Source organism: Gastrolobium bilobum, unplaced genomic scaffold (assembly GCF_033153095.1).
Source record: "Gastrolobium bilobum isolate Gb01-03AN ecotype WA unplaced genomic scaffold, APGP_CSIRO_Gbil_v1 utg2195, whole genome shotgun sequence".
In the NCBI taxonomy this organism is placed as follows: domain Eukaryota; kingdom Viridiplantae; phylum Streptophyta; class Magnoliopsida; order Fabales; family Fabaceae; genus Gastrolobium; species Gastrolobium bilobum.
Window position 1 is genome coordinate 1,491,798 of NW_026895782.1, and position 133,861 is coordinate 1,625,658.

At 33.4% G+C, this 133,861-nt stretch overlaps 10 protein-coding genes across 22 annotated transcripts; 6 read left to right on the top strand and 4 right to left on the bottom strand.

Annotated features, from left to right (window-relative positions):
• Positions 1 to 1,885: 1,885 nt before the first annotated feature.
• On the bottom strand, positions 1,886 to 8,562 carry LOC133295896 (probable 1-acylglycerol-3-phosphate O-acyltransferase). Of its 2 annotated transcripts, none has more exons than XM_061494798.1 (9): positions 8,066 to 8,562; positions 7,627 to 7,863; positions 7,166 to 7,212; positions 6,910 to 7,028; positions 6,648 to 6,808; positions 3,674 to 3,783; positions 3,497 to 3,596; positions 2,294 to 2,417; positions 1,886 to 2,226 (listed from the first exon to the last, which is right to left on the bottom strand). In XM_061494798.1, the coding sequence occupies exons 1-9, from the start codon at positions 8,233 to 8,235 to the stop codon at positions 2,191 to 2,193; spliced, it is 1,104 nt and encodes a 367-aa protein (XP_061350782.1). In that variant the 5' UTR covers positions 8,236 to 8,562; the 3' UTR covers positions 1,886 to 2,190. The 2 variants fall into 2 exon arrangements, with proteins under 2 accessions (XP_061350782.1, XP_061350781.1); XM_061494797.1 differs by having other exon boundaries at positions 1,886 to 2,213; positions 8,066 to 8,560.
• Positions 8,563 to 11,141: 2,579 nt separating this feature from the next.
• LOC133295895 (lysine-specific histone demethylase 1 homolog 3-like) lies at positions 11,142 to 24,725 on the bottom strand. 6 transcript variants are annotated; one of them, XM_061494794.1, is made up of 11 exons: positions 22,566 to 24,725; positions 21,234 to 21,375; positions 17,670 to 19,901; positions 17,421 to 17,514; positions 16,624 to 17,108; positions 13,047 to 13,760; positions 12,805 to 12,885; positions 12,464 to 12,642; positions 11,685 to 12,098; positions 11,490 to 11,575; positions 11,142 to 11,326 (listed from the first exon to the last, which is right to left on the bottom strand). In XM_061494794.1, the coding sequence occupies exons 1-8, from the start codon at positions 24,350 to 24,352 to the stop codon at positions 12,577 to 12,579; spliced, it is 5,601 nt and encodes a 1,866-aa protein (XP_061350778.1). In that variant the 5' UTR covers positions 24,353 to 24,725; the 3' UTR covers positions 11,142 to 11,326; positions 11,490 to 11,575; positions 11,685 to 12,098; positions 12,464 to 12,576. The 6 variants fall into 6 exon arrangements, with proteins under 6 accessions (XP_061350778.1, XP_061350779.1, XP_061350777.1 ...); XM_061494795.1 differs by having other exon boundaries at positions 11,750 to 11,789; positions 12,330 to 12,642; XM_061494793.1 differs by having other exon boundaries at positions 11,685 to 11,789; positions 12,330 to 12,642.
• A 1,409-nt stretch (positions 24,726 to 26,134) lies between these two features.
• LOC133295897 (protein DECREASED SIZE EXCLUSION LIMIT 1) lies at positions 26,135 to 33,173 on the top strand. Of its 5 annotated transcripts, none has more exons than XM_061494799.1 (14): positions 26,135 to 26,234; positions 26,387 to 26,551; positions 26,806 to 26,868; positions 27,010 to 27,081; positions 27,188 to 27,244; positions 27,432 to 27,634; positions 28,756 to 28,814; positions 28,912 to 29,005; positions 29,361 to 29,427; positions 30,591 to 30,673; positions 30,748 to 30,839; positions 32,224 to 32,330; positions 32,694 to 32,757; positions 32,895 to 33,172. In XM_061494799.1, the coding sequence occupies exons 2-14, from the start codon at positions 26,448 to 26,450 to the stop codon at positions 32,991 to 32,993; spliced, it is 1,164 nt and encodes a 387-aa protein (XP_061350783.1). In that variant the 5' UTR covers positions 26,135 to 26,234; positions 26,387 to 26,447; the 3' UTR covers positions 32,994 to 33,172. The 5 variants fall into 5 exon arrangements, 2 of the variants coding, with proteins under 2 accessions (XP_061350783.1, XP_061350784.1); XM_061494800.1 differs by having other exon boundaries at positions 26,206 to 26,296; positions 32,895 to 33,173; XR_009749421.1 differs by lacking the exon at positions 32,895 to 33,172 and adding an exon at positions 31,314 to 31,544 and having other exon boundaries at positions 26,174 to 26,551; positions 32,694 to 32,715.
• Positions 33,174 to 49,622: 16,449 nt separating this feature from the next.
• On the top strand, positions 49,623 to 51,211 carry LOC133295964 (aldehyde oxidase GLOX1-like). The gene has a single exon (XM_061494904.1). It carries the CDS (start codon positions 49,697 to 49,699, stop codon positions 51,209 to 51,211), a length of 1,515 nt encoding a protein of 504 aa, XP_061350888.1. The 5' UTR covers positions 49,623 to 49,696.
• A 20,069-nt stretch (positions 51,212 to 71,280) lies between these two features.
• LOC133295972 (aldehyde oxidase GLOX1-like) lies at positions 71,281 to 72,843 on the top strand. The gene has a single exon (XM_061494915.1). The coding sequence runs from the start codon at positions 71,320 to 71,322 to the stop codon at positions 72,841 to 72,843; it is 1,524 nt and encodes a 507-aa protein (XP_061350899.1). The 5' UTR covers positions 71,281 to 71,319.
• Positions 72,844 to 86,535: 13,692 nt separating this feature from the next.
• Positions 86,536 to 87,570, bottom strand: LOC133295860 (histone H3.3). Its single transcript, XM_061494724.1, has 4 exons — positions 87,322 to 87,570; positions 87,129 to 87,205; positions 86,937 to 87,027; positions 86,536 to 86,857 (listed from the first exon to the last, which is right to left on the bottom strand). The coding sequence occupies exons 1-4, from the start codon at positions 87,391 to 87,393 to the stop codon at positions 86,687 to 86,689; spliced, it is 411 nt and encodes a 136-aa protein (XP_061350708.1). The 5' UTR covers positions 87,394 to 87,570; the 3' UTR covers positions 86,536 to 86,686.
• Positions 87,571 to 89,652: 2,082 nt separating this feature from the next.
• Positions 89,653 to 93,429, top strand: LOC133295859 (protein BASIC PENTACYSTEINE6-like). 2 transcript variants are annotated; one of them, XM_061494723.1, is made up of 5 exons: positions 89,660 to 89,777; positions 90,649 to 90,836; positions 91,496 to 91,548; positions 91,704 to 91,867; positions 92,012 to 93,429. In XM_061494723.1, exons 4-5 carry the CDS (start codon positions 91,799 to 91,801, stop codon positions 92,954 to 92,956), a joined length of 1,014 nt encoding a protein of 337 aa, XP_061350707.1. In that variant the 5' UTR covers positions 89,660 to 89,777; positions 90,649 to 90,836; positions 91,496 to 91,548; positions 91,704 to 91,798; the 3' UTR covers positions 92,957 to 93,429. The 2 variants fall into 2 exon arrangements, with proteins under 2 accessions (XP_061350706.1, XP_061350707.1); XM_061494722.1 differs by lacking the exon at positions 90,649 to 90,836 and having other exon boundaries at positions 89,653 to 89,777.
• An 8,372-nt stretch (positions 93,430 to 101,801) lies between these two features.
• LOC133295898 (bZIP transcription factor 29-like) lies at positions 101,802 to 105,622 on the top strand. Of its 2 annotated transcripts, none has more exons than XM_061494802.1 (5): positions 101,802 to 102,013; positions 102,148 to 103,246; positions 103,357 to 103,489; positions 103,583 to 103,667; positions 105,106 to 105,622. In XM_061494802.1, exons 2-5 carry the CDS (start codon positions 102,180 to 102,182, stop codon positions 105,363 to 105,365), a joined length of 1,545 nt encoding a protein of 514 aa, XP_061350786.1. In that variant the 5' UTR covers positions 101,802 to 102,013; positions 102,148 to 102,179; the 3' UTR covers positions 105,366 to 105,622. The 2 variants fall into 2 exon arrangements, with proteins under 2 accessions (XP_061350786.1, XP_061350787.1); XM_061494803.1 differs by having other exon boundaries at positions 101,802 to 101,986.
• A 1,405-nt stretch (positions 105,623 to 107,027) lies between these two features.
• LOC133295891 (uncharacterized) lies at positions 107,028 to 114,598 on the top strand. The gene is made up of 16 exons (XM_061494783.1): positions 107,028 to 107,556; positions 107,661 to 107,722; positions 107,798 to 107,865; positions 108,246 to 108,367; positions 108,931 to 109,036; positions 109,164 to 109,215; positions 110,468 to 110,585; positions 110,661 to 110,691; positions 110,777 to 110,800; positions 110,949 to 111,073; positions 112,293 to 112,374; positions 112,505 to 112,627; positions 112,714 to 112,767; positions 113,061 to 113,130; positions 113,637 to 113,670; positions 113,880 to 114,598. The coding sequence occupies exons 1-16, from the start codon at positions 107,361 to 107,363 to the stop codon at positions 114,233 to 114,235; spliced, it is 1,623 nt and encodes a 540-aa protein (XP_061350767.1). The 5' UTR covers positions 107,028 to 107,360; the 3' UTR covers positions 114,236 to 114,598.
• Positions 114,599 to 125,208: 10,610 nt separating this feature from the next.
• LOC133295971 (uncharacterized) lies at positions 125,209 to 126,786 on the bottom strand. Its single transcript, XM_061494914.1, has 5 exons — positions 126,615 to 126,786; positions 126,414 to 126,463; positions 126,197 to 126,320; positions 125,936 to 126,034; positions 125,209 to 125,828 (listed from the first exon to the last, which is right to left on the bottom strand). The coding sequence occupies exons 1-5, from the start codon at positions 126,784 to 126,786 to the stop codon at positions 125,209 to 125,211; spliced, it is 1,065 nt and encodes a 354-aa protein (XP_061350898.1).
• Between the last annotated feature and the right edge of the window lie 7,075 nt (positions 126,787 to 133,861).

Here is a 133,861-nt window from a genome sequence, read left to right on the forward strand (position 1 = left end):
TTATTTTTGGTAAAAATATATGCAAAGATTTTATTTGTGGGTTTTGAATGTTTTGTAATTTATTTCTATTGAAATTAGTTAGGGTTAGAACTTAGAACAGCAGATTTCCACTTGGAATAATATTAATCGTGAATTCTTGTGGTAACCAGTACAACAATCACTTATCTATAAGTTTGTTTTTGGCGTGCCACATATTCCGCAAGTAAATTGTTCAAGTTGGGTGTTGCAAAATGGTCCACAAAAAAAGTTGTTTCGTGTTATAGTATTTTGCCAAATGATCTGTTTTTTCCTCATGGGGTTCTCAGTTTTTTGAATTTTTGAGCAAAATGCATTATGATTTTAACATCTTAGTGAGAAGTGGAGTTAGCAACTCTATCCCTCGATCTCTCAGAACATTAAACAATCAAAGGCATTGAAAATTAATATGGGTAGAGAGTGACGTCGATAGTAGCTGGCGCAGAAGAAGAATGGTTAAGGTTGGTTGCCAACAGAGGGTGAAGAAGAATGGTAGGGTGTCAAAAACTTCGGCAAGGAGTTGGCTGAAGAATAGCAAAGGGTTTAATTAACGACTTAACTGAAAAACTCAATAATAATAGTAATAGTAATAGGCCTGAAGTATAAATTAAGTAATGCACCATTTGATAAATTATTATACAGCTGATATACTTTTAAAGACCACCCTTCTTTACGGGCTGCACCTTAAAGCCAGTTTTAGCTGAGAAATGGGGTTCACTTTACCTCAAAAAATGGAGTCTATTTTAAACGTCCACATCATTGATATCTTTGGCGAAGAATAGAATAAGGACGTCCGATTTTGACAGGGGGGTAAGTATTGAGCAGAACGCGGACCCCCAACCCCCACTAATTTTGTGTAGCAATTATATATTGGCACGAAAAATGAATGTGTTCAGGGGTCCCAATAAATGACAATATAAAGGAATCCGATTCCCAGGCACTGACAGAGTTGAAATGGAAAAGACACGAAGTTTCTTGTGTGATGAATAAATAGACGATAGGTTAGAGTGTGTAGTGCATGGCCAAAACAAACAAAAGCCTGCGTTAATGTATTCTTGAATTTCTTTTGACTTTAGAGAGAGTCCCAACGTCCAGTTTAATAATGGCCACTACAAAAAAAACCCGGAATCTAATAGCTCATGACACTTTACATACTCAATTACTCAGCGTATTTAAAGTTTGTTTGACATTTTTTTTTTAACTTAAAAGTTACTTTTAAGTTAAAGTTAAAGTTAAAAGAAAAAATTAAAAATTATTAGATAATTGTATAAAATTTTTAGCTTAGAAATTACTTAAAAACTCAAAATAAAAATAAACTTTCCTAACTTCTATTTGGCATAAAATCTATTTGGCCTAACTTCTATATTTATAAGGTGAAGAGAAATTTAAAAAAAAAAAAAAAAAATCTCCCAAATATGCACTTAATCCGGTGATGAGGGGTCGTTGTCAATTTTAACTTAAAAAAAAACAACTTAAACGACAATCCACGGGAGAGATGCAGGGGAAGAATGCAGGAAAACATGTTGCATTTATTGGTTTTGTCATTTTTATATTACTCAGGCCAAGCCTGTCAGGCGAGCAGTTGTACCCAATTACCCATCGATAAGTAAAAGTGGCTGCTTAAACTTGTTTTTGCTCCTTCAAGTCATCGCGGCGAGTATTCCCTTTTGAACCCCAAATCTTTCTTTATTCGGACATATCTTCAAAGCAACAGAGTTGGGGGAAAATGGTAAAAACTTGTAACTTATTAACCAGGACAAACTCCTCAAGCTAGCAACTCATGAGAACAGCTATTGAAGAGCCTTACATAAATCAGGAAGATATTTTTTTCGTGAAAATATTTGTTCTCATATCACAATTGATCCTAAATTTGCCTTCACAGGATACATTTATCACATGCGCAACAAGCTGTAATCGTAACATGTTTCAGTCATGAAATATCTCTTACAAATCGTTTCGGTTGGAACTTCTTTACAAATATTTTCAGTAAATTCCACTTTACTGAAGCTTCATTAAATTATGAAATTTAATTAGCAAAAAAAATATACAGAATTGGCACAAAATTATATACACTACGCAGAGGTTAGCCCTTCAGGAAGAGATTCCTTGTCTGGATCAGGGGTAAGAAACCTTCGACAAGCATAAAACACAGCTGAATGGAAGCCAGCAGGGTTGTCAATGAACACAAAGTGACCCCCCTGCAACAAGTAACTAGTTTTGTTACTTCTAATAATCTTAGAAAATAGTTTCATGTTTGGGGAAATGGAGAGAGTGATACCTGAGGGACCCTGATGATCTCACTAGGAACCTTCATGTGCTTGCGAGCTTCTTGGGCCCCTTCATAATTCATCCAGTCTTGGAAACCATATATGAAAGTGGTGGGCACCTTCCACTCTGAGGCACTGTAACACCAGAGCGATTGAGGATAAAACATTACACACAAAGTCAAGAATAGTAGTACATCAAGTAAATGAGAGGAGTCCGAATTTAAAACTACAGATAGGCAAACCTTAACCAGGCTTCGGCTAAAGCCCATAGCTATATGGCAATGATATTAGAATTTAGGATATTTACCTAAAATTTGCAAACCAAAGGTGGTTTCAATTTGCCTCATGGGCTCTTTCTGGGGGAAAAATTGTAGATTAGTGGTTTTTTTTTTGGCTGAATGCTAGTTGGACATTTCCAAGTATGCCTCTTTCCTACGCAACAAGCTTCAATATTCAAAGAAATAAGCCACACTACAAATCCAAGGTCTACTCTTTCACAAAGCATATCGATGCAAGGTGCAACAGTTATCTTGATAATATCAGTAACAAAAAAAAATGGTTCAAAACTAACTCTTTCCTTTCCTTTTTCTTTCTCTGTTCCTCTCAGGATTACATATGGTTTGCTTATGATACGGGATAGGGACAGATATGTAGTTGTACAAATCATCAGATGCAGTTTTGACAACACCTCCAGCAGCTACTATATCATTCGTAAACATGAAGTCAATATAAATTCTTTTTATCTCAAGGTTTCAAATCATGCCAAGAGATTAGTATTAGACTCCACAAAATAAAAATAATTAAGTCACTCGGAGTGGGCTAGTGGTGAGGGGCAGGCAGTTTGTATGAGCTTATAGGCTCAGACCTCAGTACTATCGTTATATCCAAAAACAAAACAAAACAAAAAACCAAAAAGAATCACAAAAACAGGAGCCCCAAAACATTTTTCCAGCAGGAGTTCCACCCATCCCTGGACCACACTGGCTTCAAGAAGTATGGCTACCAAACTATTGTTCTTTAACCAAAATCATGTCCCATGAAGCAGTGTATAATGACTTTGTATCATAAATATTTATATTTTCCAAGTATGAAGCGTGATTTTTGAACTCTAGAAGACAGTATCATCTGTAATCTGAATACCTTCTTTTAAGAAAACAACTAATCAGTTGAAGACAAATCTATATTTAACAAAAGAAAGAGAATGATCACCAAACCTGAGAAGAAGGGGCATCCTAGTAAATGCTCCAAATGAAAATATATATTTTAAGCACAGCTCCCCACTAGCTTTGGCCGCTAATGTATGGTATACATAATCTTTAATAGACAGAAAAACAAAAATTAGAATGCACTCTTACATCTAAACCATATATCAACTTGTTATCATGCCGTACCTGTCAGCAAACTTGATTCCACTTCAGTCAGTATTTCGCCAGTTGAATGAGTACCAAACCTAGCACTTGTATACTTGCGGACTACATTAGGACCCCAAGGACCTAAACCTCTGCCAGAAATATATATAGAAAAATATTAAACAAAGACAACTTAATAAAATCAAATGTTTAACATATTAATTTAAACAATAATAATAACTCAATGATACGTTTGGTATGCGAATGCTGATTCCACTGCGTGCTTTATTCTATGTAATGAACATTCTCATTTTGTTGGAAAAATATAGCATAGAATGACGATTCCATTCCATTCCATTCCTCGTTCCTTAGAAGTTAGAATCAGAAATCACGAGTGATTGACCATTGTGCCCATGTATTTAAAAAAACTTACCACTTTGCCCCCCCTTTTTAAATATATATTAATTATAACCTTTTATCAAAACTATATACCAATCTGCTTCTGTTTGATCATGTTGACCGCGAGTTACTCGAGTAATTGAGCTGAGTTACTCGAGTACATGACTTACTCGAATAACTCGACCAATTACTCGAGTAACTCAGGCAAATGGGCAATTCAAATTTAGATCCATGAATATTTTTTATTGAAACCAAGTTCTAAAGTTTTTGTACATGTATAAATGGACTTGAAATGAGTGTTTGTGGATCCTTTACAATTGAGGGCAGTCTCAATTCAATTCAAGGTGTCAAAACAATTTAGGGCAATTCTTATATATTTGGACTTCATATATAGGTTCGAGAGTCCAAAATAATTGAGGAAAATCTCCATTCAAGCTCTTTATACCCTAATTTACAAAAAAAAAAAAAATTAAATTTCCTAAACTAACTTCTATGTACATATTTATGTTCATGTGGCATTGCTTTTAAAGTTTCATGCCTAATTACTATGTCTTTCCCGAAACCCATGAAGGAAGCATTTTTTTGAAAGAAAAATAAAATGAGGGGGATTTGCCATCATGCAGATCTCGAAAGTTATGCGAAAAAAAAAAAAAAAAGAACACCCGATTCGGATAACCGAGCTAAAAGTTATGCCCTTCCAAAGTTTTCATCATTTTAGGGTTTAAAGAATTGAATGGGAACTGTCATCAATCATTTTAGACCCGCAAACACTCATCCCAAGTCCATTAATACATGTACAAGACATTAGAACTTGATTTGAATCAAAAACATTTGTGGATCCATATTTGAGTTGTCTACATGCCTTAGTTACTCGAGTAAGTCATGCAATGGAGTAACTGGCCCAGTTACTCGAGTAACTCGAGGTCAACGTGGACAAACATGTGCATATTGGTGTATAGTTTTGGAAGGGGATAAAGTGGTATTTTTTTTGAAAAACAAGGGCAAAAGGGTCAACCAGCCCAAAAATCACCATCCTGTCACGGAGAGGTGGGATTAGTGATTCCATGCTTCATGGAATGAGATTTAATTTCTTTTCCTAACATAACCTCATTTATTTTCTAGAATGACAATCATTACCCTTTATTAAAATTATCTTTCACAAATTCAAATTTTATTTTTAACCTACCTTTCATGTATTAATTTTAAATATTTATGTATAACTTTAAAGAATAATAAATATGCAAAAAAAATGGAATTTTTTTAAAAAAAGTATAAAAATGTTGATCCAAAGCTTATGAAGAAAATGTCATAAAAATGTATGGAGTATTTTACACAAAACATTGTGCACATATTCAATTTTTTTCCTTACAAATAAAACATAATATTTGCTCTTTTCTAGCAACAACATTATCTTATTAAGTTAAAAAATAAAATAAAATTGATTCCCTACACCAAACTATTAAATGGCTTGAAAAGATCTTCCATTCCCAAAGGTACCAAACAGTAGATTGAGAATGATCATTTCCTTTTTAAATAATTCCATTCCAATTCCATGGAATTATCATTCCGCGTAACAAACGTAACATAAGTAAATCAAAGAAAACCAGTGAATTTATATTAACCCATATAGCTTGATTTATAAATTGAATGTCAAATGTAGCATAAAGAGAATGCAAACTTTTTACTTCAAGAAGAAGCAGGACCCCAACCCCTCTTCACCACAACCTACCATTCCACATCTGATTTGAATACTAACAACGGAAAATGTTTTGCAACCCAAGCAACAAGCTCCGTATGCCAGTAACTATTTATAAGATAAAAGTTTTCCAAGATGATTCCATCCATGACTTTAGAGTTATAATTAATATACAGAATCCATCAGTCAATAATGAAGAAACCATATGAATCTAAGCCAATATGCTCGCCCACTTCAGTGACTATAAAATTTCAATAGATATTAAAGGAAGTGAGTCAGACAATATCAATGTGCACACAGAACGAAATGAATTACATTATCATCATTCCGATGCAGTAATCAATAGATATACGACCTTTCATTTCAATGGCAATTTATTTTAAGATTTGGGTGATTTATGGATGTTGTTGCCACCACAAATATTCTAGTCCAACAATCCGATGCAGTAATCAAACAGCCTTTCATAAGCCAATCAATTTGAGATAGTAAAAGACTCTACAATATTAAGCATGCATGTAAGAACACAAAAACCACTTCCCGTTAAACCCGACTAGCAAGTGTGAGGTGAAGCAGAAGAACTGAAATAGTAATGAAAAATGCTATATTTTCTGATAAACCTTCATCAAAGCCTCAGTTTAAATAAATAAATACAAACATAGCAAAGCAGCATAAACGAGAGGGCGAGCCTGCAGCATTGGCAAAACTGCTCCTTTGTGACTAAAATGTCACGGGTTCGAATTCAGGAAACAACCTCTTTGCAAATATACAAGAGTAAGGCTACATACAAGGATTGGCCTCACCCCATCCTCGTTAGTCGGGGTTTAGTATAGAGTGGTTATAGCAAAGCAGCACAAACTGTCTAATTAAAAAAAAGTGCTAACTTACACATAAGATAATAAAAAAGGGACACAGTAGTTTTACCTGACGAGTTTTTGAGGTGTAAAATTAGATTCCCATAGATGGTTCAGAACCGCTCCTTTCCATGTTGCTCGAAACTTTGTAATCCTCTCAGACTTTGCATCTGATTCTGATGAAAAACCAGCGGATCCCACCAAAATCAAGTGCTGTACGTGCTCAGGGTGCTATATTAAAATAATTAAAAAAGACATCAGAAGATTTAATAAAGGAAAATAAAGAAATCAGTAGTATTTAGCATTTTAATGCAACATGTGAAGGGATTCACCTTGAGCGCATATTTGGCAGCAACATAGCCACCAAAAGAATGACCAAGTAGTATAAAATTGCTAAGGTTTTTGGCTTTTCTCCATTCCTCAAAAGAATCAATAAACCAGGCCTCAGTTTCTGTAGGATCGACAACAAATTATTAGTAGTTGCTACAGTAACTTTCAAGTTGAACAAGAACGTAAAAGTTTACTATTCCAAATCAACGTAGATTTGCATTTTATCCAGTGACAATGTAAACATAATTCTTAACTAACCTTCAGTACTTCTACAAGTAAAATCAGGCCTGCTTGATCCACCCCAACTGCAAAAAAAATTCAAGGCAGGGCAGGGCATAAGGAAAAAATATACATGCACGACAAAATATGGATGGAGAGGACTTTAAAGGACTAAATTAACATGGTGAAGAAAAGAAACCCATATAGAAGGTGCAACATTCCTAATAAAGGGCCTAAATCAGCTTAATAAGCACTCACATTTTTCATGTCAGTTTCCGTAAAACATGGGGTGTATCCAATCCAATCTTTAATAAAGAATGAAGTAAAGAAAAAATGTGAAAGAAACCTAATTAAGAAATTTCTCATATCCAATTTACTTATCTTTTCCCACAACAAAATGGAGCACAAGACCAGGCAAAGTATATAATAGTTCAGGAAAGTAGTTTCAGACAATACCCATCAACAGCAATGGCATAAGAATGAAGAGAAGTATAACTCACCCAAGTTGATCAACAACAATGACTCTGAAACGAGAGGCGAGAGCATCAAAATTGCGAAAAAAGAAACCCTGGGAAGCAGCATATCCATGAACCATTACAAGCGTAGGAGAATCATTTTTACTGTCAAACGTAACAGTGTTAATAAACCGCGGTTCGTCGCTTGATGAACGGAACCATCTAACTTTTGACCCAGGAGGACCACACCCAATATTAACATGCTCTTGAACATACGGAGTCCTGCCAAACAATCCATAACCATCCTAGATGATATGAATACCCATTATTTATAAAAATTTCAAACCAAACAATATTAACTATTTAATGTTATTAGAAATCAATCCACGATAACTTAGGGTTAGGGTTTAGTAGCGAAAACGTAAAAGAGGGAAATTACAATTTACAATTTACAATTCACAACTCACAATTTAGAATTACTTACTTAACAACGGAAAGAAGGCGCTTCTCGGCAGCGATTATGTGATCGGTAGAAGTGGGAATCCAACGGAGGGCAGAAGGCCAGAAGCGTCTCGTTTTGGAAGTTAATCCGACGTCGTTTTTGCTGATCTCTTCCGCCATTCTCGCCAACCAACGGAACCCAATTACGTTCATACAAATTATCAATCTCCGGCGAAAATGAATATTCTCTTCTTCAAAATTGATTGGATAATAATTTTATTACGATTATAAACCAACGGTGGATTGCGCACCACGCAATACCAAAACTTAAAAGAGTAATTTACCCGCTGTTGTTCGTAGCAATAGAAGTCGGTGGAGTCAATCAATTTGATAATAGTCGTAGTTGTCAAATTAATAAAATGATAAACGAAGAGGAACTTTGACCTTGAATTTGAATGCAAAACTACACGAGACTTTTTTAACATTTTATAAAATTTAAAGACGTGTTCTAAAGCTAAAACTACAATTGTGCAAACACACTAAAGTGACAGCTGCTTACGCGGGCAGTGACGCACATCCATGGCGGCCGGCGCCGCCGCTTGCTATAAGCAAAATATGGTTACATACTCAAAGACCGGCGTTAGAAATATTTTGCCAATTCAATTATTTTTAAAATTCAGCAAAATATAAAAAAATATAAAATATACAATTGTAAAATTCGGTGTACATAATTAATTAAAGTATCATTTAAAAATATAAATTAAAAATAATAAAGAGGATATGCGCAATTATTTCAAAAGAATTTGAATTTAAAATAAGAGAAGTTATAAATAAATTTAGAAAGAGTAAATTAAAATATTTAATTATTTTTAAGAATAGATTCTAATTTAATATACGGTTTGCTTTTTCTGCAGTTACTGCAAATAAGTTATCTGCAGTAAGCCCAATACGACGTCATTTTGGGACGGAAATTATGATGTTTTAATAATTTTAATTTATTTCAGGGTTATAATAGTCTTTATATTTATAATTTTTTAAGATTTCAATGCCAAAATGACGTCGTTTTGGGAATAAATGCAGATAACTTATCTGCAGTAACTAGTAACTGCAGAAACATTTTTCTCTTTAATATATAGGGGTGGATAACATTATGATAAATTACACTCCTAATCCTTAAGAGAGAGGTTTAAATTATAATGTCATCTTTATTCTTAAATATTACACATTTTTTCACAAAAGATTAATATGTGTTATCTTTACCAAAAATAAATAAATATGTGTTACATTTTAATTTATTTTGATATAATTTAGTCTCTTTGGAGACAAAATTATGTTCTATACAACGTTCTCTGTCATTAACTATTAATTGATAATCTTTACTGTCGACTAAAATTTTTAAAAGATTATATAAAGATTTTAAATGAAGTTCCTGATAATAGAGTGATCAAAATTTTATTTTATCTTTTGAAGTCTAAATATCGATATAAGAATATTTAAAAATTGTTATAAAAAAAAAAAGAAGAATATTTAAAAACAGCTTGCGCTGATACTGAAAAAGGAAAAATACTCCAAAAAGAGATATTTATAGTTGCCCATTACCGCTGCTAAGATGTTCATTTGCATTGAATGAAAAAAGTGTGGCATATTTTTTATTTTATTTTGGTAGACAGTGTGGCATATTTTTATTTTTATTTTTGTAAAAGTGTGGCATATTTTTACTTTTAAAGAAAGAACATAATTTTTTTTTCAAAATAAAATGGAAAGTAGTATGATTTAAACATGATGAATACTTTTTACCAAAAAAAAAAAAAAACATGATGAATACAATTTAATTATTAAATCTAAAATATTTTTTAATTAAGTGATTTAATAACAGTTAAAGAAATACACAAATCATCAATTAAAATTAAACTCCTACTATTATTATTGGATATTCAAAATAATATTTAAAAAGTTAATTAATTTCCATAAATTTACTATCAATATGAAATTTACGCCCAAAAAATTATTCAAAAAAGGATTTAGTTTTGTTTAACATATAGGATTTAATGTTAATAGTCTTTTCATATAAAAATATTTTAAAATACCACTTAATTATATATTATCGCGTTATTTAAAAAAAAAATTCTAGCTCTTACTAAAAGTTTAAAATATTATATACACATAGACACGCACCGTGTGCACACCTGACAATTAATAAAAACTACTAAATAAATTTGATAATTTTACATTTTACGAATTAGGAGAGAAAAACCAACCTTATTCTCTCTCTCTCAAATGATAACTCACTTAGGTCACTTCTTTTTTATTCTGTATCATTTATATTTATGCACTGAATGTGAGACACTTCATTTACGAGGTGGAAGGGCAAATTATAGCAGTCATGTTTTATAAATTACAAGACTAAAAATCATACAAAAAAATTATTATAGTAACAGACATTTCCTGAATTATGAAGTAAAATTTACTATTAGGCTTATTAGAGATGCTTCGAATTTCATGTGTGGCATAGAAGTCTAGAAAGAGTAGATATCAAGGCACAACTACCTGCAATTGCATCTTATTGGCCAATACAATCGCATATCAAATCATTTTGATATTAAAGTTGGCAATCACAAACTGAACTAAAAAATGACTTGGTAAAGCCGAAGATAAATCCGACACCTACGGAATATTGAGTGATGACATTCCAATCTAAATTCTCAGAAGCGCAAAGATCAATACCAACAAGATAATAACAATTAATCTAATAATAATAATAATAGGATAAAGTGTGTGTCATTTTAAAAGATGTAAAGTTGTGTCATTTTAGGAGAGAGTAAAAGATAGATAAAAGAGAAAAGAGAGTTGACAAAAAAAATAAAGATATGGGTCCCACTTCTTTTATGAGAGTGAAAAGATATAAATTGTGTCATTTAAAAGGATAAACACTTTTCTTATAATAATAATAATAATAATAATAATAATAACAAATGAATAAAAAAGACAATCCCGAAGTATCATATCAACCCCAATCTTTGCTGAATATCTCGGGGGGAAGGGGACGGCATTGAATATCAACCTCTATCAAAATGGGTAAAAACAATAAAGTAACACTGATCCGAAGTACCATAAACCCAAATCGATTATAAGAGCGATGATAGGATGAAACAACTGTATGGGAATCTTACAACCAAGTATTGAGATAAAACTGCTGTTTCAAATGGTAGGAAGAAACATAGCAAAAATGCGCCAAAAAAAATAAAATTATGAGGATAACTTTCTATCAGGATCAGGCGATCAGCAACCAACTGAAATAGCTTCCCTAAAAATTAGAGCCAATTTCCCAGTAAATACAAAATTTATTTTGGTAACCATCATAAATAAATTCTCAGCAGTAAGCAAATATCAAACTACAATTGGCGAAACCATTTAGCTGACTAAATGATTCAGAAAAAATTTGCTTTCTATGACAAGAACGTACTCACCCCATCTAGATACTAAGGGAATTTAATTTCCCTGGCAGCACTATTAGTTTCAATCCAAGATCACAATTGCTTGGCATGAAGACAGTCTGCAGCAGAAACAAAAGCAATGGTATCATAACAGGGCCATCAACCTCCCCAACACCAAGAGGGCATTAAAGTGAAGGGACAGCATAAAATTTAAAAAGCAGGAAGCACCTGAAAATTGGTTGCGAAGGTAAAAGTTGCAATAAACATCAAGTCGCAGGTAAACGAGAGAATACCTATTACCACCAATCTGTAATTGATATAACCTTTCTCAGCCTAGCAACATACAGAAAGAGGTGTAAGCAATAACCAGCACAAGAGAATGGCCAAGATAGAGTGCAGGCCTTTGGATTATACACCACACACTTATTTAAACAGTAATTATAGCTAAAATTGACGAGCATCTTTGCTAACGAGGTGATGTTCATATTTTTATTTATTTATTACTTAAGTACTCACTTGGAAGCTGACTGAACTATAAATAAACAGCATACATACACTTACACCAAGAAGAGAGGGAGCGAGACTTGGATAAAATGCACGAGTAAACCAAAGATCGTACAAAGCTAGCATAATTCTTCCCCCCTTTTGGAGAATGAAATATAAATTAGTATTTGATGTTAAACCTAATAAATATGAGCAATGTTCAGTATTCTGATAGGACATTATGAAATGGATATGTATGCTTGTCATCACTATAAAACAATCCTAATCTGTACAAAATAGAAGGAATTGATAAGGTCATGTAATGTCTTGTCCATGAAAAACCCCTTTAATAAAAATAGGGTATAAGTTTTCAACCCTCAGAGGTACAACCTCGATGAAAGATGAAGACAAAATGACGGATGAATGCAATCTGTTGTCATCTTCAAACATTCAGATGCCTTTCATCCAGAGGATCCAACTAATGTTTGCATGAGCTCGTTTATAAAATAGTAAAGCCTGATTACAGAGTACTCCGCCACCAGCATTCTGTTCAACTTCAAGATTGCCAGGAGAAATTTGCATTTCAGGAACTATACTAGAAATGCACCAAAATCCAAGCCATTCCATCCAAAGAACATTAAGATTTCACATCTGGTTTCATTGCCATGTGTCTCTCAATCAATTTGTCCACAAAGGAGCGAATCTGCATGTTTTAGGCATCCAATCCAAACTCAGTAACAGAGGAAAGAGTTAATTGTCAAAAGCAAGTAGGAAATCATGGCAACATCAGCAGCATGAATAACATATTCTGGAAGGAGGTGTTCAGAAGAAGTCATATAGGATTATTACATAGAAGGCAAAGTACCTTATTCTTTCGCTTAAAATCTAGAAACTCATGAACAGACATGGCTTTTTCTGCATCTGTGGCTTGCTCCATAACCTGAAACTTTAACCTAATAACGTAAGAAATGGAACAAGACTATAGTCTCTTGAGATGATATTCAAGATCAGTTATTCCTTATAACCTACCAAACCAAACCATAAAGTAACAATTTTTCAATTTAGCAAATAGAAAGGAGAAGCAAAAAATTGATGGGAGAAAACTACCTTGGTTGCACTTCTCTTCATTATAGACTTGTATCCATTTTTATCTAGTTTCCTTGCCTTATAAAGGGGCATAAGTAGTGACGCAACATAATCCACAACAGCCTGTTTAATATGATCTGCTCCTCGAGGATGAACTTTTAAATTCTCCTTATTTACAGTAACCTGTGAAATAGAGCTCTCATTTGCCATACCATCATGCTTCCAGCTGGGTAGTCTTGAACAGGCATTTGAATCCTCCTCAACCTTCAAATGTATGGTTGGATTAGAAAAATCAGAATCCACTGCAGCTGCTTGAGATTGCCATCTCTCAATGGCATGATAGTCTTTTATTCCCACACCATCATCACTGTCAATCCAAGCTTTAGTGTATATACTGCTGTCCACAGCAACACTTTCTCCTGAGTGCTCTCTGAAATTCAAATGGCTGGCAATCTCATTTGAATGACTCCGTTGTGAGAGGTTATCAACTGGCATTCTGGAATTATCCAGGTTAACATAAGCAGCAGAGAAATCAACAGACCAGTCCCTAACTCTGCAATTCCTAGAATCGATCTCTGAAATACAATCTTGCCTTCCCAAAACACCAGACCACTTTTTCCTGCTATCATTCTCATCATTTTGTGAATATTGCCCCCGTCTAGCAAATTTGTGGAATGAGGGTATCTTTGGAAGCTGGAGTAGTGTATTGCACCTGGCTTCAGCAGAGGCATATGCCTGCAAAGAACAAAACAAAAAAATACATATCAGATTGGTGTTTGTTATTACAGAGATGAAAACGTAAAAGAAAAGATAAACAGAGCACTCGAGGCTCTAGTCTCTCCCGAGACTTCTTTCAACAATCTACTTCTGATATCCTCTCACACCCCTTCCCTCCTCTCTTAAGGTAGCCTGAGGCTGTGTAACTAACTAACAGCCTTCTCCCTTAATTTCCCACTCAAGTCTAACAGCCTTCTCCACTAATTTCCAACTCATGGGACCTGATCCCACATAGGGTTGTGGTCCCATGTTACCCTGTTACACTTCCTACAGTACACCCTCTATATAGGCAGTTTCCTTACATAGTAAAAAAACAATATCAATGATCTTAAAACCAAAGGAGAAAACAGATCAAGGAGCAGAGGTCAGGGAGGCAGTTACAATAACAACAAAACTGGTTGCAATTTGCAAAGCAAGAGATGGTCATCCTGAAATTATCTAAGGTGAAAAATGTCTTACAACATGCCAATTTCAGGTGGCCAATGTGCAACTCAATTGATCAGGTACCAGTTAGCAATTACTATGATTCAGTGTAGGCCAAAGCATAAGCAATTCTGATGGTATTTGAAACCAATTAGCCAATGTTTCACCAAACACACAATCTTCATCCAATAAGACGATACAATTATGATACTTCGACAGTATAACACCTGTATCTACAAAATTAAGGCTGGCAAATAAACCCAACAGGGTTAACTTCTCAATTGACTCGATGAGCTGGTTTATGAATTTTGAGATGAACCTGAGTTGAACAATATGGATCATTTAATAAACAAGTTTGACTCATTAAAATTTTAACTAACAATATTAAATTTAATAGTAAAATATCTAAAAAGAAAAGATTCCTGCCTTTAAAAAAAACAAGTGTTATAATTTTTAGTTGGAATAATAATTCACGAATAATATGCAATTGATTGTGTTAAATTCAGGTCATATACTCATAATTCACATATAATTATTGAAAAAATAAATATTGAATATAAATAGAAAAATGAGGACCAAATTCCGAGCCAGCACTTAACGAGGTTAGCCAAAAGATAGCAAGACTTGTTTGAGTCAATAAACTGTTTCATATTTACTCAAAACAAGCAAATTTGAATCACACATAGGCATCGTCCCAGCATAATTATGCTACAATTACTGTACACCCAAATCACACCCATAGTAGTCAATAGCGGCGCTAGCCGCACCAGATGCGCGTTGCGCAGACCAACCGTAAGAACTTTCTCCACTCCGCTCCGGAACGCCATTGCGGCCAAAAAACAGCCATCTGCGGCTAAATAGCGGCCATTTGCGGACCCTAACCCACTCCTTCACTCCCTCTTCCTGTAGCACGACGCTGCCCCTTTTCTCTCTATCATCAATATGTGAGAAACATGTGTGGCTGAGAAAGAGTGAGAAGAGAAGATGCAGAATGTATGTATCCATTCTGGAGAAAGAGAGAGGAACGTGGTCGAGTCCTCTGCAAGCAAACCTGGTTATTGGAGAGAGAGAAACGTCTCTGGTTATTGGAGAGAGAAATGTCTTTTCCACTCTCCCACTTTCTAATAAATGTATCCACGTTTCAGATTTTCATTCTTTTCAAAAAAAAATTTCTATTGTTTAAATTGGCTGTTTTTTACTTTATGTTTTTTTTCTATTGTTTTAAATTTGCAGTTTAAAACTTTTAATATAATTAATAAAACCTGACAGTTAAAATTTCTTTTTATAATTTAAAAAGTTATTATTATTTTAATAGTTAATTAAATTGTTAAATATTATTTAAATTGTTACTTAAATTATTTAATTTTTCTTAAATAAAAAGCTATTATGTTAAAATTTTATTTTAAATTTTAAATTGTTAAATTGCTATTATGTTAAATTGTTACTTAAATTTTATTTAAATTGTTTTTAAAATTTTAAATTGTTAAATAGTTAATTCAATGATAGTTTTGATGGGAAGACTTGAAATTAATTATAGTTGAAATTGAAGGACCTGTAAATTATTTGAAACAATAAAATATTTTATTTTCTAAAAATAATGACTATATATGCATGCATATATATAAGGGTAAATGGAAAATATTTTAGTTGAACCATATAATCAAAGTGGTACACATTTAATAACATATAATTAGAGCAATTCTTTATTATTAATGATTGTTTTATTTTTTAGCATATATATGTGTGGTATATCTAGGTACTATTAATATATTCCCCTATTTCCGCAACCGCAATCCGCTATAACGCTATAGCGTTTTTCAGGGTTGGCCGCAACAGGCCGCAATCCGCTTTTAACTACTATGATCACATCATACTGAAAGAGTTCTAGCACATAAGAATATCAGGGACAGGCACATTTGCAACAAGCTGTTCCGACCTATATTAGGAAAGTTGTCGGGGCATTAATTAGTGGCCCTTGTTAGTTGTAATTGTTGGATTGGCAGTTAAACTTGTTAGTTAGGTAGTTAGATGGTTGTTGGCTTTTGACAGCTTAGATACTGTATATAAGGGAGTTGGCTCTCCTTTCATGGCAGCTTTTGAAAAATACTGTGTTAGGCTGAGAGTGCTTAGTTGAAGGGGAATCCCCTTAGCAAGAGAAATGTCTCTTGTGTGTTCATTTCATTTTCTTGTCAATAAATAAAATTTTCCTTCCATTGCCATTCTTTTTTTTCTTTTTACCTTTCTGTAATATCAACTCTTATCACTAAACAACCAGAGCCGTAACACAAGCAAAATGGCCAAGGAATTTTGCTCGTGACTATCAATGGATCTAAGAAAGTACCATATCCATACCAGCAGATTATTAGCATGAAAACTAAATGTTTCAAGAGAAACAAACCTCGGCAGCAGCGAGTGCTTTAGCACGAGCAGCTTCTGCAGCAGCTATAGCAGCCTGTTCTTCTTCAGACATAGCACAGTGGTTATCCTCCATCTCAGTGACTACTTTGCCCATTGAACCTTTGGAACTAGAAGAACTGACCTCATGCCTTAAGTCATTTGCCACTTGTTGTCTTCCTTGTTTGGTGTGAGATTTCTTCACATGTGCTATGGAAGGTGAATTGTTTCCAGGAGTTAGTATGCCTCCTTTATTCTCAAAGGTAATATGATGAGTACTAAGAGGTGGCTTTCCCGAGGCTGAATCTTTATAGGTTTTTCTCTTTGATATATCTGTAGCAGTTGATTGTCTTGACAGCTTTAATCCTCCATTAGATGCTTTTTCCTTGCGGAAGACTTCAAGCCATACGCTAACCAATTGGCTTGCTATAGCACGAATATCACGGCTAGTGTGTACACAAACTTTTTCCTTCACTGTTTTCCCAATGCCTGATTGAAAAGATAAAACAAAAATAGTGGGGAAAATGTTGATATCATATTTACACATGACTCCATCTGGACAGAATAATCTACTGAAGCATAAATATATCTTCCATTTGATAATTCATAGTTTCACTGGGCTGATCACCAGACAGGAAAAGATAATCATAAGACAAACTAAGTTTGACATCAATCTAATTTTTATTTTTTTTTAACTATTAGATACAAGACATGGCCTCGCATAGACCATATATTTGCATGCACATATTAATGAAAAGTCATATCCACCTTCCCCAAAAAACAACTAAAAAACACCAGTACCTGATAAGCGTACAGCAAGTAGATCAGTTGAAACAAGCACAAGAAGACGCACACAATGCCGCAAGAGTTGGGTACCATCCTTCCCCATTGAGTCCTGTTTGAAATATGAACTATCAAGCACATAATCTAAGAAATTCTATCACCATAAGATAAAGATGATTTACTTTTTAATGGCAAAGATCACACATACTGTCTATCAAAAGAAGATAAAATAATTTGAAAATAATGCATCCAGCTATACAACAGTACCAGTATCCATGAGTTGAGAACGGTTAGCCCCTTTTTACTCCCAGCAAAGGATTTCAAGTTTTCAACAGGAAGACTTAGCAACTGTTTGGCCACATGCAATCGCCCAGCATTGGTTTTTGCATTAAGGAATAAGTCCCTTAGTAAAGCTTCCCGGCTTAAGATTCGACCACCATCTAAAGATTTCTTGTACAATACGTTAGAAAGCTCTGCTGCATCGAGTCTCTTTATTATATCCCTAACTTCATCCCTTTCAGTATCTGACTGTCTCTGTGCAGCCTCCATTGCCTCTACCTCTGCAGTATAATCATTTCCGGTGCTCAATATGTCAATTATGCGCACAGCCTCCCGGAGTCCACTCATCATTGCACCACCAACTGTATCAGGGTGCTCTTTGCAGGTTGCTTCACCAGCAAAAAATAAGCAGTTATCAACTGGCCTCCCTAATATATCATAGTCTTCTCCTGATGCTCCAACAGAAACATAAGAGTAAGCACCATAGCTAAAAGGATCCCTACCCCAATCAGTCACGACATAAGCAACAGGATCAGGCACTGAAGCCTCCCCAAAAAGTTTCCGGAGAACCATTAATGCATGGTTGACATGATCAGAAGAGCTCAAATTCTGACCATATATGGCTGCCTTCCCAACCACTAATGCTATGAGGACTGGAGCCCCAACTGTCTTCCTGACATTCCAGAACATAAAGCAATGGCCTCTTTTGCTTGTCTCCTCAGCTGTTGCACCAAAGTAGTCCACAGCATCATCCCAAAAAACACTAGGAAATTCCAAGATCACTTTATTGAGAACTCCAAAACCAAGACGCTGAATAGAAGAATATTTCCATGGGGGCAAAGGAGGGGAGAATTTTATAGTTTCAGCCTTCAAACAGCCTAATGGAACAGTAATCAGGACAGCATCTCCAAAGAACTCATTGCCATTTGATGTAGAAACTTTCACTTTATCACCCTGGCCAGGTTCCTTGCTTCCATATGACACATTTGTTACAACATGGTTCAAGTGAATTGCAAGCCCTTCTCCCAAACACTCAGTGACAGTACTGTAACCCCCTTTAATCATACAATGAGCTCCCCCAAATCCTCCATACACATCATCTTGATTCCAATAGGGAAGAGAAACTTCCTTAAGAAGAGCAGCACATCCGTACTCCAAATTAGCGAAGTGCCAATCCATAACCCTCCTCTCCAGAGGACTCAAAACCTCCACTTCAAATTTTTTTTCCTGAGTATCGTTTCTTCTGGAATCAAATGGATCATCTGCAGAATTTTTTTGTTCAATTTCTTCACTACTTCTTCCAGAGCGTTCCAAACGGCGCCTCTTAAGGGCATATTCTAAACCATCTTCAAGGGACATTCGCATGGCTTGTTCACCCTTCTGTGCAACAAGTAATACCATGTCATCAAGAAGACTATTGTATTCAGCTTCCAGTGCTTCATCCATATCTGCAGGAACCTTTTGTCCCATCATTATGTCATAAAGTGGACAGTCACTATTTAGCACAGTCAACTCAAGGCCCAACTGAGCACAAACCAATGAGGAAGGATCCGGTCTTCTCTCAGTAGCCACATCAGCCTCAACACCAGTGATAATGCTAGCACCAAGATCCACAGGGACAGAAAGAGATGAGCAATCTGTAAATACACGGCCTCCTATCCTACTCCTTGCCTCAAGTACAGTTACAGGAAATCCTAGACGTTGCAAGTGGCGAGCAGCAGTTAGCCCAGCAGGACCAGCTCCAATGACAATTACTCTTTTTCTAGCCTCTGAATCAGACTGCAGTAGATCACCTATCTGATCACCCAGGCCAGATTTAACACAGGCTGATTCATTGCTTTGCTCAGAATTGTTAACATTCACATGTATAATTCCACTTAATACATCCTGAATCCCACCTATCTGATCATCACTCTTTCTTTCTTCATGTTGGGTCATGATTGATAAATCCATTGTCACCGCATTAAAATGTCTCCTGTCTTCTGTAGCTTCAGTTGACAGGTCTTCATGATCTATTGTAAAACCACTCTTAGTCTTAATCTCTATGGATGCATCTGACTTTTTAGTCTGACCAACAATAAAGGAAACTCCATCTTCGGAATCAGCAACAGAAGCTGCAGAACCTTCCTCAAATCCTTTATCTCTTACAAGTATATAACTATGCCTTGCACTACTTTTGATGTTCTCCTTTCGAGAGGCAATTCCAACATTTATATAACCCTGCAGAAATTTGGTTATAAAGTTCCAATGTCACCAACAAATAGACACAAAAAATGGTTTTACCAAAAGAAAAATCATTTCAAGTTAATAAAGCCAAATAAGTATACATCAGGAAAAGAACCAAAGGGGTAATTAAAACAAAAAAAAAATTACCACGATAGGGCAGTCTTGCCATGTGTTCAAGACGCCATTGCAAGTGATGCCTTACAAGATGTCATGTGGAACAGCACCAACAATTTAAAAAACTTTGCATATGTGCCATGATAGATTCTAGCCAAGTGGCACTCATGCCTCCTCTCTCCTGGTAATTATTTTTTTTCCAATCCTCTTTTACCAACTCAATTACTGCCATTGATTTTACCATCTCCCATTCACTCCTAATACCACCAAAATACTAAATGGCCCTATCACTCCTCCATGCTCTTCCTATTCCCATTGACCCAATTTAATGCTATTTATTCAATCTATACTGTGCAGAAAAAATGAACAGTCATCTCTGTTCTTCCTTCCCATTCTCTCCAAAGCAACTAGATCAACATTTCTCTCCCCCTCATCAATCGAACGACTCTATATTTTGTCCTCTTCATCATTCCTTTGAGTTGGAAAGAAATATTTCAGGACCATTTAGACCTTCAAGTTTGACAAAACATTGAGCATAAGGGTGGAAGAGGATTCAGACAGAATCCAATGGGGTACAGTCCATTTCACCCTGGTGCTCTGCCAGGAACCGGTGGAGGTGATCGGCAGCATGGGGCATCGGCAGTGAACTCGTAAAACACTTGTTTGACATCAAGTGGGGGCCTGGTTCGATGATGGGGAACTTCCTGCCAAAGCAGTTGAAGATTTCATAGTTGTTGGCGGCCATGGTTCCAGACGGTGAAGGCAAAGGTCGTTGTGAATGAATGGGTAGCACGGATGGGTTATTGGTGAATTGATGGTACATTAATGAGTTTTCCTTTTTCCATTTTGTTATGTGTGTCCGTGTTTCTTTCTGATCAATGATTAATTAATGGTGACGTTTGTGAATTAATTATTAGGAGAGAGGGGGAAAGTGTGCCATGTGACTACCGCCGAATGTCACATGAACTAGCACCTCCCGCAGCACTAGCCAATTGGCAGCACAACAATTTTTTTTTGGTGGCGCCTTGCAATGGCATCTTGCACACATGTGCAAGACTACCCATTATTGTAAATATTTTTGGAGTTTTTTGAATTTTTTTGAATTTTTTTTAAATATACCTTTGGTTTTTTTCCCTATACATCCCATACATTCCAATAAATGAGTAAAGGAAATGAGAGTTGATAGCTGCATAATTTGCAGAACAAACTTACACATTGATCGAGAAATGCATAGACCTCCCTAATAAGAGAAGAGTGAGGAGGTTCATCCACCGAAGGAGTATCACTAACCCCACAGTCAGCAAGAGGCAAAATACGCCTGACATCCCTGCTCCAGAGACTTAAGATCTGATTTCTGCAATACATAAATTCAAAGACATAGAATTTATTTTTTTTTATTTCAAAAAAAAAAAAGAAAACAAATATGTAGAATTTATTACAAAAGGCATCCAAAGTTTGAACTAAAATTCTCTGTTAAAAATAAACAGAAGCCTGAAATCCAGTATATCCCAGGTTAAGTGATAAATACGTTAGCATCTAAAGCTAAGCAGGTGCTGCAATATGCTCATTTGAATTTTTTAAGGTTGATTTTTAAAAGAATTTTGATGGAGACTCATAAGAAAAAAGCAATCAAAAACTAAATCCCATCACTAAAAGAAGAAATCAGAAGGTAAAAGCTAATCAAGCAAAAATAGAGCAATGATGATACTCTACTACAAATAATATGTTAAACATAACTGATAACAGTAGCCAACTTCCCAATAAAACAATGAACAATAATTAAGGATAGCAGCTTATCAATTTGAATAGAAGTATACATGATTGACAGTACTGCAAGCAACATATCTTTAAAATGTAAAAGTAAAAAGATGGTGATAAAGAACTATTGCAAAGAAATAAACAAAAGCGAGGGAGAGAAAGACACTATTTGCAATAAAATCACCACATGAACTCATAATCATACAATATACAATTAATCATCAATTACATATCAATCAAAAAAGAAAAAAAAAATGGAGCAAACAAACTCAGTCCAAATGGGTGGTAACCATCTTTAAAATATTCCATTTCAGAGCAAATATAGGAAGAAGGGCCTTGCCCTTGCCCACAACAATTCAACCCGAAAAAATATGAAATTCAGAAACATACAATGGTCAAATAAAGGGAGAGTAGACAATGGCCAAAAAGGAAAAAAAAAATTGAACCAACAAAAAAGAGACATCATTGCATAAGTGCTAACTTCCTATTTTATTTCCCTCTTATTTCTTTCCAAATGACGACAAACGAGCTGTCCTCTGCCCAATTATACAAGAAAATCCAAAAGAGATCAGATACAGCAAAACTTTAATATCGTGATTTTCATGTTTAAGCAACCAACACAAATAATGCATTCAATCAAGTCATAAAGGAACTAAAACAGTTACATATATTTGAAGCACAAGACACTATAAAAAACAAAATACTGAAGAAAGTACCCTTTCTGAACATTATGAAAGACCAATTGCAAGCAAATGCAAAAACCTGTTTGAAAGGTTGTCTACTGACCTGCAATTCAAATATTCCTGGAGACCACCTTTACGCTTTAAGATATCCTTAAATCTTATTTTCTCAAGTGGACCAGCTGCGTGGGCTTTCAGCCCAGCTGATACTGCTACTGCAACACTTTCAGACTCTTCAACAACATTCAAAGAGGAATCAAGCTTCACTCTCGGTCTATCACCATCAGCAACACCTTGGCTTTCAGAAAAAGCTTGGCCATTTATCAAAACCTCCCAATCAGCATCCCCTTCATAAGCCATGTCTCCATGCCGTCGTTTTTTGGCCATGCGGCGCATAACAGCTGATGTTTTATCATCTTTGTTGGCAACTTCAGACCCGGAAGCAACATAGTCTGCATAATTATCATTTTCCCCTGGAATTGCACTCTGAGGGGAGGCACCACTGGTTTCTTGCATGGCATAGAAACAATCATCGTTTGGAAGAGAACCCTCTTCAGACGTATTGTTAGAAGGTTGGGTCGGTTCTAACATCGATCTGCATTTCGGAATGGAGGCAATAGAGTCCTTTGGAATATTATGTGTTTCTGGAGGATTCTCAGGGTGATTTGACTGAACAGACAATTCAGATTCATTGGCCTCATTAGACACCTTATGAAATAAACTACCACCAGCAATGACAGCATTTTTTTCAGGAAAAAAACCTAAAACAAGATCTTGCACTTCAACCTTTGTATCTAGACTATTACGGTCACAGCAACTTCTACCAGAAACAAACTTAGTTCCATTTATTGAGGATCCCTGAAAAACTTCTCCGGAAACCAGATGATTTTTTTCATTCAATATATTATCAGATAATTTAGTCAAGGGCTCAGAGTCACAAGAAGGTAAGAACTTTTCTTTCTCCGCAGAAGTAAAATCACCATGTTCTGAAGTACTATTACACATTTGTGCTTGTTCATTAGTCAATCTGCTCCTGAGCTCAATCTCACTAAACCCACACACCCCTTCCCCCACTTTTGGGAGAGAGACAGTGTCAATTATTTCTTCAACCTCATGCAATCTGGCAGAACACTTCTTTAAACCATCATTGAGAATTCTTTCTTCCAATGCAACCTTTTGGTGGGAAAGAGAACCACTATCTTCTTTAGATTGTTGCTTTTGGAACATTGCTGACAAGGAATTTTCCATTGGTTCACCAGGAGAGTGCTCCAGGTCATCATTAAGCAATAATTTCTCATATTTTGGGGTGTTCCTGGTCCCCCGAGCAACCATATCATCATGAGACACAGCATGACCCTCAATTCCCTTCAGTGCCAAATCCATATTAGGTCCCTCTACTTTAGCTTGACAAATGCCAGTAATCTTCATCTCTGTAGCCAAATCAAATCCACTATCCACCACATCCCGCCCCTCACTGACATTGTTCTTACTCAATGAAGATTTTTCATCCAAATGTCCATCCTCGCAAGAAATATTCAAAGACCTATCAGAAGACTCCCCCACCACATTCAAAGCAGGAATTCTTCCTCTGATAGCTCCAGGTCCCTGATCTCTCTTTGGACCCTTCAACCTCTTCCTAAAACTAGCCAGGGTATCATCCATGCCCCCCAAATCCACTTGTGCCGCAGTCAAATTTTTCCCAACAGAGTCAGCATTCTTACCTCCATCACCACCAATGCCCTCTGATGCCAAGCTAACCTTCTTCTTCGCACCGCGTGGCTTCCTTAGCTTAAATACAGAGCCAATGGGCTCGTTATCATCCGAAACAAAACAGGTTTCCTCCTCTGTAGACCTCTTCTTGGTCACAGAAGTCATATCTTCGCCATCCATCATTCCTACGCAGCCCTAGGTTTCAAATAAAATATTTCAAAAACAAAATCCTCTATCCCAACTTGAGTGCCCAAATCAACATGCAAAAATATCGAATGTGAACCATGGCTTTCAACTTCTCAGTCATGAAAAAGCTAAGGCTCATGTTTCTACGGGGATCCTAATTGGAACATATCAGTAGATATAGAATGGGGAAATTTAAACCTAATCCAACCATCTAAACGCGAATCAAAGCCCAAACGCTGCAAACAAAAAGAAAAACAACCAATTCTCGATAAGCTTCTTCTTCCAATGAGTGAAGGTAAGAGCGAAGTGTATCTAGTGAATTGGCGCCTGAATGTTGAAGAGTAAAACCGAAAGGAAGACCTAGGCAAGCGATTTTGCAAAGTAGATTAGCATTGAAGAGAGAGAGACAGACAGACAGAGGGAGAGTGAGTGTGTGTGTATATCAGACCTGGGTTCCTGCCTCAGCGATGGTAGCTCTAATGACATCGACCAAGAGTGTGTGTGTGTGTGTGTGGAGTGCTACGTCAGCGTTTCATATCAGCAAAGGGGAAAGCCCGCTCTCTTATCAGCGGCAACGCGGCCAGGGACTCGGATGGGAGAAATAATAATGAATATTAATTAATAAATCTATAATGTTTTTAATTTGGGGGAATTGTTTATCATTTAAAACGATATAAAGTTGCGTCATTTTAAATGAAAGAGAGAGATAAATCATGAAAGAGAGAATGAGTAGAAAAAGTTTTAAAGACGTGGGTACCACCTCTTTATGAGAGTGAAAGAATATAAAGTGTGTCATTTAAAATGATACATCGTTTTTTCTTTTTATTTTCACCCTGACATAATTTTATGTGATATTTTCTCTTTCTTTTTTATACAAATTTTATGTGATACTGCATCGAGCGAAAGTGACACATTGATCCAGGTTGGATGTAAAGCTTCCAAACTCGTACATTGATAATTTTTTATTTAAATAACATTTTTATGGTCTATCAACCATAAATTAAAAAGTTTTAACAAGTATGTCATGTACTCAACATTCCTCTAATTTTTTTTTCATGCACTTTAGTCTCTTATTAAACCAATCAAAAATATAATTTATTTGCTTTTAATAGCTTCTGGAGAAGGATCATGCCGCTCGAGATCAATGCTTGAACTTCCCGTAGAGGTTGTAGGAAAGATTTTGCTAGACACTTTTTTAGCATTCTAAATTAAATTTTTGTTTTCTTGTTCTGATTTTCGTTTGTTTTAATGTATAGGATTTTTGTTTTAATAATTATTTGTATTATCGGACTTGGAAATGTTGTAATAATTATTTAGATAGTGAGTTTGGTAACATAAAATACATTTTATTCGAAATAATGATTTGGAAATATAAACTACATTCTATTGCATATAGTTATTACCGTTGGTTATTGCCATTGGCATGCAAATGAGAATGAATTTTCTCATGTTAAAATTGTATATAATTTGATAATGTGAAATTTTCATATTCATATATATTTTTATATTTATTAAATAAATGAGGTCTAATTATTATTAATTAAGAAAAAAATAAATATAAAAATTTCACATTCCTTTCTCCCTTGTGCAATTGTAAATGGATAGGTCCAGCCCATTTGAGAGGCGGACTTATTTGTTTTTAAAATAATTTTTAATGGGCTGACCCAACTCACATGATACCTTGGGCTTTCTCTCCGGGTTGGGCCACATGGTTAGGTTGGCCCACCACTATTTGCTCTCATCCCTTACACGTGTGTCTCCCTCCTTCACAACGCAGCTCTCAATTTCAAGCGCGAGTTGCAGCCTTTAATCAAAGAATCGAACACTTGCATTGAGTTGTGGCTTCTTCAGTTCTTCCAATCCCCAATTACCCAACCAGGTATATGCTTTAGCTGTTTCTTCTTCGAACAATCGCAGTACGGAACAGAAGTGAAAATCTAGGTCCAAATTTGCATTATTCACATGTCTCAAAGATGCCCAATCCACCACATGTTGTAGTTATTCTTTTTCCAACTTGACAATTCAATATAGGTAAGCTAGAAAAGCGACTTCATAAGTTCAGTTCCAATTAGACCATAAAGAGGACGAAAAAATGAGCAAAAGGCCACCACCTGATCCAGTGGCAGTGCTACGAGGCCATCGTGCTTCCGTCGTGGACATTTCTTTTCATCCCTTTAAGCCGTTACTATTCTCCGGGTATTCACTGCAAACACTTTTGTCTTTTTTTGGTACCATCTTGTTTTCCCTGCTATGTATCCATCAGGGATTTCATTGGCTGCTACCTGCTAGTTATTTTAAATAGAATTTTAAATGTTTATTATGAAATCAGCATTTAATAAATGATTGTAACTTACCCATCAGGGTACCATAGCAACTCCTTGGTTTAGTTGGTTGCATGTGCAATTAGTTTCGCTTAATGATGGGTCACCTCACACTCTTATTGCTTGCAGTTCTGCTGATGGTGAACTGCGGATTTGGGATACCCTTCAGCATCGAACAGTGTCATCTGCATGGTACTCAGTTCTATATTTTTCCTAGCCTTTTTTTATTTGTGAAGAATCTAGTTGTTTTCAGAAATCATGATCCATAATACAATATATATATATATATATATATATATATATATATATATATTTTGTTATTTGGTACTGCAGGTTACATAGTGCCACCCATGGGATTATTGCTGTTGCCAGTAGTGCTTCCCTCGGAACCAATAAATTTGTCAGGTTGCCTGCTTTATTCATGATCTCCCCTCTTTCTATTTTAGTATTTTTGTTATTATAATAATATACTTGCTCTATCGAAATTCATTTAGACTCTGTATGCATGTAGCCAGGGTAGGGATGGAACTGTGAAAGTTTGGGATTTTGATGATGCTGGTTTGTCCAGGTATACCCCGGTATTCATTTACTTCAACTTTACAAATGTCTGATTCCTTTTTAGTTTTGAAAAGATAGTATATGTTTTGTGATACAAATTACAGAGATGTACTTAATTATCATTTTTTCTTTTGTGAAATAATTAATTATCATTTTACTTTCTGTTGATCTGCATCCCCCCCCCCCCCCCCCTCCAGGATTCCATTACATACAATCAAGACAAACACTTACCACTTTTGCAAACTTTCCACTGTGAAGAATCCTTCTGCATGGTCCAAAGAAGGGAAAGCATCAGAAGATTGCCATAGAACAGAGCTAGGAGGAATGCCTGATATAGAAATGCGGGAGGTTGAGAGACAAGAAGCCTCTACCAATCAAAGTTTTCCCGAAAGCTTTAAAGGTTTGTGAGTACTAGTCTAAAGTGGGTTTTTAAAAATCTTTTAAAGCTTTTGGTGACAATTTTGCCATTCTGGAAAATATTAGAATTACACGGCATGATTGAGCTGTTATAATTTCAGTACTAACTTAAAAATAAGGAATTTGCTAGTGTTGAGATATATAAAACCATTAATATAGTCTCACCCAACAGCTTAAGCTTTTGGGTTGAATTGGTTCTTGACATGGTATCAGAGCCTCGGTGTATCGGGTTCGATCCTCACCGCCCCCCACTTTCTTTCAAGTGGAATTTCTTTCTTCGCACAGGTAGATGGGCCCGTGCATTGTCCACCCTTCAAGCCCAATGGGCTTTCGTGTGAGGGGGCGTGTTGAGATATATAAAACCATTAATATAGTCTCACCCAACAGCTTAAGCTTTTAGGTTGAATTGGTTCTTGACAGGTAGTATTGCACTGGCATGTTATATGTGGAATCATATAATTTTATGGTCTAATAAATTTGTGTTGTTTTCATATTTCACAACCCTAGCTATAGCCTCTCTGAATATGTGAGACGGGAATTATAGAAGAATTGGAAAGGTGAAAACAAAAAGAGAGAGAACGGTATCTGCGTTCTGAGAAATGGTGTTTGCAAGAGTGAGAATCCTCTTACAAGGGGGTATCCCCTTCCTCCACGGAGAATGTCTCAGTTCTGTTATTTATTATTTTTTTCAAAACGTTCCCCCTTCTACAATTTCCCCCTCTTTAATAACACCTCCCATCTACCAAAGTAACCCCCTCTATTATTTGTCTTTTATATATAAAAAAATATGGGTATACATCGTCCTAAAATACTCAGACCTTGTATACTTTTTCCGGTCTTGACTGCTAATGGAGATTTGAAATTTGTTTAATTTTCTTATCTAACTTTTTTGTGAACAAGGTCCTCTCTCTGAGTCTTTTAACTTATTTTAAAAGGCTGCCCACGCTATTGCACTTTGGAGATTCTGCCATGATGGACTAAATTCCTCATCTAACATTTTCTCTATTGTTTCCTTATATGTTCTTCAATTGTTTTTATTCTATATTACTCTGAGATACTTAATGTTTTAGAAGTGAGATTGACGAAACCTCATTGTGTTCACAGAAAATATGTATAGTGAAGGGCTACAATATGTGGCTTTGTCAGGAGAGAAATCTTCTGAGGTCAGTACATCTTTCTATATTATCTTTTTATCTTTGTAAATATGTTTCCTGACCAAATTATGGACCCTGATGTTTATCAATTTTATCTTTTTAAAAGGTTGAAATTTGGGATCTCAAGTCAGCTGAAAGATTTGTACAACTCCCTTCAGACAGTCCTAGTAACTCTTCAAGTGCTTGCGACAAAGACAGAGGTTTGTTGCTGGTCTTTGGGACTTCTGAGATTCAACTTTCTACCATTGATTTTTGAGATTCTCATTTCTCAGGTTAATGGTATGGTGCTATCATATATATGTGTATGATTCTTGCTCTATCTTTCAAGTTGGCTGTCCATTACACTTTGCATTGTTACTAGAGAAAGTTACAGACAAGCACAAATTTTTTTATTGATGTTCAAATTTTTTAATATCAATGTATTTTTGACATCCTTCTTCTTCCTTTTTTTCTTCTTAAGTTGTTGCTTATAATTAATAGTTAAACCTTTACTAGATTTCATATTCATTGGTCATATTTTTTCTGTTTGAAATTAAAGCAATCATTTCTTGCCAGGGATGTGCATGGCAGTTCAGTTGTTTTTACCATCTGAGTCGCAGGGATTTTTAAATGTCTTGGCTGGGTATAGTCTTGATTCTCTTTCCTCTCTCTCTCTCTCTCTCTCGTTATATATATATACAGGGAGCATATCAAGTAAAAGTGGTGTGTTATTATGAGTTAGAGGAGCAAATCTTGACCATTGGATCAAGTAACTTTTAATATTGACCGTCCACCTATGGTTGAATTGTTAAGATTGGTTCTTTTCACCTCTCATACGTGACATTCAAGCGAGAGCATTGTCTTGTTACGAGAGGGTGAGAGGAGCCAATTTTGACTATTAAATTTCACTTGGATGGCCAATATTACAAGTTATGTAGGAGTCACATGATGACTTAAAAAGTTACAAACTTTGTGTTCTAACCTTCAATGGTAATATTTGCTCCTCTCACTCATAATGAGACACCCTTCTCACTTGTTATGCTCCCTATATTTATGTATGTGTTAAAGAATATTAAGAATATCTTTGGATTATCTGTGAATATTTTTCTTTATTTGATTAACTTATGTTAAGGGGGTGAACCGGAGCAGTGGTAAAATTGTTCCTTCATGACTGAAAGGTCATGGGTTCGAATCTAGGAAACAGCCTCTTTGTAATTATGCAAGGGTAAGGCTGCGTACAAGGATTTCCTCTATCCCACATTTGCTAGTCGGGTTAAACGGGGAGTGGTTTTTTTGGTTTTTTTTTTTTTTTTTGATTAACTTATGTTAGCGGCCTCATTTTTTTAATACTACCACTTGACGTAATTAGCAGTATAAATAGCAGTATTAGGTTAAGGTATTGTACAATGTTACATCTATATTCTATCAATTATATTTTAATTTTATTACTTTTGAGCCATTTTTCTACCTTTTCCTTCTTTTCTAACCCTAAACCCATAAATCTTGGCTACATGGGATGTTGGAATTGTATGGAAAATAGTCATTAATGTGTCAAATGCTAATCTCCTACAGATTTAGATTCCTTGCTTTAGATGATTTTTTTGTTGTTGAACTGTCTTATAAATTTATATTGTATTGATCAAAGCTGTGATTTCTTACTGTTTTGATCATTAGAGTCAGGTTTGTTTTTGCTTTAGGTCTCTGGAAATTTACAGATCCCACTTTAACTTTAGAGTTTGTCAAAACTCTAAAGTTAACTCCTTTTAACATGATTGCCTCCTCATTTCCTATTTCTTAGTGTTGTAGATACGAGGACGGTTCCATGCTTTGGTGGGATGTCCGGAATCCTGGAGTTCCAGTAACTTCTGTGAAATTCCATTCTGAGCCAGGTGTGGAATTCAGCATCCTTAGATTTCTTGTTATTTTTATGTAAAATTTAGTTAATAACTGATCATTTTTGTAGTTCTGAGCATCTGTATTGACGGGTCTTGCAAGGGGGGTATCTCGGGATCTGCAGATGACAAGATTGTAATGTATAGCTTGGATCATTCTTCGGTAACTTCACTTATTTTATTCTCTTGTTCCACTGAAACATTTCCTGCTCCTATAAATTATCTTTTATTCTCTTTTTTAGGGGATGGCTTTTATTCTTTAATCATTTACAATCTTCATATTGATAAGCACAGTCCTAACAATAAGACTGTTATGCTTTTAATAATTAATTGAATCTGTAGACTTTGTCTTGGGTCAGTGTCCGTGTTTCAATAGTTTTGGTTTCTTCCTTTTTATATGATTATCTCTCTCTCTCTCTTCCCCCCTGGTTGCCTTATTTCCACGGCAAGTGATACCAAAACAACTCTGCTTTCTTCTCTTTTTCCCTTTCAACCAGTTGCTAATATTTGATTGTTAGATGGATTAAAATGGTGTACCCCTATAAAGATAGTAAAATCATTAATATAAAATGTACTTTTCCATACTTTCTTTCATGTGGGTTCATCTACCACCGACCCCAATTAATTTGGGATAAAGGTGTTGTTGATGTTGATGTTGATGTCCTTTTCCATACTTCAAGCTGAAGGATCGATGTAATTGGAGTCATACGAACAGCCAGTTACTACATACGTGAAGATAAATAGAGGTGATGTGCACTAATGCTGCGCGTAACCTTAATATCATTCCAAGAACACCTGATGTGGAAGCTAGTCAGCATACCAAAAGGAAGCCTTCACTGGGATTTTAAATCATTCATATTGATAACAGGTCATTTTCCTCGTAAAAACATGCAAAATTTGTGTGAATAAACTGGGATCAAGTTACATTCAGTAAGTAAACTACAGTTAAGGTTGTGTTTATATTTAGGGACAATACAAAAAGAACAGTACAACACAAGTTGTTGAGTCACGATAATTTTTTGTGTTGTTAGTAGTTTGATGACTAATGCATGGGACTGACTTGTGTAATGTTATTGTTTTGTGCGCAATAAAGATGGGTAATAAAGGGTTAGCAGTCATTGGTTTTTTCTTTTTGGTGCTGGGGACAATATTTTGTATCCTAATTTTGGTGGATAATAAAAATTTAGACTGTATTGTTCCTTGAATTTCTTTTGTCCTGTACTTATACTATTTTAAGTTTTTAACAATCAAACAAAAGAAAAAAATGTGTGCTGTGTTGTTTTTTATTTTTTAGCAAATCAAACAAAGTGTAAATATTAATACATCTTGAATGATATTATGGATTTGCTTTTGCATTAGAGTTGGTATGACCAATATCAGAGTAGCTTCTGGGAACAGGAAATGACAGTTTGCTTGATTGTATTTCATGATTATCTTTTATGGAAAAATTTCTTATTGTTGTTTATCAGTCTGCAGCTCAATGCTTACTACACCCTTTTTCTGCTTATTTATAATTTTTATTATTCATGTACCATTTTGACTTAAAGGGCACATGTGTGGTCAAGAAAGAAATCAGTTTGGAGCGACCTGGCATCTCAGGCACCTCAATTCGACCTGATGGTAAAATTGCTGCAACTGCTGGCTGGGACCACAGGTTTTTAAACGCATTACACTACCTCTCCTCCTCTTGGGGTTATTTTACAGTTTGACATGTCTTGATTTTATCAGAACTTCCCCTAATCAGAAAAAGAAGAGAAAATTTTAATTCCTTTATGTGAATCATGTTCGTTGCTTTGAATTGAGCCAGATTTGAATCCTAAACAGGAATTGAAACTAATTACAACTGCATTATGTCTATTTACCATCCATCTACCACACTCCCCGCAGGGTTGGGAACCTACTTTCTTTTTTTGCCTATATTATGCAGTGCATATTATTCTTCAAATACAATACCTTTATTCTGTTTGTTGGTACAAAACCTGCTTTTTAATATCTGTTGTTGTCACATGATTGGCAGAGTAAGGATATATAATTACCGCAAGGGAAATGCTTTAGCTATATTAAAGTATCACCATGCTACTGTAAGTCACTTTTCTATATCTGGTGCAGTCTGTAGTTGTAAATGAAAATGTTGTAGACTTGAATAACAACACTTTTATTGTGACAATTCTTAATTTAATTTGACATTTTTCTTTTGTGTGACATGTCTAACTTGCAGTGCAATGCTGTAACTTATTCGTCTGACTGTAAGCTTATGGCCTCGGCATCGGAAGACACAACCGTGGGGCTATGGGAATTGTATCCTCCTCGAATATAAAATGAATTTGATGAATTTATTCGCTGTCCGTTGTGTTCTAGATTATAACTTTTCGAATCAATGGTTAGGGCCCGTTGGATGAACTTCTTTTTCTTCAAAAGTTGCTTTTTTTAAAGAAAAAAAGCACTTCTCGTTTTTAATTCGTTTGGATGTCTGCTTTTAAAAAAAGCAGAAGTTACAAAAAAAGCCAAAAATTTACTTTTTTCAGAAGTTAAAATTTTTAACTTCTAAGAAAAACAAAAGTCAAAAGTCAAATATTTTTTTCAAAAACTAAATATTTTTATAAAAATATAAATAATTTTAACTTTTATAAAAAACACTTTTAAAATAAAGAAGAGATAAAAGTTACTTTTTTGATAAACCCAAACAAACGGGCTCAATCTTAGAAGAGTATTTTTGTGTGTGTCTGTTAATCAATTGCGAACAATCTTTTTCCCATTTCATTTTTTGTGTGTTTTGGTATATACCCTTAAAATTAGAGTGAAAATTCACATGGGCAATTATCTTTTCTTTTTGGTTGTTAATGGGCAATTATCTTATGATCCGTGTTATATTTTGACTCGAGCGGCAAGAAAATGTAGGCTTTAGAGTGCTCAAAGTTCTGGTTTAGCTAGCTCGTTTCTGGCTTAATATTGTTATCAGACTCAACTAGATTAAGATTTAATTATTGACTTCGTTGATCTAAGATTTGTATAAAATGTACAAATTTAAATAATACATGTAGCTAAATTACAAAAATTTTAAAGTCGAAAAATGTTTTACTATATATTTTTAACTGAATTATAACAATATAAAAGTATTATCATATTGTACTAAAAAAAGTAATATCATAATATGTATAAAGTATTAATTTATGTAAAAAATTATTATAACTTACTTTTTATAAAGATTATAAAATTTAAAATATCACGTAACTTTTGGAATATAACCTGATTGAAATGCAATGGGTCTAATTTTAGAATTTAACAATGTCTTAATTACTTCAATGTGGGTCAAGTAGGGCTGTTGAACAAGGATGTACCCAATTAAATTGCGAGTTAAATGGTCTGTGTCAAAAATATAGAGTTAAACGGGTTATTATTTTACCAATATGACCAGTTTAAGAGTAACGTATGAACCTAAACAATTTTCATTTTTATTTTTTTCTCTTTAAAAATTATACATAATAAGAAGTTAATAATATTCAAATCATATCTAATCCAAGCTTCTAATTCTTAAGAAGTCAGTAATTCTAAATTAAAGTCATAAAAAAATTCAAACTTTCAAAGCAAAGTCATATCCCTTCTAAAATTTTAATTTATTTTTATTTTTATTTTTGTAAAATTCCCTTTTAAGTTTTTAAACTCCAATGTAAAGTCACCAAATACATTAATTACCAAAAAAAAAAAAAGTCACCAAATACATGCTTTCAAAATAATTAAACGATATTTTAGTAATGATATGAAATTAACTTTAGAATTTTTTTTTGGAGAAACAATTTTTTTTATTTTTTTTTAATATTTTTAGTTTATGGTTTTAAGTTTTTACAATTGTTGTATAGTTGGGTACTAATTAGAAATTAAACCAACGAACTAAACCAGCTGAACTGATAATATACAGGTTTACATGAAGGAGCATATAATTGAGACGATAGAAAACAAGACATCATAGAAAATGGCAAAATTAAAGGATAACAAATTACTAATAATACTATTAAATAATTCCAATTCCAATATAATTGAAATTTTATTGTTACATATGAAAAAAGTCAACATGCCGGGTGAAAAAACAGTTAGGTGAGACCAAATCTCAACAGGCTGTCAAATAAACTTCCTTGAAATGAGAAATTATTATCATTATTTTGATGTGGTAGACTAGGATTAAAAATGAATAATGTATTTCAAGACTTTGGCATTTAAAAATGGAAGGTATCTTCGATTATGTCATGAATTAAGTTTCTGGTTTGCACGTCTCAAGTATCTACATTCTGTGGTCAAGCTGATAGCTGCTTACGTTGAACTTAGCCAATGTATTTGGGCTAGAATAATTCACATTATAAATAAATGATTATTGTTTTGGTCCCAAAACTTTTTTTATTTTTAAAGACATAATATGTTATACAATTATATTATCCCAATGCGGCTGATTCTATAATGATCTCAATGAAACTTCTAAACAAAGGATTGCATTTTTTTTAATGGATAAAAAAGGTATAATCCAAAAGAATGCTCTACTACTTGTTTTCTTGGTTTAACACATTTGTCAGAGGCTGGTAGTATTCATAAATTCCAAATATGAGATGCCTTGACAAAATTGGCAAGAAAAGTGGTGGGAACTCTGTCCCTGTACAGTGTAGCTTTGCAAGCTAAGGCACCGAAGGAGAGAGACCTAAGCCAGCTTTTATAATGACTATCCACTACACAAAACAAAAGTATGTGCTTGCTATGTAGCCAGAAGACATGGCAGTAATCTCTGATTTCTTGGTGGGCAAGGTTTATGGCCTCAAAAAATCGATGTGAAAGTCATCCCAAAATGTTAGAATTAGCATTTAACAAATCCCAATTGAGATTAAGACATGACAACTAATTCGAGCCCACATTTAGATGGCCCTTTTTGTCTTCTAATTCGGTAGAACCTACAAAACCGTGAAAGATAAGGAATTGATTTTTCTGGTTTTTGTGCGCACATTTCAGACCCAGATCTTCATAATGAATTGCTAATGAGGATACATATTTCCTTTTTTTGTTAATTGTGCAACTGATTTTACAATTTTTTTAATGAAAAGATAATGTGTAATTAGATTACCCGAATACATGTGTCACAAAGTCTCAATGAGAATATAAATGACTTTTTCTTAATAAAAAAAAAATTAAAGAAGGAGGGTTGCATGATTCCAATATTAAAACATATATATACATACCTCAACGATAACTTATAGATACAAAGCATAAAAAATGTTTTAGTCATCCTAATTCATGTCATCAAATTAAACCAATCCTCATTCCTTAAGTTTTCGAAATGTGAACGTGGATATAAAGTAATTGTGTTTCTTTTGTTATTTTTTATTTTGTTGTTGTTATTTTTCTTTTCTTTTAATATTACACCACTCTCTGGCCTATACAGCAGAAGGAGGAGAACATTTGTGGCAAGTAACCACTCGATGAATCAAAGCATAAAAACATGAGCGCTGAACTTAAAAAATCTCACGGTACTAATATTTTTCAATAATAGTTTTCTATATATAGCCTTCATTACGCAATCGCTTTGACTGATTTGCTTACCTATCATATTTGCACCTATTGTGCAAGAAGTGAAATTAAGTCCTTTTTATGAATGGTATTTCCATAACTTGAACCTGTCCTCCCGATATGCATAGGAATTTGGTCTTGATCGTTGATGGTAATCATCTATTTCCCTTGTATAGTCCTTCGGCTCCAATGACAAGTATGTAAAGATATAATACCGAATAAAATTATACCTAATCTCAATAAGATGAGTCAAACGATTTTCATCTTTAAGGAAATAAAGCCTATATTGAAAAGGGAAAAATGTTTGTCTGGTCATTTTAGTTATTTTTTATTTAATATTTAAATTAAAAAAAAATCACTTTCTCTTATCATAATTTCTGTTTCTCTCACTATAAAAACAGTAGTTTTGACTAATGACACAATTTTATATTCACTAAAAGAACAAACTATTTTATATCCTTAACGAAGCTAGGAAACACGATTTGGGGAAATCAGTTCCCCCTCAAAGAAATGCAGAAGAGTCGAGAGAATTTGGAGAGAAGAAGAAAGAGAGCAATTGCATTTTGCATGTGTTGAATGAATTATCAAATGTAATACAGGATATGTAGTTTATATACTATAAGAATCATGAGTGACTCAGCACTCTTATGAGAAGACATCTGTTAACAGATCATGAGTGACTCAGCACTCTTATGAGAAGACATCTGTTAACAGAAGCAGAACAGAAAGCTAACAAACTGACATCTGTAACAGAAAGCTAAACTGATACAAGCTTAGCTAAGCAAAAGCTAACTAAAGGCTACGCTAGGCAAAACTAATTGGAAGCTGCAGTGGAGCTAATACACCCCTGCAAACTCAGAGTATGTGATTGAAGGATGCTGAATCTACAACTCTGAGTTTGTCACGAAGAGAAGCAAAGCGGTGAGCTCCAAGAGGCTTGGTGAGAGTATCTGCGATCTGATCAACTGCTGGAACATGAATAACCTGTAATTCCTTGGCAATCACTTTCTCTCGAACAAAGAAGATGTCAAGTTCCATGTGCTTAGTGCGAGCATGTAAAACTGGATTGTGAGATAATGCTACGGTGCTGAGATTATCACAGCAGACAAGTGGAGTGCTAAATTGAACTTGCAGTTCTTTAAGTAAGGATTTTAGCCAAAGAATTTCAGCAGTGGCAAGAGCAAGACTTCTATATTCAACCTCCGTGCTAGACCGTGCCACAACAGTTTGCTTCTTGGACCACCAAGATACAAGGTTGGCTCCAAAGAAAACACACGCTCCGGAGGTGGATCGGCGATCATCTGGATCAGAGGCCCAGTCTGCATCACAAAATGCAGTGATGGAGAAATGATTGCTAGGATGGCTTGGTTGCAGGACAAGACCATATGCAAGTGTGCCCTTTAAATAGCGAAGAATACGTTTGACAATGGTCCAATGCTCCTCCAAAGGTTGTGACATGAACTGACACATTTTGTTAACAGTGTAGCTGATTTCAGGTCTTGTTAACGTGACATATTGCAATGCCCCAACAATGGAGCGAAAGTGAAATGGATCAGAGTAGTAGTTGGATCCAATTTTGGAAAGCTTGCATCCGGATGGCATGGGAGTTGAGATTCCCTTTGCTTCTGCCATATGAGACTTGACAAGTAAGTCTCTAATATATTTGGACTGAGAGAGAACAACAGCACCTGAATCTGTTCGTTTGACTTCAATGCCCAAAAAATAATCAAGTTCACCAAGGTCTTTAAGAGCAAACTGAGAGTGAAGTTGGGTGATCAGCTTTTGAACAAGGAGAGCATCACTTCCTGTAATAACAATATCATCCACATAGACAAGCATGAAAACACATTGGCCATTGCTACGATGAATGAACAAGGAAGGATCGCACTTGCTGCCAAAAAATCCCAGCTTCAGCAGTCCTTCTTTCAACTTGTCAAACCAAGCCCTTGGTGCTTGTTTTAGGCCATAAAGAGATTTCTTTAACCTGCAAACAAGAGACCTATCATTAGAAGTAAACCCAGGTGGTTGTTGCATATAAACCTCCTCCTCAAGAATGCCATTGAGGAAGGCATTGTTGACATCAAGTTGCCTTAGAGACCAACCATATGACACAGCTATGGTAAGAATGGTTCTAATAGTGATGGGTTTGACTACTGGTGAAAAGGTTTCATTGTAGTCAAATCCAGCTTGTTGATGGAATCCCTTAGCTACAAGTCTTGCTTTGTACTTATTCAAGCTCCCATCTGAATTTTCTTTTACACGAAAAACCCACTTGCATCCTATTGCTCTTCGGTTGGGTGGAAGAGGGACTAAAGTCCAAGTTTTGTTTGCTTGAAGAGCATCATACTCAGTTTGCATTGCTGAGAGCCAATGAGGAGTTGCCAAGGCCTGTTTAATAGAGCTTGGTTCAAGAGATGTAATCAGAATTGTGGGATCAGTGGAGCTAGAAGTCAGATTACAGTGGTAGTCTGTAAGGTAGGATGGAGGGTGAGAGGATCGAGTGGAACGTCTCTGAGACTCAATTGTAGGTAGAGGTGAAACATCAGGTATAGGGAGAGAGGGAACATCACATGGGGGTGGAGATGGAAGCTGAGGTGAAAGGGCAATTGGTGGTTCTGTATGAGAAAGTGGAGGGGATGAGATATTGGAAGTTGAGGGAGATGTGATAACAGGACAGATAGGAGTGGTGCTAGATATGACATCTGTGTAGGAATTGGGTAAGGCACATGCAGAGGACTGAGATGCAATGACTGATGGACTGGGAGTAACAATTGGTATAAGATTATTGACAAATAAGCTAGAAGCATCAGCAGAAGATGAGTTGGACTGAAACCAAGAAGTGTAGGGGAACTTATTCTCATTAAACAAGACATCCTTAGAGATGAATAACCTCCCATTAGAATTGAGACACTTGTATCCTTTGTGGTTTGGTGAATATCCAAGAAAAACACATTCACTGGATCTAAAGTCGAGTTTATGTTGATTGTAGGGTCTAAGAAAAGGGAAGCATGCACATCCAAATACTTTGAGGAATCTGTAATCGGGTGTAACTTTGAGCAGTTTGGTAAATGGCACTTCAAAGTGTAATGAAGTAGTAGGAAGGCAATTAATGAGATATACAGCTGATATGAAAGCATGATCCCAAAATTTCAATGGTAGGGAAGCATGTGCAAGAAGAGTAAGACCAGTTTCAACAATGTGACGGTGCTTTCTCTCAACCACACCATTTTGGTGATGGGTGTGAGGACATGCTAGTCTATGGGTTATGCCTAAGTGTTGAAGAAGTTGGGTGAAGGGGCGAAATTCACCTCCCCAATCTGTTTGGATGGCTTTGATTGTTACTTGAAACTGGTTAGAAATGAGGGCATGGAACTGTTTGAAGGTTGAAATAGCTTCTGATTTTTGTTTTAAAAGATAAATCCAAGTGAACCTGCTATGAGCATCAACAAAGGACATGTAGTAGGTGTATCCCATGGTAGATTTGATTGGGGCTGGACCCCCAGATCACTGTATATGAGGTCAAAAGGTTTGTTATATTTAGTTGTAGACAAAGTAGAAGGTAATCTGTGAGCCTTTCCCAAGCAACAAGCAGAACAGAAAAAGGAATTGTCTTTATTAGGAATGGAAATATTACAGGTTTGGAGAACATTTTTAAGTGCCTCATTGTGAGGATGACCTAAACGGCAATGCCACAAGTTGTACAAGTAATTTGATTCAACTGGTGTGCTATTTACAGATTCAGTGGTATTAGCACACTGAGATTGAACAACAGTGGGCATCAAATCAGAAGACAATGATGAAGTACAAACAGAATTACAGACTGAATTACAAACAGAATGACAAGAAGACAATGAGTTACTATTCTGCCTAATTTGTCTTGATGAGTGAGGGATTTGAACACCATTGAACCGATACAGTCCATCAGCTCCTAATGCACCTTCAAGCAGTACCTCATGAGAGTCCTGTGATTTAACATAACATGAGAATGGGTGAAACTCAAAAAACACATTGTTATCTTTGGCAAATTTGCTAACACTGACTAAGTTTTTGGTGATAGAAGGGACAAGAAGTAAATTGTGAAGAAATAGATTTGTGTGTGGTTTGAGTGGGGATGAAAAATGAGAAGAACCAACAGCTCTAATATCCAGACCTTGGCCATTGCCAATGAAAATCTGATCAGAACCTGAAAGCTGAGAACTCTGAAGCAAATTGTTAGGTTCAGCAGTTACATGGTGTGAAGCACCTGAATCTGGATACCAATCCAATGTTGGTGCTTGAGATGGAGTAGGCAACAGTCCTCGTTGGAGTGTAGCATTGTGCTGTGAGGATGAATGTTGTGCTGGAAGTGAGGTAAGCATAATTTGTGGAGATTGAGTGCTGACAGGAGGTCTCACATACTGAAATGTCCTCTGGTATGAGTTTGTGTTGAAATATTGAGGTGCTTCTGGTTCAGGATGTGTAGGAGTGAAATGTTCATCAAACCTATGCCAACAATTATGAACATTGTGTCCAAACTTGTAGCATAGCTGACACTGAAGATTGCTACGACCTCCACGGCCTCTACCACGATAGCTTCTGCCAAATGATCTTCCTCTACCTCTGCTAGCAGCATTCGAGCCATTGTTGAATTGTTCATCAAACGCAGGTGAGGTCAGAGGAGCAACATTGCTAGAATTTTCATTCGGATTCGAGTTTGGAACTTTTTGAGCAAGATTTACTGTCATTGATTCAGACAACAAAGTTTCATTCTGTTTAGCTAGCATCATTTCATATGCTATGAGTTCAATTCTCAAGTCATCAAGAGCATATGGATTTTCTCGTGCACGAACTGAGGAGACAAAAGCATTGAATTCAGGTGGAAGTCCATCTAAAATTATTTCTGTGTGTTCATCTGTTGAGACTGGATTCTTGATAGCCTTTAGTTCATCACATAATGTCTTTACATGTCGAAGAAATTCAACCACAGATTTGTTACCTTTCTTGACAGTTCTAATTTCAGATCTGAGTTGGCGTAACTTTGAACGCATCATTCCATGAAAAAGTTTGTGAATCTGTTCCCAGGCTTCATAAGCATGATGAACTCCTAGAATTTCATTGAGAATCTCTTCAGAAATTGTTGACAGTAACCAAGAAAGAAGCATTTGATCTTGTTTGATCCAATCAGTGTAGACTGGATTAACTATTTCTTGAGTTCGATTCAGTTCTGATTCAAACTGTAGCGGAATCTTAGGATTGACAAGAAAATGATGCAGTTGATGAGACATGATAACCGGTTCTACAATCTGGCTCCAAAGCAAAAAATTCTTCTCTGTTAGTTTAACAGAGATCTGGTGATTAAACAGCAATGTAGTAGTCTTGTGTTCAGCCATTGAATCTTGAGATGGAGTTGCGGAAGACATGATGTGAGCTTGTATCAGGCCCTCAGAAAGAGAGCTCTGATACCATCAAAGAAATGCAGAAGAGTCGAGAGAATTTGGAGAGAAGAAGAAAGAGAGCAATTGCATTTTGCATGTGTTGAATGAATTATCAAATGTAATACAGGATATGTAGTTTATATACTATAAGAATCATGAGTGACTCAGCACTCTTATGAGAAGACATCTGTTAACAGAAGCAGAACAGAAAGCTAACAAACTGACATCTGTAACAGAAAGCTAAACTGATACAAGCTTAGCTAAGCAAAAGCTAACTGAAGGCTACGCTAGGCAAAACTAATTGGAAGCTGCAGTGGAGCTAATACCCCCTTGAACCATTATTGACAAATAGAAATGAAAAACTAGTAAGAACCATATTTAACTTTTCTGAAATTTAAGAATGTCACGGGTGGGTAGTAGCACAAAATTGCAATTCTTTCGACTTCACAGTTCACACTGCGTGGTGTGCTTTCGATCATGTGATAAATTTTTAGACTTACTCAATTTGGTTAGCTTTCGCTCCTTCATGTACATTATTATTTTTCAAGAGAAATAACAATGGTATATGCTTTGATATTTTTTAATAAAATTTTACAATTATTCTATTAATAGAGAATTGACCTCATATTTAGACAAGTCAGTATAAGATTTTATCCAATAATAAAAGAAGTAGTGAAAATAAAATTTTAAAGTGTGTTATCAGCATTTCTTATTTCTTAAATTTTTTTTTGGTACAAATATTTCTTAAAATTTTTACTAATACATAAATCTACTCTTATGATTTCACTTCGATAAAAATAACATTTTGTAAATAATATATTTTAAATTTTTTATTTGTATTATAGATATGTTAAAAATATATTGTTAATATAAGATGGGGCAACTGACTTTGTAGCAATTTCTTAACCATTGAACTGAATATAAATCATAACAAAATTTTGATAAAACCTAATTGTTAAAGAAGTAGGATATTCTTATTATTAAATATTTTTATTATCAATTTAATATAATTATGTAATACCGGTAGTATATTAAAAAAAAAAATTCTCTCTTTAGAAACTTTTCAAAGATTATTTGCTGAAAAATGGTAATAAATTAGTAGTAGAAATATTTAATAGGAAGAAAACTTTCACATAACAAGTGAAAATGTTGCTCAATAGAATTTAGGGCCTGTTTGGTGTGACATATAAGACATGATAGTATAAGCTTATACTATACGTTATGATATTTTCAGTTGTTTGGTATGACCATCGTATAGTATAAGCTTATACAGCATAATCCCTTAATACATCAAAACGATGTATAACTTAATCCGGCCTAAGGGTGAGGGATAAGGCCTGATAAGAGATTGATGTATTAATATCGTTGACCAATGTAATTCTCAAAAATTAATATATTATTTTAATATTAATATATTAAAATAAAAATTAATTTTTCAATATATTAATTTTTAAAATATTGAATATTTTTATTTTTATAAAAATTAATTTATATTTTGGACACACTGATCAATAAATTTTTATAAAAATTAATATCATATGACATTTTTTTGAAGGTTATATAAATTCTTTAATAAAGGATATAAAAATGTCATATAAATTCTTTAATAAAGGATATTTTTATTAAAAATATTTATTTTTATCATATAGAGTATTATATAGTGCATTACCAAATACTAGATGATATTATCTTATACAATATATTATTTTATACAATACCGTGTCAAACGCTGGATAGTATTAAAATTCAATCAGGTCTTATACTATCAAGTCTTATACTATCAGACTTTATCCTATACTATGTACCAAACATGTCTTGTTGTCTAAATTTATGTAACATCACTAAGAAATTTAGAACCGCGGATCGAGAAAAGTAATTGCGGATTTGGCTGGCGGCATCTGAAACTGATTAAATGGACGAATTAGAGAAGAAGTAAAGACGAACTAAAGAGAAAGAGAAGAAGTAAAGACGAAATCCTACAACACCCAAAGCACGGTCTAAATATATTACCAAAAAAAAAAACAAAAAACCACGGTATAAATAATTATGAAGTTTTAATATGAGATCAATTTTCATGATTGAGAATATGAACTGAATCTAGAAAATAAATAAATAAATAAAATAAAAATCACATTGACTTGTAATGTCAAACAACGAATAAATTATTTGGTAGTGCATGCAGATCCAGAACATAAAAAAAAAAAAAAAAAAAAGCAAGTAAAAGGTTCTACCAAACCATTTATTCTTATACCTAGCAACAGCCAACAATAACCGTATATGAACAGTATTTCGCATTATAATTAGGGCTTTATTAATCATATGTCATATAAGATAATATCTTTCTCCTATTGATTGGGCTCAATTTTATTTTATTTTGTTTTTTGTTTTTAATGGGACCCACTATATGTTTGTTTCTATGGCTAGAGATATTTTCTCTCCTATGACATAAGACTAATAAATCCCTTATAATTATAATAACAAAGTATGTATTATAGCTAATACTAAAAATTATAGAGATTAACGTTTATTCTGGGAAATAAATAGTTTCCGGCACTTTTAAAATGACATTATTTGGGTTTCAAGCAGAGTATTTTAATATTAGGAAAAATTTATCAATGTCCTTATGCTTTGCTTCAGAATCATCTATGTCCTGTGATTTTTCGTTTATCACATATGTCCCTGTCGTTTGTAAAAAATAAAAAATCACGGGGCATATATAATAAAAACATACTCTTTTGCAAACCACAGAGACATATGTGATAAAAAAAATCACAGAGACATTGGTGATTTTAGAGTAAACCACAGGGGCATTGGTAAACTTTTTCCTTTAATAAGATACAATATATAAAATGAAAGTAAAATTTCTAAACTATCATTTATTTTTTATTTAAGGCTTTAATATTTTTACAGTAATTATAAATAGGGAAAAGTGTTTGTCATTTTAAATGACAGAAAGTTATGTCATTTTAAGAGAGATACAGACACAGAAAATTTGAATTTTAAATTAAAAAAAACCGCTCACTTTCTCTCTCCCATGATTTCCGTTTTTCTGTGTCTATCTCTCTCCTAAAATGACATAACTTATGTCATTTAAAATGACAAACACCAAACCCTTATAAATATGTTATCTATATTTGCTCCCAAAACAATGTTGTTTTAAGTTAAAAAAATAAAATGAAAAAAGTATTATAACCCTAAAGTAAATTATAATTATAAAAATACCTTAATTTCTGTCTCGCATTATAAATAACTTATCTACATTAATTAAAAAATAATAAATCATTTATTTAAATGACGTTTTGGGATCGGAGAAGATAATTTTAATTTATCTTGTGTTTGCAAGAAGTTAATTATATGAATAGAACTTCTAACCTCTAAATCAAAACCATAGAATCAGATGATCAGAAGAACATTAACAATTGATTAACAATTAAAGCGAGTAAAAGTTCTTATATGCATATTTTTCTTTTCAAGAGAAAACAAACAGCAGGCAATGTCACCGACGAAACAGAATATTTGAGGAGAGAAAGTGAGGAAAGAAAAGGCAACTATGATTGAAAAATGTGGATTGTCTATCTTCATGGGAGATGAGAGAGAGCGCGCTTGTCTCTTGCTCAAGGCATTTGTCCTTCCTGCACGTGTTCTTCGTTAAAATTGACGGCTTTTTTAACATTCTAGCTCTTATGTAATTAAGTCAATTATAAACTATTTCAAAAATTTAACTTCTCCAGAAAATATATCACCAATCTGTCTCTGTTTGACCGTTGACCACAAAGCTTACCCGGGTGCACTCTTCCTACCCAGGTAAATAATTCAAACATTTTCCAGATTTAAGAAATATACCGGGTATCTCCCTCTCTATCTGGGTAGGTAAAAAATTTCAAAATATACCCGGGTACGGAGGGTGATACACGGGTAGACTTTGTGATCAACGGTTAAACATGGGCAGATTGGTGTTATATTTTCTGGAGAGGTTAAATTTTTAAATAGTTTATAATCAAAGTCAATTTAATAATTAATTATTATATAAGAGTCAAAAACGTCTAAAATTGACAAAAGTATACGGTTCTGGCCCACGCGCATGATTGGGTGCGTCGGACCTCATGTTCATAGTTTTGTTCCTTCATAGGTCATTGATTCTAAGAGAATGAACCAATATTTAATACTTGAATAATTCTTAGCTAGCTACGATTTAATATTTAAATTATTTTAATCTATTCAAGTTTATAAATTTGTTATAGAACTTTTATGGTTCATTTTTATATCTTTCATCATGAAGTATCAAAAGTTTGGATTTGTTAATGGATGTCCTTATAATACAAGTTAATTAAGATGTATTTGTTATTATGTATTAATTAATTTATTTAAATAATATTTATTAACCGTTATTTTAATGATATTAGTTTAGAAGAATTCGATATTATTTTTATTTTTTTGGTAATCTAAGTGGGATAGAGCATTCGATATTATTTATTAAAACTTTCTAATTGCTTAAAGAATAAAATAATATTGATATATTAAACGTTTTACCTTTTATTTAATATCATATATATTTTTTGGAAGTTTTTAATATCATATTTTCAATTCTTTAACTCTTTTCCTAGGAGGACTTATTAACAAATTTATTAGTTAAATAATAAATTAATTTGAAAAATATTTTAGAAAATATATAACAAATCCCCTTTTAAAATTTTGAGATATTTATTTTAGAATTTAGCATTCGACCTTTTCACAATTTAATTCCAACTCTTGGCTACAAAACAAAATATTACTATGATAAAAGATCTCATCCTCTATCAACTTTCACACTAATGAAAGACATAAATTTTGCTCCTACACGATCTTGCAAAATCATTCATACCACATTTTTTAAACATTACACAACCAGTTATATATCGCGTATTTTGATTCCATTCTAAGGACCTTTGGCCATTTACATACTTTCTTTCTCGTATCCTCCAAGCTTTGAGCACTCTCAAGCTGATTACACACCATTCATTTTATTCTTTTTAATATATTTCAACCGGTTCATCACTTTGTAACTAGTCCGATTTGGAGCGGGTTCCGAGATTAAGGGTTTAAACCCCTCACAAAGACGATACTGAAGAGGATCGAATATTGAATATTTTTTCTTCATCTATTTTTGTTTTTTAATCCTTAACATTGTTGGAAATTGACACACAAATAGAAAATAAAAAAGAGAAAGGGAAGAAAGATTTGACACGGTAATTTATTCTGATTCACCCAATATAAATTATGTCTAGCTTGTCTATACTATATTCACCTCATCGTCACTCGTTGGTTTATAAGGGAATATAAATAGGATTTAGAAAATCTTGTCAGCAGCTATTCACGGGTTCAAACCGATATTATTAAGAAAAGGAAAATTACAATAAGTCAGAGGCTCACAACAGTACCAGACCTCTACGAGTCCGGGGGCGTTGCCCCCTGCACCCCAGTTGGGCTGCTATCCAATTGACTTTTTGTTGATCCTGCCAATAAGAGTCCTCATCTGAATGCAAAGTATGAGACATACTCAACAAACATATTTGATATGATATATGTTAAAAAAATCCAATATTTTTGTATTATTTGATTTAATTCCATTAGCTAAACAACCTAAATTCTCTTTTTAATTTATTTGTGTTTTATGCTAGAAAAAATGGATAGGAAACTCGTTTGGTAAAATCGATTTATTTTTTTGTTCCCGGGATGAACCGATTTAATTTTTGGGCCGGGAAACATAAAAAAGAATAAAAAAGTTTATGTTTTTTTGTTCCCGACACAAAATGAGAAACACTTGCCTCTCTCAATTAATCTCCACCACCACCATCATCTCGACACGACCACCACTACCATTGTCGCCGTTGTCATCGTACCACCAATGTCGTTGTCACCACCACCACGATTCCACCGCCACCATCACCACCACCTCCACCCATCGCCATGTCACCACCACCATATCACCACAACCACCACCATGCCACCACCACCACGTTACTACTGCTGCAGCCACTGCCGTCACCATCACCACCATGCCACCGCCGCAAACCACCACCACCACCATCGTCACAGCCACTACCGTCAGCACCACCACCATCGCCACCAACTACCACCACCGTCGTCACGGCCACCGCCACCGCCACTGCCACCTTGTCATTACCACCATCACTACAACCACTGTCGTCACCACCACTACCACCACCGCCACCACCATTATTGCTCCAGCCACTGCCGCCACCAACCACCACCATCGTCGTAGCCACTGCCGCCACCACCGCCATCAACTACCACCACAGTCATCGCAGCCACTGCCATCACCATCTCCATAGCCACTGTCATCACCACCGCCACCACCGTTGCAGCCACTGCCGTCACCTCCGCCACCAACTACCACCATCGTCGTCGTAGTCATTGTTGTCTCCAGCACCACCATGTCATTACCACCACCACCATCGCCGCATCCATTGCTGTCACCACCACCGTCGCAACCACTGCCATCACGACTACCGCCACCGCAACCAACTACCACCACCGTCGTCGCAACCTCTGTTGTCTCCACCACCACCACTATCGCTGCCACCACACCATATGAAAAAGAAAGTGTAATCTAAAAAAATATATTTATGCTTAACAAGAATTATATTTATTATATTATTTGTTATGTTATCTAACGCAATTCTCATTCTCGGAATAAAAATAGAACATGTTATCAAACACATTTTTTTTCTCAGAAACTATTTCAAGGCACAAAAATAGAATTTTTTTTTTTTCAGAAACAGTATCAGGGAACAGAATAGTTGTCATGCACATCCACCTGGTTAAATTTGAAAATAAAAGGCATCAAAAGAGTTAATACATCATTATAGACTTTTAAAAAATAATAATAATGCCTTCTCAGCTTTCGTGAAATAATAATGCTGGCGACTGGTCTATCCAAAGAAAAAAAATAATGCTGGCGACTGGCGACTGTCCAGATGAGGAGGGACAATTAGTTTTCTTAATGCCTATCATGCAATCTCCGTCTCTCTATTGGATGTATCGGTGCTAAATTGGGTATGCATTTCCAATGAAAAAAATAAAACGATATATTCCCATTATTTTTCTAAAATTCATAATTCGCTAGTTGGGACTACGTGTCACGCCGTCTTATTCGTTATTAAGTGTAGGTTCCATTTTGACAATGAGCATGTCTAAATTGTCTTCAACTGTTTAAATGTTTTTTATTGTAAAATGAATCTTTAAATCGCAAGCAAGATTCAAATAAATTCGCCGCTGTAGGATTAGACCTAGCAACGCCTATCTGTTATCCTCTCAAAGTCGAAGTATTATTATCATCAAATCACGATTTTCATAAGTTTCTCCCCCAAAAAAATCATAATTCATAGTTTAGAATTATTTATATTCTTATTTTCAGTTTTCAAACCCATATTACATGGTTTAAACTCTTAACGTATATACCAAGAGACAACTAGAACTGATATGATAACAATACATAGCTTTCTCGTGTAAAATGGAAGGGGCAAAAAAAAAAATGTAAATACTGCACATGTGCGGTAAAACAAGAGCAGCCAAATAAGCCTGTACAAGGTGCAGCTGTCTGTTCTTTCAATAATTGTACTACTTTATGGGTCCAAAAAAAGTTTTAATGTCTCTTAAAGTTTTAAGTTTTAATGTAACCTTCACAATTTTATGTGTGTATTATAATATATAAAACTATCTCCAATAAAAATATTAATACCAAAAAGAACTTTGTAGAGAGAATGATGTACAGCGCGTTCACTTGCGTGTGGGAAAGATCTTTCTCTATCATCCGCAAGCTTCCCCACTATTTAAAGCCATTGAGCCTGTTTTTCTTAGCACATCACAGTTCTCAACCTCAAAGTAAGTAATCCACACAGAAAGTTATTCCTAAACCATATCCATGGCTTGTTCACTTTCCTTCTTTCCTTTTCTCTTTCACATTCTCCTTCTCGTTGTCACCACCATCATAGTGCCATATCCGGTGGAAGCAGGCAATGGACAGTGGCAGCTCCTACAAAAAAGCATTGGCATTGTGGGCATGCACATGCAATTACTACACAACGATCGTGTCATCATTTTCGACCGCACCGACTTTGGCTTATCCAACTTAGACTTACCCAATGGCAAGTGCCGCAAAAACCCAAGAGAGTTGGTTGTCAAAGACGATTGCACTGCTCACTCCGTCGAGTACAACGTCGCTTCCAATAAATTCCGGCCACTGTTCGTAGAAACCGACGTGTGGTGTTCATCCGGTTCGGCGGCTCCCGACGGTTCCCTGGTTCAGACCGGCGGTTACAACGATGGAGACCGTGCGGTGAGGATATTCAATCCATGCCCCACATGTGATTGGCAAGAAATTGAAGGTGGACTTGCAGCTCGAAGATGGTACGCCACCAATCACATGCTGCCAGATGGAAAACAAATCGTTATTGGTGGCAGAAAACAATTCAACTACGAGTTTTATCCCAAGAAAGGAGCCACAGCTACAAACACTTACAGTTTACCTTTTCTGGTACAGACCAATGATGCTGGCGCTGAGAACAACCTTTACCCCTTTGTTTTCCTTAATGTGGATGGCAACCTCTTTATCTTCGCCAACAACCGTGCTATCTTATTCAACTACAACGACAACAAGGTTGTGAAAACATACCCTACTATACCAGGTGGAGATCCCAGGTCTTATCCTAGTTCCGGCTCAGCCGTGTTGTTACCTTTGAGGAATTTACAAGGGCCTTCTGTTGAAGCTGAGGTTTTGATTTGCGGTGGAGCCCCCAAAGGTTCTTACCAGCAGACTTTAAAGGGTCGATTTGTCGGAGCCTTGAATACATGCGCCCGGATCAAAATCACTGACCTGAATCCCCAATGGGCTATGGAGACCATGCCAGGTGGTAGAACCATGGGTGACATGGTCATGCTCCCCAACGGCAATGTTTTAATCATCAATGGAGCAGCTGGAGGGACAGCTGGGTGGGATTCGGGTAGAAACCCGGTTTTGAACCCGTTTCTATATAAAACAAATGGTAAGGTCGGGTCTCGGTTCGAGTTGCAAAAACCGTCCGGTATCCCAAGGGTGTACCACTCCACAGCCATTTTGCTTCGTGACGGTAGGGTACTGGTTTCTGGGAGTAATCCTCATATTTTTTACAATTTTACCAATGTGTTGTTTCCAACGGAACTAAGGTTGGAAGCATTTTCTCCTTCGTATCTTGAGCCTGGATTCAATAATCTGCGTCCAAAAATTGTTGTTCCCCAATCCCAAACCAAACTCAAATATGCTCAGAAGTTGAAGGTTCAATTCCAGGTGACGGGAAAATTAGCTAAGGATTCGGTTTCGGTGACAATGTTGGCACCGCCTTTCACAACGCACTCGTTCTCCATGAATCAGAGGTTGTTGGTGTTGGAGCCAAACAATTTGAGTGATGTTGGGAAATTAACGTATGAAGTTGAGGTCACAACACCTCCTTCGGCTATTCTTGCACCACCCGGTTTCTATTTACTCTTTGTGCTCCACCAAGACATTCCAAGTCAGGGTATTTGGATCCAAGTGATGTGATTTTCTTCCGGCACTGCTCGACAACAACGTACTTCATATATACATTTTTTAAATTATTTATTGTTTTGAATAGTGAACAGATTCGTGGATGAGCATTAATTTCATTTGGGAAAGTCAAATTTAAATAAAGCGATGTATGAGACTTGTAATTTCAAATTTCAATAGAGGGGTTTGTAATTATTGCTTGCTGATATTACTTGTCAGTTGTTTTTTTTTTTACCGCCGACTATTCAGTACTTATTTTAATAGCGTTGATCTCTTTGTACAGAACGGGGACTTTTTTTTTTTTTTTTAAGGTTGGGTTACAAAATCAGTTTATATTTATTCTATTGATTTAATAATTTAGATTTGTTTTATAAATTCTACATAAAAGTTATTGAACTCCCCTGCGTTTATTGGACCTTTAAATCTATTTCCCTAAAAAGAATACACAATAATATTCTCTATATTTAGTGTTAACAGGTTACACGTACAAGTAGATTCATTAACCTTATGGTGATATTAAGTAGCGCCAATCATAATTAAATTATGTAGCAGCAAGATAATCAGCTAAATTCAAGCGCATTGTACATTTTCCATTTACTAGCACTCTAATTTTAGGGAAAGGCAAATGCAAATACTGTATAGAACTTAGTGATAAAGCAACATATCATTGGAATATGTACCTTATACGATATCAAGTTTTTTGTTTTTTATGATATGTTGTACAGTTATGAACATATCTTGTTATATCTATATATATATATATATATATATATATATATATATATATGTGTTTTATAAGAGTTATGTTGTAAAAAAAGTGATTGTGTAATGTTATAGAGATTCGTTTTGCGTGTCTTAGTTTTTTTTTTCTTTTTTGCTTAAAAAAGTGCGGGCCCCAAAAAATGTTGCGTGTGTAGGAAACTTTTTTGTGTCATGTGACATGATAGATGCAAATCCCTATATATATATATATATATAGAGAGAGAGAGATAGGTTATTGTGCCTACTCTCATTTTACCTACTTTTGCCTATCCCTTTCGTTACCGTCGATTACCATCTCATCCAACGATCCATATTTGTGATATAAAATAAACCTTTTATTCCTTTTCTTTCTTCTCACTTTCTTCCATACCTTTTCTCTCTCCTCCCCTTTCTCTCTTCCTCTGCCATATACCTATTTTTTTCTCCTTTATCGTTAATCTCTGCCTAGATGACGGCACGGAAGCATTTGAAATCAATTACCACAGCATTTGAAATCATCATAAATGGATTGAAAAATCACAACAAATGTAAATCACGATCCATATTGGCGATGTTGGCATTATTTGGAACCATCACACTTCATCACATCCATGGTCAAAGAGTTCTCAGAGCTATGTGTGATTATGGTCCTTGTTTGTCGGATGATATTTGGCATTTTTTGAACAATGACCTTTTATATTATATTTCATTGGTGAACTCTTTACATTTTTTTCAATCCATTGACACTGGTAGTTTGATAGAAACTGATTTAGAAGGAGAAAATTTATATTACAATAATAAAAACAGAGATTAATGTATATTGACGATGATTTCAAATGCTGTGGTAATTGATTTCAAATGCTTCTGCGCCGTTCACCTGGGCAGAGATTAACGATAAAGGAAAAAAAAAAAAAGGTATATGGCAGAGGAAGAGAGAAAGGGGAGGAGAGAGAAAAGGCATAGAAGAAAGTGAGGAGAAAGAAAGGAAATAAAAAGTTTATTTTATATCACAAATATGGATCGTTGGATGAGATGGTAATCAAACGATAACGAAAGAGGTAGACAAAAGTAGGTAAAATAGAAGTAGGCACAATAACCTATCCCTATATATATATATATATAAAGTTTTGTTAATTTTTTTAGCCATATGAGAAGAATTTCTTTATATGTATGTACCTTTCTATTCTTAATATGAGTAGCCTTTGACGAAATCAGGAATTAGTATTTTAGCCTCCTATATATGCATGCTGAGAATAATATTTCGGTTTTGTAAAAAGGAAATAAATATATTTCCATTCATGTTGTTAAGTAGTTATTTCCTTTTCTTTTTCTTTTTGGATAAACGTTATTTCCTATTATTAACTCTCGTCATGATATGAGCATGAGTAACGTGGTGAAATTGATATCCTTTGAGAAAGTAATAAATGATGAATAACAGTATGGCAACCAAAAGAATAGTGGATAGGAGGTCAGGGGTAGATAAACTGCGCGCATCTAGGGAATTTCCTCGATCCTCGGCTGTGTCCGAAGTGAGGCCTTTTGACCTTGGTGATGTTATTTTTAAAATGTATGACCGGTATAATTTCGAGGTCAAATGTATTGCCTGCATAACGATGCGGCTGAGTGACGGACGTTTTAAGACATGACACTCTTCATGCCGAGTCCAATACAAATTGTCAGTGGTCATGGAACATGATACCATAGAAGCCGCGTCCCTTGCAAAATGATTTGCACAAGACGCGGTTGAGCATCCATCGCCTGTCAGGAAGTCACCACAATGCTCAGCTATGCACAAGACGCGGTTGATATCCAAACACGTTCCGGTGAGTCACTTCAAAAATTACACGGCCCTGGTTGAAACGCGTGCCACCAACCAATCAAGTTTCTCCATGCAACGCGGCACTGGAAGCCAAGTCTTGAAAAATGGCTCACCTCCCACCACGTCCAGTGCTATATAACCACCCCCCTTTCACGTTTCCATATCACCAATTTGCTTCTGCATTTCACTCAGTGTTCAACATTCTGCCATCTGCATTTTTCCATATTTTCATGTTCTATAGTTGAGGTGTTGTTGTATTATGGAAAAAATTAATTTGTTGAATGTTAGATTATACTGATAGTTAGACATGCTTTTCATTTGTTATTTTATGTATGCTTTGCTTTATTTAGTATTTATTTTACACTAAAAATTTATCCTTGTAATTATCCATTCTGTATGAAAATTATTTTACATATTAATTTTTTTTGTATTTGTATCTTTTGTTTAACTTTTTGCAGGGAAAATGAGTTCAAATTTAATAACAATTCGTGCACTTATATACTATAATGGTAGAAAGGTTATGGGTCGTCGTGGTGTAACATTTGAAGGTGAAAAACGACCAATGCGTATTACACGCGGTACTACATTTGAGCAGTTGAAAGCGAACATTCATCAGAAATTGGGGTTCCAAGGGAATCAACGTATTTTTGAAGTCACTGTAAGAGCTCTTGCTGGCAATTATGAATACACAGCAATATCAATTACGGATGATGATGATGATGTTGATATTATATTAGACATATTTGTGAAACAAGCTGACACGAGTGCTGATCATACCAAAGTTAATAATATAGCAGTAAAATAATGTAACCGACAAATACTAAAGCCATGTACAAACTTATACATCGGTTCTGCTCATAGTGTCAAGTGTCGATCTATAGTGCATCAAATCCTTTGGTCGTATTCGCTTGCCAAAATTGTTAAATCTGAAGGAAACAAACCCCCAAATAAGAAAAATGCCATTTGTCTCCAAGTCTTACTGTCTAACAACAAGTTTCGCAGTACAATAAGCAAATATCATCATACATTCTTCCGTAATGATCATTTGGATCGGTCACAGGTGGTATAAACGGTGCAATAGGGGGGGGGTCTGGCCCATGCCCATATCTGCAACAAGGTCAGGCAACCAGACATAATATTTTGGGATGGGTTTGTCGCCATGCATAATTCCCTGTAGAGGAGTGCTAACACTGCTGCGCCCCAGCTGTAGGTGGTCATACCCGAAAAATCCCCATCTAGAAGAGTTATGGTCACTTCGCCCTGCGACATGTGAAACGTGTGTGTTTCAGGGCGCCAACGCTCGACCAGAGCACTAATGAATGCATGATCGACCTGCAAGACATTATACAAGGATAAAAGTAAGCATTATCCTATAATAAGGACAATCACATAATTCATCTCACTTTTAAATAACTAATCGGCATATGACGCATGCGTGCGACATGATAAAAGCCTGCACGCCTAAGGTGCTCCACCATTGGCTCCAGAATGTTATCCGGATCATGCGGATCTGACTCCTTCCCTTGCGTTGCTCTACGAACTTTGATTTCCCTCTTCAATCCCGAGTTCCATACAGTTTGGGACACATGAATTTCTTGCACATCAATTCTCAACACACTGTAATCTTCGGGACCCGGTTTAATCACCTCACGTGCCATGAACCCGTGTTATGGAAGTTTAATTAAATAACAATATATAGCATATTTAACGTATTTTATAAAATATTCAATACAATAATAATACAATTTTATGCAATTGAATATAAAACAGTAATAATAATAAATAATAGCAAATTATAAAAAATAAATAGGCTAACCTAAGTTTTTTAGACAAAAAATATAGGACCTTTAAAGACCCTAAAAATTTAATTATGCATAAAAAATAAGGCCACTAACCATAACATATTCATAATAATAATATTACTGTTTTAACAAATTTAATAATATAAATATAACATTTTAAACAACTTTAATAGAATAATTAATACAATATTAATAAAATTTTATGCACATAATATAAAACAGTCATAATCATAAATAATAGCAAATTATACAAAATAAATAGGCTAACCTAAGATTTGTAGACAAAACATATAGGACCAGTGTAACACTAAAAATTTAATTATGCATTAAATATAAGGCCAATAACCATAACATATTAATAATAATAATATAATACTTTTAACAAATTTAATAATATAAATATAGCATATTTAACAACTGTAATAGAATAATTATAAAATTTTATGCAATTAAATATAAAACAGTAATAATAAAATTACTAGCAAATTATAAAAACTAAATATACTAACCTAATATTATTATCCAAAAAGAAAGAGACCTTTAAAAACATAAAAATACAATTATGCATAAAATATAACACCACTAACCTAAAATATTAATATAGCATATAACATATTTAACAAATTTTATAAAATTATTAATACAATAATAATATTTTATGCAATTAAATACAAAATAGTAATACTATAAACAATAGCAAATAATCACAATTAAATTCATTATTCTAACATTTTAAGACAAAAAGAAAAAAACTTTCAAAAATCTAATATCTTAATAATATGAATTTAACATATCATGGACCAGATTATAATACTACTTACTTGAAAATATTACAAACCTAATATCTTAATAATACGACAAACCTAATATCTAATAATACTACTTACTTGAAAATGATACAAAGAATGGCAAACCGGAAGCTCCACAAGCACCAGACGCGTTCAAATTGGAAGAGAATGGAATGTTATGCCGGGGATGGGGAGAATAAGTAGTGGTCCAGGGGGAAGGGTTGGACGCGGCATCGAATGAAACGCCTCCTGGACGCGGCTACCAGAGGACCGCGTACAGTGGAGGGCTGGTGGCTCGCGACTTAGACAGGTACCACATCAAGGGGCTTCTGACATTACAGGAACGTGGTGGTCAACATATCACATTTCAGTTAAGTTCAGTTCCGTCACTTCAGTTCAGTTCCAGCACCGATTATCACGTGATGGTCGTGTACAAGTTGCATGTTTCGCGTTTAGGGAAGAGACGCGTCTGAATACGGTACATCCTCCACCGCGTCGTTATGCATTACTCCGGTATTTCATTTCATCGTCAGATTATACCGGTCATACATTTTAAAAATCACATCACCAAGGTCAAAAGGCCCCGTATTGATTAGTGAAAGTGTTTTTTTTTTTTTTTCATATTTGGATGCTTACTTGCAATAAAATCTGATAAATTTAACTATAGTATGTTTAGTTAAAGAGGTGTTTGCTTTGTTTTGTTATGTTTTTAAATTTAATGTTGTACAGCTATAATTAATTTGAGTAAATATTACATCTTACATTTGTGAAGACTTTGTATGAAATATGAATCAACTTTAATAAATAAATTTATATATTTGTTTCTTAATTTCTAAATCATAATATACTTTCTTTTGAAATTTAGAAGCACTGTAAAATTTTGTGTTGCTTATAAGCGCGCTGAGTCGTACCAAGGTGCATTTAAATTTCTTTGTAATTTTAAAATTATTAAATTAAATTAAAATAAATTGTTTTTAAAATAGTGTAATTTATTCTTAATTTTAATATAATATCCAATCAATGAAGCCGTTCACCGTTCAATTGCAGGGATATATGGTAGACCCAATACATCAGTTCCGGTATAAAATCGAACGAAGATCTAAAAAGAAAAGAAAGAAAATAACTTAAAATAACTTAAAATAACTTAAGACGTTGCATTCTCTTCTGCTTACTCTCCACAAGATTGTTCCTTCATGCGCCACATTTGGTAAGGTTTGGCGGGTATTGATGAAATAATGAGGGGATATGGATATGATGATATATCCTTTACAGAGATAGAGAATCAGCTAGTCCCTTTTATGATCGATGGATGCAGTAGAGCAGAATGTGTCACACCACCACAGCACATATATCCTCAAAAGCTTAATTCTTATGGAGGCCATCCATGAAACAAGTTCCCCTCATTAAGTTCCATTGGGCTTAATGTTACTACCTACCCACCATATATTCTTATCATCATGATCCTCCGTAGTCTATACCAAAAAAAATTAGTGTAGCTTTTTTAGTAAAAAAACTCTTTTGGCGAGCAACGAATCAACCATATATGTTACCATTTTTAATTTTTTTCTCTTTATTTTTCTTTTATTTTATTGAAATGGATATGTCATATATCTAAGGAGAAACTTGTATAGCAATTCGTCTAATGATAGCTTGCTGATGTTACATATTAAACTCAACCCTTTCAACTAGTATTCCGATTTTTATCAATTGATTCAATCCCTGGTAATTTTTCTCTTTTCTAAATAGTTTTCTTATACAACTTTTCTTAATGCTTTTGCGTAAAAACTGTTGGGAGCAGTAATTTAATAACGTTGAAGCTAAACATTGTATTGGCTTATTGAGATAATGTCGGTTTTGATCTAACGGACTCGGCCCATTCTAATTAGAATGGACCCAAGATTTATAAATCGTATACAATCAATGGTATTTCAACAGTATTTCAATAAGCCAATACAATGCTTAGCTTCAACGTTATTAAATTACAGCGCCCAACAGTATTTCATCAAGAGTATTAAGAAAAGTTGTATAAGAAAAAGTATTTAGAAAAGAGAAACGAATCTTAATTTAAACTAATCTTAACGGCATTTAAAAGCAGGATGAAACACCATGTTTATCTTAGGGATGACAATTTTAACACGATCTGCTGATATAACACGTACACGACAAGAAAAATTTATGTTTGGGTCAACTTGTTACTAAATTTGTGTCGTGTTCTTATTCACAAAAATTGAAATGGAAAAATTTGTATTGTATTGCATGTCAATCCGTAAATCCAAAATTAACTCGCTTTAATTTTAGGGAAAAGAATTTCTTTAGTCACTGAGATAAAGTTATCTTTAGTGAACTCAAAACGACGTTGTTTCGGGTTATAAGATTAAAAAATTATAACGATAAAGACTAATATAACCCTGCAATATATTAGAATTATAAAAATACTTTGATTTTCGCTCCAAAATGACGTCATTTTGGACTCATCAAAAATAACTTATATTCATTGACTGGAAAAATCATTTACCCCTAATCTTATAGTTTATTTGTGTTGTTGCGTGTCATAAAAGTTATTTATGTCTTATTGTGTCGTATCAACTAGCATAATAAACAATACGCTTTGAGATTGATAGATTATTCATGTCATGTGTATCTTATCAGAGTAACTTCCTCACAAATCACCTAATCCCCTTAGACCCTTAACGCGACTACTGAAATATTTTCCCCTTCCAAGTATAACTTAAGTGCAACTACAAATTGCATAATAAAACATTAAATGGAAGCATAGTTTAAATATATGTTCATTAGTTATAAACATCAAAATGGGTTGTAACTCATGTATCAACCGTCAAAGCCTTATTTTAGCTCCTAATCTCCAAAGCTTAGCAAACTGGGTTATGCTTATTCACGTGCCAAAATTTTTTATGAAAATTCTTACTATTTAAAAAGCATAATATATATAATATAAATTTAAATATTTATAAATATAAAATAAATTATAAATATAACATATTAATAAAAATATTCTTCACATATATAATTTTAAATAATATATATAATAACTATATATTTTAACAATTCAATAAAATTTATTTGTTTATTTGAGTTGTTGAACTGAATTATTTTAAGTGAAAGATATTTTTTCTCTATTTATAATCAATTTTATTCATTCTTACATGATGTTTGTAATAAAATTAACTATAAAGTTAATATATATATAAATTTAATTCTTAAAAATAAACTTACATCAAAATTTAAATAATTGAAAAGAGATAAACTTATATTAAAATATGAATTTACATTGCCTAAGTCATACAAATTTGACTCTAATAGTCTGGAATGTTGAAAAAAATTAATTTGCCTAACAATTAAAAATTAATATTGCGCCCAATGATAATTCCTATGGGAATAAAATATTCAATATCTATTTTTCATAAGATGATATCATATGATGAATCTCAACCATTCAATAACATATCATTAGTCACAATTTTACTAACAAAATTTATAAAAAAGAAAAAGAAAAAATATTATAATTAATTGCTGATAGTTGATCATTCATTGCTAATTGATGATTTGCTATTGAATGAATAATCGAGATTCATATGACATGGTCATGTTAAAATTAAACATTAGAGAATCCATTTACCAAAAAATAAAAATATATTAGAGAATCCATTCCAAGGTTCTTTTAAATATTTTTATTTTTATTTTGAACAAAATAACACATAATAAGTTATCGACATTTGTCTTTAAGGCTTGATATGTAATAATTTACTTAGTAATTATTCATAATTTAATTAAATTTTAAACAACTTCATATATTTAAAAAATTTATAGAATTTTTATTTATTTAATTTGTTTATAATTTAACTAATTTTTCAATTAGATGTTTGTTGGTTATAAAATTATGACTAAGTTCGTAAAATATATAATTGCAACAAAACCTACATATACTTTTAAAAATATTAAAACTACAAAATTGTATAATAAAAATAAAAGTACAAAATTCTAATAAAAAATAGAGTAAATACCATTTTTCGTCCCTGGAAACATTTGCGAAGCACAATTTAGTCCCTCGGTTTAAAAAAGTCACATTTCAGTGTTTCATCTTTGAAAAAAAAGGGCCACGTTCGTCCTTCCGTTAGTTGGCATCTAACGGCTCAACTAACGGTGCACACGTGGACCGTTACTTTGCTGAGTCACCGTTAAGTATGCCAGCTTGGAAGTAAAACGACGCCGTTTTGAAGGTGCCTTATGTCTTGTTGGATTTTTGAACAGCTGAAGGTCTTATTTGGTCCCTGACAAATTTATCGAGGCCCTATTTGGTCCTTAACACTAAAAAATCACCATTGCAGCAAACCTTTCAAACCACCATTGCAGCAAACCTTTTCTAGCTAAACAATGAAATTAAAATTTTATTATTAACTGAATGTGTTTAGCAGTTATCCCAAAATATGCATTTACCTTTGGACCAATCTGAACTCCATCTCTCGTTGCTGATGCAACAATTAAGATCTCAAGTAAGCAAATGCTTTCTAAATATAAGAAAGATCAAACTGAAACCAAAAAATATATTTCACTTATTGTGTCTTACTTGTGAGAATAGCACAAGCATCTGAGAAAATAGTTTGGTTTTCACTTGTACAAGGGACATTGGCTGCATAATTTACGGTGTAATAGTTAAGTCCTATGAAATCAAAAGATCCTTTAACCATCAAGGACTGCTCCCTTGAAAACTTTGGCAATCTTTCACCAGCATTATCAACCATTTCAGCAGGGTATGATCCAGAATTCAGTGGCTCCATAAACCTCGGAAATATTGGACTTGAGTTGCATATATATGCAACAGAAAGATTGAATCATACCATTTGTTAGGATTTCATTGATAAGATTGTTGTAATATGTGATGCCTTCTCTGTTTACACCTCCCCTCAAGTTTCCACCTAGACCAAGTATATGACCAATATTGAATCATTTTTATGTCAATTTATGGTCCACGTTCATACAAAATATACTCATTAATATGTAAGTTATATGTTATCATAAATAGAAAGCAATTAAAATGAGGATCAGAAGAGTAAATGGTGTTGAATATTCCTCCTCACCAGGTAGAACCCTGGACCATGAGATGGAGAATCTGTATGCATCAAATCCTATTTCCTTCATTATACTCACATCTTCCTGCCAAATTGTTTCCTCAAACATTTCAGAGAAATAGTGAACATTAAACATCATTCAGAAAAAAATAAATATTTCATATACTTGTTTAAAAGAATGAGAAGTACCTTGTAGCGATGGTAAGAATCAACAGCAAGGACTCCACTACTGTGGTCCTTTATCTTATCTGATGAAAAATTCAGACATAAGTACTTTTAAATAGGACTTATGTTGGATGTCCTAGACGTTCAAAGAGGTTGGTTACTGCTTCATTGGGTAAGGTTGTATCCATATTGACACTTCATATGTACTGTAGAAAGCTCGTTATATATTGTAAAAGATTGTTGTAATCCTTTTTTTGGTTTCAGGTGGTTGTTGACAATGGGAAATCTGATCGAATAGCATAAGCTTTGGCCAATAGCATAAGCCTTGGTTTGCTGCAATGGTGGTTTGAAAGGTTTGCTGCAATGGTGATTTTTTAGTGTTACGGACCAAATAGGGCCTCGATAAATTTGTCAGGGACCAAATAGGACCTTCAGCTGTTCAAAAATCCAACAAGACATAAGGCACCTTCAAAACGGCGTCGTTTTACTTCCAAGCTGGCATACTTAACGGTGACTCAGCAAAGTAACGGTCCACGTGTGCACCGTTAGTTGGGCCGTTAGATGCCAACTAACGGAAGGACGAACGTGGCCCTTTTTTTCAAAGATGAAACACTGAAATGTGACTTTTTTAAACCGAGGGACTAAATTGTGCTTCGCAAATATTTCCAGGGACGAAAAAGGGTATTTACTCTAAAAAATATTAAATTATGAAAAATGATTTAAAATTTCAGCATTTTTTTTTGTAAACAACAAAAATTCAGCATTACTTGATTTGTTACAGCAAAAAAAATAAAATTAAGAGAGCTATATTTTAACTAAATTTTACTTCAAAAATCAAAAGATTAAAATTTTCCCCTATGCTAATTTTTTTAAATATAATAAAAATCATTATTCTACGATATAATAAAAAGTGAGGACTTTAATTTTTTTTTGTAGAACCAACTTTTCAAGTATTATTAGGAAAATAATAATAAAAATTTACATTTATTTTATTAAAAAATTAAATTATGAAAATTCAAAATTTTATATAAAATATTTTATGAAAGTGTTGATTTCACTTCAAGCATGAAGCATGTGTATTTAATAAATCAATTCTGAGGATTGCACTCTTTTTGTGTGTGTGCAACAAATGTGCATGCATTTTTTTGTGATATGTATATAGAAAAGAGAAAAAAAAATCCAACTGTCCATTTTTTAATGGAAACCAAAAATGCTCTCACGACGAACAATGGCAGCTCATATGGAAAAGCATCGGCATTGTGGCCATGCACATACAGTTACTCCATAATGACCGCGTCATCATGTATGACCACACTGACTTTGGCCATTCCAACTTAACCTTACCTAACGGCAGATGTCACCACAAATCTTTCGAAATAGTTGTGAAAACGAATTGCACTACTCACTCTATGGAGTACGATGTGGCATCCAACACTTTTTCGTGCATTGTTCGTCCAAACAGGCGTGTGGTGTTCCTCCGGCTCAACAGTGGCAAACGACAGCCTGATCTAAACCAGTAGGTTCTATGGCGGAGAACAGAGGGTGAGGACCTTCAATCCATGCCCAACCTGTGACTTGGAAGAAATTGACGGTGGACTCGTGGTTAAAAGATGGTACTCCACCAACCATATATTTCCATATGGACGACAGATTGTAATCAGAGGCAGAAATCAATTTAACTACGAGTTTTATCCAAAGACAGTTGCAGATCTTGTTAAAACGTTCTTGTTTTGTATAAAAAGAATACACGACAAGTTTATATATTTAGTGTTAACATGTAACACATACAAGTAGATTAATTAACCTTATGGTATAAGTAGCGTCAATCATAATTAAATTATGTAACAACAAGATGATCAAGGTAATATTTTTTCAAGCGCATTGTACATTTTCCATTTACTAGCACTTTTATTTTAGGGAAAGACAAATGCAAGTACTATATAAAACGTAGACAAAGTTATCTAAAATAACATCAGATACTTTATTTCCAATATTTATTTATTAAAATAATTTTAAATGCATTTAAGAAGATAAAATAAAATAATTATTTTTTAAACTATAACTTTAAGATGATATGCAAGTTGGCTCTAATCCATAAGGCTTTTAACCCGTGCATAACTTTAGTATTGTGTACCTTTTGATCTTGTGGTATTTTTAGTCCTAATATGAATGAGGTATGAGTAAATTAGATAAAATTGACCTATTTTAACTGCTTTTCAGTTACAAACAAAAGCACAAATCAAACAATTTCCTTGTATGTATAACGCAATAAAAGTTATAAATAGCCAACAACTATTCATGACCTTGAACATTCTCTCTTTTTTTTGTGCATATTGTACGTCTCTTTTTAATTCTTTTAGACTGGATTCTGGAGTGCAATGCAAAACAATGACTAATTTCATTTAATTTGATTTCACTTTAAGCATGAAGCATATGTATTTATTAAATCAATGCTGAGGATTGCACTCTCTCTTTTTGTGTGTGAGGCAAATGTGCATGCATTGTCATTCGCCACCAATGTTGTCAAAATCGAGTTTTTACGTAGAAACGAAAGAGATTAGTTGTAACATCCCGAGCACTGACGAGAGCGGGGAGTGATCGCTAGTGCAAAGAGACACGGACAAGGAGCAACTCCTGACAGGCTTCCAGCGGTGGGTTACATTTATGAATGAATCAAATCGACACCCGAAAGATAGGGATTCCAAAGACTGTGCAGGTTGGAGACTGCACAGTTTGGGATAACTTATAAGAATTAATTGGTACTACCTATACAATCAAGATGCATCTGCTTTTCGGTAGCCCGGAACAGAAGAACTCCACAGTTAAGCGTGCTTGACTTGGAGCTATTCTCGAATGAGTGACCTCCTGGGAAGTTTTCCCGGGAAGTATGCGAGTGAGGAAAAAGCACACTGAAAAGTCTAGTGTTACTATATGGGGATAGTCATTGATTCTTGAAGCGACCAGGCGTTACAAGTGGTATCAGAGCAAGGCCTCTCTCCCAGTATAGTGTGGTTCGAGGATGAACCAGGCAGAAGGTGGTGGGCATGTAACATCTCAAGCACTGACGAGGGCCGGGAGTGATCGCCGGTGCAAAGAAGCACAGACAAGGAGCAGCTCCTGACACGCTTCCAGCGGGGGGTTACATGCATGAATGAATAGAATCGACACTTGAAAGTAGGTTGAATATCCCACAATTTGGGATAGCCTATAAGAATTAATTGGTACTATCTATACTAACAAGATGCATCTAATTTTGCGGTAGCCCGAAACGGAAGAACTCCACAGTTAAGCGTGCTTGACTTAGAGTAATTCTATGATGAGATAATTATCTGATGCGACTGAGACAAAATAGTGGGGTCCACTATTTTTTATTTTTTTCTTATGTGTGTGTATATATATATATATATATATATATATATATATATATATATATATATATATATATAGGAAAATCATTGTCTCACTTTACATGAGATAACTATCTCATGTTGTTCTCATATCAAAAGTCGTGCCATCATTTTTCTTTTTTTCTTTTTTTTAATAGGTGGTGGGCCCACCACATCATGTGTCTACAGTAGGAGATAACTATCTCCTATAACATGAGAAAATAGAATCCCATATATGTATGTCAAAAAAAGGTAAAATCATTTCTCTAGCCGATTGACATCCAGCAATAACAGGTGTATGATTGTGATTCCCCATATTTATTGCTTTCACCTTTTGTATGGTTATTATTGTCCATATTTAATGTTTTCACCTATATATATGGTATCTATTTGACCTCTGGACGTTAAGGGGCTGAAGAAATGTAAACCCTCCAAAAAATCTCATAAGTCACTACTCAAAATTTAATAAATAACTTTATATTTAAAAGATATAAATCATATAACTATATATAACATAAGTTTAAAAACACAAAAATAGAAAATTAACTTTGAAAAAAAAATAGGTTTTTTAAAAATAAAATAAATTACGTTTAAGTAAAATCGGTAAAAAATGCAAAAACTTATTTCTACCATTTTTATGTTGCTACGCGGCATTTTTACCCATTTTTTCTAAAACCATTTTTACTTGTGGTTTTACATTTTTAGACTATTTTTTGACAACAATGTTCGCCGCAATTGGAATTAATTAAGAGGAATTAAGATGAGAGATAACAAATGAAAGTGTTATACATATTTACTTAGAATTTATTCCAAATTTATAACACAAATAATTGCTAGTATCAATTTATATTTCAACTGTTGGTCTTGTATTTCTAGGTATATGGTTTTGAACATTAAACAAAAAAATATCAATAGTAGCATTACAAAAAAAATCATCAAGATTCTAATAAAAAGCGTTATCTAAATAAAATAATCTCAATTCGTGCATTTAGATTCACGTGCAAAGATAAATATATGACTAAATTCTTTAATTAACTTTTAAAAATTTGATCACCTCTACAAAATCATACGAAATTTTAATATGAGATCATATGAATGTCCAGTTTTTAAGGTTTTATGACAAACTATCACAAGGACATTCGTAACATAAGCCACCAATATTTAGTAAAAAATATATGTCGAGTTTTGAGAATTAGAGTCCATGCCTTTAAAAATAGGCTTGTGACCCAATTTTTAAATAAGTCTTTCAACGAGCTTAAACTTGTACTATTTTTAAAACTGGTTAAGGCAAGACGGGTCAGGTTGTAGGCCTCTAACAAGCCGCATGATCCATTACACCCCTTACGGGACTATTGAAATTTAACAGTGGCAGCTCCTACAGAAAAGCATCGGCATTGTGGCCATGCATATGCAGTTACTCCATAACGATCGCGTCGTCATCTACGGCCTTTCAAACTTAATTTTACCTAATGGTAGATGTCGCATGAATCCTCCGAGAAAGCTGTGAAAACAGACTGTGTCGCTCACTCCGTGGAGTATGATGTGACATCCAACACTTTTCGTGCATTGTTCATCCAAACAAGCTTGTGGTGTTCCTCCGGCTCGGCAATGGCGAATGGCAGCCTAATCCAAACAGGGGGGTACTTAGGCGGAGAGCGGAGGGTCAGGATCTTCAATCCATGCCCAACATGTGACTGAGAATAAATTGATTGAGGAATTGTGGTTAAAAGATGGTACTCCACCAATCATGTGTTGCCAGATGGACGAAAGATTATAATTGGAGGCATAAAACAATTTAACTACGAGTTTTATCCAAAGACAGCTGCAGATCTTGGTAAAACATTCGTGTTACCATTTCTCGTTCAGACCTTTGATGCTATAGATATGGAACTGTTTTACCTAACACGTGTTTCTGTTTTAAGTTTTGATGATATTAATATTAATTATTTTCTGAGAGGTAAGCTGAGGCATACAAAATACTTTGAGTAGGGGTGGTCCTAAATTCTAATTTTAGCCATACTTCAAATGTAGAAAACTAGGTTGAAGTTATATTTGTCGTACCGTCACACACTCGAGTCACATTTGTGATTGCCATATGCAAGTCTTAAAAAATAAGCAGTTACTCTTATGAGTTCTGCTCAAGCCCTCACAACACCCCCACAACCAGTATTTTTTAAAGTTTTCCTCTAGTATTTTCTCAGCGCACAAGAAATGGGGAACCTTCTTCTACTTTCCCTCTTTTCTACCTTTTCCTTGCTTCTGTCGGTATGTCCGAAGCCAAAAACAGGCAGTGGCAGCTTCTACATAAAAGCATCGGCATTGTGGCTATGCACATGCAAGTGCTCCATAACGACTGCGTCATCGTTTATGACCGCACTGACTTTGGCCTTTCCAACTTAACTTTACCTAAGGGCAGATGCCGCCATGAATCCTCCGAGACAGCTGTGAATAGGGACTGCACCGCTCACTCCATTGAGTACGATGTGTCATCCAACACTTTTCGTGCATTGTTCGTCCAAACAGACGTGTGGTGTTCCTCCGGATCGGCAGTGGCTAACGGCAGCCTGATCCAAACAGGTGGGTCCTTAGGCGGAGAGCGGAGGGTGAGGATCTTCAATCCATGCCCAACATGTGACTGGGAAGAAATTTATCGTGAAATTGTGGTCAAAAGATGGTACTCCACCAACATGGCTCACAACAATATCAGACCTCTACGAGTCCGAGGACATTGTCCCCTACAACCCCGCTGGGCTGCTCTCTAGTTGACTTTTTATTGACCCTACCAATAAGAGTCCTCATCTGAATGAAAAATATGAGTGATACCCAACAAACATGTTTGAAATGATATATGTTAACAAACATGTTTTTTTATTGTAAAATGAATCTTTAAATCGCAAGCAAGATTCACATAAATATGCGGCTGTAGGATTAGACCTAGCAACGCCTATCCGTTATCCTCTCATAGTCGAAGTATTATTATCATTAAATCACGATTTTAATAAATTTCCCCCCCCCCCAAAAAATCATAATTCATAATTTAGAATTATTTATATTCTTATTTTCAATTTTCAAACCCATATTACATGGCTTAAACTGATATGATAACAATACATAGCTTTCTCATGTAAAATGGAAGGGGCAAAAAAAAAATGTAAATACTGCACATGCATGTGCGGTAAAACAAAAGCAGCCAAATAAGCCTGTATACAAGGTGCAACTATTTGTTCTTTCGATAATTGTACTTCTTTAATTTATGCGTCCAAAAAATGTTTCAGTGTCTCTTAAAGTCTTAAGTTTTATAATAGATAAAATTATCTCCAATACAAATATTAATGGAAAATATTAGAGTTATGTAACATGAAAGAAAAAAAAATTCCAGCACTCACATGGTACATAACTCTTGTATTTCCCAATATTAATACCAAAAAGAACTTCGTAGAGAGAATGATGTACCGCGCATTCACTTGCGTGTGGGAAAGATCTTTCTCTATCATCTGCAAGCTTCACCACTATTTAAAGCCATTAATTAGTGTTTGGTAGAAGATTTATTTTGGGATTGATGAAAAAGTGTAAGTGGATATTGGAAAATACCATGTTTGGTTCAGGTTTTTGAAAAAAATATTAAGCAAATAGGATAGATGGGGAAATGACTTTTGTGTTGATTTTTGGATGAAATTCATTGTTACAGAATACCACTTGAAATGTGGTATTTTGAGATAACTGAAGAAGTAAATTTTGCAAATTTAAATAAATTTTTCTGGTAATATTTCAGTTAACCAAACAACTTTTTTTACATTTTCCTATCAAACTCACTTTGCAATCATTTCCCTAGTAATTACATTTTCCTAGTATTCAAAAAATTTCTCATAAACCAAACACTCAGCACATCACAGTTCCCAACCTCAAAGTACCCATTTTTTCTAAGGGCCATTTTTACACTGCGTTTCTAACATTTTTACGTGTGTTTAGACTAGTTTACTTCCATTGATAGTTGTAAAAATAGACGTGTGGTTGTCAAAGATTCATGGATGTCATATATATATTTTTTAAATTATTTATTGTTTTGAATGTCAGTGAACAGATTCATGGATGAACATTAATTTCATTTGGGAAAGTCAAATTCAAATAAAGTGATGTATGAGACTTGTAATTTCAAATTTCAATGGAGGGGTTTGTAATTATTGCTTGCTGATATTCCTTGTCAGTTATTTTTTTACCGCCGACTTTTCATTTTTATGCTTTACTTATTCAGTACTTATTTTAAGGAAAAAATATTTGTCCTTTTAAATGACATAACTTGTGTCATTTTACTCTCTCAAGTTATAAAAAAATGTTAAAATTTGAGTTTCTACCATTTTCACCCATTTTTTCTAAGGGCCATTTTTACACTGCATTTCTAACATTTTTACGTTTTTAGACTAGTTTACTTGCATTGATAGTTGTGAAAACAGACGTGTGATTGTCAAAGACGATTGCACTGCTCACTCCTGCGAGTACAATGTTGCTTCCAATACATTTTGGCCATTGTTTGTAGAAACTGACGGGTGGTGTTCATCCGGTTCGGCAGCTCCCGACGGCTCCCTGGTTCAAACCGGCGGGTACAACGATGGAGACCGTGCCGTGAGGATTTTATTTTCATGCCCAACATGTGTTTGGCAAGAAATTGAAGATGGACTTGCAGCTCGAAGATGGTACGCCACTGATCACATCCTGCCAGATGGAAAATAAATCGTTATTGGTGGCAGAAAACAATTCATTGCAAATACATTGTCATTCGCCACTATTGAAATTAATTAAAAGAAATTAAGATGAGAGATAACAAATGGAAGTGTTATACATATTTACTTAAAATTTATTGCAAATTAACACGTAGCTTGTAGTAGGCCCAAATTCAAAAAACAAAAAACAAAGCAAGAAGTCACTGTACTTGGCAGTTGGCAGATTATAATATCGAAGGAAGAAGGAATCAAAGCAAAAATATGGGCAGTTGTATTTCAAAAGGAAAAATTCCTATATGTACAGGCATACATCTAATAATAATTATTGGAATTTACGGTTTAGTTTCATTTGAATTTGAACGTAATTTTTGAATTTCAAATTTGTAATCTATTACTATAAATATTCATATTAATGACAAAATAAAGCAGAAAAGATTATAATCCAATCTCTCATGATGAATGAATGAAAGCAAAAATATGAGCAGTTGCATTTCAAAAGGAAAGATTCATATATGTACAGCCATACATCTAGTAATAATTATTGGAATTTACGATTTACTTTCATTTGAATTTGAATGTAATTTTTGAATTTCAAATTTGTAATCTATTACTATAAATATTCATATTAATGACAAAATAAAGCAGAAAAGGTTATAATCCAATCTCTCAGGATGAAGGAATGAAAGCAAAAATATGAGCAGTTGCATTTCAAAAGGAAAAATTCATATATGTACAGCCATACATCTAATAATAATTATTGGAATTTACGATTTAGTTTCATTTGATTTTGAATGTAATTTTTGAATTTCAAATTTGTAATCTATTACTATAAATATTCATATTAATGACAAAATAAAGCAGAAAAGGTTATAATCCAATCTATTACTATAATTATTATTAGATGTATAACTGTCCATATATGAATTTTTGGATTTGACAACTGCCCATATTTTTGCTTTCGTTCCTTCATCCTTCGATATAATCTACAGTGACTTCTTGCTTTGCCTTTTTTTTTTATTATTTAATTTAGGCCCAGTACGTAGCTAATAGCTAGTACCGATTTATATTTCAACTGTTCGTTTTGTATTTCTATATATGTATACGGTTTTTAACTTTAAACGAATAAAAAAAATCAATAAGAGAAGCATTATAAAACGAATCATAAGGATTCAAACAAAAAGCATTATTTAAATAAAATAATCTCCGTATCCACGCATTTACAATCGCATGCGAAGATAAATAAATGTCTAAATTCTTTAATTAACTTTTAAAAATGAGATCATGCGCTAGTAAAAATCATATAAAAATTTAATATGAAGTTAGGTCTTCGTATTTAGGGTTTTATGACAAATGATAAGGAGGACAAATGCAACAGACGCCATCAGTATTTATTTAAAATCCATACGATACTTGAACTGCAACCTCATTACAGTCATTTTACACATTTCTATAAATCAAGCACTTCTTCAGTGTTTTTCCAGCTCGTAAAAAATGGCTAACCTTCTTCTACCTTCCCTGCTTTTCTACCTTCTTCTCGCTACTGTGACAGTTCCATCTCCAGCCCAAGCCAAAAATGGACAGTGGCAGCTCCTACAGAAAAGCATTGGCATTGTGGCCATGCACATGCAGTTACTCCACAATGACCGCGTCCTCATCTACGATCGCACTGACTTTGGCCTTTCGAACTTAACTTTACCTAATCGCAGATGCCGCCATGAATCCTCCGAGAAAGTTGTGAAAACCGACTGTACCGCTCACTCGGTGGAGTATGATGTGACATCCAACACTTTTCGTGCATTGTTTGTCCAAACAGACTTGTGGTGTTCTTCCGGCTCGGCAATAGCGAACGGCAGCCTGATCCAAACAGGTGGGTACTTAGGCGGAGAGCGAAGGGTCAGGATCTTCAATCCATGTCCAACATGTGACTGGGAAGAAATTGACGGTGGAATTGTGGTTAAAAGATGGTACTCCACGAATCATATGTTGCCAAATGGACGACAGATTATAATCGGAGGCAGGCAACAATTTAACTACGAGTTTTATCCAAAGACAGCTGCAGATCTTGGTAAAACATTTGTGTTACCATTTCTCGTTCAAACCTTTGATGCTATAGATATGGATGACAACCTTTATCCATTTGTTTTTTTAAATGTGGACGGTAACCTCTTTATATTTGCCAACCACCGCGCCATATTGTTCAACTATCAGAAATACCAAGTGGTCAGAACATACCCTACGATACCAGGTGGAGATCCTAGGTGTTATCCTAGTACTGGTTCAGCGGTGTTGCTACCTTTGAAGAATTTACAAGCACCGTCTGTGGAAGCTGAGGTCTTGATTTGTGGTGGAGCTCCCAAAGGGTCTTACGAGCAAGCAAAAGAGGGTACTTTCATCAAAGGATTGGATACGTGTGCTAGGATCAAAATCACTGACCCGAAATCCCAGTGGGTCATGGAGACCATGCCGGGTAGTAGAGTCATGAGTGACATAGTCATGCTCCCTAATGGAAATGTTTTACTCATCAATGGAGCGTTCGAAGGGACTGCCGGGTGGAACTTGGGTCAAAACCCAGTTTTGAGCCCGTTTCTGTATAAAACAAATGGTAAGGTCGGGTCTCGGTTCGAGTTGCAAAACCCGACCACCATCCCTCGGATGTACCACTCCACTGCCATTTTGCTTCGCGATGGTAGGGTTCTAGTAGGTGGGAGCAATCCTCACGTAGGTTACAATTTCACCAATGTGTTTTTTCCAACGGAACTGAGGTTGGAATCGTTTTCTCCTTCGTATTTGGAGCCTCGATTCTCTAATGAGCGTCCAAGTATCGTTGATCGTGCTCCCCAATCCCAAATCAAAATCAATTACGCTCAGAAGTTAAAGGTTCGATTCAGGGTGACAGGAATATTAGCTCAAGATTCAGTTTCAGTGACAATGTTGGCGCCGCCTTTTACAACGCACTCGTTCTCCATGAATCAAAGGTTGTTGATTTTTGAGCCAAATAATTTGAAAGCTGTTGGAAAATCAATGTATCAAGTTGAGGTCACCACACCTCCTTCGGCGATTCTTGCACCACGTGGTTTCTATTTACTCTTTGTGGTCCACCATGACATTCCAAGCCAGGGTATTTGGGTTCAAATAATGTGATTTTCTTCGGTCCCGGTCATTGCTCGACAACATAGTTTATTTGTATTTTTCTTTACATTAATCATTGTTTTCAATGTCAATGAGCTAATTCGTAGATGAGTTCAGTAATTAGTAGCGTGCTATTGTTGAAGGGTTTTGTTCCTTTAAATAATATACTAATCAATATTCGTGACAACAAAGCTGCCATAGATATTGCACACAATCCTATCCAGCATGACAGAACCAAACATGTTGAGGTTGACAGACACTTTATAAAAGAAAAGCTATGAAGGTACAATCCACTTTCCATTTATCAATTCTCAAAATCAACTTGCTGATGTGCTAACCAAGGCTGGATCCGCAAAAGTGTTTCGAGAAACAGTAGACAAGTTGGACATGATTAATATCTTTGCACCAACTTGAGAGGGAGTGTTAAAATATGTAATTTAAATTATTGTTAGATTGTTGTTAGACTGTTATGATTTTGTAAATATCAGTTCAGATTATTAGATTAGTTGTTATTTTATCCTATTTATTAGCAGGTTGATTGAAACTGCTCTGGTGTATATAAACACCTCACCTTGAGGAAGAGAATTAATGAGAATGAATGTTACTGTACTGCTGTTACTGGTGTTTAATTTTTGACATTATCCTCCGTAGTCTATACCAAAAAAAATTACCGTGACTCTTTTTCGTAAAAAAACTCTTTGGCGCGCAATGAATCAACCATATATGTTACCATTTTTAATTTTTTCTCTTTATGTTTTTATTTATTGAAATGGATATGTCATATATCTAAGGAGAAACTTATAGCAATTCGTCTAATGATGATGTTACATATTAAACTCAACCCTTTCAACTAGTGCTCCTATTCTTATCAATTGATTCAATCCCTGGTAATTTTTCTCTTTTCTAAGTAGTTTTTCTTATCCATATCCCTGGTAATAGAAAGTGAGGACTACTTTTTTTTTTTTTTAGAACTAACTTTTCAAGTATTATTAGGAAAATAATTAAAAAAAATTACATTTATTTTATTAAAAAGTTTAAATTATGAAAATTCAATATTTTATATAAAATATTTTATGAAAGTGTTGATTTCACTTCAAGCATGAAGCATATGTATTTATTAAATCAATTCTGAGGATTGCACTCTCTCTTTTTTTGTTGTGTGCAGCAAATGTGCATGATTGTCATTCGCCACTATTGAAATTAATTAGGAGAAATTAAGATGAGAGATAACAAATGAAACTGTTATACATATTTACTTAGAATTTATTGCAAATGTATAACACATGACTAATAGCTAGTATCAATTTATATTTCAACTGTTGGTCTTGTATTTCTATGTATATGGTTTCAACTTTAAACAAAAAAAAAACTGAATAAAATAATCTCGATCCGTGCATTTAGAATCACGTGCAAAGATAAATATATGACTAAATTCTTTAATTAACTTTTAAAAATTTGATCATTTTTAAAAAATCAAACGAAAATTTTAATATGAAATCATGTCAATGTCGTATATAAGGTTTTATGACAAATGATCACGAGGACAAATGTGACAGAAGCCACCAATAATTAAAACCCATAGGATATTTGAACTAGAAATCAAGCATTCTTCAGTGTTTTCCCAGTTCACTAAAAAATGCTAACATTCTTCTACCTTCCATGTTCTTGTACCTTCTAACCGCTACTGTCACAGTTCCATCTCCACTGTCACACCACTGATTTGGTGCGATGGGCCAATTAAAATGGAAATTTTTTTGTGATGCATATATTGAAAAGAGAAAAAAAATGAATCCAAGTTTCAATTTTTTAATGGAAGTCATAGGTACACCGGGTGTATCAAAAATGCTCTTATAACGGACAGTGGCAGCTCCTATAGAAAGCATCGGCATATTGGCCATGCACATACAGTTACTCCATAGCAACCGCGTCGTCATGTACAATCGCGTCCTCATGTACAACCGCATTGACTTTGGCCATTCCAACTTAACTTTACCTAATGGCAGATGCTGCCATAAATTCTCCGAGATAGTTGTGAAAACGGATTGCACCGCTCACTCTGTGGAGTATGATGTGGCATCCAACACTTTTCATGCATTGTTCGTCCAAACAGATGTGTGGTGTTCCTCCAGCTCGACAGTGGCGAACGACAGCCTGATCCAAACTGACTGTTATATGGCTGAGAACAGAGTGTGAGGACCTTCAATCCATGCCCAAGATGTGACTGAAAAGAAATTGATGGTGGACTTGTGGTTAAAAGATGGTACTCCACCAACCATATATTTCCAGACGGACGATATATTGTAATCGGAGGCATAAATCAATTTAATTACAAGTTTTTATCCAAAGACAGATGCAGATTTTGTTAAAACATTCATGTTTTGTATAAAAAGAATACACGACAAGTTTCTATATTTAGTGTTAACATGTAATGCTTTCACCTTTTGTATGGTTATGATTCTCCACATTTAATATTTTCACCTATATATATGGTAACTATTTAATTGTTGAACGTTAAGCAGCTGGAGAAATGTAAACCCCCAAAAAAATCACATAAGTAACTACTCAAAATTTAATAAATTTTATATTTAAAGATATAAATCACATAACTATATATAACATAAATTTAAAAACACAAAAAGAGAAAATTAAATTTAAAAAAATGGAAAATAGTTTTTTTAAAAAAAATTAAATTTAAGTAAAAACGATAAAAAAAAATGTAAAAATTTGCTTATCTACCAATTTTACACGATGTTTTTACCCGGAAAAATTTATACCTCTAATATTTATTAGAAGTTGCGATAATAGTTTCATTTAAATTTGAATGTAATTTCAAATTTGTAATCGGTTACTATAAATATTCGTAATAATGACAAAATAAAGCAGAAAAGGTTACATCCTTAGGCACCGATGTAGCATTATGCAGGTGTGAGGAAATAAGCAGAAATAATGACATAAAAAAAAAAAAAAAGGTTATAATCCAATCTCTCTCTATATATTTCCCTCTCTCTCTTTCGTTTTTTTTTTTTTTTCACTTATTTCCTCAAATCTGCATAATGCTACATTGGTGCTTACTGATGTAAACTTCTTTGCTTTATTTTGTCTTATTACGAATATTTTAGTAACAGAGTACAAATTTGAAATTCATAAATTACATTTAAATTCAAATGAAACTAAATCGTAATTTCTAATAACTGTTATTACAAGTATAACTGTTCATATTTGAAATTTTCCGTTTGAAATGCAATTGAGTATATTTTTGCTTTCATTTTCCTTCAGCCTTTGATATAATCTGCCAAGTACAGTAGATTTTTTCTTTGCCTTTTGTTTCTTTGTGAATTTGGCCCCCTACATAGCTAATAGCTAGTATGGATTTATATTTCAACTGTTTGTTTTGAATCTCTATGTATGTATATGATTTTTAACTTTAAACGAACTAAAAAAAAAAAGAGAAGCATTAAAAAACGAATCATAAGGATTCTAATATAAAGCATTATCACGACGACAAATATGCAGCCACCAGTATTTTTATTTTTTTTTAAGATTGAGGGAATTAAAAAACAAACCACAGAGAAAATCAAAGTCTAGGGCAAGAAACGCTCATCCTATCACTATTCAACAGATTCCTACAAATCAAGGGACCTCGCTGCAAATCCCGATTAGAGGAAGAATATCCAAAAAAAGCAATCTTATCTGCCATCATATAGGTGGTCTGTAGCTAGTATATTGTTGCAATGTTTGAATTTGAATGCGTTGAAGTTCTATGTAGTGTGGGAATGTTGAACTTTTTATTTGAGTAATGTCATACTTGTATTATTTTTAATTAATTCGGATTGCCTCGCGAGTGGTTTAAATTCTTCATTTGCAACTTTTGTATAATATAATTAATCCAACGGTACTAAAATCTGGCGTGGCGTAACGAGAAAACTTTTCTAGCCATAACCTCTTGGTAAGTATATTTGCAAGTTTAATTTCAACAATAATGGATTAGTATACTCTTAAGCGTGATATTTTTTTAATACTACAAGGTGATTTTGTTATTTAGGTGGTAAACATATTTGATTCAGCCACTTAGGAGTCCTAGTTCCTGATCAAAACTGTTGTAGGCGAATGCGTGAATTTTTTATCCATCTTTTGCATTTGATCGACACCTGTTTTTTTTTTTGGTAATTAAGTTGAACATAATTTCTCTTGCGAAATTGCATTTAAGAAAACAATGTTATTTTGTTGGGAAAATGGAACTGTTTTAACTAACGCGTGTTTCTGTTTTAAGTTTTGATGATATTAATATTAATTATTTTTTGAGAGGTATGTTGAGGTATGCAAAATACTTTTGAGTAGGGGTGGTCCTAAATTCTAATTTTAGCCATACTTCAAATGTAGAAAACTGGGTTGAAGTTATATCTATCGAACGGTCACACACTCGAGTCACATTTGTGATTGCCATGTGCAAGTCTTAAAAAATATGCAGTTACTCCTATAAATTCTGCTCAAGCCCTCACAACATATGTAGTAACACTCGAGTCACATTAATTCAAATTTGTAATCTAAAATGACATAAGATTTAGATCCTTTAAAAGGGATAGGATATTGTGACAACTAAATAATGTTACTACCACATCTTAATTGTTGATTTTCGCCAATCAACGGTTATTATTTTTCAAATCAAACTCATTAATTAATTATTAATTCGCAATAAATGATAACCGTTGATTGGCAGAAATCAACGGTTAAGATGTGGTAGTAACATTGGTAATAACATTATTTGGTTGTCACAATAGGAACCGTGGCCAAAGTGCCACTGTTGGAAAAAAAAACACCAAAATGTCACGCCAACAATAAATTTTGCCAAAATGTCACGTGACATATTTCGCTACACTGTGTAGCGAAATATGTGTGCAAATAATTCGCTACATGGTGTAGCGAAATATTCCGCGTCAGAATGCGTGAACCAAAAATGTCACGTGTCAGATAGGGAGAATTTTGCTACACTGTGTAGCGAAATTCTCTCTGTTTGACACGTGGCATTTTTTGTTCTAATGTGGCATATTTTGCTACACCGTGTAGCGAATTATTTGCACACATATTTCACTACACAGTGTAGCGAAATATGTCACGTGACATTTTGGCAAAGTTTACTGTTGGCGTGACATTTTGGTATTTTTTTTTCCGACAGTGGCACTTTAGCCACTGTTCCTGTCACAATATCCTATCCCCCTTTAAAATCACAAATATTTTTCCAATCTGTTACTATAAATAGATCCTATTAGGGAAAAACATTTGTCTTTTAAAAGATATAACCTTGTATCATTTTAGATCCTAACTGTTGATTTCCGTCAATCAACGATTATAATTATTGTGTTAAAATTATTAATTAATTAATAATAAATTTTACCCAATAAATTATAACCGTTGATTGACGAAAATCAATGGTTATGATCTAAAATGACATAAGAATTAAAATTTATATCCTTTAAAATCACAAATATTTTTTCCTTCATATTCATGACAAAATAAAACAGAAAAGGTTATAATCCAATCTCTCTTCATATATTTCCCTCTCTCTCTCTCTATATATTTTGCTCTCGCTCCCTTTCGTTTTTCTTTCACTTATTTTTTCAAACCTGCATAAAGCTACCAATGTAACGAGCCTTGATGTCATTTTGCTTTCTCCCCCTTTCATTTTTTTTTTTTTCACTTATTACTTCAAACCTGCATAATGCTACCAATGTAACGAGCCTTGAGGTCAATACTATGAATATGGAGAGAGATTGGATTCTAACCTTTTCTGCTTTATTTTGTCATTAATATGAATATTTATTATTCAAATTCAAAAATGTAATTTGAAATTCAAAAATTACATTCAAATTCAAATGAGACTAAATCGTAACCTCTAATAACTATTATTACATGTATACCTGTCCATATATGAATTTTTCCATTTGAAATGCAACTGCCCATATTTTTGCTTTCATTCCTTCATCCTTCGATATAATCTGCCAAGTACAGTGACTTTTTTTTTTTTTAAAGCAAACAGGAAACAGAAAAACAAAAAAAAGAAACTAGGAACACCTCCTAGATCAAATTACTCCTACATAGTCCCTTTCAAGTTTGTCACGACAACCAGAAGGAGGCGAGTCAAACTCTTGTAAAGACCAATCAAAAGAGTAGGCAAAAGAGGACATCCAATCGGCAACCTCATTCCCTAAGTACAGTGACTTCTTGCTTTGCCTTTTGTTTGTTTTTTTTTTTTTTGAATTTGGGCCCACTCCAAACTAATAACTAGTATCGATTTATATTTCAACTGTTCGTTTTGTATTTCTATATATGTATATGATTTTTAACTTTAAACGAACAAAAAAAAAAATCAATAAGAGAGGCATTAAAAAAACGAATCATAAGGATTCAAATAAAAAGCATTATCTAAATAAAATAATTTCCATTTCCATGCATTTACAATCCCATGCGAAGATAAACATATGACTAAATTCTTTAATTAACTTTAAAAAATGAGATCACGCACGCTAGTAAAAATCATATAAAATTTTAATATGAGATTACGGCTCTGTTTGATTATTATTTTCAAAAATAGTTTTTTAGTTTTCAGAACAAAAAAAACTAAAAAACTCGTTTGGTAGGACCTGTTTTGTAAAAAATGTTTTGAAAACTATAACTGTTTTTTTGTTTTTAGAATCAAATTTAGAGAACATGTCAGAGTTGTTTTTGTTTTCTGTTTTGATTTTTAACTTTCAAAAAGAAATAAATATAGAAAACAACTGTTTCCATAACTATTTTACAAAACAGTTTTAAGAACAAAAAAATCAGAACACAATCAAACAGACATCTCCGTGTTTAGGGTTTTATGGCAAATGATCATAGGACAAATGCAACAGAAGCTACCAGTATTTATTTAAAGCCCATATGATACTTGAAGTGCAACCTCATCACATTCACTTTACACATTCCTAGAAATCAAGCACTTCTTCAGCGTTTTCCCAGCTCACAAAAAATGGCTAACCTTCTTCTACCTTCCCTGCTTTTCTACCTTCTCCTCGCTATTGTGACAGTTCCATCTCCGGCCAAAGCCAAAAATGGACAGTGGCAACTTCTACAGAAAAGCATCGGCATTGTGGCCATGCATATGCAGTTACTCCATAACGACTGCGTCGTCATCTACGACTGCACTGACTTTGGCCTTTCGAACCTAACTTTACCTAATGGCAGATGCTGCCATGAATCCTCCGAGAAATTGTGAAGACAGACTGTACCGCTCACTCGGTGGAGTATGATGTGGCATCCAACAGTTTTCGTGCATTGTTTAAAAGATGGTAGGGTACTTGTGGTGTTCCTCCGACTCGGCAGTGGCGAACGGCAGCCTGAACCAAACAGGTGGGTACTTAGGCGGAGAGCAGAAGGTGAGGATCTTGAATCCATGTCCAACATGTGACTGGGAAGAAATTGATGGTGGAATTGTGGTTAAAAGATGGTACTCCACCAATCATATGTTGCCAGATGGACGACATACTATAATGGGAGGTAGAAAACAATTTAACTACGAGTTTTTATCGAAAGATAGCTGCAGATCTTGGTAAAACATCCGTGTTGTCGTTTCTCGTTCAGACCTTTGATGTTATAGATATGGATGACAACCTTAATCCTTTTGTTTTTTCAAATGTGGACGGTAACCTCTTTATATTTGCCAACAATCGCGCCATATTGTTCAACGTATCAAGTTGAGCCAAATAATTTGAAAGGCGTTGGGAAATCAACGTATCAAGTTGAGGTCACCACACCTCCTTCGGCTATTCTTGCACCACGTGGTTTCTATTTACTCTTTGTGGTCCACCAAGACATTCCAAGCCAGGGTATTTGAGTTCAAATAATGTGATTTTCTTCGGTACCAGTCATTGCTCGACAACATAGTTTATTTATTTATTTTTTACATGAATCATTGTTTTCATTTTTCAATGTCCATGAACTATTTCGTAGATGAGTTCAGTCATTAGTAGCGTACTGTGACCGGTCATTGCTGGACGACATAGTTTATTTGTATTTTTTTTTACAATAATCATTGTTTTCAATGTCAATGAACTAGTTCGTAGATGAGTTCAGTCATTAATTAGTAGCATACTGTGACCGGTCATTGCTCGACAACATAGTTTATTTGTTTTTTTTTTTTACATTAATCATTGTTTTCAATGTCAAAGAGCTAATTCATAGATGAGTTCAGTCATTAGTAGCTACTAGTGTTGAAGGGTTTAGTTAGTTTTAAATAAGGTAGTAGGTTTCAATATAAAAGAAGTTTGGCTACGGAGCAAAGAAACAACACAAATAACTTAAAATAATCAAATAAGTTCAACATAAATTTCCAATCCCTCCGCATATGTATTAAAGAAAGCCATAAGCTAAATATCATGAAGAAGCCACAAAGATCACCCTATGCCTTAAAGCACGTAGTGACAGCATATCACTATGCTCCAACCAAATGCATCAAATCACATCATATAAAAAACATAGCCAAATATTTTCGTTGCAATTGGGTAAAGAATCAATTCAATGCAGAATTTTATGGTGTTGGGTGATGATCTTTTTAATGATTTATATTATTCTCTAACACATTCCATCACGCAAGAGTTCTTTGGTCTTGAAGCATGAATATTTTACACGCCATATTTTTTTGTTTTAGCTTGTGTGCTTATTTAATTCCACTTGAAAGTGGGGGGTGAGAATCAAACTCGTGATCTCATGGTTACTGAAACTGAAACTCTAATACCATATAAAGAATTAATTAAACCCAAAATCTTAAGGTGTTAACATTTTTAATGATTTATATTATTCTCTCACACTCTAACCATAACACCTAAAACTAATAAGAACGAACACATCCAAATTCTGAGTTCATTTTCAGCACTAAAAAATAACCAAATAATCTATTCCAAATAACTTTAAATATTTTATCTAAAAAAATTTGAGAATTCTAAAATAACCAAATAACTATGGGGTTTATAACATAACACAACTTTACTTTTCTACATACACATTAAAAGATGGGGTCCACATATTTTTCATTCTCTCTCATCATTCTACTTTCTATCTCCCTTTTATTGTGGGTGTTGGAAACAATACTTAAATCATGTAACATAACAGGAAATGGATCCTCTAATGTGGCAAAAAACATGACATAGTCATAACCATACAAGGGTAAATCAACGGTTATGATTTTGTAACTACCTATTTTAATATATTTTCTCTCTCCTCCGTTATTACCATTGATCTACCTTTGTATGGTTATGATATTTCACATTGGAGGATCCAGATCCAAAATAATTTAGCTAAAAAATGTTGAGAAGTACCAACTCATTGTAGCTCAGTTGGTACCGGAAAACTAAGCAGATGAGGTGAGAGTATGTATTCGATCCTTCTCAATATCATTTTTAGAAGGGGTTAAAACTTTAATTACAAGATCCGTTCCAAATCAAACTAGCAGCGATGAATTAATTAGAATATCTAAAAAAAATAAAAATTAGAAGTATTCAAGGCAAGATGGAGGACTCATAGGTTAATGTATGATATGAATGAACCAAATCTTTGGAAAAATCGATCCGGGTGTTTGTGTGGTGACTAGGGGTTTGGGTAGTGATTTTCGTCGTATACACGAAAGGGATATGGTGATGACTGATGAGGGTAAACGAGAGTGCAATAAGAAAATGGAAAGAGATCCTTACCTTAGGGCAATAATAAATGTATATAGGAAGTTGTGAAAGGTTCTAAAATAGACGCTATGTGGAAAACGTGTTAAATTGTTAATCGTGGGGGGAATCACATTACAACAGGGAAAGGCATATAGAGAAATTAAAGTTGAAAGATATATATTATGTGATGCGGATAATTTGTCCTATAAAATGTGGGGAATGGGCCGAGCAAATGGCCCAATCTACCATTCTGAAATTAAAAACCTTATCCATTTTACATTAAAATAATTTATAGGGTGTTAATGAATTGAATTGTGAAATCTCAAATTTCAATCTCATATCGATAGTTTACGAAACCAAATTTTTAAACCTGATTATTGTCAATTAAAGATTAATACTTAATAAGTTCAAAATTTAAATGAATAATATAAATTTAATCACATGAAATTTTAATTTATAAAATTATAAAAATAAAAATTATATATATATATATATATATATATATATATAAATATATATTTCATTTTTTCATCAATCAATGTAAATAAATTATCTATAATGCATCGAAAATGATGTCATTTTGGAGGTAAAATCAAGGTATTTAACACAAAAGGAAATAATTTTTGGAGTGAATGTAAATAACTTATCTAAATTTATTATAGAAACATTAAAGGCAAAAAAAATAAAATATTACTATTTTAACGAATAATTACGAATATATAGTTGTTTCGAAACTATTTACATATCTATTGCACACATTTACGCCTAAATTAGGCGTGATCATTCACGCCTAAATTAGGCGTGACCATTCACGCCTGAGTTAGGCGTAACTCACAAGGCCTTCACACCTAATTTAGGCGTGACTCGTCTGATCTTTATACGTGGCACAAAAAAATCAACTTGTGAACTGTAAACTTTGAAAAGCCATAACTTTTGACTTAGGTATCCAAATCAAGTAATTTTTTTTATTCCACAAATTTTTTTGAGATCTACACAATGACACATCATTTGACATATTTTATCTCTGACAAACACAGTTAAAATTTACAATAATGTATTATAAGAGCATTTAAACCCAGAAGCCTCCGTGAGTTTATGATTCAATATAAACAATAAATAAAGACCTCATTTGTGATTTAAATTAAAAAAAATCACAAGAGAAGGGTGCAGCTCTCATCATCCAGCCTCTAACTTGGTCTTGCGCATAAGGAATATGCTGGATTGGAATTGGAGGGTTAGAATTTCCCATATTCATAGGGAAGGGAATGGGGTTGCCGATTGGATGGCCTCTTTTGCCTACTCCTTTGATTGGTCTTTACAAGAGTTTGACTCGCCTCCTTCTGGTTGTCGTGACAAACTTGAAAGGGACTATGTAGGAGTAGTTTGGTCTAGGAGGTGTTCCTAGTTTCTTTTTTTGTTTTTATGTTTCCTGTTTGCTTTTCAAAAAATTAAAAAAAAATCAAAATTTTTAAGTTTTCATATAAAAAATAAATAAAGATTTGATTTGTGATTTAAATTAAAAAATCTAAAAAATTATTATTAATAAGGAAAACAAAATAAAGATTTGATTGGTGATTTAAACTTAAAAATAAATTTGAAAAATTTGTATTAATAAAGAAAATAATTAAATAAATATTCTAAATCTATAAAGAGGAATGATTTTATTTTTGAAAACCATTCAGAAGCAATATAAGCTTCCAATGAATCTGGCCATAAAGACCCGGTCATTATTTCGTATTAAAGACATTTCCAAAGTTCAGAGTTCAGGATTTGATTTGAAGTTTAGTTTTCTTTTCTTATATCCATTAGTCCTTTTTTTATTTTAAACGTATTTATTTTTTCTTTCTCTTAGGCATACATAATTTAAATGGCTTTAAAGAAAAAAAAGTCATAAAACATAAGGATATAACTTATGATACAGTTCAATAAAAGTCATAAAAAATTTATATATTTTTAAATTATTTTTTATCATATTTTTGTATCTTATGATTCACGATAAGAGAAATCGGTCAAACGATACACGATACGTATTACAATTTAATAACCTTATACACTATTTTTTTTTTCAAACACTTGGTAGAAAGTATATATTCTAATATGATATTAAGTATCCTTATTTATATATGCACTAATCCATTGCCATATTTAATTTCAGACCACGATTTAAATGATAAAGTTTTTATTCACAGTGATAAGAATACAACCCATAGGATAGGGATAGAGAAGTTCTAGTAGGCAGAAGACTGTGTTTGGTGTTGATTCGGAAAGAACTCGGAGGCTTCTGGTTTAAACGCTCGTATGGTACCATTGTTGCAAATTTGAAATGTGTTTGTAAGAGATAAAATGTGTCAAATGAGATGTCCTTGAGTATATATTAAAAAGTTACGTGGAAACAAAAAAATACATGATTCGGGTACCCGAGTCAAAAGTTATGACCTTCTGAAGTTTTACAATTAAACTGTTAATTTTTTGTGCCACGTGTCAACACCATACTAGTCTCGCCTAACTTAGGGGTGAATTGTCACGCCCAATTTGGACGTGAATAAGTGTAGTATATTCGCAATTAACTTCAAAACAGCAACTTATTCGTAATTTTTTATTAAAATGTAATATTTTAATTTTTTTTTGCCAACATTAAATCTATATATATATATATATATATATATATAGGATTAATATTTTTATCTCATTGCATTCGCTCGTAAGAATGAGACCCTTTTTTTTCTTCTTTATTCTCGACCTCACGAGGTGCATGAGATAAAGATGGGAGTAAATTCTCTCAATACAAAGTTGAATCAATGAAATCATCACTCTTTTTTTTTTTAAATCATCACTCTTAAAACCTCTTTAGCACACCCTTTCCCTCTCACACAAGAGTTGAAAGATGAAAAATGTATAAGTGAATGTATCTATATTGAGTCTAAATCGACATCATTTTGAGACGAAAATCAAAGTATTTTTGTAATTATAATTTATTTCGAAGTTATAATAGTCCTTTTCATTATAATTTTTTAATTTTTCAACCCAAATTAACGTTTTTTTATAAGCGAATATAGATAATTTATCAACTTTCACTATTTGAAATATTAAAGCCATACATAAATTAACCTACTCGTTCTAAGAAAATGAAAAATCAAACCCATAACACAGTAAGTTGATATATAACAAAAATGAATTTACTCCAAAATTTAAAAATTCACTTCATTATATCCTTCTTTCAAAGCAACTCAAAATCACATCATTTTAAAATTTAGGAAAAAAATATAAAATATTTTAATAATTTAAATTTCCTTTTGTATTAAATATTTTAATAAAATACCTTAAATCTTTTTTTTTCTCAACCCCAACATTTTGTGACAAATATTAATCCATGTTTTAAAGAACACAATTTTATATCATTTTAAATAAAATAGATATATTTTACATAATTTTATTAGCCTTTCACATTCTTTCGTGCAAAGATGCTGATCATAAACGCGCATATAACAATTAACAAATACCAAATAAGCTTAAAATAAGTTATTTTAACTAAGGAAGTCTTTTTATAGCACATTTTAGCCCAAAAAGAATTTTTGCTGGCCTCGAGTAGCCGATCCAAATCCAACCCATCTTGAGTCAACTCACTCAATTTGTCCCGGGTTGATCGTCAATGCCTGCTGCTGCTTTTAAAAGGAGATTATGTAGGTATTCCTGGGCATACCAATACTGCACCGGAGACCCACTTAATGCTAATTATGCATATAGATTTAGGGATAAGATAGTGTGCTACCAGCGTTACTATCACATTTTAACTCTTAATTTATTAATTTCCGTCAATGAACGCGAATTAATAATTAATTAATTAATAAATTTAATTTAAAAAATGAGAACCGGTTATCATAACATTAGTAGTAATGTTATTTGATTGTCAAAATATCCTATTCCACAGATTTAATGTTAATTCAGCGTGTCTTGATTTCAAAATTTTGGAACATATTATTGCAAACACCGCGAATAAAAGAGTTGCCAATACTCGAAATAAATTTAGCAAATCGGAACAAGATCTAATTATATTTCTCCATAATTCGAAAGAAACAACCAAAAAAAGGAAGATATCATTCACTGTTAGGGCACCTATACAATGGGAAAATAAAATTTGATATCTAAAGAAGTAATAGAGAATGAAACTAAGCACGTTCGCCACGAATACGCCTGGCGAGCTGAATGTCTTTGGGCATAATGGTCACCCTCTTCGCATGGATAGCGCATAAATTGGTATCCTCAAACAATCCCACCAAATACGCCTCCGCAGCCTCCTGAAGAGCAAGAACCGCATGGCTCTGGAACCTCAAATCAGTCTGCAACCGAAATTCAAGGCTTAGTCACAGCAATTTCGAACCAACAAACAATTAATATTAGATTATCAAGATAACAGACCTTGAAATCTTGAGCTATTTCACGAACGAGACGTTGGAATGGCAACTTGCGGATCAAAAGCTCGGTACTCTTCTGGTACTTTCGGATCTCACTGGAAACGCACAGAAATTGCTAAAACTTAATACTCCGGGAAAAAATATTATTAACAAATTGAGAAACAAAAAGAGCGTTGAAATCCGGTAAAAGATTTACCGTAGGGCAACAGTTCCAGGGCGGTATCGATGAGGCTTCTTAACTCCACCGGTTGTTGGAGCAGATTTTCTTGCAGCCTGGAAAGTACAATGTTAATCGATATAAAAAAAATAAAACAAAAGAAAAAAGCACAGACAAATTTGATTCTCAAGAAGATTGAATCGAACAGCGAGAAACCCTAAGAATAAGGTACCTTCGTGGCGAGCTGCTTCCTTGGAGCCTTGCCGCCGGTGGACTTGCGAGCAGTTTGCTTCGTACGAGCCATCGAATCTTCAGATAAACAATGAATGAGAGAAGGAGGTGCGAAAGAAAGAATCTAAGATTAAAACGGATGATCGAAGTTTCAAGATGAGGGAAGAAAGAGAATGAAGCGGTTTTATAGCGTAATTGATGAGGTTAGGTCGGTTTAATTGCGGAACGTGGGCTTGAAGGCTTCAACCGTAGTTTTGGAATAAGAAGTGTTTTACCTTATATAAAATTCTATCATGCTATTTGTTTTCATTTTAATTTTTTAAAAAAAGGATATTCCTAATCTGTGTGCTTGCTTTTGATTGGTTGCATCGTAAAGTTAAGGATTGCCAGCGTGGACGAGTTGTGTTTCTTTTGTAAGGAACGCCGAGAGCTTCCTTTTCTACCCCCGCACCCCTCTTTTCTTGCGGCGGCTTCTACTGCATCCACTAAAATGTTAGGTTAAGCCCAAGTTTAAATTGTCAGCTTTTAAAATACTTAATAATGAATATGCAACCTTCGCATCAATGTTAGCAAACGAAAAATTAAAATAAAATGAATATATTGTCAAATATTGAATTAAAAAACTGTTTTCTTACTTGTTACAAAATTTTAACTACGTTATTCTTAAATTATTTTTATTTAATTTTAAATTCCGTTTCACAAATCACTTAAGTTAAAAGAATTACTTTCCATAACTTTCATATCAATGCGTAAGATTTACATAATGGTAAATATTATCTATTAGTCCACCAAAAAAAATATATATTATCTATTAATCTTCACCAAAAATAATATTATCTGTTAATACAAATAATAAGGATTCCTTATTTTAGTATTATTTTTTCAATGATTACTTTTATTTAATCATTTAAAATATTTACATACAAATTATAAATACATTCATTCTGTTTACAAATTATTATAATTATCTTCAAATTTTACAAATTCTCATTTTCATAAGCTTAAATTTTTATTTATGAGAATAAGCTTAACATAGTTTATGAGTTTGAAATTATCTTGATAAGTCTATTCAAATAATATTCAAATGCTTTATAAGTAGTTGTTCTCGGACTGTGTACTGGACCACTAACTCAGCGCAACTTCAAATCGAGGTTATCATCAATCGATTCAAACCAATTTAAACCATGATCGAATTGAAATAACTGAAAACCGAAAAAAAAATTGCAAAATTTAATTGAAGTGGATTGGTTTTTGAATGGGTTGGTGAAAATCGATCCAATGATTCCCAACCTACCATATACCTATTTAGGCCTTTCCTCAATCATAACCTAAAAATCATATAGCAAAATTTTAAACCAAAGATCTATTAACCCATCATATTGGAGAAAGTGAATTATGCTTGATTTATGTTATTTTATTTTTTTGGTAAGATACATAATATATTTTTATTACATAAGTTATTGTTGTACAACAGCTCTCTTACGATGAAAATTATTTTTGGTAAGATACATAATTTATTGTTTTGAAAAATAAACAATAGATAGATTTATCTACATGGATTAATAAACCCTACAAGACTTTATTAATTAAATGGATATAGTGAGGGTTGAACATGTGATACCAAAACTTTGATACCATATCCAGAATCAATTCAACCAAAAAAAATTTAAGTTATTGAGCGATATTATATTAATAATTTTATATTTATCTCACAATCTCCCTCAACAATATTATCCACGATCACAAATTCAGCAATCGAGGAGTCAACAGTAGTTAAGCTCATTTAAACTATAATGAATTTTTAAATTAAATCGCAACAGCAATATAATCCAAACCTTATAAGTAAAGGTTTGCATTATGTACGAATCATCAGCTCAGAAAATACCCATCCCACGAACTAGTTGTGCTTTACTTTGAATCAAATAGTCAATTCCTTACAACCATTGCCCTCATTTCACAGCGTGCGCTTTCTAACTCCTCCTTAACATCTATCTACATTGAAAAGGGAAAATAACTAAAAAAGTGAAGAAAAAAACATTATGCACCACAAATGAGAGGTGCGCTCCAATTGGCAGGAAGCAGAAAGTAGAATGAAATACACAAACGTTTATATTTTCCTTTCGGCAGAAAGGGGATGATAAAATACAAAAACGAAACCCAAGTAAGGAAAAAAGAAAAAATTTATTAGCAAACACGACGCACCTAAAATATATTTATTATTAATAATAAATGTTATTTGGGTTCATTTAAATAAAGTGTAAATTCATATTATCTGGACCCACGTAAAATTTATCAAATAATAAAGGATATGTCAAAGCAGGTGTTGCGCATTCCAGAGATGAAAAATGTGAGTGGCAAGCGAGGAAGTTGCATAGTGCAGGCACAGACACAAACCGGTTGAACCTTGGACCCTAAGTGGAGCACAATTTCTCACAATTCATTCTCTTTGTTGCGGAGGTTAGGGTTTTCTTCTCTAGTCTTCGCCTTCTTCTTGTGAATTGTCTATTGCTTATTTATCGCTCTCTGTCTGTGCCTGACGCAATCGAGCTTCAATTTCTTGCTTTTCTTGTCTTGGACTTACTTTGACTTGTTATTTTTGACCTCCGAGCACCATCAAATTTATTATATCTTCTGATTTCCATTTTCTTCTCTTTTTAACGTCTGCGAATCGCTAACACTTGTTTCTCTAAGAATTTTATTCGGCCTGATTTACCGAGTTTTTTCTTCTTCTTCTTCTTCTTTAATTTTTAATATTCTGGCTTTTAGTTCGGGTGCAACGTATTACTGTTTTAGAATCTCTTATTGGTTGAAAATTTGGACTATGTTGAAAACCTAAGGCTTGATACGTGAGGGGTTTGGTATTATTTAGGCAATTAAAGCCACTGTAGAGTGAGGAGTTTGGGTAGTTTGTCATTGATTTCTTTTCTTTTCTTTTCTTTTTCTTTTTTTTAAAAAAAAAAGGCAAGTGATCACGAATATTGCTTTATCTATCCTCTTAGGTGTTGATATTCAATTATCCATCAGATCATGTTACAGGTTTTTGTTGCTTTTTAAAATCCCTTCTTTAGTGGATGAGTAAGTAAGACCATAGATTTGACTGCTTTTTCATTTTTCTTCAGTTATGCTCAACTTTTATTGTGTTTAAATATTTAAATTCCAGAATGACCACTTAGTTCCTTTGGTGGTACTCTGCATTTTTCATTTTCCTTTTTATTCATTTTATATGTAGCACTGAATTATTAATGAAGTAGTTTTTGTATTGAGTCATTTCTTGATTCATATGAGATTATGAGGTCGTTAAATTCTCCATTCCAACTGTTGATCTTAGATTTTCCAATTCAACACTTCTCATCTCAAGATTAAAAACACAAGGCGGCCAACTATCATCCACTAACTGCTAACGTATAATATTCACAAACACGGATAAAAATTGATGATCAAGAATTCCAGAACTTCCTTCCTGTAATCTGTTGATTAGGAGTGCCATTGATTAGGAATGCAACCTTCACGTACTAGGTACCTATAAGTATTACTGAAGAGGAACTCAGTCATATAGTTGTTTATTATCTTTGATTTTGTGATATTTAGCCATGCATTTTGTGTTCAGAACATTAGAATCAATTAAGGGTCCTTTCTTCCCATGCATTCTGCCATTCCTTTTCAATGTGCTTTGATGGTTTATCTTTCTTCTTCATACTTCATTATTCATTTGTTCTACCTTTATGTTTCTTTATTGCTTCCGCTGAAGTCATAAAATAAGACTAATGACTGTTAAATTTGATATAATATTGGGATAATTTCCTTAATTTAAATTGTTTATGTTTTTTGTTCCTGTGGCAACTCTACTACACAAGTCCCGTATCTGCCATGTGTGTCTGTGTGTGTGTGTGTTGCCTTCCTATGCGGTTTTGCCATTATTTCCCTCAAGGTTTCTGCAAACTTTTCAACTCTCTTTTGCTTATATGGAATTGATTTAGTCGTGCATGATGAGTAGCAGATGCCCCCAACCCTCAATTTGCAGAAATTTCCCCACATACATATAGCTTATTTGTTATATCCTAATTCTATCTCAGATATCCTTTGAGACTTAATATGTGAGTCTGTTATAGTTTTCAATATTTGCAAGTTGGATTCATTATTTTATTGTAGACTTATTAAGTCATATTCTTGTATAGGGATAATTTTGATCAAGCATGGGCTAGGTTTATAATCCCTATTTGTAAGCATGGTAAGTATTTTAATCCATGCAGCATCTATTCTTGTTGGAGTTGTTGATAGAGGAATTCCTTCCTATCCGCATCCCAAGAAAGAGGAGGTTGAAAGAGGTCCCCTACTTATGTCAATTTTCCAACATAAACTATGAGTTTCTATATTGATATGCAGGACTTCTAGCAAACTGTAGTTTGATTAACCAATTTCCATATTGGTTGGGGAAGCCTTGAGTTAATATTTACCTTTTTCTACCATTGGTGTTTCTAATGGATGATGCTGGGCATCGTGAAAATGGAAGGCATAAAGCAGATCAATATAAAACTGCTCAGGGACAGGTATATAAAAAAATACTTTTCTGCTCAGAGATAATTTCATTACAATTTAATGTTACATGAACAAACAATTGGTAATTGTAACATGTACTCCCTGTTAAGAAAGATGCTGCCTTTGATAATATTATCTCAAAATTGCCATTGTAGTGGTTGATGCAACATCAGCCTTCCATGAAGCAAATTATGGCAATTATGGCTGAAAGAGATGCGGCTATTCAAGAAAGAAATCTGGCCCTTTCTGAGAAAAAGACAGCACTTGCAGAGCGTGACATGGCATTCCTGCAGCGAGATACTGCAATTGCAGAGCGAAATAATGCAATTATGGAACGAGATAATGCGATTGCAGCTCTTCAGTATCGAGAAAACACGTTAACTAGTGGTAGTATGTCATCGTGTCCTCCAGGATGCCAAATTTCACGTGGTGTCAAGCATATTCATCATCCTCAGCAACAGGTACACCATTTACCTAACATGGTTGATGCTTCTTACAGCACACGGGAAAGGCACCCAGCAGATGCCCTTCCATCCGCACCCATCCCTTCAGAAGTTGGGAAATCACGGCGGGCCAAACGACCAAAGGAAGCTAAGTCGATTTCACCTAATAAAAAGACTTCGAAAGCAGCAAAAAAAGTCAAGAGGGAGAATGAAGACTTGAATAAGATGATGTTTGGCGAGGCACATGAGTGGAAGAGTGGTCAGGAAATGGTCAACGGAGGTGATGATCTTAACAAGCAGTTAGTGGTGTCGAAGGCGGATTGGAAAGGTCAGGACTTGGGGTTGAACCAAGTGGCATATGATGAGTCAACCATGCCAGCGCCAGTATGCTCTTGTACTGGTGTACTGAGGCAGTGCTACAAATGGGGGAATGGGGGTTGGCAGTCTGCCTGTTGCACAACAACGCTGTCAATGTATCCACTTCCAGCAGTGCCCAACAAGAGGCATGCTCGGGTAGGTGGTCGAAAGATGAGTGGGAGTGCTTTCAATAAACTGCTTAGTCGGCTTGCAGCCGAAGGTCATGATCTGTCAAACCCCGTTGACCTCAAGGACCATTGGGCCAAACATGGTACAAATCGGTACATCACAATAAAGTAAATTGTGAGAAATTTTTGTCTCTGGGGCAGCGATACATAAATAGAAACAGCTTTTAGTGATCAATTGTGGATTCTCAAACCGAACAACTAGGAAAATAAGGTAACTGTAAAGGTCTTCAGGGAAAGCTAATGATTAGGTTATGCCCTTATTACCTATAATTAGGGTGCATAATCCTGCATAATGTTGGCTATATTAGTGATTGATGAAATGACACTATAATCATCCTTGCCAATTGTACCTCATTTAATCTGCTGAAATGGTCTGGTGTCACCAATGGCTTGTAAAAAGGTTGCATGATGGATAAGTAGTGAGTCCTTAAGCCCGAATAACTGTAGAGACTCGTGTCCTTAGTCTTCTTGAAACCCTATCTATGAGTTAATATGTAGAATTGTGTATGAATGTATCTATCAGATATGTATGTTATTTTCCATCTACCTTGGAACCCTCTATCTATGAGGTAAGTTTTTATGGGTGGTTGCAACAGGAGGTAACGAATTATCCAAAGATGATTAACGTCTTTCTTTTTTCTTACAAAGGAGATGTAAAATCTGGAGTAGGGAAGAAAGGGCAGACTAATGTGGAGGACCTTATTGAGGTTCGATCACAGGATTAAGCAATTCTCAAAAAGACTTGGTTCACCTGAAATAATCTTAAGGCTTGATTAACGTATTTCTATGTATAGCGTGATGGTTAAATGAACTTCAGAATAACTTTCGGCTGTCTCAGATTCTATTTCCAAAAAAATTAGTACTTTAAGCTTAAAATTTAGTCTCTAGAAATCTATAGCTTAAAATTTAGTCTCTAGAAATCGAACTTAACTTTTATCTCCTTTTGATATTTTAATAGTTTAGTTTAGTTTAGTTTAATTTGACAACGGTCAATCTTAGTTTAGTTTAGTTTAATATTTTAATAGTTTAGTTGCCATATTTTCCTGTCTTTATTATCTAGTTGTTGAAAATCGAACCCTTTAATAAGCATTAGCTTATGTTAACTTCTTTCCATGCATGTAAAATTGTAAACGGAAGGCACGGGGCACTGTTCATTATATTCTTTGGAATGAATTTTGGTTTTACAAAAGTGTGCGATGATTTATGATGCCGCATCCTTTCTCTTTACTGTATATGTATACCTGAATCTTGTGGCTGCATCTGTGGAAACTGGAGAGCTTCAAAAGAATCAATTTGTCAAAACTTAGAGCTATTCCAGCATATATAATATGGACAACATATGAAACTGGGATTTGGCTTATCTTGCCTGTGCTTTAGCTTCAATCTTGTTTGGTTACCTAGGGTTGAAAATTGTCATTTAAGCAATGCAAGGAAAGCCACGGAAGGAAAAAAGGAAATTGTAATTTCGGTTGTAATTCGAAGCGAATCATTATTATGATAAACTTAAGGGAGAGTAATAAGCGTAGTTTTCCCAAAAAAGACAACATTTTAAAAATTACAAGCAAAACAATGCAATAAAACCAGACAACCAATGTTACGAAAACGAGCAAATAAATAACTAAAGCATCCCAACTTTAACTTGTACAAGTCGTATGCAGCCAACAGTGCATGTCAGATTATACAGATTGTCAGCACCTGCTATATAAGCCAGGGATAACTGTAAAATAGTATTTCTCATCACCCACAGAACTATAAAGGCATATCAAAACAACATTAACAAATTCAGTATCGGGATCTGTAGAAGAAAAATGAAAAGTAAAGTTCTGAGTCATGAAAGTAGTTCAAGATTTTCAACAGATAGAAATGCAAGAACTTGCATTTCAGCCAAATGGAAGATCTTCATCATTGGCTACAACATCCAGTTGTGGAGGCTGTCTCCTTCTTAAGCAACAAAAACGTTCGTTGGGCAAAAATATTATCATAAAAATTCGTATCCAAACAGTAAAAACAAGAACCACATCAGGAGCAATCAATATATTTAGTATCCTCGAGGGTATAAGATAAACAAAGTTCTCAATCTTCCTATTCAATGAAAGATTCTTTGCACCCAAATCAAAGTTTGAGATCTCAACTATTTATAAGATTCATTATTACTATAATACAAATCCCCCCGACCATAGTTTGAGCTGTTTTTTTTTTATCATTGTAGGTTCTTATGATCCAAAAACACTATTTTGAGATTTGGTAAAAATTATTTATTATTCTGGTGGTTAATCCATCACCCTCCACATTTTTTGTTTGAAAAAAGAAAAGAAAAGAATGGGCCAACCGTATTGTGTCACATGGCACAATTAGGGAATGAGGCTCCCCTTATGGATATTACTATCTAATTGCGTCTTGTGGTGCAATATACTTGATTCATTTTTTTTGTAACAAAAATAAACAAAATAAAATTCACCATTCCTTTTTTTATAAAATACATATATTCTCACCCTTTTACTTTAAAAACCAGATAATTAAATTTATTAATTAATGCATAATCACAATTATTGATTAATATATCAATATATTCATAATTGTCAAGTAATAATAATAGTAATAACTAATTATTCATTGATGGAAAATTTTGTATAAATTCAATAATTGGTTATAATTGTTTTTTAAACAAATAATACTTATAATTTAAAAAATATTTCTATAATTCTTTTATGGGTCCGCTTTTTGTGCAGTTACTGCAAATAAGTTATCTGCAATAAGCCCAATACGACGTCGTTTTGGGAGGAAAACCATGGTATTTTTATAATTTTAATTTATTTCAGGGTTATTATAGTATTTATAATTATAATTTTTTAATCTTTCAATCCAAAACGACGTTGTTTTGGAAGTAAATACAGATAACTTATTTGTGTTAACTACATAAATATTTTTTTGTTTTTTTATAATCTAACCGCAAACAAATAATTAAACTCCATGAATTATTATTAATTCACATGGGTGGATACTGTAAAATCATAATAATAATAATTCATTGATAAACAACATTCCAAAATATATAATTCGATCATAAATTATTACAAAATTTATAAATTCAATCATAAATTATTATAAATAATATCTAAAAATATATAAATCAATCATAAATTATTACAAATAACACTTTAAAATATATAATTCAATTACAAATTATTATTAACAAAATTTCAAAATATATAATTCAATCATAAATTATTATAAACAAAACTACAAAAATCATAATCCAACCACATATTATTAACAAACAAAGTTTTCCACACAGAAATGTTTTTTAATGATTATTAAGTAAATAATATTTTACTATAACTATATTGATTTTTCTCATTGGCATGATAATGTTTTTCCTATGGAAAGAGACTAGAAGAACCATTGGTCATTGCTTAAAAATTGAGAGAAATCAAAGAGAAAATGGTCATAAGAAATTATAGAGAAAACACTACTAAATGAGAGGAAGAGAAAAATAAAGATATTAAGAGTGGGGAAGCTTGATAATAAGAAAAAATAAAAGTGAATAATGAGGGTGATGATAACTTCTTTTTATTTTGCTTTTTTTTACTTATTTCCCTAATCAATCCCGGATACCGCGTTCCAATTTATTTTATGTTATTTACTTCAGTAATTTGTATTTTTGCAATTTATATTTTGGCAACTTATATTATAGCAATTTATATTTTTCTAATTTATATTTTCACAATTTATAATTATATACGTAAATATATATTCATTGATTTATAATTCAACAATTAATATTTTAGTAATTTATTTTTCTACAGTTTATTTTGTTACATATTGTAATTATATATTTATGTTTATATATTATAATTTATATTTAAGCACATTTAAATTTTTTTGCAATTTATAATTATCGTACATGTACATAGTAACATATACATGAATAATGTCATATATGCGATAAATATTGTACATAACTACATATATTTATTTAATTATTTATTTTTATTGTTGAATGTTCATTATATTGATATGTTAAGCATTATAACTCTTCTGGAAACTGATCCAAATCCACACCCTACAGAAAAAGAAAAAAAAGGATGATCAATTAAACAGGGAAAAAATATATAACAACTACAGCGCAAACAAAGTGCACTCTACGTCAAAATATACATTTTCAATATTTCATAGCAATGATAATACAAACCCTCTTGAAATGTAGCTCGCACAATTCACCAGCACTCATCCCTAACAAAGACACACAGTCGCGATCAAACAGAAGAAATGGTGCGGAATCCGTGTTATCCACAACTCTTACCTGAACACTAAATCTATCATTTTGCAAAATTGTATATCAGAAAAATATATTAAGCATACAGATTAAAGACAAATTAAAAACCAAGAACAATATATTACCTCGGATAATAATCTTCCCAATGTTTTTGGCAGTTCTTACAGTACCATTTCTCAAAATCCTCACAAGTGAAAAAATGGACATTTTTTTGCAAGACTTGTACCACCAGTTGAATTTGCTCTCAATAGATTTTATAATCACATACGTGATGCAAGTCGTAACCTTAAATATAGCAATCACAGGCAAACAGTTCACATCATTCATACAAACTTGATATAATTCAAGAAAAGCGAAAAAACAGAAATTTGATATTTACCTCACCACAAAGCTTCACATAACTGATAGACTTCTTTTCAGTCTCCTTTAGAAAATCATTTTCGTAAGAATAGGAGGACTGAATAGACAACTGAGTCATCCTCAGACTTATTTCCACACCATCAGCCGAAAGACTATAAAGAAAAAACTCATAACACCATAAATGATTAACCGAATAAATTGTCAAATGAGTTCAAGAATAACAAACACACCATTTTTTGAACTCAACGATCTCTGGCATCTTCGAATCCATGACAATCCTTGTTGTATATTTTGTATTTGTTAACCCAACCTTACCTATCGAGTTGAGTATATCAAATAAAAACCGAAAAGCCAAAAATAAAATAACGTTAATGAAACAGAATACAGAAGCATCATACTGATAACGTTTTGTTTGGAAAAATCATACCCCTAAAACATTTTATCCTGCCTAGTTGGACTATCATAACGTTATGAGGAGTGTCGCTATTTGCCAAAAAAAATTGGACCTCATCCACATAATGCTCCCACAAAGTTCACTCCAGCTTGTGACCCCTTCATATGAGTTGCAGCAAGAACAACGGTAATACACGAAAAATATAAGCTAACAGAGCTTGACAAAATTATTTTTTTTAAATCTACAATTTTAAATACCTCAGGTTGTCAAGCTCCAACACAACCATTTTCGTCTTCTTACCAGACACCACACGTTCACAAACTTCTCCAATTCCTGAGATTAAACCAATGACGTCGACAAAAAAAAGAGGGCATCAAAGAGTTCGTAAAAAAAAATGCAAAAATTAAAAAATGAAAAACAGTTAGGAAAAATATATTACCCACTAAATAAGGAGAGTCAAATGTTTCTTTCTCAATGATGTCATAATAAACAAAATCAAATTCACTCGCAGAAATATTAGAATCAACAATTGATTTAAGATCCATCCTCAAATTGAAAGACAAACGATACTGATGCTTGGTTGGCCTGAACACATCGCAATTGAATCCAACTCCAATTTTTTTTTATAAAATAGCACTCTCCTTCATGGATTGTCTTCCGCACCGACAAAGAACCTTTGACAGTGGCGTTGATCCTGCCACCCTACAAAAGAACGTAGCCAACTCACATCAATAGCGTTAATTAAAATGATCAGAACAAAGATGGAAGATTTAAAAAATGCAAAGATGGAAGATTTAAAAAACGCAGACAACTACATGTTCATCCAATAAAACCATTTCAACATTGTCGTCAAAATCTCTACGCTGAAAGTTAGGAACTTTCCAAGCACGAACCACCTTCACCTTAATCCTCCAATCCTCTTTGGCAGGATTGACATCCTTTAGAAAATCATATTTTGAAAACATATTTTTGGTAAGACGAAAAAAGAGAGAAGGAAGAAGCTATTTGGTTGAGGAAGCAATGCACAAACAGCTGATATTTGTGTAATACCCCATATTTTTATTAACTTTAACCTTATGCCTTTTAGTTAATTTGAGGAGCTCAAAAATTAATTAAGTTTTGAGGACGAAACTTCTTTTAATGAGGGTATAATGTAATACCCCATATTTTTATTAACTTTAACCTTATGCCTTTTAGTTAATTTGAGGAGCTCAAACTTTTAAGTTTCGAGGACGAAACTTCTTTTAAGGAGGGTAGAATGTAATACCCTATATTTTTATTAATAAAATAGTAATAATAATAATATAATAATATGATAAATTATAAATTAGTAGTAATAATATATGTGTATATATATATATTTTTATAGTGATAGATAACACACTATAATATTAATTTTACCTTTAATAAAATTATTTTGTGCGATATGAGTGTTATTGAAAAATAATTTTGATACTTTGTAATACTCTAGATTATTTATAATAAAATAATATTAATATGTGTGTGTATATATATATATAAGATGATAAATTATGATTAATTGATTATTAATTGATTGATGATTTATGCATTAATGTTTGATTAGATTAGGATGAGTCAACAAACATAAATTGTTTAGATATGATGAGTCAGCATTGAGTCAGTAATGTATAAGCCCAAAACTTCAACTATAAATAGAGACCTAGCCTAACCAAACCAATTCAATCTCCTCTACTACTCTCTTTCTTCTCACTCCAAAAAGTTTATTTTAATTATTTTCAATCTTTATATTTTTTGATTATCAACCGGTTCTCTGTCCCAAATTACTCTTCTCTTCTAGAAGTTAGCAAAAACGGAGACCAAGTAATCCTAATCCCTAGAGAGTCATAGATTATATTGATATGAATTTTGGTATATGTAATCCTATTCGTAGGTTATTTCTTTTATATAAAACTTGGATGTAATCCTAATCTCTAGAGAGTCATAGATTATATTGATATGAATTTTGGTATATGTAATCTTATTCGTAGGTTATTTTTTTTATTACTACTAATTTATAGTTTATCATATTATTATTATTATTTTATTAATAAAAATATAAGGTATTACATTCTACCCTCCTTAAAAGAAGTTTCGTCCTCGAAACTTAAAAGTTTGAGCTCCTCAAATTAACTAAAAGGCATAAGGTTAAAGTTAATAAAAATATGGGGTATTACATTTTGGCAGCAGCAAAAAAAGAAAAAAATCAGAAGCAACAATGTCGTCCCGCGTTCGAATAGAATACAGAGAAGCAGATGTATTTTTTAAATTTTTTAACCAATCCAATGCAGAAAGTAGCTCAACATTAATTGAGTTGCATGCCACAATTCAGAATTCAAAAATCAAATTTAAAATTTCAATTTAAAATTCAAACTCAAATTTCGAAATTCACATTAACAATAATTTGTAGAAAGTAGAGGTACATTAAATGTTCTGTCTGCCACCAACCATTTATAACAAATCTTGACCATTGATGCAAACGAAGAAATCTTGTCCATTGATTTGCTATTGAAAAATTGATTTTGTTTTATATTTATTTTATTCACTGCTTTACCAAAGAAGGAAAGGTTTTTAAAATTTGGTTGTGTGAACACAAAGGTGAAAGTGAAGGAGGAAGCGACGCGTCAGCGGACTTGCCAAAGAATGGGTTTCTCTTAGAATATGAGATTATGGCTAATGAATCAAAATAAAAAGACCCACTCAAAATAAGACATTGACATTAGAAGTGTCAAAATTGGTTAAAATTTGCGGGCCAACCCGCAAAGCATTATATTTGGCTCTAACCCGTTATGGCCTTTTTGTTGTAGGCTTTTTTTAGCCCTAACCCTCAAGGTTCTATAATTTGGCTGGCTGGGTTAGAGCTGGCCTGCGGACCAAACTTTTTCTTCACCAAATTTATTATTATTTAAAAAATTAAAAATTACATAAATTTAAATATTTATAAATATAAATAAAAATTGTTATGAATTTGATGGAGAATATGAGAAAAAGTGAAATATGAAAGAAAGGAAAATGAAGTGTAGATAAAAAAAAAAGAATAAAATAAGAATAAGTATTAGCAAAGAGTCCTATATAAGGACATATCTTAGATGCATTTTTAAACATGGAAGTCATGAAAAAACAAAGAGTCACATGTTATGAACCATGTGAAAGTTCATCCATAATATTTTACAACAAAAATGAATTTTTCAGCCGTAGTACGTTTTAACAGAAATCTTCATCTGCGCATCAATAAAAATAAAATTTTCTATTGACATAAGCATGTTATACATCCAAATTTGTATTGAAACATATTGTATACAATGTACTTAAGTAATTTTGTGGATAATAATAACTAAAAAGATTTTTTATACGGTAGTAATTAAAGCAAATTAATGATTTTACTTTCAAATATATATCATATTAAGAGTAGTTTTTCCATCATTACTTTTAGTTTTCCACTATAATTGTTTATTCTATTATGACTCTCGGTAAGAACTTGATTATTGAGGTTTACTTGACCCTGTGAATTTGTTGACCGTAACCCACATGGGTTAAGATCAAATGGGACAAGTTCATCCATTTTGACAGCTATAGTTGACATATATTTTGAAGATTTTCAAAATTAATTCCTAGATACTGTAAAGTATAATTGTCAACGGTAGTTAGTATAAACACGTAACCAGTGAATACGAAAATGTAAAGAACTCGTAAATGAAATTGCCCTGAACGGGAGTTCATATCTCTGTTTAAATTTATTTACTATTTCCATTCATGTGATAGGATTGAAATTAATTACCTACCAAATAAAAAATATTTGATGGAATCTTTTCTTACATATGGACCGAGAAAAAAAGCAACATATAAAGAATATAAAGAATAAGAAACCGCGTCCCAACGAAGTTAACGTGCTAAGACATAGACATAAGTGATTGTTTTGTTGGTCCTGAAGACAAAGAAGGAGAAGACACACACAAACGCAACACAATCAAATCATCGTGATTGTCAAAACACAAACACTAAAACAGCACACTTGATGTTACTGTTCTGCTACTGTTACACAACCTCTACCACCGAATTTTGTACTAAGTTCTTAAGTTTCAGGTGTGTCCGAGGTAGGGTTTTTGCACAGTTCTCACCAGGTACACAAGCTACTGTCTTTAATGCACCCTTTGATAGGGTCAATTCGATTGTTTACAAATTTGTGGATTGATATTTGTCCTATTAGACGAAGTTATTTTGAGCTTTGGTTCATTTTTCATGTTTTAATTGATAGTTGTGAGCTGTGAATAGGAGCATAGTAAGTCAATGGAAGGTGTTGACCAAAATGGTATGCATCGAACCAGTTATGCATTTGGTCCTCAAGTACCAAGACCACCAAACCAGAAACTTGGTATACCACCCTCCCACCCAAATGTTAATATCCCTCATTCAACTCCTTATGCCCAATTTTCGGGGTCATCTTCTCAGCGATTGCGTTCTCCGGGTTCTTCCCATTCAAGGTCTTTGTCTCAACCATCAATTTTCTCGCTGGATTCCTTGCCCCCATTGAGTCCTTCACCAGCTACTACCTCCTTTTATGACTCGATTTCGACAACAGATATGTCTGTGGAGGAAAGTTTGGTTTCCTCTCAAGCTCCTTCCAATGGCGGTCATGTGCTTCAGGGTGGTCATAGACTTCCTCCTCGTAAAGGACATAGGCGCTCGAGCAGTGATTCCCCTTTGGGAATCTCTGGTTTTATGCAATCTTCTCCTCCTCCATTGGTTCCTCCCCGAGGAGAAAGCTCTGGTTTTGAGAAGCCAATCCAGTTAGTGTTAAAGGGGTCAATTAAGGATGAGGACCGTATTGACGAGGCTATGAATGAGAGGAAAGAGGAAGGTGCGGATGATTTGTTTAGTGAATTCATGAATTTGGACAACATTGATAATCTGAACTTTTCTGGGATGGAAGATAAGGATTTGGATAGCAGAACTAGTGGTTCAAAGACAGTAGAAAGCAGTGATACTGAAGTTGAGAGTCATGCAAATGGGAAAACAAGTGGTAGTCAGGGGGCAAGTTCAAGCTGGTTTGAGGAAAGAAGGGAAGGAATCAAGAGGAGTTCAGATGGGGACATTGCACCAGGTGCCCGGCACCGGAGAAGTTTCTCATTGGATAGTTCCATAGGAAACTTTCATATTGAGGATGGATCTCCTAAGCTTCCCCTTTTGAAAAATCAAGTTGGTCAACACTCACCTAGCAATTCAATAGATGGTAAAACATCTGAAACCACCCTGGATTATGGAAATGGTGAATTCAATGTAGAGGAGCTGAAGAAAATAATGGAAAGTGATAAACTTGCTGAAATTGCCTTCTCTGATCCCAAGCGTGCAAAAAGGTGATATTTTTTCTTCTCTTCATCCTCCTTTCTGTCCCTTACTTTTGAAAAAATAAAATAAAAAAATTAGAGCTCCAATAATTCATTATATCCCTTGTATACTTGTTCAGAATTTTGGCTAATCGTCAATCAGCTGCTCGTTCAAAGGAGAGGAAGATGCTATACATTACTGAATTGGAGCATAAAGTGCAAACCCTTCAGACAGAGACAACCACATTATCTACTCAGTTTACCAAATTACAGGTGGATATATTTTGTGAGAAGTTCATATCCCCTCTTCTTATGAATCATGTATATTATTACTCTTTCTTCTCATCTTATTGTATTTGTCTCTAGAGGGATAACACTGAGCTTAAAAATGAGAACAACCAGTACAAATTAAGGCTTCAAGCGATGGAACAACAGTCTCATTTGAAAGATGGTTTGTATATACACTTTCCTCCTACTTTACGTATTAGTTAGGTCAAACCTGCTCTAACTTATTCGATCGTGTAAAGTCCTTATTTGAAGTAGGCACTTCGGTGGTGAATTTTCCCCAGAAATAACCTGTTTTTATGATCATGTACAATGGTGTTTTTTTTTTTTAGTAAATGGATTGTATATGTAATTAGTAATGACATTATTCACTTATGGCATTGTTGAGTATTTTTATACCTAATCATGTTTCTTGAGGCATATTATTTGTTTCATCATTATGTATGAACATCTCCGTCCCTTTCAAAACTGCCTGCTTCGCCTAGGCATCTGAATTCATCTTGGCAAACGCTTGCAAATTTGAAATCCAAGGGCCTTTTGCACTAATAATTTGTTTTCTTACTGTCCTTGTTTGATGGTGATAGCCCCTTCAAATCTGCATATCAATATTGCTTGAATGTAATCTGGTTTTAGTTGCATTTTTTTGCACAGATGGGGACACTTGATCTGTTCCAAGAAAACAGAAAAAGGAAGGGCTGGGGGTCTCTGGTGGTAAAGGTTAAAAATAAAAACTATTAAGTTTTATATTTTGAGATATTTAATGGAAAATTAAAACTGATTATCATTATTACCATACAAAGTGGATTCCTGTCAATATGAAAATGTATGGTAAAAATGCTTTTCAAATTTTAGAAAAGGGGAGCCATAAAGGGGGGGGGGGGGGGGGGGGGATTACTTTGGGTAGACTCAGTAAAATTTTATTGCCTTCAACCCCTTCTCAGCTGTGTCTTTCATAACTGGTTTCCATAGTTCTCCCTTGTCAGATTTTTTTTTTATCAAATGTAGTATTGTAGTAGTAATTGTTATTGGTTAACCACTAATTTACAAATTTAGATGTTCTCTCTTTATTTGGGGTTACTTTTATCTGAACTTCTATCAATAATTTAGGGGAATTAAAGTGGTTTCCCACTACTTTGGAAGTTTGGCTTGATGTTTCCTCTCATTTTTTGTTTGTTTGTTAATTATTAGTATAGGCATGTTCAATATAATTATTGTCGTGTAAATATTTTCATCTTTTGAAGACATTGGCATTACGGTTTAGCAGCTTGAACTCGTAAGTATATTTCTCCATTTTCCTCCTCCCCCTTCTTCAAAGCACTATACTCTCTTGGTTTTGTGCTGAAAATGAATATCTTCACATGACCTGTCAGTCTAAATATTTTGCTGCATGCACATGTACATACATGTAGAATTCCAAGATCAGGGGTAAATGTGCCATGGGAAGTATTGATTTACATTTTGAAAAATAAGGGGATGATGAAAGCAATGCACGGAATAGTTCATTTCATTACTATTTCTGCATTATGAGTGTGTAACGTAGTATGCTAGGGTGATGAACTTGTATTTCAAAAGATGTATAACAATTTGAGTGGTTATTTGGGCAGCTCTGAAGGAGACCTTGGATGCTGAAGTACGGCGATTGAGGCTTGCAGTTGCAGAACTTGGTGGGGAATCCCTCACGAGTTGCATGGCTCGACAACTTGCTATTAACCAGTTACAGCATCAGCAACTCGGCCAGCAGCATAGACATTTTATACCTCAAAATCGCCATACTCATGGAGAGACAGAGTCTCAAGGCAATGAATTGCATCCTCAGACTCAGTCACAGCAGATTCAACGCAATGAATTGCATCCCCAACCTTAAATTACAAAGCATTATCACACCAAATAGTAGAAGCAAATGGAGCTGATGGGGGATAATCAATCGTATATAAGCAGCACTTAACTAGCATTAGTTTGCTCTTAGTTTCGTAGATTATCTTTATTTAATTTATTTCTTTTGTCTGTTTTACCCGCATATATAAACTCCGAATATTCTGTTCATGTTAGGGGACCTTTTGGTCTCTGTTGAAGGGGCCATATTGTGGCATAATCTAATAATAATATATGCTGTTTTTTTTATGTGGGCAGAAGCAATGACCTGCAAATTTATGCTGTTTTCTATTAATAATAAATAATTAAATGATCATAAAATAACCAAGATTCAAATAAAAAGCCAAAACAATTCAAAATTTCAAATAATTTAAATATATAAAATAAATATGAAGCAACAGTTGTTTATTAACTATTTAAAATGCTTATTCTTTTTTTCATAAAAAATAATTGTACTTCCATTTCTTTTCGTTAATCTTCTGCAGTATTACAAACCAAAGCAAAAATAAAATAAAACTTCGACAGTATGGTTTGCGAATTATTTAAACCAAACTTTATTAGTGAAAGAATATTAGTTATCTTATGCCTTTATCACGTAAGTCTGTTTTTACATATTAAATTAGTTTTTATTTTTTGAAAATAGTTAATTTTCTTATTTTTTTAAGTTCTAAATTTACTTTTGTTCAGATCAGTTATGTATTTTTTTTATATTTTTACTTTTGTATTCTATTTAAATTAAATATATATGTATTTTTTATTTAAATATTTTTATATATTTTTCTTTTATTTTACTTAAATTAAAAGTTTTCATATAATGCAAAAAACTTATTAATCATAAATACTAAAACACTGAAAATATAAAATTTAAGGCAAGATTATAAAGATTTAGTATAAAAAATAATATAAATATATTAATTGAGAAAAATATTTATCCTTTTAAAAAATAATTATTCTAGTTAAAATTAATATTTTTTATTTTATATTTAAATTAATATTTTTTTATTTTTTATTTAAATTAAAAAAATCTTTCACTTTTTCTCATCATAATTTATGTTTCTGTCATCATAAAATATAATTATTTTGACTAAAATAACATAATTATATCTCCTTTAAAAGGATAGACATTAATTCCATCTTAATTATATAATAATATTATAAAGATAAGAATGTTATAAGTATAAATTTCCATGTGTTATTAAAAATATTAATGTTTAGTTATCACAGACACATTATTTAAATAACATAATGAAATATAATGACACAATAGTATAGAAGAACAATAAAATAAATATTAAATATTTATATTTTATATATTAAATGTGGCTTAATTTCCAAATTTATTCAATTTTTTTTTTTAAAGTTTAACTGTTTGAAGTAATTATACATTTTTTAATAAAAAATATTATTTAACTGAGTAACATTTACGATACCTGCAACGAGAGCTTAAAGAATAATAAAAGACTAAAAAGAGAGGGACAAGTTCCAACACGTCGAAGCCTTTTGATAAACGAATTAGGAAAAGAAACAGAAAATCTAAGGACAACGACAGAGTGGAGCCAAAATCCAAAATTGTCACATAATAATAATCATTTGTTTCCTTGTTTTAATTATTTTTTATCCACAATTTGTTTCTATTCATTTATTTAAGTCAAATAATCAAAAGTTGAGGTTGTTGCTACTCTCGAAAACCCAAGGACAATCTTTCTCTTTATTATCCCTTTTTTTATTTGAGCACTTTGTTAAAATTGAATTAGGGTTTCATCTCGCATTTCCCTTTTCTTCACCCTCTACTGTCACTGCGCAAACCCGATTCGCCTCTCTTCTGCATCTTTACCTTTTTCCCGCCATTTCCCGCCACTTAGATTTCTGAGATTTTAATACTAGCCGTTAGATCTGCCTTTTTCTTCACATATATATATATTTTTCTCCGGTTTCCGAAAAAAAAAAAAAAACTTTTGACCGTTGCTCTCGCCGGAGTGAACGGGAAATGTCTGCATCCGACGCGGAGAAGAAGGTTGAGGAAGAGAATGAAATGCTCAAAGGTGGAGAGCTCTTGTTCTGCGGTGCCACGTGTTGGGATATCGTTGGTCGTCGCAAAGGCTCCGTCGATGGTAACTTAATCTCTCCCTCACGCCTCCGTCCTCTCGTCGGGATTGATATTCGCTACGTTGCCTCTGGTTGTGGTAAGTTTCTCCTCATTTTTTTTTTAAACTCATTTATCTGTGTTATATTCACTTTTTTTTTTTTTTTTTTTTTTTTTAATTTTTTGGTTCTATTGTGAATGCAGGTTCATGTCATTGCGTGGCATTGGACGTTGAAGGGCGTTGCTATACATGGGGCCGTAATGAGGCATGACTATAAAGTTTAAATATATATTTTAAATTATTTATGCTGTGTCTCTAATTTGTGAGATTTGTTGTGCAGAAGGGGCAACTGGGTCATGGAGATACCATTCAGCGTGATAGGCCAACCGTGGTGTCCGAACTTTCCAAGTGAGTTATTGTTTTTGTTGCTGCGGATGCGGTTGTTTCTCTGTCTTCTTTCATTTTTTTTGCTATAAATATAATGCTTCCTTATTTAGTATTTCTGTGTGTATAAGCAAGCAAAAAAATATATATATACATGTCTTTTCTTCTGGTGTTTTTTATGGCTTTGTAAAATAGTTGGGAAGAGGTATTTACATGTAAACCTAGCTAGCTGTTAGGGAATGCTCTGCAAAAGTTCTCTCTCTCTCATTTTATATCAAATGATGAGTTTGGTGTTTGTCTTGCTCTTACCCTTTTTCAATTCAAAGGTTCATTTTGTATCTACTTTTAGTTTCATCTGTCATTGTTCCTTCTTATGCTAAATTTCATTGATATTTGAGTTGAAGATACAAAGTTGTCAAAGCTGGATCAGGGAGGAACCATACGGTGGTTGTTACAGAGGATGGAAATTCTCTAGCATTTGGATGGAACAAACATGGACAGCTAGGCTCGGGTTCTGTGAGAAATGGTGTGTTTGTTTTTTAGAGTATTCTATTAAATTCTACAATTTATGCCAATGCATTTTTTATGACAGCTATATTTGCTTGTATGTTAGGCTTTGTTTGGATTATTTTAGTGAGATCCATGCTTTTATTAGGCTTTGTTTGGGTATTTTATGCTGAGTGGAATGAATGGTATATAATGGAATGACATGGAATGGAGTCAACTTTTAATTCCCTTCTTTTAAAAATTCTAATGGAACTGAATAGAATGGTAAGAATTATAAATTTATTGTTCCAATTTTGCCCTTCAATTTTTTTTTTTTTTTTTATATTATTCATATTTTATTTTTTTAAACGTATGAAAAAAATATTACTTATGGCAATAAATGAAAATCATTTATTTATTTTTCATAGAAATCATCATATTTTTCAAATACATATCCATGTTAGCAATTGGGAAGCAGTTGTGCATTGCAAGTGCAAATTTCAAAGTGCTTGAAAGTAAAAAGGTAAATAACCAATTTAAAAGTGAGGGAGGAGATGAAGGTGGTTCATTGCTGATTTACTTCCTTGCTTTGTCTTTGTGCAGAAATTGAGTCATCCCCAGTTCGCTGTCTTGTGTCTGAAGTAATATATACTACTTGTGGTGGTGACTTTACTGTGTGGTTATCTTCCACTGAAGGAGCTTCTATACTGTATGGGTTCTGGATGAAGATTGCATTAAGTTTTCTTGATTCTCAGTTTGCACACATGAGTACTCTTTTCTTGCTTGGGACACAGTGGTTGCTGAGTTACAATTCTTTCTTTTGTTCTGATTCCCAGGACTGCAGGGCTTCCACAGTATGGGCAGCTTGGGCATGGAACAGATAACGAGGTATGCTTGAGGAAGATGTTTTGTAGTCTTTGTCGTTCTGAGATGTGTGAGTGTCCTTATTTTATTTTAAACCCATGGGACGCAGGGAACTGTATTCAAGTGGTTGTGTATGATCTATTGTATTCAGATTTAGAAGCCAGTTGATCAGATGGCGTGTGCTTGGGGCCATTTGTTACCATTGAGCTTATAATGGTTGTCGGGGTCTAACATCATCATCTATTGATTACGCTGATTAATTTTGACTCGGTTTCCTTATTGCTGTGGAAGGCTTATGTTTTGACATAGTTTGTAGTACACATCTTTCCTCTGGCATCATTGCATCAATTCATAACATATGTTAGTTTTCCTTCAAATTATTATGCCAATAGTCTTTTAGGGAGAAACTTGAAAGTTTTCAGATAATATTATTGGATTCAGTATGCGAACGCACAGCAGACTGGATATCTATACATGCTATTGGTTGTCTGGATTTTCTGAATTTTAAGGCCTTGATTGCTTAGTCTTAGTAAATAGTCTTTTATAGTTGCTTTCACCCTTGTTAATGACGTGGTTTCCCCTATAGTTTTGTCCCTTACCACTAAGGAAATTCTGTTTTGTTACCCTATTGTTTCCCCATGTCATTTAATATTTGTTTATTTGCAATAGATTACAAATAATTATAGGCATGCTTAATACTCTTAATATTTGCGGATTAAGAAACATGGAAGAGGATTACAGAATGATGGACAAGGAAGATTGAAACTAATTAGTAAATGCAAAATAATTAATCAGGTTCTGTATTAGACTTTTGCCAGTTTTATTTGTCTTGGAAATCATGTCCCACTTATTCTATGCTTACCATATTTGAGTAAGAATGTGTAACCATCAACCCTCACCCCTACCCTCGGAAGTCAGGGAGTCTTGTGGGGTTAGCCCTTATCTCATTGAATTTCATGCACCTCCATGTGAACATAGATTATGAGCATCATTTAACAATCCAAGTAATATTTGGTCATTATTTTTCCTCAAGAGTGAGTTAATTTTAATACTGACAATTTATGGGTTATGATATAATATAAAGTTGTAATTCTCCAAAATTGACCTTGGTTTGCGTATGCTTTTATTTTTTAACTTCTGTTTAGTCTATCTACTTGAAAGTTAAAACCTTCTACTTTATTTTCATTCCCTCGTCATTCTGCTTATGCTAACATACATTTGTATGCACGGTGCAGCAAAGAACAGAAAGCTTTACATAATGTTGCATTGTTTGCAGTATAATTCCAAAGACAGCTCTGTGAAGTTGGTTTATGAAGCCCAGCCAAAACCTCGAGCAATTGCTACTTTTGCTGGGGAAACAATTGTCAAAGTGGCATGTGGAACAAATCACACAGGTGGTTGTTATTCTATGCTTGATCTCTGTTATCTGACCTTGTTTATTACTTATTGTTTTTGTTTTGGATATTCAGTGGCGGTGGATAAGAATGGCTTCGTTTACACGTCAGTAATCCTTTATTGTCCTAGTTCAATTTCTTACTTCCATGTGTGGAAAATAAGTTCTAAGTGTTGATTATCCTGTGTACAGGTGGGGTTTTGGTGGTTATGGAAGGTTGGTGCTTAATTTTCAGATTGGGCTGTCTATGTTTTGTGAACTCCCAAGAAACTGCAAATATGAGATAATTCTTATTCAACGTTGGTTTTTCGTATTTGGTCCCTACTCGTTTTCTGTTCAAGTTTTAAATTTATGAATTCTGTAGGCTGGGACATAGGGAGCAGAAGGACGAGTGGGCCCCACGTCGTGTTGATGTTTTCCAGAATAGAAATGTTTTGCCTCCTGATGCAATTATTTCAGCTGGTTCTGTGAATTCTGCATGTACTGCAGGTATGCCTCACACCAACACTCATATTCCCTGGCCCAGTTTTAGTAAAACAAAGTATTCACGGATATAATTAACCACTTTCATGGATGTTATCTCTGTTACTTGTTTACTTTCTGGTAGTGCACATCTTATGAGCTAGTGATATTGAAGCATGATGGTTTGTTATGTGAGTGTCCAACCCGTCCTCTTGAGGAATTTGATGCTCTCAATATCAAACTCAAAGATTTGTTTGTAGTTTGAGTACAGTTAGATGGTTTGTGAAAGTAGAATTGCAAAATTCACATTGCTTGTCCATTTTATGTATAGTTATGTCCAGAATAGAAATGTTTTGCCTCCTGATGCAATTATTTCAGCTGGTTCTTTGAATTCTGCATGTACTGCAGGTATGCCTCACACCAACACTCATATTCCCTGGCCCAGTTTTAGTAAAACAAAGTATTCACGGATATATTTAACCTCTTTCGTGGATGTTATCTCTGTTACTTGTTTACTTTCTGGTAGTGCACATCTTATGAGCTGATGATATTGAAGCATGATGGTTTGTTATGTGAGTGTCCAACCCATCCTCTTGAGGAATTTGATGCTCTCAATATCAAACTCAAAGATTTGTTTGTAGTTTGAGTACAGTTAGATGGTTTGTGAAAGTAGAATTGCAAAATTCACATTGCTTGTCCATTTTATGTATAGTTATGGTTGTATTGCATTCTTCATTATACAACTTATGTTCCCAATTTCATGCAGTAAATAAATGAAAGAAGGGAAAAATATTTCAAGGGGTACAGATGAAAATGCAGTTTTTTTCTGAAGTTGATAATTATTTTCATATTTTGTTGTTCATGATTTGTGGGTTTAAACAAGTCCAAGCTCTAGATTTTGGGGCCTGTTGCCAAACGTCCCTCCATTGTCTTATATATCTGGATCTGCAGTTAGTAATTTATTCCTCTACGGAAGGAAATCACTAAGTCTCATGTTATAAATCTGCCAATGGCTAAATCAATTTATGCTACTGAGTACTGATTATACTGATGAAGGATAAAATGTTTTCTGCACCTGTTTTTCAAACCCTTACTGTCCAATACAATACCTTTATCAGAATCTCTGAGCTAAGATACTGTAATTTGTCTGTGAGCAGAACGATTCCTATTTAAAATATTATTATTTGGTTTGTTACTCTCTACAGAATGGCTTTTGGTTTGAGTGTAAGTTTATTTTTCATTTAAGGTGGAGGGCAGTTGTATATGTGGGGCAAAATAAAGAATACTGGTGATGACTGGATGTATCCTAAGCCGCTAATGGATTTAAGGTTGTGCTTTATTCCATGGTTTGAATAATATTTCTTGGTATATAAATTTATTCTGGATGATTTGTTTTCCCCCCTCTTTTTTTACTTCTTGATTTTGATCAAAGTATTCACTATTTACTTTGGTAAATAGTGGTTGGAATATACGATGCATGGATTCAGGCCACATGCACCATTTTGTCGGGGCTGATTCCTCGTGCATAAGTTGGGGCCATGCTCAGCATGGAGAGCTGGGATATGGACCTACTGGACAGAAGTATGTCTATGCAAATTTTTTTTGGAAATCTCATTATTTTTTCTTGTTTTTCTTATTTTCTAATCCTGTTTGTACTTTCCCTTTAGGTCTTCAGCTGTACCCAAAAAGGTGGATATACTTGAGGGTATGCATGTGATGAGGTAGGTTGTAAGCAATGGTTCACACTCCTTTTTATCTTTCTCGCCTCTTTTTTGGACGTTGCATGCTCTATTTTTCTTTGGAAGTGGTTTTCTTCAGTCTCAATTTGTTTTTTGTAGCCAATAGGCTGATATCACTAAGAAGATAAAATTTGATGCAAGAAATTTAATAATAAAACAAAAGTTGCCTATAAATGATGTCATACCATTTTTAATAAAATACGACTCTTATCTAAATGAAAAAGCAAAATGAGAAATGAGAAATGGTCTAAATGTTTTTTCTTATTTTCAAACAGTGTTGCCTGTGGTATGGGTCATTCCATGGTTATAGTTGATAGAACAAATGTTGCTGATCGACTTGACCAGGTAGGTCTTAAATCTTGCCTACTATCTTATAAGTTCATTAGTTCATGACTACTGTCCTGAGTTCTCAGTTAAACAATGTCTGTTATAATGTTTTAGGCTATATAATGAAGCTGCTAATTTCCGAAAACTGAGATTACAATGAGTGGTGCCATAAGCTACTTATGTGTTGATTGTGACAGAAACCAGTAGATTCTTTTTTAATAGGAGTTTTGGTTGTTCTTCCTCTCTTCAATTCCTATATCTATCTCTTGAACTTTCTGAATAGATTAGAGAAGCTATGAATGTTATCAAGTTGTGTACATTGGTTGTTCTATGTAGTATGTAGTTAAATATTTGATTAGTTATTTTTTGCATTCTATTTATAGTTGTTATCTTTTTTCACCACTCATTCTATTTTTATGTATCATATGTACTCTACATTGCTTGTCTCATGTAGTTAAGCTCAAGTTTTGCATTGTATTTTATGATATCAAGTGTACAATGCCTAACTTATCTTTTTTCTGCAGCTTGATATATATGACGGCAAAGCTTTTGGTGAAGGTATGCTGCTTATTATAATTCAGAATTAGTTTTAGGGGTACACTGTACATACAGTCCATCCGAAACTCATCTGGTAATAAAAGCTTTGTGGTCTCAGATGCAGTAGAATGTAACATTTGCTGGCTGAAGAATTTTCCTGATCTATCTTTGGTTGGCTGTTTAGAAGGCTTTAACAAACTGCTACTGATTTCAATGTGCTCTTGCTGCAGGTAATGAGCCCGTAAACAAAACGTCAGTGCCCAAGCAGGCTGCAAAAAAGGGTGCAAAAGGAGCTGACAATTCTAAGAAGAGGAAAAAAGCAAAAGATTCATCTGACTCAGAAGAGGAAGAGGAAGAGGATGCTGAAGAAAGTGACAACAGTGAGGATGAAGTTAATGGTGAGGCTGAAGTAAAAAGGGCACGTGGTGGAAATAGTTCTGGTAAAGGCCGAGGTAAGGCATCCAAAAAGTCAGGTGGGGAGGGAAAAGGTTCCAGCCGAGGGCGTGGTCGCACAACAGCAAATGACAGCAATTCTAAATCCCCTCCGGTGAAAACCGGCAAGAGAGGAAGACCTCGTAAGTCATAACTTGGTTTTTTTGTTGGAAATTTTGTTCTCTATACATAGAGAATTGTAGCATGTAATTCATTGGCCGGTGGTTGTACCTAGTATTTCAGTGTTATTAAAATCTGGTCCTGCTAACTATTTAATGCAAATTTTCGGAAAACATGTTAAATTTGCAGACCGTTTTGGGATGCAGAGGCAAAAAGTGCCCTCTTGTTTTAAATTTTTTGTGAAGGGGAATACCTTTTGTTGCTTCGGTTTCCATCAGCCTTTGGTTTTCTATTAGACCTTAATCTGCTGGTCTGGTGACTTGGAGATGTTTGTCGATGAAACTTGAGGCTGTTTAAGTTGTTTTAATCCATTTATGCTGTATTATATTCTTATTTATAGTCATATCATTTGCCTCTAATTTATATTTTTATTTCTTTAATTGTTGAGTAAAGTACCTTTTTGGTCTTCAATAAAAATTATGGGACCTATTTTAATTTCTTAGAAAAAAAAAATCGACTTGTGATCTCTCTGATATTCAAAAGACTAGGTTAGTCGAAATCGTGATCTTTTTAAAATTGATAGAAGATCCATATTAGTCCCTCAAAAGGACTAACATGAGTTTATTTTGAATTTTAGAGGGGTCACAAATCAAAAAAAAAAAATTATGAAATTAAATTGAGTTCCGTAATATTTACATTTGTTGGGAACTCAAAAGATACTTTACTTTTAATTGTTTAATTATGAAGTGCGATGTAAGTAATTAGAAAAATGTTGGGGAGCTTGGACTCCCTCATCCCAGTTGCTAGAGGGGGACAATTGGAGACGGGAGAGAATGTGGGTCTGGTTCCTTAGCAGAGCTCAGATAATTATAAGTTGCTTGAAAAGTGATGATCAAAAGGTATAAATATGTTGATTTTTATGGTTAATTTGGAAAAGAAAAACATACTTTTGTGAAAAAACGTAGTCCGCTGTTAGATAAGTTATGTAATATTTGGATTACATTCATTTTTTTACTGATGTGATGGCAAAAGCGCAAAGCAATAATCGACGAGTTCTTCCCTTTTTTAAGAGGTTAAGTGGTGCATGTAAAAGAATTAATCAAAAAATTAAGAGCGCTATAATTTGAAAAAATTGCTAATAAAATTTGGGGAAAGAATTTATTATTTTAAATAATATTAAGTTATATCATTTAAAGAAAAATAATATTTTTTATTTAAAATTTAAATTAAAAAAAATCTCTCACTCTTTTCATAATTTTCATTCTTTGTGTCTATTTCTTTTTTAAAATGATATAACTTATGTTCTTCAGAAGAATAAATATCAAACCCAATTACTTTTTTTGTTTTCAGGAAACAAATAAGACAATGTTAATTAGTGGAGCAGTGTCTACCAAAACATAACTTATAATAATATGCATTTATTAGACAATAAAGTACAAAATCAATAAGAATTTGTTATAAACAAAATAAATATAAATGGAAATTTGACTTTTCTGAAGAAGCTTGACCTCAAATGATTTTACTTAACTACCCACTAACATAACATAAGCTCCACCAATAACATAACAAGAAAAATAACTATCCATTACTGAAATAACCCAATAATTTAGAAAATAATAAAATAACATAATCCCTCCCCCTAAAATTATTCTTGTCCTCAAGAGTAAGTTAAATATCAAGTAATTGAATCATCTTCAATATCCGCTTCTCCTTCACTTTCGTCCATCATCGCTTCGCTGTAGCTCTCTTTTGTCACTGCTTGGATGGTGAACAATTGTTTGCAGCGATAGCTTGGAGTGAATGCGTCATTATAGTGAGACAACCCTTTTTGTCACCGCTTAGACATCTCTTCGAAGGTCAAACATCGAACAAGAGTCGAACCGGTGGAGGAGGCGCCATTGTCGGAAGATGCAACACCGTTGGTGGGAGTGGATAAAGATGAACCCTTTTACTAGTTGTTATGGTCTGTCGCACATTCTGAGCAGGAAATATGATCTTCTGATTGCGGGCCTCATATAGTTTTGCCAGCCCAATTGCAGATGAGAGGGTGTTGGGCCTGTTAGCCACCAAGACGTCCAACCGGTTAAAAAATTGGGTGAACGTCTCCTTGAATTGCTCCGACAAAGATTGAACTGCGTCTTCCAATTTCTGGTTGCATTTGTCCATGCCTGAGTTATTATACCAATTGTTACGAATAAAATAAATAAAAATGAGAATCTGGCTTTACTGATGAAGTCTGACCTTAAATGGCTTTACTGAGAAGCCTGACCTCTTGAACAAGTGCCTTTTGGGATAACTTTTATAATCTGATATGATAATTTTTAGAGTAAATACCCTTTTTGGTCCTCAGCAAATTTCAAGATACCCCTTTTAATCCCTAGCAAATAAAAAGGTCCACTGTGGTCCCTAAAAAATTTAAAATAGACCCATTTTAGTCCTTTTAGGGACTAATATGAGTCTTTTTTGAATTTGTGAGGGATCACGATTTCAACTAAATGGGTCCATTTTGAATTTCTTAGGGACCACGATGGGCCTTTTTATTTGCTAGGAACTAAAACGGGCATCGTAAAATTTGCTGAGGACTAAAAATGATATTTACTCTAATTTTTATTCCAATATTTCAAGGTTTAAATAGATAATATGAGTCAATCATAAAAATAACTACCCACTAACATCAAATAAACTCCACTAATAACATCCATGTGAAGCCTGACCTCTTAACAAGTGTCTTTTGGGATAACTTTTATAATCTGATAATTTTTATTCCACACTGCATGGGTAGCGTCTTCACATGGATGGATAAAACTTAATTTTGATGGTGCCACACAACGTGCAGCTTGTGGAGGTTTATTTCGAGACCATTCGAGTACTTGGAAAGGAGGATATACTTACACTTTTGTTTATTGTAATTCTCTGGAAGCTGAATTACAATGTATTTTAAAAGGATTGGAGATAGCATGGCTCCTAGGCTTTCGACGTTTAATAGTTAAAGGAGATTCCATTATGGCTCTTTATGTTCTTCATCAATCTACGACTGATGTTCATGAATCTCAAACAAGAAGACGGATCAAAGAACTTATGTCATTGGATTGAAAAATTACATGTAATCATCTCAATAGAGTAAATAACCGATGTGCTTATTGGTTGGCAAAAGATAGTCTCAGTAATATGTTAGGTTTATGTATTTTAAATAATGCTCCTGCGGGTATCAGAATTTTCATTTCTAGAACTGACAATGATATAGTTCTTATTATGTAATTTGTTCTTGGGCTTTATGCCCTCATTAAATACACAAAAATATAACTATCCACTACTTAAATAACTCAATAATTCAAAAAATAATAAAATAACATAAATAAAATCGTAACAAAATCATATCCATATAACATAATATCATATGAGATAAACTTGAGGGATATAAAAGTTTGTGGAGCATTATTAAGACATAATTAGCTCCTAAACGTATCCCAGAGTAAAAGGCAGTTGAACATTTGACGTTAAAAAAACCATCTACTCCTATCTACGTTTATCAATTATCCTTCAAAATCATTAATCTTTCGGAATCACCTCCCGGTAGCTATGTATTGAAACAATGGTAAACAAACTCATAAAAGAAACACTCCGATTAAGTTGCCTATTAGCATTTGGTTTCCATAAAGCAAATCTTAAATTTGAGGAAAATTGGTTACATATGAAATGAGAGAAACCTTATGATTGATCTACGACTTTATTGAAGAAACTAGTTTCCAATGGATGATTTTAGTCATTCAGTTTGCCATTTATTCAAATACTCCCACTTGGAACCGTCCCAGCTGTGATAGAAACCGTCCTCTTGCACCGACCAATAAATGGTGTCATGGCCTTCGTCTTTCTTGGAGTCATACGCGTTCCAATTAGTGAACCATCGCGACCACTCAGCATAGCATTGCAAATCTTGATCCACCCTCACAGTTCGATTGTAGTGTTGTCCCAATTTCACATTAACCAAATTCTCATACTCGCAATTGCAAGCAATAATCAAATCCTCGTCGTCGGTGTTGGGCAAGTCACTTCGTATGTCAACCACAGCCTCAGTACGTGACTTAGAAAGCGTTGATGTGTTAGGCCACGGCTCGTCGGTGGTTCTAGGCAAGTCATTTGGTATGTCAAACATATTGTATGGCCTAGCAAGAGTTGATGTGCATATGAAACACAACGAGAGTAAGATTAGAAATAGGGTGACGCACCCCTTAGAAAAAGCCATTGTTTTGTGTTGATGGTTGGTGATTGAAGTTGATCGATCTTATATAGAGTGGGAACTAGGAAGAATGAGCGTTAAAATGGTTCGAATGCTCATTGCCAACTAATCAAGAGAGACAAAATGGGAAATCTTACATGATTCCTTCCTTGATTGACGAGAAACAATATTGAAACATTTTTATTAGCGAGACAAAATAATATCATAAAGCCCAATTTGCTGAAAAGGATACATCCACAAGAAATCAAAATTATATGCAAATCAAAAATTAAATGACAAATATAAATATCCATTTGATGAGTCAAGCCCATATTATAAGCCCAATTTTCTAACTCGACTAACTCATTAATTAGGATACATCAATTTGTTCGTTGGTCAAACTTTGTGTTTCAATAAGACGGAAACTATATTTCAAACCGAAATTAATTTTCAAATGGAAATTAAGTGAGAAAAAAAATTAATTTCAAACGAAAATTAATTGAGAAATGAAAGCTAAATGAAAAACGGAAATTATATGCAAATCAAAAATTAAAAGAAAAATAAAAATATCCATCTCATGAGTCAAGCTCATATCATAAGCCCAATTTGCTGGCTCGACTGACCCATTAAGTAGGAAACATCAATCTGATCGTTTTTCAAACGAAAATTATATTTCAAACAAATTAATAATTGAAAACGAAAAATCAATTAATGAGAAACAAAAATTATATGCAAATTGAAAATTAAATGAAAAATAGAAACATTCATCTGATGAGTCAAGCCCGTATCATAAGTCCAATTTGCTGACTCGGTTGCCTCATTAAATAGAATACATCAATTGTTTGTTGCCAAACTTTGTGTTTCGATAAAACGAAAATTAATTTTCAAATGGAAACTAAGTGAGAAACAGAAATTATATTTCAAACGAAAATTAATTGAGAAACGAAAACTAAATGAAAAATAGAAATTATAAGCAAATCAAAGATTAAATGAAAAATAAAAATATCCATCTGAAGAGTCAAGCCCATATCATAAGCCCAATTTGCTCGCTCGCCTGACCTATTAAATAAGAAATATTAATCTGATCAATGGACAAACTTTGTGTTTCGATAGAACGGAAACTATATTTAACACAAATTTTCAAACGAAAATTATATTTCAAACAAAAAATAAATTAATCAGAAACGAAAATTATATGAAAATCAAAATTAAATGAAAATAGAAACATCCATCTGACGAGTCAAGCCCATATCATAAGTCCAATTTGCTGACTCAGTTGACTCCTTATATGCAAATAGAAAATTAAATGAAAAATAGATTCATTCATCTGATGAGTCAAGCCCAATTTTTTGACTCGACTAACACATTAAATATGATACATCAATTTGTTCGTTGGTCAAACTTTGAGTTTTGATAAAACAGAAACTATATTTAAAACAAAAATTAATTTTCAAATGGAAACTAAGTGAGAAACAGAAATTATATTTCAAACAAAAATTAATTGAGAAACGAAAACTAAATGAAAAATGAAAATTATATGCAAATCAAAAATTAAATGAAAAAATAAAAAATATCCATTTGATGAGTCAAGCCCATATCATAAGCCCAATTTGTTGGCTCGACTGACCCATTAAATAGGAAACTTCAATCTAATCGTTTACCAAACTTTGTGTTTCGATAGAACGGAAATTATATTTCAAACAAAAATTAATTGAAAATGAAAAATCAATTAATGAGAAACGAAAATCATATGCAAATTGAAAATTTAATGAAAAATAAAAACATTCATCTGATGAGTCAAGCCCGTATCATAAGTCCAATTTGCTGACTCGGTTGACCCATTAAATAGAATACATCAAATTTTTTCGTTGGCCAAACTTTGTGTGTCGATAAAATGGAAAATATATTTCAAACGAAAATTAATTTTTAAATGGAAACTAAATGAGAGATAGAAATTATATTTTAAACGAAAACTAAATGAGAAACAAAAATTGTATTCAAATCAAAAATTAAATGAAAAATAGAAACATTTATCAGAAAGTCAAGCCCATATCATAAGTCCAATTTTTTGACTCGACTAACTCATTAATTAGGATACATCAATTTGTTCGTTAGTCAAACTTTGTGTTTCGATAAAACGGAAACTATATTTCAAACAAAAATTAATTTTCAAATAGAAACTAAGTGAGAAACTGAAATTATATTTCAAACGAAAATAAATTGAGAAACGAAAACTAAATGAAAATGGAAATTATAAGCAAATCAAAAATTAAATGAAAAATAAAAATATCAATATCAAGAGTCAAGGCCATATCATAAGCCCAATTTTCTGGCTCGGCTGACCCAATAAATAAGAAACATCAATATGATCTATGGCCAAACTTTGTGTTTTGGTAGAACGGAAACTATACTTCAAACAAAAATTAATTTTCAAACAAAAAATAAATTAATGAGAAATGAAAATTATATGCAAATCGAAAAATTAAATGAAAAATAGAAACATTCATCTCACAAGTCAAGCCCATATCATAACTCCAATTTGCTGACTCGGTTGACTCATTAAATAAGATACATCAATTTGTTCGTTGGCCAAACTTTGTGTTTCGAAAAGGAGAGAGAATTATTTTGATACCATGTAAACAATTTGCGGCGGTGCGACGGTGGTGATGGGCAGCGGCGCGGCGGCGACGGCAATGGGTAGCGGGACGACTATGTGTAGAGAGTATAGAGAGAAGGGGGAGAGAGAGAAAGGGAGAGAGAAGGGGCTATAAAATCTTTCCATGGTATCAGAGCTTCCATGACTGATTACAAGATCACCAGTTCGATCCTCACTGTCCCACACTTTCTGTAAAATTCAATAAGCACAAGGTAAACCAAAAATTGGACATGTGCAATGGCCACGCTTCAAGCCCAAAGGGCTCTTGCGTGAGAGATATGTTAGAGAATAATATAAACCATTTAAATGTTGGAATTTGTATACAAATCCTATGGGTTATGAATAAGAAGTGGGTTGAGGAAGAAAAGAAAATAGGAAAGTTGAAGTGGTGTGTGTGGATTTTAAGAAGTCCTACATTGGACAACTAATAAGAGGTGAGAAGGTATATAAACTCCCACCTCAGACTCCTAAGTTGCCCCTTGGGGCACTACAATTTTGTGGAGAGGAAAGGAGCTAGGTGGCCTTTGGTCCACCACACACGCGCGCCGCCGGCTCGGTTCGTACGTGCCTATCCGTTGCTTCCCTCCAGATTCTTCAATCCAAAAGTTTCTTCCTGCGATTTTTTGAACCGAACCGGTTCTTACTTTTTGGTTCGAACCGACATCGGCGGTGGTTCATTGTGACCGGTCGATGTCTATATATAAACCATGATCCCTTCAGAAATTTTATCCGATTTTCTGCACTGTTACTTTGCCAAAAATTTTCCTCCATCCAGCTTCGCATGCTTCCTTCCATTTTTTCCGATGCAATTCCTCTGGCATCTTGTTATGTTCGTTCAGGCTGTTGACTGATAATGTCATCAATCTTCAGACGCAATCTGTTTTATCATGGGAGACAAGTGTCCATCAACTTCGGCATCAGTGAGGAGGCAAATTGTCTTATGGAAACACTTTTTGTGGGCTCAGATTTCTTACACTGTCCTACATACATTGTTCATTATGTTCTGTACTCTGACATATTGTAAGTCTGTTCCTTATTTTATACATTGCAGTGTGTGCACTGTGTTCAAGATTATTAATTTCATCTGCTTTATACATGGGTTCAAACCTCTTAATGATTTCTAATATCACCCACTGTCTTTTAAATAACAAAAAAGACTCTCGCCTAACAACTTAAGTTTTTGGGTTGAATTGGTTCTTTACAAAATCTTAATCTATATTTTAGTTGTTGATTTCCTTTTATATAATGGTTATAACTTATTTAGAATTAATTAATAATTAATTGATAGAACTCAAAATTATAAACATTATGAAAATCAACTATTGAGATGAGAATTAAGACTTCTTAATTTTAGGAGTCAAAAAATCCCTCCATGGAAAAACTTACAAGAGTTTACATCAGCCTTTGGATGTGCCCCTTCTATTTTCTAATAGACCTTAATCTGCTGGTCTGGTGACTTGGAGATGTTTGTTGACGAAACTTGAGGGTGATTAAGTTGTTTTAATCCATTTATGCTGTATTATATTCTTATTTATAGTCATATCATTTGCCCCTAATTTATATTTTTCTTTCTTTAATTGTTTAATTAGGAAGTGCGACGTAAGTAATTAGAAAAATCTTGGGGAGCTTGGACTCCCGGCCTCATCCCAGTTGCTAGAGGGGGAAAATTGGAGACGGGAGAGAATGTGGGTCTGGTTCCTCAGCAGAGCTCAAATAATTATAAGCTGCTTGAAAATTGATGATCAAAAGATATAAATATGTTGATTTTTATGGTTAATTTGAAAAAGAAAAACATACTTTTGTGGAAAAAAAAACGTAGTCCGCTGTTAGATAAGTGACTAATATTATGCAATATTTGGATTGCGTTCCTTTTTTTACTGATGTGATGGCAAAATCGCAAAGCCATAATCGACGAGTTCTTCTCTTGAGTTCCATAGCAGACCTAAAAGCACGTACAGCATGGTCAGTTTACAAGGGAATAACATCCCGTGTCACCGTGTGCATTCATCAACGTCTCCTATTTACTGGTTAAGCATTTCTTGAAAATGTTTTAGAAATATTCATCATTTCCAAATAATTAATAAAAAAGAAAAATGTGTCATTTTAAATAATACAAATTATCATATCATAGACACAAAAAGATGAAATCCACCCCTTTAAATTTTTTGTCTTTGTTTTTTTTCAGTAGTACCACATCTCCTCGTGTTTATAAAATGGCACACATTTTAAAATTATGTCATTTAAAATAACACATTTTTTCCTTAATAAAATCTTCCAAATCCAAGTGGATAAATCTTTCTATAATTTTATTTTTAATACAACAACAACAAGTATATCTCATCACACATAAGTATAAAATGGATATAATTATAATTTTTAATTTTATAGTTGCAGCTGTTGTCAAATACTCGTCAAATTTTGATTTATAGTTATAATCTTTTCTAGTTGCAGTTCTTCATTATTACCTTTTCTGTTTTCAGGAAACAAATAAGACAATATAAATTAGTGGAGCAGTGTCTACCAAAACATTACTTATAATAATATGCATTTATTAGACAATAAATTAAAAAATCAATAAGAATTATATCCATATAATATAATATTGTATAAGTTAAAGTTTTTATATACGAGTTTCATGTCACGTGTCACCGCTCTAATCATTTTTTTTTCGAAAAAAAGTTTATGTAATAAGTTATTTCTCTCATTTTTTTCAGCATTTAAATTTAATTATTTATTTGATATTAGTTATAATTGATTTTAATTCTGAAAATGAATAAAAATTAAATCATTCAATTAAATTTTTTCTCTTAATTCAATTAATTGAATAGTAATTTCAATTATGTTTTATTCGACAACTGAATAAAAAACAAATTGATTAAATTAATTGAACGAATCAATTAAAAAGAATTTATCTCAATTCAATTAGACTAATTTATTAAATTTAGTAATTAATCTTTGTTTATGTAATTTATTAAGAGAAGAGTTATATTGACAAACTTTTTTTGTTACAAACTTACAAATTTCACTATATCTTACTGGTAAGACTTTACTCGAGAGTGTCTTACCGATAAGACATAACGTAGTTTATAAGAGTTTGTAAATATAACATTTCTCATTTATTAAATATAAAAATAATTTAAAATAAAATTTAGTCAATCAAACAAATCCATCAAATATAGCAATTCCATTCAAAAATTGCAATTACTATTATATCAATTCAAAAATGATAAGAATATTCTTCCTACCAAAAACTCACTACCTCCATAATCACCATTGAATCAGCATTTTTTTCTCTCTTTAAATTTTTTTTAATATTCTCTCTCTTTAATCCAAAGGTGAATATAGAGGTAGTGAATATCTCCTCTCTTCAAAAAATTTCTAATTTTAAATTACAAATGATTAACTATAATAAGTTCTTCGTGGTATTTGTCATATATTAACGCTAAGTTTTGTCGTGGTACTTTCAAATGACAACAATAAAAACTCTCTATTTGAGATGTATTTCTTTCTTTCTCTCTTTTGTTGTTTGTTTAGATTTTTTAAACTAAAATTGAAAAAATAAAATGTTCTTCCAGATTATTTAAAATGTAATAATAAAAGCCGATCTCCTTCCACCAAAATATTAACACAATAAACATAAATAAATAGTGCAAAGAACAACAATTAATGAAAGAAAAAAGTTTAATTTATTTCCTTTTTATAAGTAATTTATTCTCCTTTAACTTAGACTTAAACACATTTTAATTTTTAAACTATTCAACGTGACTCCTAATTTTTTGAAGTATAAGTAATAATAATATATGAACATAATTTTGTCAAACCACTTTTGAATAATTTCTTTTTAAATAATATATAAAACAAGATAAGTATTCGGTTTTTTTTCCTACACAAGTACATATAACAAAAAAAAAGGGGGGGGGGGGGGGGGGGGGGGGGGGGGGGAATGATTAAGCTCAAAACATTTCTCATTTCAAATTCCAGCGAAAAGTTAACTTAACCAAAGAGATTAAAAGCCAAAGTTTCAGTGTGTGAAGACAACGTTACTCGTCAAATCTTATTCGTATCATAACTACAGAAAATGTAACATAGGAGGAATATTTATATGTGAAGTGAATCTTTATATTCATGAATCCACTTAGCTAGCTGTGAATCTATAGACCATGTAGTGCTTATATGTCTCACCAGGATGCACAATCTGAGATGGGAAATTTTGGCGATTCACAGAATCAGGGAAACCCTGTGTCTCCAAGGCAATGCCACCATACTTATGATAAATAGCTCCACCCTTACCTATGGTATCCTTCAACATGCCACTAGTATAGTATTGCACACCAGGTTGATTTGACCATAACTCTAGTTTCCTCCCAGAGACATTGTCTTTAACTATAGCAACCTTTCTAAAGTGTTCAGGGCTACCTTTATCAAGAACATAGTTTATGTCATATAGACCAGGAAGCTCATTAATTTGGCTACCTACTTCCTTTGGTTCAAGGAAATCATAAGGGGTACCCTTTACAGATTTGAGTTCACCGGTGGGGATAAGCTTATCATCCACTGGTGTGATCTGTGAGGCAAAAATCTGAACTATGTGCGAAAGAATGTCACCACTGTTATGGCCCCTTAAATTCCAGTAAGTATGCTGTGCTAGATTTACTGGGGTGGCTTTGTCTACTGGTGTGGCAATCATTTTCACACCCAATTTGTTTGTTCCCATGAGCATGTATGTCACAGAGACTTCAAGTTTTCCAGGGAAGCCTATAAAAAATTTTATTTAGAGAGAAAATTAAATAAAATATTAATGATAAACACACACACATACAACATTCAAATTATAATTAAACCTGTGTGGTTGAAGAGTGTACCTTGTTCATTATCAAAACTATCATAGGTGAATGTTATATGACTATCTTCCCTGTGGCTTTTTACTGTCCATACAACATCACTGAATCCTGAGGTGCCACCTGATATTTCATATGTACAAATTGTTTAAATTAACAGTTATAATTAATTCCATCAAGAATTTAATTAGAAAATGAAAGTGTACATAATCGAATGGTATATTATATATTTGTGTGTTTGTGGAATAGCAGGAACTGCAATTATCATTTGATTAATTAACGTACCGTGAAGTGTGTTCCCATTATCATTTGCAGGCAATTTATAGGTTTTGCCATGTAAAGTGAACTGAGCTTTTCCAATTCTATTTGCCACACGTCCAATTAGGCCTCCAAAGTAACATGTATCATTCTGCAGTAAATTTCAAGGCTATGATGAGTTTGAGAAATTATTGGTTTATTTTGAATTAGGCGATTGAATCACAAAAGAATTGAAGTATTATACCTTGTATGAATCCATTGAATCGTAGCCAAGTGTAATGTCAGCTAAATTCCCTGGAGAGACAAATGAGATAGAAAAGGTTTATGTGATTGTAGTTTAAATAGTATAAATTGTTGCAGGGACAATGACAGAGACAATGTTTATCAATTATGAGCTAAATTCCCTAAACCAATAAATGCACATAATTAAGAATATAAAACACACCATTTTTATCAGGGACAATGACAGAGATAATTGTTGCACCATAGTTTGTCAAATTTAGCTTCATATTCCCTCTCTTGAGTTCATAAAACCCAATTTTCTTATCATTTTCATGTGCCTGAGCAAGGAGCACAAGCCCAAGGAAAAAAGACGAAACCAGGTATGCCTTAAACATCATAGAAAGGAATTTTCAATAATAACTATCTAGTTTTTTGGGGAAAAGCTCTAACCATGGATTATATATATAGAGAGAGGGAGAGAGGGAGAGAGAGAGAAAATAAAACAAAGAGATAAGAACAAAATTCTTGTTTAAAAAAATCTTCATTTTAGGATAGAGTTTATGTAATAAGATTCTAGGTTCTAGCCTCTTTAAGTTGTTGACGATTCTGTCAGCGTTAGGATAATATTGGCTAGCTCCTATCAAATTGCTTCTAAAATAGTAAAATGGTGAAAGACCTTCAAAATCCATTTATTTAGCCAACTTTGGCATTTAAATGAAAATTGTCGATGCATACGTGTGTAATATGAAATATAGTCTAACGGTGAACAGAGTTGTGAGTTGTCACATCGCTGTAATTCATAGTATTACCTCTTTTCCTTTTGAAATACTTGATTTGGATGATTTTTTTCCCAAATAGCACGGTTTTGATCCATTTTCCCGGTGATTTCCCCATTCTGAGATCACAACCTGTATCAGAAAAACAGTGAACCCAATTTCTAAATTGATCCCCCTGATAATTCTTTCATACGGTTAAATAAGAAAGTAAATAAACATAACAAAAACCCAATTTCATTTTTTGTTTTGATTTAATTCTTCTTTTCTTATTTATAGCTTCACCTTTCCACCACTATTTGACTTTCTTTGTATTTTTTCTCTCGAGATAATTTTTTATTTATCTTTCTTCCTTTTCCATTCATAATTAATTTCATACATCAATGTATCCTTGCTTTCCTGTAAATAGTAATATTAGGTGCCCCTTACACACATTTGCCAACGGGAGATTCGGTTATTGTGATAAAGATTTTAGGCTTTTAGCCCATGTTCAAGGCCTATTTCGTAGTGTGTTTTCGGGCCTTTTCTTTTTAAGTCACATTTTTTGGGCTGTGCACTGATTGTCGTACACAGCACATGCACATGTCCACACGCCTATTTCTCTCGGTGCTCGATGCTCGATGCTCACTATTCAGGGAAGTCATTATGCATGTGTTACGTGATTCTCAAGCATATGAGGATGAGGAGGACCCAAAAGGTGTGACCTGTGGGTGTTTCCTGAATGTTAATGATTAGCTGAGATTCAAGGAGGTAGCATGTGAATCATGTCAGGTCCATAACCTTTAAAGGAGATGAGGCCACACACAAAACAACATTTGATGATTTATTCGGCATGGATGATAATGCTAACTCTTTATAATGGGTGAAATTTTTGAAGGAAGAACGATTTTATTAATGTTGGCAGCGTTGGATCCCATATGGTAATGGGCTCCACCATATCTGTGCACTCACTATTAATTGTGTCTAAATAGTTGGCAAGTCATGTGCCATTGTACCTAAACGTCATTTGATTGCTGACCTGAAGAATTTTATTTGTTTAGTCTTCAATCGGAACGGTTGTAACCAATTACTGATAATGATAAGCAATCTTACGTGCCTTTCTCATGAATGAGACTCTCTGCCTTCGCTGAGATGTTAATCCTACCAAAAAAGGAATTTTAATTTTGAAAAATAATAATTTTATGGTTAAAATAGCATATCATAAAGAATACAAATAAGCAGTTGATGTAATTAATTAGTTGAGTAAGCCTTTATTCACATTTTTTTTTTCTTTGACATACCAAATAGAATAAATTTCATTTATGATTGAAAACGATGGCACCACCATATTTCTTAGAAACTTTAAACCCCCGACATTTCCAACAAAAGTATTGCATCCTTATCTTAATATAAGCTCCGTTTGGAACGGTACTAGAAATTCATCATCAGTAACCTGCATCCGAAAAAATTGTAAAAAATAGTAAAGCAGTTTGATCAATCAGAGATACTGTGATGTCGCGTTTGTCCTCACGATGATAAATTTATAGGGGTCTTTTAATGGGTTGATGGACCATTTTTTTTTTAAAAAAAAATCTATAAAGAGGGTTTTTTTTCTTTAATAAACAAAATTTTAGATTAGAAGATGGCTATAAGATTTGGGAATATTACCAATTTTATTGAGGAAGTAAAATAAATTATATATCGCCTATTAAAAATAAAATCAATAATCAAACTCAAATCACAATTAGAGAAAAGAAAAATTCAACCATTATGTCAACATAATTTAAATTTTATTTAGAGTCGTATTAAATGTGACTTGTGTATAAGGAGCAACTTACCAATGTGGACTCATTGATTTTGATAAAAGAATATAGATTGTGTAAATAACATATTTTTTAAAAATCGTTTTGTACACAAAGTTCGAAAGTGTCCCTCCTTCTTTGGCATCAACATGTGATGGATAATAATTAATAAGTTCTGACATTTTCTCTTTTCTATTTTTAAGTAAATGAAAAAATATTTTTGATTTCTTTAGTAAATGAATTAGGCGACTGGAATACTGTTTTATAAGAGAGGGAGAAAGAGAACAAAGAAAAAAATGTGTGTGGTGATGGTTGCTGGACGAGGAAAGAAAATTTCAAAAATGATTATAATAAAATTATTAAAATAAGTAAAAAATATTTATTTTTTTAAAGAATAATCGTTTTAATTAAAATTATTATTATTTATTTAATATTTAAAAAAATTCACTTTCTTCCATTATAATTCTTATTTTTCTAATTATAAAATTAATAATTTTGATTAAAATAATACAAATTCTATATATTTGAAAAACACTTCAGGATTTTTTTTCTGACGCAACATGCCGCTTTCTATCTCCAACCAGGCTTGACCTTTTCAACCACATCTGCAAGAGTCAAGACCGAAGAAATCTCCAACCATGTTGCTTTTCCAACTACTCTGATGTACTTTAAGGTGGGGCACGACATGAGACCTAAACGTACTGTGTGAATTCTCTATTGAACTTGAGCCTCAACACATCCCCCCACCCCCCCCCCCCCCTTCCTTTTTTTCCTTTTTCTTTTTTTTTTTTGGTCCAAGGTAGCTATCCTTTTCTATTTTTTTTTAATTATAATACTTTTAGGGAGCGTTTCGTTAAGGAGAAATTTTTTGAATATTAGAGAAATGTAATTATTAGGAAAATAGTTGGAAAGTGAGTTTGATAGGAAAATGTAAGAAAAAAATTTAGTTAGAAGAAATATTACCGGATAAATTGATTAAAGTTTTGTAAGTCTATATTTGGTTGAGTGTAAAATATTGATGAGAAAATGATATAAAATGACAAAAATAATCCTTTTTAAATTTTGAAAATTGACATAGCAGCAAAGAAGTAAAAAATATCGGGAGAGTGACCATTTTGCCACACTTGGCAAAAAAATTAACAGACTGTCACGCCAACAGTAAATTTTGCCAAAATGCCACGCTGCACCCTTAGCCGTCGTTGAAGAAGTCTGAAAATATAACTAATTTGCATTATCTTATCTTAACTCTTAATTATTTTCATACTTCTTCAACGACGGCTAAGGGTGCAGCGTGGCATTTTGGCAAAATTTACTGTTGGCGTGGTAGTCTGGTAAATTTTTTCGCCAAGTGTGACAAAATGGTCACTCTTCCAAAAATATCAATAGCTTATATAACTATAAAGTGACAAAAGTGGTAAAGAAGAGTAATGACAGTTCTCTATGTCGGGAAAAACAAGAACTAGTAGGAATAACTTCTAATTCTTTCAATTGAAAAGAGGGTATTTTTGTCTCATCTCATCCTCTATTTTGTATTTTGCCTGCTATTATCAAATATCATGTTAGAAGTAGATATGTTGAACAGTGCTTTTCATCCATTTTTCCACACAATTATGAAATGTTGGGAACCAAGTTAGCTAGGAAAATTTTGTATTTTTTTACCAAATATGGACAACACAAAAACCCAATCTAATATGCCTAGGTATCCTCACAAAAAGCTCCAACCAAATACCACCTTATAAATATTATTCGGATATTGACTTTTCAAATATTATAGCGTTAGAATTTTTTTATATTATTATATACAAATAATTTTAATTGTCTTTATGTAATAAATTTTAATTATCTTTATAAAGATATAATTATTTACAATCACATTTAATACTTATTAATTAATTGGATTTTAAAAAAAAAGATAAATACATAAATATATTTAGTATATAAACCTTACAAGCAGCATGTATGTGACTGAATTTCCTTAAAACAGCCATCTTATAAATTTTTTAAAGACCACATAACTCTAAGATACTACTAAAATTTGTTGTTGGTGCTAGTAAAACTCAGATACATTTCATAAGTCATAACACTAATTTCATATCCACATTTTATTTTTTTGGGCTATTTATGAGTACATCAATATTTTTATAGAAAATAACCCGTAATTTATAAAAGTTAAGAATTGCATCTCAGAAATTCATACAGTCAGTATATATTAACATTAGAATACTTGGGGTGAATTTAGAAAATATACCTGGCTTTACCATAAATTAATTATTTAAAAAATTTAATTTATTAAATGAATACATAAATAATATTATTACGGGCATATTTGAACATTTGTTTTCTAAGTTTAAAGCTAAAAAAAAAAAAAAAAGTTTTAATATAAAATTTACTTTAAGGCTCAAGGTAAACATAAGTTGTTTGGTAAAATAATTTTCATAATCTTGTTTCTAATTAAAATTATAAAAAATCTCTATTATTTAGATAAATACAATGCGATAAGAAATAAAAGACAAAAGATTTTAAAGGAAAAATATATCTAAGAATGAACAAATACAATTTATTCATTATTCTTTGTAACGTTCTCAGTATTTTGGAAGGGAAGAAGAGATCAAACAATCTCTCATTATGATAGAGAGTAAACTATATAAATATAATTTTAGAATAATTACATAATTGAAAATAAAAATTATATTCATTAGAAAAAATTGACTTACATCTTAAAAAAAATCCAGAACTTAAATTTTTTCTTATAAAAAAATATGATAAAATCTTTTGTAAGATTATGTTTGGCCAAACTTTTTCTTATAAGTAGTAGATAAATTATAAAAAAAAGGGTCAAACGTAAACTACATCTCTTAACAAATTCTTTGAAAATGCTTAAAATATCAAAGTAACGAATAATGTGGACTAATTTTACATTTTGTAGATTTATTTTATTTTGACAGACTTTTTACATCCTATAATGTAGATTCACTTAGACTATTTAAGGAACAACTTGAATAATAGTTTTTGAGAAGTTTGTCAAAAAAAAAAACAACTTGTGAAAATGACATTCTCTAAAATAATATTATTGGTTTATGTAGCATGTACTCTATAGAGTGATAGATTCCATTATACACTTAACTATGTTAATACAATAATTATATCTGCATGGATTTTATCATTTTATGCTTGGAAATCTCTTGTACACTTCTATCTGGTGGCAGGTAAGAAATAAAATAATGAAGTCTACGCAAAAAGAATTACTTTCGTTAGTATTATTTCAGTGTAATCCATCAAATTAACACCGCAGAGCATAATTTGGTAAAGAAAGACTCACAACAGGAACAGTACAGTGGCACTTGCCACTGTTGAAAAAAAAAACAACAAAATATCATTCTAACAGTAAATTTTGTCAAAATGTCATGTAGCATATTTCGCTACACTGTGTAGCGAAATATGTGTGCAAATAACTCGTTACATGGTTTAACGAAATATGCCGCGTCAGAATGCACAGAACCAAAAATGTCACGTGTCAAACAGAGAGAATTTCGCTACATTATGTAGCGAAATTCTCCCTGTTTGACATGTGGCATTTTTAGTTCTGATGTGACATATTTCGCTACTCCGTGTAGCGAAATATTTGCACACATATTTCGCTATACAGTGTAACGAAATATACCACGTGATATTTTGACAAAAATTTACTATTAATGTGACATTTTGGAGTTTTTTTTTGGCCAACAGTGACACTTTGAAACACTGTCCCCTCACAACAGCAGTTCATGTGTTGGCATCCACCGGACGAAAATTTGAGGCGCAGAAGTTGTCAGAGAGACTCAGTTATAATGGTGTAGCTCGACACTTTTTTAATTCATGAATGTTTTTGGGAGGTTAAAAGTATTTGAAGTCAGTTATAACCGGAGAGTAAAAAAAGTATTTTTTATTTTTTTAAATGAGCAATAAGATGAAGAGTAAACATCTTTTTTGGTCTCTGAAAATATCTACGAAATCTTTTTTAGTACCTGACAATAAAAAAGGACCAAATTGGTCCTTAACAGTATGTAAAAAGGGCCACGTTAGTGACGGAGGAGTTGACATAAGGACTAACGTGACCCTTTTTTCATAATTTTAGGGACCAATTTGGTCCTTTTTTATTGCTAGGGACTAAAAAAGATTTCGTAGATATTGCCAGGGACCAAAAAAGGTGTTTACTCTAAGATGAATATAGACATGATTATATTTATATTATTTTATAATTCATAAATGAGTACTTGAAAATAATATTTTTTTAAAGTGAACATAAAATGAGAAATTCACTTTATAATAATATAAAGTAATTAATATTGAATAAATATATACATGAATGAGAAAAATATCCATATAAAATAGAAACTTTTAATAATTTAAGACAGCACCGTACGTCAGGCGAAAAGTCTGCTGTCAAGAAAAAAAAAATTGATAGAAGAGTTTTTTGTTGTCTTTATATTTTGTCGGGCGATAAATTATGGAAAAATTGAAAAAACCTGTAAACATATCATTAAGTAGAATAATAGACCAAAAAAATAAAAAATAAAATCTTTTTACATAAACTTAACACGTCCGTTAATATTATATCGTAAAACAACAAAAATAAAAGGTGAAGATCCTACGCAGTTTCATAAAAATCGTAGAGCATGGTGTCATGATAATTGATAGTCATATATATACAAATTTCATAAAAAGTTTATAGTAAACTCTTTACTTTGATCTTTTAAAAATCAGCGTACCGTTCTATCCCATCATAGGTGCCATATATAGGCTTGTTTTGATGGATTTTTTTTTCTTATCAAAAAGTTGTTGTTTTTTTAAGAAAAAAAAAAGAAACACTTCTCAAAGTGACTTCTTTGAACGATAAACTTGATAATAAAATCCTTAAAAATCAACGCAGTAAAGCA

Excerpts from the sequence above, each read along its gene's own strand:
- LOC133295896 (XM_061494797.1), bottom strand. The coding sequence starts at position 8,235 with ATGAACGTAATTGGGTTCCGTTGGTTGGCGAGAATGGCGGAAGAGATC. Across the intron at positions 3,597-3,673 it reads GGAATCAAGTTTGCTGACAG|ATTATGTATACCATACATTA; the intron begins GTACGGCATGAT and ends TGTCTATTAAAG. Across the intron at positions 2,214-2,293 it reads AGATCATCAGGGTCCCTCAG|GGGGGTCACTTTGTGTTCAT; the intron begins GTATCACTCTCT and ends TACTTGTTGCAG.
- LOC133295895 (XM_061494794.1), bottom strand. The coding sequence starts at position 24,352 with ATGATGGATGGCGAAGATATGACTTCTGTGACCAAGAAGAGGTCTACA. Across the intron at positions 17,109-17,420 it reads ACTTGCTGTACGCTTATCAG|GCATTGGGAAAACAGTGAAG; the intron begins GTACTGGTGTTT and ends CTTTTCAATCAG. Across the intron at positions 12,643-12,804 it reads ATTTTAAGCGAAAGAATAAG|ATTCGCTCCTTTGTGGACAA; the intron begins GTACTTTGCCTT and ends TAAAACATGCAG.
- LOC133295897 (XM_061494799.1), top strand. The coding sequence starts at position 26,448 with ATGAGCAAAAGGCCACCACCTGATCCAGTGGCAGTGCTACGAGGCCAT. Across the intron at positions 28,815-28,911 it reads CAGGAGAGAAATCTTCTGAG|GTTGAAATTTGGGATCTCAA; the intron begins GTCAGTACATCT and ends TCTTTTTAAAAG. Across the intron at positions 29,428-30,590 it reads TTTTTAAATGTCTTGGCTGG|ATACGAGGACGGTTCCATGC; the intron begins GTATAGTCTTGA and ends TTAGTGTTGTAG.
- LOC133295964 (XM_061494904.1), top strand. The coding sequence starts at position 49,697 with ATGCACATGCAATTACTACACAACGATCGTGTCATCATTTTCGACCGC.
- LOC133295972 (XM_061494915.1), top strand. The coding sequence starts at position 71,320 with ATGCACATGCAGTTACTCCACAATGACCGCGTCCTCATCTACGATCGC.
- LOC133295860 (XM_061494724.1), bottom strand. The coding sequence starts at position 87,393 with ATGGCTCGTACGAAGCAAACTGCTCGCAAGTCCACCGGCGGCAAGGCT. Across the intron at positions 87,206-87,321 it reads GGAAGCAGCTCGCCACGAAG|GCTGCAAGAAAATCTGCTCC; the intron begins GTACCTTATTCT and ends TGTACTTTCCAG. Across the intron at positions 86,858-86,936 it reads AAATAGCTCAAGATTTCAAG|ACTGATTTGAGGTTCCAGAG; the intron begins GTCTGTTATCTT and ends TTTCGGTTGCAG.
- LOC133295859 (XM_061494722.1), top strand. The coding sequence starts at position 91,799 with ATGGATGATGCTGGGCATCGTGAAAATGGAAGGCATAAAGCAGATCAA. Across the intron at positions 91,868-92,011 it reads ATAAAACTGCTCAGGGACAG|TGGTTGATGCAACATCAGCC; the intron begins GTATATAAAAAA and ends TTGCCATTGTAG.
- LOC133295898 (XM_061494802.1), top strand. The coding sequence starts at position 102,180 with ATGGAAGGTGTTGACCAAAATGGTATGCATCGAACCAGTTATGCATTT. Across the intron at positions 103,247-103,356 it reads GATCCCAAGCGTGCAAAAAG|AATTTTGGCTAATCGTCAAT; the intron begins GTGATATTTTTT and ends ATACTTGTTCAG. Across the intron at positions 103,490-103,582 it reads CTCAGTTTACCAAATTACAG|AGGGATAACACTGAGCTTAA; the intron begins GTGGATATATTT and ends ATTTGTCTCTAG.
- LOC133295891 (XM_061494783.1), top strand. The coding sequence starts at position 107,361 with ATGTCTGCATCCGACGCGGAGAAGAAGGTTGAGGAAGAGAATGAAATG. Across the intron at positions 108,368-108,930 it reads CTCGGGTTCTGTGAGAAATG|AAATTGAGTCATCCCCAGTT; the intron begins GTGTGTTTGTTT and ends GTCTTTGTGCAG. Across the intron at positions 109,216-110,467 it reads GGCATGGAACAGATAACGAG|TATAATTCCAAAGACAGCTC; the intron begins GTATGCTTGAGG and ends CATTGTTTGCAG.
- LOC133295971 (XM_061494914.1), bottom strand. The coding sequence starts at position 126,786 with ATGTTTAAGGCATACCTGGTTTCGTCTTTTTTCCTTGGGCTTGTGCTC. Across the intron at positions 126,464-126,614 it reads CATTGTCCCTGATAAAAATG|GGAATTTAGCTGACATTACA; the intron begins GTGTGTTTTATA and ends TTGTCTCTCCAG. Across the intron at positions 126,321-126,413 it reads ATTCAATGGATTCATACAAG|AATGATACATGTTACTTTGG; the intron begins GTATAATACTTC and ends AATTTACTGCAG.